The 144,179-nt window shown below is 37.2% G+C and overlaps 8 protein-coding genes across 8 annotated transcripts in view; 4 read left to right on the forward strand and 4 right to left on the reverse strand.

Moving 5' to 3' along the window:
- Positions 1-4,599: 4,599 nt before the first annotated feature.
- Positions 4,600-25,080, reverse strand: LOC140231523 (protein FAM227A-like). The gene is made up of 13 exons (XM_072311657.1): positions 24,907-25,080; positions 20,740-20,901; positions 14,151-14,204; positions 12,512-12,576; positions 12,133-12,174; positions 11,522-11,695; positions 10,621-10,761; positions 10,050-10,278; positions 9,012-9,451; positions 8,506-8,665; positions 7,763-7,913; positions 5,779-5,851; positions 4,600-5,093 (listed from the first exon to the last, which is right to left on the reverse strand). Exons 1-13 carry the CDS (start codon positions 25,025-25,027, stop codon positions 5,016-5,018), a joined length of 1,890 nt encoding a protein of 629 aa, XP_072167758.1. The 5' UTR covers positions 25,028-25,080; the 3' UTR covers positions 4,600-5,015.
- Positions 25,081-25,288: 208 nt separating this feature from the next.
- Positions 25,289-30,991, forward strand: LOC140231967 (inactive serine/threonine-protein kinase 19-like). The gene is made up of 7 exons (XM_072312116.1): positions 25,289-25,554; positions 26,563-26,714; positions 27,592-27,827; positions 28,225-28,322; positions 29,138-29,196; positions 29,703-29,791; positions 30,335-30,991. Exons 1-7 carry the CDS (start codon positions 25,416-25,418, stop codon positions 30,375-30,377), a joined length of 816 nt encoding a protein of 271 aa, XP_072168217.1. The 5' UTR covers positions 25,289-25,415; the 3' UTR covers positions 30,378-30,991.
- Positions 30,992-35,542: 4,551 nt separating this feature from the next.
- LOC140232367 (peroxisomal membrane protein PMP34-like) lies at positions 35,543-51,328 on the reverse strand. The gene is made up of 9 exons (XM_072312492.1): positions 51,181-51,328; positions 48,154-48,214; positions 47,113-47,179; positions 45,678-45,832; positions 43,125-43,250; positions 42,101-42,249; positions 41,390-41,488; positions 40,889-40,962; positions 35,543-39,159 (listed from the first exon to the last, which is right to left on the reverse strand). The coding sequence occupies exons 1-9, from the start codon at positions 51,250-51,252 to the stop codon at positions 39,015-39,017; spliced, it is 948 nt and encodes a 315-aa protein (XP_072168593.1). The 5' UTR covers positions 51,253-51,328; the 3' UTR covers positions 35,543-39,014.
- Positions 51,329-53,415: 2,087 nt separating this feature from the next.
- Positions 53,416-84,426, forward strand: LOC140231846 (sodium-independent sulfate anion transporter-like). The gene is made up of 13 exons (XM_072311998.1): positions 53,416-53,741; positions 54,264-54,483; positions 55,097-55,262; positions 56,230-56,284; positions 60,564-60,663; positions 61,253-61,407; positions 63,533-63,605; positions 64,635-64,685; positions 65,643-65,703; positions 66,631-66,827; positions 68,285-68,478; positions 82,292-82,522; positions 84,276-84,426. Exons 1-13 carry the CDS (start codon positions 53,541-53,543, stop codon positions 84,417-84,419), a joined length of 1,848 nt encoding a protein of 615 aa, XP_072168099.1. The 5' UTR covers positions 53,416-53,540; the 3' UTR covers positions 84,420-84,426.
- A 9,141-nt stretch (positions 84,427-93,567) lies between these two features.
- LOC140231434 (phosphatidylinositol-glycan biosynthesis class X protein-like) lies at positions 93,568-100,946 on the reverse strand. Its single transcript, XM_072311557.1, has 6 exons — positions 100,643-100,946; positions 99,772-99,859; positions 97,941-98,079; positions 95,899-96,118; positions 95,174-95,283; positions 93,568-94,015 (listed from the first exon to the last, which is right to left on the reverse strand). Exons 1-6 carry the CDS (start codon positions 100,800-100,802, stop codon positions 93,851-93,853), a joined length of 882 nt encoding a protein of 293 aa, XP_072167658.1. The 5' UTR covers positions 100,803-100,946; the 3' UTR covers positions 93,568-93,850.
- Positions 100,947-104,315: 3,369 nt separating this feature from the next.
- LOC140232268 (cystine/glutamate transporter-like) lies at positions 104,316-121,100 on the forward strand. Its single transcript, XM_072312401.1, has 11 exons — positions 104,316-104,796; positions 105,970-106,095; positions 107,531-107,630; positions 108,464-108,508; positions 108,870-108,993; positions 112,629-112,732; positions 114,147-114,243; positions 115,544-115,696; positions 116,668-116,845; positions 119,536-119,622; positions 119,992-121,100. The coding sequence occupies exons 1-11, from the start codon at positions 104,316-104,318 to the stop codon at positions 121,098-121,100; spliced, it is 2,604 nt and encodes an 867-aa protein (XP_072168502.1).
- A 6,291-nt stretch (positions 121,101-127,391) lies between these two features.
- On the forward strand, positions 127,392-141,032 carry LOC140232269 (cystine/glutamate transporter-like). Its single transcript, XM_072312402.1, has 10 exons — positions 127,392-127,872; positions 132,369-132,494; positions 133,558-133,657; positions 136,290-136,334; positions 136,703-136,826; positions 137,448-137,551; positions 138,138-138,234; positions 138,948-139,097; positions 140,248-140,425; positions 140,944-141,032. Exons 1-10 carry the CDS (start codon positions 127,392-127,394, stop codon positions 141,030-141,032), a joined length of 1,494 nt encoding a protein of 497 aa, XP_072168503.1.
- Positions 141,033-142,355: 1,323 nt separating this feature from the next.
- LOC140231638 (pancreatic alpha-amylase 2a5-like) overlaps positions 142,356-144,179 on the reverse strand; it is a 4,546-nt gene continuing 2,722 nt past the window's right edge. Inside the window, 2 exon segments of the mRNA XM_072311788.1 lie at positions 142,356-143,291; positions 143,293-143,898. Coding sequence (XP_072167889.1) covers positions 142,356-143,291; positions 143,293-143,898 — 1,542 coding nt within the window.

Raw genomic sequence — 144,179 nt, forward strand, 5'->3', positions numbered from 1 at the left:
ATTTCTGTTTTAGATCCAGGGCCCTGTTTTATGAAGAGTTATAAATGATTGTATAGTTGATTTCTATCATATGTCTAAGGCAGCTTGTGTGTTAATTGATATAAGATATCTTTTGATATAATAGGGCCCAGGAATATTACATGTTAGAGTGTAGAGTTGATATGACTTGAAGCAATCCTGCTTCCTGCCATCCTACACTCTGCCTTATGCATAGTATTTTAGACAGCCAAACTTGTAATCTCAAAGTGTGCTATTCATTCAGCCTCGTTCATATTGTTTATTTTTGTGCAAGTAGTTCACTTTTTTTTGTCAGTGATCTTGACATTAGGAAAAAAAAAATGGGCAATTGGTGAAAAAAACAAACTTGTACTCGATTTAACAGTAAGACAAAGTCCCATGTTCTACATTGTACCTCTTGCTACATGTAGTTTGTTTCTTTGGAGGGCATTTGTGATAGATGTACTCAAGCTTTTATGCAAATGATTGCCGTGTGTGTATTACACTATATGAACTAGTGTTGTGTCATAGAAATGGGCATTTTATTTGACTAGATTTTTTTTTTTTAACACCTGATGTGCTAATATGTATATAAATGTTAAATTTTATTGATCCTAAAAACATGTCATATTTATGGTATTTAATTTGTTTCCCTGTGACAGATTGTATTTATTGTGTTGAAAACTTGAGGCTGTGTTCTTGCCCGTTTCAGCATTGTTTGTAGTTGAATGGTTGTATTAAACTTTACATATTCTTGATACAAGATGTACATGTTACTCTGTGTGGAATTTTTTAGATGTAACATGGGAACATTTGTTGTCACTTGTGGATAAGTGTAGTACAGTACTCGGGCATTGCCAGCTATCAGGCTTGTGGAATTATTCTTCATAATTATTTTCTTAAGTCATAAGTAACTTCTTCCGTGTGAACAAATGTGCAGCATTATTCATATCAATTCTGTTTCCAGTGAGGAAAACCATGTTTAAAGGGATGGTGTAGTTTTGGTTAAGATGGGGATTCAGATTTTAACTTTTCGAAAGATGATTAGAGTCCACTTACATGAAATACTAGTATGCAAGAGCATACAATTCTAAGAGGAACTAAAAGTTTATTTGATAAAAGAATTAAAAAATCGGTTTGAAATGGCCGAGATATCGAAAACCAAAGTATAACAAAGGACCCTGTGTTCAGACATCTCAGCCATTTCAAAACAAATGTTCATCAAATAAACTTTTAATTCCTCCTAGACTAGTATGCTCTTATTTCATACACATTGCATGTGGTTTCTAATTATCTCGCAAAAAAAAAAAAAATAAAGCCTAAATACCCATCACAACCAAAACTATACCATCCCTTTAATATGGATTGACTAAACATTTTTGTGTGACAAGTACGCTGTACACACATTGAGAGAGAAATAAAAAAAAGTTTGGAGATTGCATATTCATAACATGCACCAACACCTACACACAACCCACATTTAACTCACACTTATTTGTCTCAAGAAATACCAGTACACAATACTTGTAAAATCACTTTAAACCAATTTCAAATGACTGAACAAAAATTTAATTCTGAAATGTTGAAAACGGAGAATTTGGAAGTGGCTTCCCCATCAGATGAACATCTAATAGCAATATGACAAATGGAAAGTCTTTGTTTTTGTTCATAATAAACTGATTTATGAAATTAAAATTACAATTGTAACATTAAAATACTTGTATGAGATTGAGCATTTGAGATGCAATTCCATATCATCAGGTAGACGCATCCTTTTCACAAGATCTGTGTATATCGAGGATCATGCACTTTTTTAAATCACAGTCACAATAATATTCCATTTGTCTCATATGCAACCTTCTATTTTCCTCTCACCTTTACATGCAAATAGTACAAATAGTAGACATTCGTGCAGTATACTACATGTAGTGACAAAATGAATTTTTATTCATTTCAAGTTATCCCTTTAATAGTCAAGTAAACATTGATTTTTTCAAATAAATACACATCATCACGTGAATTCCAGTGACTTCAACATTTGCTGAATACACTCTTGATTGCTACAATTTCATTTAATTGAGTCACCCTTATCTAATAGTGCTTCACAATACACATATGTCAGACAAAACCAGCTTTTCCTTTGCAATGAGGGGATTGATACCTCCCCCCCCCCAAAAAAAAAAAAAAGAAAAAAAAGAAAGAAAACTGACCAAATCTTTCACAGAAAATGAAATATTAAAAGTACATGCAATGGCAATGGCTGGAATGTGTGTGTGGTATGTACATGTATCTGTAAGTAAGTCACATATTGGGTAAGATAAGGTCTTGCATAGAAATAGCTTTTTCTAAACAAGGCTCAGTAGAAAAGGAACAAACTGAAATTGGATTGCTTTCTTGATCTCAGCAGATAAAAAATGTTTGGTTCAAATTATGTTTAAAGTGTTTTTGACAGGAGACCATTTTTTTGAAATCCCCTCCCAACAGCTTGAAGTACACAGTTGCCTTCAAATGAATGGTTTACTTTTCATGAATGAACATGCTATGACGTCGAATGGGCCCTGACTATGTCTGGCTCTCAAGGTCTACTACCCTCGGGCATTAGTACGCATCAGGTCCACAACTGAAGATCCCACCGCCCATATGAACTTGGTGTCAAAGAATTGGTACGAACATGGAACTATTCCTGCTTATCTGGCCTTTTATATTCTTTCTCTGTTTCATCATTCATAATATGGGATTTCCTGCTAATGTTCATGAATGACAAAGGCAGTGTTCATGGGCTAAAATACTTTTCACTGTCTTAGGCAAGAACTACATAACCGAGAAAACTATTATCCTACAGTGTAGGTTCTTTAAACACACACGCACACACACAAAATAACTTGCATAGTCAGTCATGGGTCTGTGTTGCCATTCATTTCATTAGCACTACAATGACCTTGATTGTAAAGATTGCTGTAAGCTATGATACTTCCCATGCCATACGTGTAGGCTAAAACATGACCACGTTTGGCAGTCTGTACTGTACATACGGCTCTACAGTTACCAGGGCTCGATATTGGCAGTGACCCAGGACCATTAAAAATTAATGTCGGGCCACCATATTTCCAAAAGGCTATCTTTTGGTGACCCGGTTCAGGCACTTAAGGTTCTAAATGGATTGTTATGCATATCCGTTTATTTTGGGCCACTACAGTGACCCAAAAATTTCAGATATGTTAAGATTTTCATTAATAGTGGCCCAAACGGACCACCAGAGCAAGTGTTGCACCCTGCATACACACTACTATCAAAGGCTATAAGAGAAATGCAACCATAGTACTGTTACCAACTTCATACAGGTGTGGCACTCTGCTTTTGGTACTTTCTATCTCTGCACAACAGTACAGTTAAATATTAAAAGTAAAGGACAACTGAAACCAGCAAAAGAACAAAGTTTGAGATGAGGTGGGTCATAGAGATTAAATTGTCCACGAGAAAGGGATGCAAGTAGTTTTTTTTTTTTTTTCTACAAAAAGACAAACAAAACTGAACCACAAGATACATGTCCAACTACAGAGTGAAAATAATGACCTATTTTTTTTATTGAAAAGTTTTGCCATCTTGTTCATCCTTCATCTAAATTAAAGATCAAGAGGTGTTATGATTTTTACCCTGTTGAAATAATTTACTTGTAATGCAATAAAAATCTTTATATACAGGTACAAACACACAAAATATATTCACATTAATTATATGCTATATTGCACCATGTGTACCGAAATTACATCAATATATGATTCGGCACGCCGTACACCGGGGTACCGTTGTAACCCGGGGTACCGCGTTGTATAGCGCCATCTCATGCCCATTATTTATAATGCGTATCCGAATTCAGATACGCCGATTCCGAATTCGGATACGGCAAAGTCGTCGCAATGAACTAGCACCATAGGTGTTTTTCGAAGTAATTTCTAACACCACACCGTTTTGTAAACATCATCTACCGTAACTTTTATTTTTCAGAAAAAAAAAAGATAATCACCGAAAGCCCAGAAAATTCACCCCAAAATCAACTGTATTTTTTCAAAATTTGATCATGTGGGCTGCCATCTTTATAATCTTCTACGCGTGCGCGAATGGTCGATAATAAGAGATGAAATGCGAAAGAAAAAGGTTCAGAGCAGAAAATAATTATTAGTTGCATACATTAATTGTTGCATAATCACCAATAAGAAAACATTTTTGTGCATAATAATACTAAAATAATACTAAAAAATATTTTGACACATTTTTTGGTAAGCCAGGGTACAGCGTTGAAAAAAAAATAATTAATTCAACAAAATGGCGAATTTTCATTTGGTACCCCAGGGTACCAAATATTGCATCATATGTTGCCAAGACAAGCAACTGTAATAAACATTCTCTCAGGTAATAATAGTTCAAACCACACAATCTTAGCAAGGAACCTTGTGACTGGAAGAATGCTGAATTCAATCTGTAAATTCATGATGGACGGAAAGTTGAAAGGTACATTACAGTAGTTTGTAATAAATAATCTATGGACAGAGTGACTACTGGAAGGGGAGAAAGAGGAACAGTCGTGTAGCTGATACATGAAACTGTGGAGAAATCACTGTACAATGTATTGCAACATGATACCTAATCGTTAACACTCTACCAGCAACATTCAAGTGTGTTCTATTTCTACAAAATCTGAAACTGCATATTTTATCTGCCACGTTTTTGCAGTTACGTGTATCATCAATGTCACTGTGAAATTGATGTTTTTGTTCTCCCTGTTCGATGTTCTTTTCAAAGTTCATATCTTAAAATGAGATCTCCACTTGATGACAGTCATTGCTGAGAATGTTCATCAACCATCTCCACTGGACGGAGACTTCCTTGTCTCTTCTCATGAATCATAGTATCAGTATAGTCATCTCTTCCTCAAAGACACAGATACAATGTATGTCTGGTTGAATGTAGACACAAGTATACTGTCCTGACTCGGCTCTCAGTCTGCTGGTCACTCCTGGTCACTCCTGGTCAGCATAGTACAGCATTGCCTCCTGGACAGCCTGAGCAGCTCCTGTACTCACCTCCCCCTGGTCTTTCTGTAAGATAGATTGGACAAGAAACAAACATGTCACAGATACCACCCTACATCATCACAATCAGTGTGTTTCAAACAATTTTTTTTTTTTTTTTTTGAGGGAATATTTGTAACATTGTGTTTTATCTTTCCAGGATTAGGTTAATGATTGTACCCACAAAAGACAACTTGCAGATTTGATATTTATTCTAGTAATGACCTCATTACAAAAGGATGTTTACAAAATGGATTGTATAAACCTGTAAGTTATTCTCTAGAAGTTGATAATCTATGAATTCTAAAAGTCATTCATCATATGCCAATTCTATTCAATATTTGCTAGCTGGGGATGACATATGTTTCATTTCAAAGCCAAGAGATTCAAAATTCCACCAGGGAGCCAAATTTTGATCTTGGAAACTGTTAGCAGTACTGGTGTAAAAAAAAAATAATAACAAAAAAAGAAAAAAAAAAGAAAAACAACTTTGTGTTGAATGTATACCAGAGAACGTGATGTCTTATAAGAACTAGTTGTATCTTTTGATGTAGTAATCAAAATAACATCATTAAAAATTATTCCTCTATGCCCATTCCACACTTCATTTGGTGGGATATGAAACCTCAGTTAAGATGAGATGCTCTAAAGATAGGAGATAAGCATTTAATTTGTCTAGTAGAGCCAATAGAAGAGCCAAGTGTGAACTCACCAGTAACTCTAGAACCAGGAGGTCACTAAGTCTCTTGACCTCCTTAGGATGGGACATGAGGGCATTCTCTCTCCTACAGACAGACAGACAGACAGACAGACATATGAAGGATATTCGCCACACTCCAAGTATTTGTTCATTGATAACACAGACTCAACAGATTAGGTCATGTGTACACTAACAATGTCTATGGAGATTCACACTAAACAGAGCAAACTTTCCATCCGAGGACACCTCATCAATTGGCAAGACTTTGCCCATGGGCACTTTTTGGATGATAATGAACCATACAGATTTCCCATATGGTGGAACTTGGTGCTGAAAATGACAAATCGTCGACACTTGCTTAAAAAAAAAAAAAAAAAAAAAAAAAATCACTGTATTCACAGAATAACATGCAGTGGATTTTTGCTTGTTATAATATTAAAATCAAAATTTGAAAAACTAGAAATGTCGCTATGGCGACTGATGCCTCCGCCATAATGCATGATTCTCCCAATAGGTGTATAGTACAATGTCTTCACAATGTGTGATGACAGTTTCACATAACTGGCAAAATATCGGACAGGTTTGTCAGAAATATCTTGAATGCTCACTTTCCATGAACTGGGTTTGCTATAATTGTCTATTAAGGAGTGCAGGTACACATATTTGGGGAATTGAAAATTTTTACTTGACTTCTGACCGACCTTATTATAAGTTTATGCATTGAGTATAATTTTCAAGGTATGAAGAAAGAGTGTAATTACAGTACATATATATATTTTTTTCATTCAAACCTGACCTTTGACCCTTAACCTTTGACCTTTGACCTTCTGGCTAGAAATTTCCAAGAGAATCTCCTTACATGTACATATATTAAATTTTAAAACTAATAATGCAATCATTGCATATACTAGTATATGAGGGAAATAGTAACATTTTTAGGAGTTGATCTTGACCTTTGACCCCCTGACTATTGACCCATGACCCCTAAATTCCCTAGATAATCCCTGCCAGTCAGTACATGCATATGTACCAAGTTCCATGAAGATACATCGAACCATTTGCGAGAAAAGTGATATTGCAACATTTTCACCTAACCTTTGACCTTTTGACTTTTGACCTTATGACATGAAACTCTCTCTGGAGAATCTTTACGCAGTAGTACATGTCTACACTAAGTTTCAAGAAAATAACTACTGGCATTGCATAGATATGGGGGAAATAGCAACATCTTTAGCATTTGACCTTGACCTTTTGACCTTTGACCTCTTGCCAATGTCACTAAAATCTACTCAACTAATTGTCCCATCATACATCATCCTTGGACCGAGTTTGGTGAAAGCTGCTTCATCCAGTCTTGAGTTATCGTGTAAACGGGTACAATTTCATGATTTGACCTTGACCTTTGACCTTTAGCCGATTTCACCCAAAATCTAATCGAATCATTGCCCCATCATACTTCACACTTGGACCAAGTTTGGTAAAATTCCAGTAAACATTACTCAAGTTATCGCGTAAACGAAAGCGGACGGACGTACGTACGGACGTACGGACGGACGGACAACCCGAAAACATAATGCCTCTGGCACCACTTCGTGGCGGAGGCATAATAAGAAGTCAGAAAGGGATCAATGCAGACAAAATTCTGTTCTTTGTGAACAGGGTAAAAGCATTCAAAAGCAAACTGTTACAAAAGGGTGTACAAAAACTTGTGCACTATCATCACATTTGTAGGACACCAGTATGTGAACATCAATGCATGGTACATGTACATGCAGTATTTTGATGTGGTTGTCTTGTCATAATTTCTCTGTAAAACCTCATTCCTTGGATACACAAATCGATGTGCAACGAGAATTGTGATGATCAGGTCTTAAACTAGAACAAACACATACAAATATTTGGCATACATATTTTTGAGGCACTACTTTGAATGGACAAATGGGTTTTAACTATATTGCTGTCTTGATTGATTGCAGGCTTCCTAGCCTGGTCTTACCGCATGTGCTCATGGAGCTGGGCCCTCTGTTGTGTAAGGAAGTGTGTGTGTTCCCTCAGTCCCTCCTCATACATGTGTTGGTAGGTATCCTTCATCTGCCGCACATTCTGAAATGTATCTTGAATGATGTCATGGTAAGTAGGAGCTGTCGATGTATGACTATGTTAAGGTTCAAGGATCAGAGAAAATTGAGGTTTAAAGTGCATCAACTTTATGTGAAAAGCAACTCTTGTAATGAGAAGTAAGGTAAAAAAGATATTCATAGTCGGAAATATCATCACTGAAGCTGAATAGGGAGGATGGAATGGAGTGCGCATATATTTTCAGATTGGATTTCCTGCACTCCTATGTACACGCACTGCCCACAATCCTTCATACTTATTAAAAAATCTACATTGCGTGAGCTTGTGACATCATTAGCCACTGTTTAAAACATGAATCTTTTGACTTCGAGTGGATGTGCCTAAAAGTTGATAGGCGCAGCTTCATCCACTTGTACATTCATATGCCAAGTTCATTTTGAATAGACAAACGGTTCTTAAGTTACATCAACCACATATTGACTATGGACAGACAAGAAAACATAATGCCCTGGTGACATCCCATGGCAAAGGCATAATAATATTTCCTCTGTGCAGTAGTAGTTAATACACCTAATGAATATACCTTACATTTTGTATTTATTGTGGTTAACATATTATCAACTATTGTATAGCTGAGTCTGAATGTTGTGTGATAAGGATATGATGGTAGTTTGTCAATCTCTGTCCTCTGTAGTAAGATGCTGGTTCCTGCCGTCTTCTCCAATCCCTGCTGCCTCATAAAGTGAGCCACCAGTGGGCTGCGTCCCTCCACATCAAACACATGTTTGACAAACGAAGGGCCTGCTGCAGCTGGGTGAGACTAAATACATGAAAAGAAGACAATGACATAACACTTACTTCCGACTTATGTTATATACAGTGTAGTTTACAGTGACTATAAAAGAGAAAACATGCAAAAATGCTGAAAGACTTAAATATACAGTGGATCGTTATTAATACATGGTCAGATATAGCAAGCAACTCCTATATTCTTCTGTTCTTATCCCTAATCTACTAATATAACAATATACCTGATATCATGAGGAAACTTCAGTGGTCCCAACAGGTCAATATAACAATGTTCCTGTGTATAAATATTAGCAACATAGGTCAACTTGCTTTAGAGTGGTGAAGCCTTTAATGATCAGATCTAAGGGATAGCTTACCTCCTTCTTTTCAGTCTTCACCTTGGTACTGATCTGAGACAAGGCTGGGCCTATATTGAAGTCTGATTTCCCTCCTACTCTGGACTTGGAGTCACTCTTCTTGGACACCACAGAGCTTAGCTTCTTCTTTGGTCCAGATTTTCCATCCTTTGTCTTGCACTTAACCCCACTGACTGTATCATTGCTGGAACGTTCTACAGAGTATTCACTAATGGTCTGCAGGACCGGTTTACTTGTGTTCTTGGCCACATCAGCAATGCTGCTAGCTTTCTTGGCCTTGTCTTTGGCCTGGGAGGAAGACGTGGTGCTGATACTCTGGGAGTCAGCCACAGCGGAGATCAAACTACCATCATCATCACCCATGAGGGACTTGTTGGTTGCTATGTCAGGCAGAGTCTGGCTGGAATCTGAAGAACTGGTATCAAAGTTGAGAATACCTCCTGGAAGAGAACAGGATGAATTGCAAATCATACATTGACAGCAATGGGGATGTAGTCATGACTAAGAACTTACGGCTGTAGATGTATTTTGCCAGATTACATGGATCTGTACATCCATATAAGTCAACTTCATACACTTGTATAAATGCACAATCAATACTAATGTTATCAATACTATTCAAACTGTGTCAGTCATACCTCATGTACCTTGAATGATGTAATGTACTTAAAAACAAAACAAAATGTAAAAAAAAGAATGAAAAATCAACCCTTAATGGTGATGTAACTGCATCTATCCTCTTCAATTATCTACAGTGTATGTTTATAAGAGACAATCCAGCAACCATTCACAAACAAAACATGGGGGAATGTGCTATCAGCAGTTAGTTGAAAGGGAATTACACAATGTACATACAAGAAAGAAATACATTGAAGCTTCTTTGAAATGATTATCGGTAGCTCCTCACTAATTCCTGTGTGAGAAATATAGATCTATCACAGTATATTTTTCACATCGATATGCTCTCTATTATATACTCATTTTGACTGAGAGGATATGATACAAAAAGCAGTTTGCTGATTGGATGACATTTCTTACCTTTCTTCTTGTCCTTCTTTGAGAAGTCATCCTTTCTCATGTCAGGAGGTTCAAGTCCATCAAAGTTCCATGCGGCCCATAGTCTGGGCAGCTGCTTGGTCCCTACTACCCACTCTGATGTTAACGAACATAAACCCTCCTTGAAACTGTCATCAAACTGTCTCCAGGAGTTTGGGAATGCAGCACAGAAGGCAGCATACACAGCTTGGGCCAATACATCAGCATATGACTGAGGGGAGATATAAATCAAAATGCCAATCAAACAGGCCAAGGTGTAAGTAATAAAAGTACATTTGCAGAGTACCAACAAGGGATACAAAATATTGCAATCATACATGGCAAACATTCTACATAGCACATACGAACAGGCTACAAATTAACATACACTTCAACTCTGCAAAACTCTGCAAAATTTGGATGAGAAACTCCTATATGGCCACAATCCAGTGGCTTTCTGGGTAATGTTCACTTCAATTTATGACTTTCAACATTCTCACAATTCTAATTGATCATAAACCTTATGGAATTGAGACATGTCCCACACTGGGGCGGCGACGGTCCAACCTCTTACCCGAAAGAAGACCTCTCTGTACTTTGGATGCCTTGCTGACAGTAGAAGCTTCACATAGTTGTATGAAATGCGGTTAAACAGTCTACTCTGGACAATCTTGCTGGGGTGGTAGCGAAGGAGAAAGTAATACCAAAATGTATCCTGGGAGGCAGAGAAAATAAGAAAACAAAATATGACCCCCTATTCATACAAATATATAAGTAAACTGACAGTAAAGATAAAGTTGGCTTTTTCATTGATTGTTTTCAATTGGTCAAGGTAAAGACTGCATACCACAGTAGGTATGGACCTCATCTGTAGAAAATGATCAGTTTAGATCATTTAGTATAAGAGCTTTACTAGGGCAAAAGCTAATCACATTCATGCATTACAACATAGTGATTAAATGCCAGCTGCAGGACTTGCAAATAAGTTGTAGCTATCTACTTGAACATTTAAGCTCCACATCAAGTGAAGCGCTTTTCATCTTATTCGTTTATCTAACTTTACATTTCTATGCAGGATTTGGGTGTTCTGTTTTGTTTTGTTTTGTTTTTAACGGAAGATGCTGCCGCAGTGGGAAATGAAATCAAAACTTTGATAAGCTCTCAGGAAACTTGAAAAGACCTCTATAAAATGATAAATGTAAAAACTCAAATACAATCTTGAGAAAACTAGTTATTACTTGCACAGAATCACCACTTTAGGTAATAGACACAGATCAGATATATGAATCCATAAGGACTTCTGGGCAAAACTCTTCAGACATGTAGTGTCAAAGGCAAACAATCACATGGAAATCTGCAGGAAAAGGAGCTTTATATCAATAATGTATGCATCTCTTTAAAGCAGTTAATCACTCCAATACTCTGTACATAACTCTGAACAGTCAAACATCAAAGTGAGGGTACTGTGTACTAACCAAGAGGATAGCTTCTGACATCTTGGAATGGAAGAGTCTCCTGAACTCTATCTTATAGTGAGGCTTCTTCTGAAGGTCAAGCTGGGCCTCGGTAACTTTCCTCAGAATGACCAGTCCTGGTACCTCAGGGAGCTGGGTCAATCGGTCAGACTCATACCCTGGGTACTGGTGCAGCTGTGAGGTTAGGTGAGAGGTCATTGGAAAGAGGTCACAATAGTACCGGTACACATGAAAAGATATTTTGTCCGACATCCAATGAAGATAAAATTCCTTGGATACATGTAGCTTCTCACAATATCCACCAGGAATGATAGTAAACTCTTCAAAAACTGGAAAAGCAAAGATGGAGTAATCAAGAGTACAATTTAAGAGGGATTTGGAGTAACACTGTTTTAATCTTTAACTCTTTTTTAATTTTTAGTCAAAAGAATTGTGCAATGGAAAAAGAAGAAACCATAGCTTTATATTTTCAAGTCCATTTGTTCATCAATTTTAGAAAAAGATGCTGAAACAATCATCATTACACACCACCTCATGGATACTATGCAAAGGTCAACACTATCTTAAGTAACTGATGTACATCACAAATACAGTATATAGCCATCCCTTACCTCAACTAGTCTTGGTTTTGTCCCAGTCTTCTCTTTCTGGTGCTGTATATATAAAGACAAAACATTGGTCACTCATCAATAACAAGAATAGGCTTCACTTCATTAAAAAAAAGACTAATAATAATAAAGAGCAACATAATGCTTCACACTCCCTCAGTGAAGAGGGTAGGATATCAAATAATCTCATTACCTAGTAGGTATCTTCAGTGTACAGAGAAAAGTGATCATGGTTCCACATAGTACATTCTGCACTGATATCCCATTCGCTATCATGGAAAACTTTACATCAAAGAAAACTGAGCACAATGAATGCAACATTACCAATTGAAAAGAGCAAAATAGTCTCAAAGATTTTACTTAATAGTGGTTGGTGTCATACCTTTTTATTAGTAGCCAATGTTTTCAGAAGATGCTTGCCTTTATCTCCCTTGTCTCCTTGAAGCACTGAGGAAAGAAAGTTTACAAATCTGTATAAATATGCATGATATGAATATGCATGAGCTGAAGCAGCCTGTTTGTATGCGTCCACCAACAACAGCATGCACGCAATAAAGAATTAGGCTAATTAGTTATGGGCTCAGACAGGAAGACACGTCATCGCCTAGTGTCTTTATTGTATCAACAAAGTGTGGTTTTATCGTGTCCAATGCTCGGACAACGCTAATCAAAACATCATCAAAATATGATCTTCACAAATGTTCGACTCACTTCGGGGCAACACATGGCTGCTGTACACAATGCCTTCTCTTCTACTGCAAACAATGCTTGTAGCTTGATATATAGAGTTGCAAAAAGCAATCTTAAATACAGCTTGTACATGTATCACTTCATCAGTATTTCTGTCATCAAACAGAGTATAATCAACTATGCTTCTTTTTTTTTTTTTCCTATTCAGAAAGGGACAAAAGTATGTATAATATATGATAGTTAGTCCAACACAGCTCCCATGACAGGTTCATGCATTTCCACCATATGACTCTTTATCAAAATTAGAACATTTATTAGAACATGGAACAATAAAAAAACACATTTAGCAAAGAATATAAGATAATATTTGATGGATGCTGCAATAACACATACATGTAAGGTAATTGAAATGACTGGATATATAAAGTCCACCGAAGCACACTGCATTAAATAATTGAACAAGCTTAGTTTCCTACATACCTGACCCTCCACACTAAATGTAGAAAACATACAAGAAATCATGTTGCCACATATTATGTTAAACCACATGCATCCATTGAGTACACTTCATGATTTCGTGTTTGCATCATATATGACTACTAAACATTATCAAATGAGCAAAAACACGGAGAAAAGGAGCACAAATCATAGAAACTAGCATCTTTTGATGTAATTTTGGGCTATAGCAAAACTGCTTTGGATAATACACATTGTAAGAGTAATAAGTATGCAGATTACCCATAAACAATGATGCCACACAATAAGCTTATCACATTTCCCTTCTCAATGAAAGTAGTTTGACTTTAGTTTTTAAAAGGTCCCATCAACAAATTTATGAAGATACTGATCTTACATGATAGGAATTCACATGCAAAAACAGTGTACCCTATCCATAATCAGATAATGTTTGAAATGAAGTATTTATAGTTTATTTAAAAATCTAAATTGTTGTCAATACATTCATGAACTTTGAAAACACTGTCCTTGGTGTGAGACAGAAAATGAACAAATTAATGTCCTTCAATCTCATGAACAGGAGTGAACAAATCAATCCAAAACAGGTTTCATTTTCATGTTGATGTTTTAATGTTACTGACTTTTTCTTTTTCTAATCACTATAAAAGTGGTTCAAGACCTTGCCAGGAAGTCAGACGCAAGAAACCTACACTTTGAATTTATGTATGTGTACCATATATTCCTTATCATTTTCTTTTCCTTGCACTTTAGATTCAGTTTAGCTCTTATCAATAGCTATTCTTTTGTCAACTTTCATTCATTAATTCAAACATTTGACAAGTTTCAGCACAACTTCATATGAGAAACTTGCTTACTTGATTTGACTGCATAAACGCCAGCAAACTGGTTGAGTTCTTTGACATCTTTAGCTGTATTAAGTGAGACCCAATATGAAACTAGTTAGTGTCCACAGTCATATCACTGAGAAAGCACAACAAAATAAAAAGAGCAGAAGATAGGGAAGCATGCAATGATTAGCAAAATGACATTTAAATGCACTATGCATCAAACAATATTCATGCTGGTAATCAGATAACAAACATATTTTCATGCATGTCAAGGAAAGCCAGGCAAATATAAAGCACTACACAAACATTCATATCAACTTTACTTTCACTTTAGAACACAGAATATATGCTTTAACACCTTGATATCAACAATGTCAGGAATTTGTGCCATTTGATTATTAAAGAAAGGAAGGCTCCCTGACTAGTTCGAAATCTGAGCATCATACAATGATCAACTTATTTTTTTATTTTTTATTTTGTTGTTGTTATAAGAGGCAGTTGGTAATGTGACAGAAATTTCATGTTTCTTTGTTGATAAATAACATTATTCAAAGCTGTTAGTTGTTAGAAAAAAATGTTAACACTCAACACTCTAACACACAATCACACATACTGTATGAAACAAAACAGACACAACTTTCTGTTCATACTATTTCTTTATACAATACATTTTTCTTGCTGCTTTTTTTTTCATAGAGTTCCTTCAGGTTATCAAATAAAAATGAAGCATTTCCCAACTTTTAGATCATCATTTGTGAATATTGATATTGCTTGCATGCATTTTACGGGAGGAAAGAAATAAAAAATCGATTGACAGAACAGTGCATGGATACTAGGGTAGGGTCCATGGCTCATTTCATATTTCACAAAGCTGCATACCACAGTGGAACCTGTTTTGGAGCAAAAACTGTCAAATGTATTTTAAACAGCATGCACACTGATCAATTCAATACCATCTTCTCTGATCACTGGTGGCACACCACATACATGTAGTGTAACAACAGGTACCTTGTAAGGTACTTCACTCTCACCAACATGTGCTGTTAGTATGACTTGCTTTATAGTTTTTAGCTTCTGCTCACATTTGAAAGGAAATATTTAATTAGTCTTGGCAGTCACTTAAAATGAATTTGATTGGGTGTAAGTTCAATAAAAACAAACAAACAAGAAATGAACTGGATTAAGAAGGTTAGTGGCACACTCGTTTGCAGCAAAGCATTGGCAATAACAGTTTGTAAGAACGGGGTATGTATAGACTGCATGATTCATAATGTTGTTACAACAAGTAAAACAAAGTGTGATTCAAACTATGGATTGAACAGTCACTGCATCTAATAATCAATGGTACAGTGGTACTGCTAAATTGCTGAATGAAAATGAATGCATTCTCAGCAAGGCTCAGAAATTACATCCACACTTTGACTGACAACTTCTATAGATGAGTTCTGCTTTGTCTTGGATGCATTCTTAGCCCCCTACGGAAAACATATCTGAAAATGTCACCACTGGCATCTCATGAACGGCCTTTGGGCATGAGAGGGTTAATGGCACAGCACCATATTACATTACAGCTAATCAAATGCTATATCCTGCTGCATTGATGAAAAACCTTTTCTTTTCTTTTCTTTTTTTAAATCTCCATTTAGTAGATTTCTTGGACCATGCACAATCTGAACTAAATATCAGACATCATGCCATGTTCAACTGTTACAGTATTACATGTTACAGTATTACATGTTACAAGTTGGATCTCATAGAGTGAAACCACTTCTTTGGTCACTAAAAGTTTGGGATGAGATAAAAGCTTCAAAATATCTTTAGATCTACTTTGGTAATGAAAATTAATAAAATATTCTGAAAGAATTATGAAGGGGTAATACCACAGAGACACTGCAATACTTTGAAAGAGTCAGCATTCTAATGAAGATTTATACACATCACTCCATCTCCACTTCATTCCTACATTACCTACACAACGCTTGTGAGTCTACTAGTGTTACAAGGAAAATAGACTGCAAGTTGAGTTCTTGAAGTGCTCTAAACTGCATGCTGTCTGTTCAATCATAGACTACACACACTGTCTGGTGACACAGATTTTATGCACTGAATTTTGCATATTTTGTCTTGATTGGTTAGATTTGCACATACAGTCAACTCCGGATACCTCGAATTCGTCGGGACTGAAGAAAATGGTTCGAGGTACGTGAAATTCGAGGTACGCGAAATTCGAGGTACGCGTACGTACGTCAAATTTTCTTCGACTTATCCGACGTTTATCGATTTTCAACATGGTATCTGTTATAGTGCCTACCGATTGTTTGCGTGCTTATCAATTGGAATTGAATCGATATGTTATATGAATGAATTAAATGAAAATCGGAATTGAAATCAGAATATCAGAAATGAAGATTTTGGTGGCCCTATCGCGCCACCAACTATCGCGCCACCAAAAAAGTCGGATGTTTGCATTTACTTTTGAAAATGAATAGCGGTAACAATCGGCTCCGTAAGATACTAAAATAAATGTCGGATGTTTGCTCATACTTTTGGAAATGAAAAACGATAAGACTCAGCACCGTATGGTGCTAAAACTAATGTCAGATATTTGATTTTGCGTTCGGAAATGATTAAGGACAACATTCGGCTCCGGAAGACGCTGAAATGTCGAATATTTGCTTTGACGTTCGGAAATGAAAAACAATATTCAACTCCGTACGATGGTTAGATAAGTGTCGGTTGTTTCCTTATACTTTCGAAAGGAAATAGCAATAACATTCGGCTCCTGAAGATGCTGAAATAAATGTCAGATGATCGCTTTTATGTTCGGAAGTTCCAATAACATTCTGCTCCATACGATGCTAAAATAACTGTCTGATGTTTGCTTTTAAATTTCGAAATGAATAACAGTAACATTCAGCTGCGTTCAATGGTAAAATTAATGTTTGATGTTTGCTTTGACGTTCGGAAATGAGTAACAATAACATTCAACTCCTTACGATGATAAAATAAATGCTGGATGTTTGCTTTTACGATCGAAAGTAAATGACAATAACATTCAGCTCCGGAAGATGCTAAAATACATCTCGAATGATTGCTTTTACGTTTGGCATGTTTGAAAGTGAATAGCAGTAATATTCTGCCCCATATGATGCTAAAAAAAGTATTGGATATTTGCTATTACATTTCGAAATGAATAACAGTAATATTCAGCTGCGTTTGATGGTGAAATAAACGTCTGATGTCAGCTTCGACGTTCAAAAATGAAAAACAGTAACATTCGGCTCCGTACGATGCATCATAAAATAATATTGTCAGATGATTCATTTCACTTTCGGAAGTGGACAGCAGTAAAATTCGGCTCCGTACGATGATAAAACAAATGTCGTATGTTTGAAATGAATCACGGTAATAATCTGCTTCGTACGATGCAAAAATAAATGACAGATTGTTGCTTTTACATTTGGAAATTATTAACGGTATTAATCCGCTCAGTTAGATGCTGAAACAAATAGCGGATGTTTGCTTTCACGTTTGGAAATGGATAAGGATAGCATTCAGCTCCGTAAGATGCTAAAATGAATGTCTGTAGTTTGCTTTTACATTTAAAAATGATTAACGGTAATATTCGGCTCCGTAAGGTGCTAACAGACTAATAAATGCTGGATGATTGCTTTTACATTAAGAAATGAATAACGGTAACTTTCGGTTCTTTACAATGCTAAAACAAATGTCGGATGCTAACAGATGTCGGCAAATGCTCCCACTTTTTCATTTCAAACGTAAGTTTTGACCTCCTAAATTTTTAGGCATCAACTTTTATAATAATCTACACGCCTATTTGCTAAATCTTAAAACACAAAATAAGATGATTGGATTTTCTAATCTTAATTTCGAGTAAATTCGACCACCAAAAAATAAAGATTAGTGATACTGGTGGCCCGATAAAAGTTAGTGTGGAGCCCTGTCTATTCTATTCTTTATCATGCTCGGCCTATACTTCCACATCATGTTCCACAATATTTTCATAATCGCATTGCTGAAAGAATAAATGAAACATTACTTCGTGAAAGGCCAAAAAAAAAAGGTAAAAAAGGCAATACGCAGGAGATTGATGTTTGGGCAGTGGACCGTGATTAATGCCAAAGATATAACTGTCAACATCCAACACCTACGCAGGTGCGCCACGACGGTTTAGAAATCTACGCGCGCGGTATGACTATCATGATCAAGAATTAAAACACAGTGGTTAAAGAAAAGAAGATGATGGGCAGAGCGTAGTGCTATCGTAAGCACTCCATTGGCAAGGGTGCTATGTGCATACCGTGTACGTGTGTAGGTAGGTGTTGGGGATTTTTCTTGTCAGCTGTGTACCGGGTATTTCTTTGGGCGCGCGATTGTTCTGGTCGGGAATATTTACAGTAGAGTGTGAAAAGATTTGTGACATGTCTTCTTCGCTGTCCACGCGCGCTTAATCGGAGATGCTGAGTGATGTTGCAATTCGATTCGAGCTACATGCTGGGAAAAACAATAAGTTAATTAAGATCGGGACAGTAGATTTCACTTCGAGGTAACCGAACTTCGAGTTATTTCTTCGAGCTACGCGAATTTTAATACACGGAAACTCCATAGGAACAATCGGGACTTTCATTTTGCCCCCGAGGTAAGTGATATTCGGCTTATCCGACGTCGAGGTATCCGAAGTTGACTGTACTGCCCTGTTCAAACGGTTGATGTTAATGAACAATGTATCATGCTAAATTGGCAAGAACTATTTGTGTGAGTGTGTGTCTGTGTGAATGCTTCTTTTTTTGTTTCTCTCTCTCTCTCTCTGACCCCGTTTACAGTGTGGGGCCGGGCTCGGCCGCGGCTCGGCCGCGGCCGAGCCCGGCCTCAATTGCGCGGCCGAGCCTCGCAATTTTGTCCGTTTACACTGCTGGGCTCGGCCGCGCTTTTAATTCAAACCTTTCAATATTTTGTCGTAGTGGCGCTCTGCTTGTAAACAAACGCAATTTGGTATAGCCTGGTTTTCAGACCCTTTGCCAACTGGATTCCGTGGCGTCGAAGTCGCCGTTCGGGCAAAGGCCTTTGCCGAAGGAAAAATCCTTTGCAGGACAAAACCACCTTAAACTATACTAGTTTTCCACGTTGAGGGGGGTAATATCGTGAATAGCGAAATAGTACGGGCAGAGGGTCTGGAAGCCAGACTAAAATTGGCCGCGCATTTGGCCCAGTTTGCGTTTACACCAAGAAGAGGCCGCGGCTCGGCCGCGGCCGAGACCACCTCCAGAGCGAGGCCAAATGCGAGGCCAATTTTGGCCTCGCATTTGGCCTTTTGTGCGTTTACACTGAAGCGGGGCTGGGCTCGGCCGCGGCCGAGCCGCGGCCGAGCCTCGCACTGTAAACGGGGTCTCTCTTTCAGAACAGTGTTCTACATTGCCATTTTGTCTCTTGTGCATGATCAAAATCTGGAGTGTCTGTTTTACGATTAAGAGCTCTGACAAATCTCACCAAAAAAAAAAAAAAAAAAAAATACAGTGCATTGCAAATCTGATCACAGTCTCTGAGAGGTACCACATAGCCTAGTCTTCTGTTATCAAAACATACTTAGGTAGGTTTCATGGAGATCAAGTCCTTCTTTACAGCCACTAACATGTGACTGGTTATCAGCTACTGAAGATGTAATTCAACAATAAACAATTGCAGTTCTTTATCATCAGATCATCACCATAATTTGATATCATTCACACTACTAGCTTTAGTTTAATTGTGTTCCATATTTTCTTGTGATTGATACTTGCAGAATCATTTTAGTGCATCCACATGAAACATTGTGCTACTTGAATTCTGATGGTTTATATGTTTAGTCATAATGGTTTTGATATATTTCATCGAAGATCTACACTATGCAGTACCTCAGAGTGGTCAACTTATGTATACAGATAGCTAGCTATCTTGACTTACTTGATGCACATTTAACTGAAAGACAAAACAAACCAATTAAAGTTATCATTCAACTGCATTACAAACGATGTACATTAGTCTTTCAATGATCAATTGCAATTATAAATTATGTCAAAAACATAACACATAGAGGGTTCTAGTATGTAAATCGATGTTAACTTTGTTTAAGAACACAACAATTAATTTGATTAAGTACACTTTTTTACAGGGTTCCTATTTTGGGGACTGAGATATCCTGTAAAGTTAATGTGGATTACATGATTAGAATGGATTAAAATCTTCATGAAACAAATCTCTATGATTTGTGTGCACAACACACTTTACTGAGCAAACATTTTCACAAAGCACAGATGACACACTAGTAACATTCATTAGCTGGCTAATCTGTCACACATAAGTTTAAAATATGAAGAAAAAAAATGCATGTACCATGGTAAGATTATTGTTTCCTCTTATTACTAATCTATGTCATAAAACTATATTTTCGATACACTTACACTCAGGTAAAGGAGCTTTATGTACATATGTACAGAACAGTCTCATGACAGCTGGGGGGCAAATTGTACTTCTGTTGTGGAAGTGAAGATATTTTACTGTCTGCTGTCACACAAAATGATTACACAATGACATCCAAAACCATCATTTTGCCTCATACCTCCTTTTGGCCCATCATCAAAACGAGGAGATAGTGGAGGGTAGTCATCACCAGTGTTGGATAATCTGCTCTCAATGACAAGTCCTGTGTCTAGTTCCTGTAGTTCTCTGTCCAAACTGGTAATCCGGTCATTAACCCTTGCAATGCTGCCAACAAGGAAAGCTGCCATACATCAAGTATCAAGGAATATGAATACCCCACTTTGAAATACTACTTACAAAAGTCAAGAAAACAATAAGAAGTACTGTGATTACACAAAGGGTACCCTTGACTATAGTATGAACACCACGTTTTTGTCTCTTCTCCAAAACTTGACCTCTTTGCGATTTTGTCTCTCAAGTCTCAACTACTCAACTAATTATCATACTGTGCATTGGCATACAGTGCTAGTGCTGTAGCTACAGATTTTAATACCAGTGCTATGTTTTGGAAGGCAGCTGCGAGACCTATGCAAGAAAAAATAAAAAATTTGGGGATTAATTCATAAAAACGGTAAGTCAAACATCAATTTAATTAGGGATAGACTAGGGCTAGATCTAAGGTAGACAGTCCACTAGAGCTGATTCAGTGTGACAGTCAGGCTAAAATGCCCCGTTTCATTTTTAGGGTGATTTTAGCTGAAAATTTACTGACCTGTAGGGGTCAGTAATTGGCGCTAGTGTATTTCGCACCTCCTCATCAATTGATCTCTAAACATGCACAAAATCACTCTAAATATCCGACAACCACAAATATTTGCATCTGAGTGAGATCCAAGTCCAGTGGAAAAGAAATTTCTACCGTCCTGACACTTTTACACTTGTCAGAATATGTCGATCACAGCTGATTCGCTCTACGATTACCTGTGTTGTACAACCACAATCGAGCAGACAGCGCAGCATGCTATACAAAACATGTTCATGGCACGGCAGCGATTGATCTGAATGTAGCCTTCTCACAGTGCAATCACAAGTTCTTTTATGGTTAAGGTATCTTAACATCTATTACTAGTATTATTACCATGTTTTTCTGTCTTTCCCTCAGCTTGTACCGAGTTTTGCAGTGATTGATTGAGGTTTGGGGTTGTTGTTTGTGTTGTGCAAAGTGTGCGTTTGTGTGAGGGTGTGAAACCTGGAAAAAAAAATGAAACAAAAGGTTTAAAAAAAGAAAGTACAATCAAAATAAAAACAAGATAATGGAAGGAATGAAACAAGTGAAACTTAAATTATAAAGGAAAGCATGGGAGAGAAGAATATGTTTGAAAAGAAAATGGAAAGCAAAGAAGAATTACAGAATGAAAACAAAGCACCAGGTAGAATAACAGAATGAGAGATGAATCTAAACTGGATCCTGGATGAAAGCAAAAATGAATAGGAAGGAAAGAAAGAATTATAAATAAAGGCTGAAATGGAAATAAAGACAAGGACACATCAGAGCGAAACATTAAAAAACTAGAAATGTCGCTATGGCAACTGATGCCTCCGCCATAATGCATGATTCTCCCAATAGGTGTATAGTACAATGCAATGTGTGATGACAGTTTCACATAACTGGCAAAATATTGAAATGACAGGTTTGTCAGAAATATCTTGAATGTTCACTTTCCTTGAACTAGGTTTGCTATGGACGGACTGATTTTACTACAACACGCATTTCCCAAAGACACCTGCCCGAGTATACTCGGGACTCGTCCTCAACGGGTTAAAGAGTTCAGGTACATGTATTTGGGGTATAGAGGATTTTTACTTAACTTCTGACTGACCCTTTTATAAGTTTATGCATTGAGTAATTTTAAAGGTACCGGTATGAAAAAAGAATGTAATAACAGTGCAAAATAGATTTTTTCTTTTTGCATTTAAACCTTGCCTTGACCCTTAACCTTTGACCTTTGACCTTCTGGCAGGAAATTTCCAAGAGAATATCCATTAGGTAATACATGTACATATTGTATGAATTTTAAAAATAATAAAGCAAGCATTGCATATATAGGTACTAGTATGAGGGAAATAGTAAAATATTGAGGAGTTGACCTTGACTTTTGAACCCCCGACTATTGACCCATGACCCCTGAATTCCCTACATAATCCCTGCCAGTCAGTACATGCGTATGTTACAAGTTCCATGAAGATACATTGAACCATTTGCGAGAAAAGTGAAATTGTAACATTTTCACCTAACCTTTGACCTTTGACCTTATGACATGGAAACTCTTTCTGGAGAATCTTTATGCAGTAGTACATGTCTACACTAAGTTTCAAGAAAATACCTTTGGGCATGGCATGGATATGGGGGAAATAGCAACATTTTTAGCATTTGACCTTGACCTTTGACCTCTTGCCAATGTCACTAAAATCTACTCAACTAATTGCCCCATCATACATCATCCTTGGACCAAGTTTGGGGAAAGCTGCTCCATCCAGTTTTGAGTTATCACATAAACAGATTTATAAATTTTAGGATTCGACCTTGATCTTTGACCTTTGACCTCTGTCCGATTTCACTCAAAAATCAATCAAGTAATTGTCCCACCATACATCATACTCGGACAAAGTTTGGTGAAATTTGCTTGATCCAGTCTTGAGTTATCGCGTAAACAGATACAATTTCATGATTTGACCTTGATCTTTCACCTTTGGCCTTTGGCCGATTTCACCCAAAATCTAAACAAGTAATTGCCCCATCATACTTAATACCTGGACCAAGTTTGGTAAAATTCCAGTCAATATTACTCAAGTTATCGCGTAATCAAATTAATGCGGACGGATGTACGTACAAGTTGTACATACGGACGGACAACCCGAAAACATAATGCCTCCGGCACCACTTCGTGGCGGAGGCATAAACAAGATTTAGGAGGGGAAAGAAAGGAAAGGTAGATGGAAGGAAAGATATGTCATGAAGGAAACAAAGAACAATCAGGCAGAAAGTAAAGATCGAACAGGAAATTGAGAAAGTACAGACAAGGTCAAGAGGAAACACACAAAGAAGTACAGCAGTAGGAAGGAAAAGTTAGGAATACCTGAAAATGAAAGAAAAAAAAAATAGAAAAAGAAAGACAGGGGCTGCACACACATTGCACACACTCGATTGCTTTGTATAGAACTTTTAGAAGCTGCAAGTACAATTGCTACCACAATACTTGGCCAAGAAAAAAAGGGAAAACAAAAACTGCCGATGTGCTGTGATTGCTGGACATTCAGATCTTCTTCTTGTTGGTAGTCTGCTTCCTTCAACCTTGGCTGGAAGATTTTTGCAAAACTTAGTTATATTTGTGTCATAGGGGTATTTAAGGTGCATGTGCTAATTAATATCAATAATTTACAGGGTGCAAGAAAAAAAAAAACTGCCTCGAAACTAGCTGCTCCTGCCTTCCGTCAGCAGGAGACAAAAGGCGTTGACTGAGGAGGCCGTCACAACATTGTCTGGGAGGGCATTCCAAGACCTAACCGTTCTAGGAAAGAATGAGTTTTGATGTTGTTGAGTCCAGGATTGAGGACTCCACCCCTACTGATACTGTATGTGCTTCTGCACGATGAACGTATTCGAATTGCTGATTGCCACTGTGCCAACTGCTTGTGTACAGAGGTAAAGAGCAGCATTTCAGGCGATCAAGATTTTCTGACACTTGTAAAAGTGTTAACTTCTAACTAGACTATTCCACTTTTGAGACTTGGATGCAATTTATTTCAGGTTACGGAATTGGTGAATAAAACTAACGTTAGGGCCCTGGCGCCTGGGGCGTAGGGTTAGGGTGAGTTTGTGCAGGTTTCAAAAATAATTTTGAGGTGAGGTGCACAAGAAGCGGCGTAGCAGTGGCACCTAGAAGGCCCTAACAATAGTATGAATTTTGCACAGCAAGATGATACGAGAAGTGTGTCTTTACATGGGGTGGGGTCTAACAGTTAGTGCTGTAGTGGCTGCCAGGACCATAATAAGCCCATTGACATTGTCATTGCACTATGACTATCTAACTAGGACCCGGAAAATTGTAAACCATTTGCTTGGCATTGCATCAATTGGCACGGCACAGGTCTAAACAACAGTTGAATACTCAGTACAAAGCTACAGCTGTGTAAGTCAGTTTAGTCAGGACATAGCAACCGTCACTACGACCGTAGCGTCATCACTAAATCATCCTAAAAATCATACATTCAAACGTCTAAAGAGTTTAAAACTTTTAAAGGATACGGGCTGTCTTTTTCTGCTGCTTGATGATCTTCGATCGCGCTGCATCAAGTTCTTCTTTAGTTTCTAGAGAGTCCTCAACATATAAGTTCATGGGAGAGTTCACCCTGTTGATAAACTCCATTTTGGCGGCTCCGTCCGTGCGCGCGGCGTCCCTCGGAGAGCTGTATTTACATAATAGAGCTCTATGGTTAAAATGCATGCATCGCAGTATTACTGTACGTGTGCTGTGCGAGCCGCCTTGTGTACTCAGGTACTCCGAGTATGTGTTTGTGCGCGCGCCTGCGAACGTATGTACAAGACTCACATTACGTAATAGCTGTTGCATTGATTTCGAGTGTGTACGATCTCTTTGCACTCCAAACTTACTCAGCGAGCACGATCTCCTGCGCCTGCCTGTCTTCAAAAGACATTTCATTGCATGTTTGTGTCGTTATACTAATTTACCGGATACCGAGTTTCCTTACCAGAATAAATGATGTTCAAGGAGAAATTCTTTTCTTAATTACACGATGAAACGATCTTTTATCCCGAGTTTATATGTAAACAAGCGATCGAAAACATCATCACATAGTCGCAGCAGTCAGTCGACATCAGCGGAACGCCACGACGCGTCTGACGGAGCGGTCCAGGCAGATGAGGACATCAAAGGTACGTACTTGTACTGTACGTGTATACCATTGGAGGAGCGAAACTCTGCTGCTGCTGCATGCTGCTACAAGGCTGCTTTCTTGCTACGCTGCCATGTGCACGCTTGTCAATTTCGAATTTGTCAGCGCTGCATTGGTGTTTAGTTGCCTGTTGAGAGAAGAATACTGTCTCTAATCTTCGTTGTGTCTATTCTGTAGTGTCCCAGCAGGACAAGAATGATAAAAACTGGATGGAAGCAGTTTTGTAGGGTCATGGAGGAAACTCCCAGTAAGCTCAAAAGTTGCTGGCACTAACCCCCTTCCCTTGCCAAGGGGCCTTGCTTGGTAACAACACCCACAAGACACTAATTCTTGTCGCTTGGGTGGAGCGATTATAGTGGTTAGTGCATGTACTGTAGATTCTATAGGTGTTGGTTCCCCTATGTGTTACACGTAGTGTGTGTGTGTGTGGGGGGGGGGGGGGTGGGCTCTAAAATTTCCTCGAACTACTCTGACTTGAGACCATTAGAAAATTGATGAGATGATGTTACAGTCTGGTTAATACTAGCTTGGGTAGGAACAGATTGATGTGAGCATATGGTCATGAACAATAAATGTTTGGGCCAGCTAGGTGCCAGGTGAGGTTGTTTAAAACAATTTCCATGGCAATGAATGGCTATGACATCACAATTTGGTATTCTATTCAGAACAGGCAACTCATAAATCTGTACGTGTCATGAAGTCCCACAATATAGGCTAGGTTTAATCCATAGGGACTGATGGCAGTTTTCGTATATTGATAATGAAATTTAATTGTAACAAAATATAATTTTACACCATAGATTTCATTGACAAAGATAATAGTTTTTGGGACCTGAATTTGTACTTCTTGTTGTAATGAACTTTGCAGTTTTGCCGAATTATAGCATACACTGTACCGTAATGTGCAATGCTGTGTTTCGTAGTACGAATGTGCATGTTATCATGATGTTCTCTATTCTATGAATGAACCTCATCCTCTTTACTTCAGATCATGATCTTCCATCTGAAACCAAGGCATCTCTGATCTACCTGAAATCTCTCTTCAACATCCACCATTTTGAAGAACGTGTACCGCCAATCTTTCTCAAACATCAGCTGTACAGTATCATCCACTGTAAGACACAAGTTGATAAAGAAGTGGTAAGAATGGTGTCTGTGTTTCATAACATATGACACAGAGCAAACATCCCCACCCCTAATATACTGCCGTAATACACCACAGATATTGGCAAAAAGAATTTCATTTTTTATGTAGGCCTATATACAATGACCTACACCAGATTTAAAGTTGGCTCCTCTTTGTACTTGGTTGTTTCATGTAAGATATCAGCAATCAGAGGATTATGTCAAGGATTTAAAGTCATTTTATATCCATTCAATAATGATAACTTCAGTCATTTCCTGTTTGACATCAAGAGTTAAGTTTCAGATAGTCAAATCAAGCAGTAATCAAACTCACTTAACTGTATGATATTTCTGATATATTATTTGATAATTCATAACTGAAAAAAAAAATCAAATTCAGATTTGAAAACATGGTACATGGTGAACTTATCTTTATTTTGGTTCTCCTGAAGGAGCAATTTAGAACTTGATATGAAATATAAAAAAAAAAAAGATCCCATTTTAGGGATTGATAATTTCAATTCATTGCATCCACTTGAATAGCCAATCATTTGACCCAGTGCAACACTGTGAACACAAGCTATACCTGTTTGACTTTCTCCACGTAATTCTATTGTATTTCATTCAGCATTTGAGCTTATAAATACATACATGTACAACTTCTCTTGAGGATTGAATATCATTTTAGTAGTAAGTTTTTCTTACTTTTTTGGGTAACAAACCTCCGAATGGTATGCAGTGTACTGTGCCTTGATAACATGAAACTCAGGAGATCATACAACATTATGTATGTGTAGGAGGTCATGATTTCATCTCCAGTTCAACTGCTGCCTACAGTGTTTGACAGTGTTATTGATGTTGTATGATGGTAGACTTTCATTTATTTTTGCAGGATGAACTGAGAGAGAAGAGAGAGATCAAACTCTTCAGATTTGGAAAGGACGTTGATGAATTCTGCATTGTGTTTGTGGACGACTATTGTGATCATGTGCGGAAAATTGCCAGTGGCCTCAGCCTATCACCTGTTATTGAACGATTCTTATCAGAAATCATCAAAAAGTTGAATAACATAACTTTCACCCGCCAGACCCTGTGTGATGTTCATGGGTTCAAGGACCAAGAGATCGGGTAAATCACACCGCTGTTTGCACATTTCCTTGATTGATTTCATCATGTGTCCACGGCTTTTTGAGCCCTCCTGCATGGGATATATGCAAAAGACAATAGAAATAGAAAAAGAAAAACACTGCACTTAGGAGTGAATTTCAGAAAGGTTCATCCAGTTTTGTCCAGGTTTCTTCCCCACTAAAAGCTTCACCCAGTACAGCTAATGAATTCAATTGTTAGGTTTTTCAATCAGTGCACAGTGGAAATGTGCTATTGCCATTTTTTGTGTGTGCAAGCATCAATGTGTGACATACATTGTTGACTTTATCTTGAACTTTTTGTTTTGACAAGTCTTGATTTCACGTTTTTCTCGATCCAAATGATATTCTTTTTTCTTTGTTGTTGTTGTTCAATCCAGACAGTTAGTGAATGCTGGTTTGTTGACAGCCAGAGATGTGGGATCCTGGTGGCTGTCCATCCCTGGGGCTGGAGTCTTCATGAAGAACTTCTCTAAAGGTATAACAGGAACAGGTTCTTTTGGCAGCTCTGCATCTGTCTAACATAAAACTAGTTTTTAGATAGTAGAGTGTACATTGTATGTGCCAGTGTGTAGCGAGTTGACTTTAGTTTGTACCAGCTGAACTATTTGATAAGGCTAATAATAGTATACTTTGAACACTGATATGTTATTCCTCTCTTCAAATTGTCTGCATAGGTGCTGAACACTAGAAGACACTGTCATATTATTACAATCATGTAGAAGAGGCTGCATCACTTGATACCACTAGCATAAAAAAAAAAGGTGTCGTTAAAAGATGTGAAGTTAAACTGACTATTGAATTGCGTGTGTATTTGTTATCAAAAAGCTGTTTAAAATGAAAAATGGTTAGCATCATGTGGTCCCATACATCCATATTGTCTTCAATATATGTATTCTGTACCATCAATATCAATTGTCTGGGAAAGGATTTGACCTCAGCCACTGTCTGTAATCTTGTATTCAATGAAGGAAGTAGAAAAGTGGATAATGCCTTCAATTACATTTTGTCAGTATGACTGCCTTATGTAATGGTGCATGAAAAGATCTGCTTTCTGTATCAACTATGATGCTGAATGTTTGACATGAAAAGAAAAATTGCTTATTTCCATCCTGCATTTTGATATGTTGACTGACCAAGTAATTCACAATTCATGAAATATCCTTACTACATGTACGTGTATATCTCTTGTCAAGTTAAGAAGTTAAGTTGGGACTTTTTGTTCAGCCACAATGGATTCAACTTATATATATATGAATTTTAGAGTCTTTATTGAATTATAATCTACAACAGGAAGAGAGGCTGTCCTCAGAGCAATACGGAAGTCCAGGTACAGAGAGATTCTACAGAAGGTGAGTGAACAAATTTTGTCTTGTTTTGTTTGAGGGTCTTGGTGTTTGATGAGCACTCCACTTTCCATATTGCAGTTGTCATTCAATGCTGAAGTCACAGTGTGATATCTCTTGTGGTTTATTCTGTCCAGAGGAAAGGTAAAGCAATGACTTACAACAAATCCAAGGTTAGGTCTTAGGAAGACATGGAGTCATGGATGGCAAGAGCATGGATTATTTGTCATCAGTGAGAAATTAAACAGAAATATTTGAAATATGTATTAATGCATTTATAATCACAGTGCCACGTTGATGCATATATTCAAAATTTTATGAATATTTGATTCTTAAGAACTTAAATGTTGTTGAAGCTGTTTTATTCAATATATCTTTCCATCCCACCCCCCCCCCCAAAAAAAAAAAAAAAAAAAACACTGCATAATGTATCTCTCCCATGCAGATTACATAATTTCCAATTTCGGCTTTGAAGAATAACACAAATTGCATGTAATTCTTCCAATGCACAGGAATTAGAAGGAAGAAAACTGCAGGCAGTGAAGAAGCTTGGAATGATGTACTTCATTCATGATATCATCGGTGCTGAGCTCGTTAGAACGTAAGTATTCAAGGATCTCGTCTTACGTTGTGACCTTAATATGAGTGATTGTAAGGACAGTTTGTATTTGTTATTCTATTAAATACCAAATAAATAATGTATTTTTTTTTTATCAGAGCATATGTTAAGAAATAAAAGAAGAATGTTGCAGACATTGATTCCATGATGTGCAGTTACTATATAATAGCTGCAGGTACGCTTGAAGAGACTTATCTTCCTGGACACAAATATGGTTTTGGCTGAAATGTTTATATGGCCCACTTGTGGTAGGTGTGTGTTCAGATATCTAAACTGACTCCAGGTTTTCTGGTTTTATATACATTAATTCCTCTGTATAACATCTTGTTAAGATCATCTATCACAAGATATGTTAGACTAATTGGTAAAGTCCCTTGTTATATATTCTGGTATGAGTTGAAAATGATGGGCAGAAAGAAATGGCCATTTGGTAGAGACGTACAAGTGGAAGAGATGAGTACAGTATTTGATGCTGTGAAGTAAAAAGTGGTGTACAATGTATTTGTGTTTTTATGGTACTTTCAGGATCAAGACAACATCAGGAACGTTACTACGCCTTGATGAGTAAGATGCTGAGACAGCCAGTAGCTCGAGGAGCTGTACTATCTCGAGTAGACTTGCCGTAAGATATACAGAGGAATAGTTTTCTGTTCTATGTTGATTGGGAATTCACTTCAAACAAAGATGTGGACTCAGTCAATGTAAAAATGTTAGTAGAACACATCAATGCAGCTTAGGAAAATCAGAGCTGGTTCTGAAGTCAAAAAGTTGTAAAGTTTTGATAAAGTCATCACATTACACATTTAAGTGATGTCATAGCAATAAAACAATAGGAAGAAAATAGAGAAAAATTCCACAAAATGCAATATATATTAATGAACAGTACTTGTTTCTTCAAGGTGTTACTGACATATGGCAAGGATAACATTATTCCACCTGCTCTCTAATCTAGCTAGGTCGATTCCTTTTTTATCATGGTGGAAAAATGAACATTTCTCTTGATATTGTCAAAGCCCTCTTATCCCTTATTGACGGCACATGGGTTTATTCAAAGCTTTAGAAATGTATAACTTTGAACGCATGATTAAGTTTCCTCAAACTTCAGTGATATGTTCCACCAATAATTCTGCATTCACTGCATCCACATGTATTTAAGGTGAATTCCCCTTTTATGTTATGAAAAATGTTCTAAACTCTTGTTAGTAAATTCAAATTTTGTGACTGACATTTTTGTCACAGTCTCTTTTATATAAGAATGAAAATACTTTTCCAGATGGGTGATTACGGAGGACAAGACTGATTAGATTATTTGCTGAGTGCCATTAGTGTGATAGGATTGATGAGTCTTATGATAGGCAAGTTCACATCAGTTAGAAATGGTTTTCAACGACCTCTGAACCACAGCATTCAAAACATGAATTTTTATTTAGATTTTAGAAGAGCATTTGAAAGCAGCCAAACAGATAGTGGTAATTTACATTAAGTGCTGAGTGGATGGCTAATGTTAATTTGGTTGAAAAGCATGAACATTCACCTGCACATTCTGATATATGCATCTAGTTCACACAGGAATCTTTATAACCCGGTTTTTATGCAGACTTATCCAGTTATTCAAATGTCAGTACCTCAGTTACAAGTCAAATTCAAGAGGTCAGCTATACCAATACCAAATATACTCAGACAGGTGTCTATGGAGTTCGTCCCAAATGGGCTAAATGCGCGTTCCGGGATCTGAAAACTTTAAATCAATAGAAGAGGCATCATGATTCAGATGCTATTTTATTGTTTTCAATTTGGGTTGAACTCAACTCTAGTAAACACTTTTATTGTCTCCATGTGTCTGATAAGTTAATTTTAAGTTTGACTAGAGTTTTACACACCATAGAACTTTTTTACTTTCCTGCAAAGTATTTGGATTCTTTTCCCATATCATTTTGGCCGCAGCAGTTTTTCAACTATATTGAAGCACAACCATGTACAGTGATTTGCTGTTGCTGTTTGATGTGTTTGATATATCAAGTTGTTTTTTATATTATCATGTTGTGGAAAGGAGATGAGTGAACTAGTATTCTAAAATTTACCTCAGGAGACACACTTGATCAGCATCTTACATCAAAGCTTAATCAGGGAGTCATCTTTATTTACTTTCCTGTGTTGACTCAGGATACAATTGTAGTTTAGCACAAAGAAAGAAGATAAAATGAATTAAAAAGAATAGGTAAATTATGTTCTGAGCATGACTTCAAGACAGGTGTATATGTATTTAGTGCATGTAATCAAAATAATTCTGTCAAAGAAGAAGAGAAAAAGAAAAGATTGTTTCTCTAAATAAGTTATTTTGTTTTGTTTCACATTTAAGAATGTCAGAGACTCCAACTCTCCCGCTTTCGATGGGAAATCTCCCGCCGAAAGCCCATTTTTGCAAAATCTCCAGTTCTCCCGCTTGAGGTTTAATTTCTTCCGCCCTGGCTCTGTGTCTCCTGTTGGAAAGGATTTCTTACTTATTGCCATCGTATGTTGAAAAATAAGCCTTAGATAGCACGAGAGAGCATCTAGAACCCTAAAGCTTCCAGGGCCCTTAAGTGGGCCCTGGACCCCGGCCGCAAGAAACTTCGGGCTTCGCGCTCGTGATGTGCACTTCACGCACATTGGCTTGGAGTCTCCCGTTTGCTAGGGGTTTCAGGCGGGAGAATCTCCAGATCAGAAGGTGCTTGGGGTTGGAGTCTCTGGAATGTTAGACTGCACAATGTAATGTCTTGACTTATAAAACTCTCCAAGTTCCTGTAGCCATGGACATTATGCTAACCGTAATGTGCTGGTATAATATATTTGTATAGTGCAGCTACAGTTTGTCAGTCAAATGGGATTGTTTGCTTACTTCCTGCAACTGCAAGGATAGTACAGATCATTCCAAAGACCTATATCTTCCAGTGGCCTTCATAAGATTTGCATCCCCCTCCCCACCACCACATCATTGTATTACTGCAGTAGATATGACATTCTTACCTGTGTAAGTACTTGTTATCATGTTTGTGTGTGAATGTGGCATACATCATTACTGTGTTCTACTAAAACAATGGACCCACTTTGTACTCTTGTAATCATTTGGTGCTGTTTTCAGTGATCAAGAATTTGATACCTCAATTATTCCAGATATGGTCCTTTATACTTCTTAGCATCAGTGATGAAAATATTGTGTATTACACTACATGTCAAATGACAGCTTTACTCATAGTCAAGTGAAAGACACACATATGAACAGTACATAGAAGTTTTCTTTGTCATGATATCAATTAGGAACATGTATGATTCCCTCAACCATGAAACTGGTTGGATAGAAATTCTTTTTTATCTCCACTCCTGTCAGTTTCCTGAAGTCAGTCGAGTATACAGTGCACTCCTGTTGTGATGAACACAATTAAAACATAATTTTTCTTTCAACAAAGAAAAAATTCAGGTCCCAAAATTATCATCTATATATCTTTCTATACTATACTGTTCAGTTAAATGAAATTTCAATATAAAATATAACGAAAGAAAAGTTCCGGTCCTGACGAATTTGTTGCAACAGGAGTGCGCTGCATGTCTCTGTGTGAGTTGGTGAGATACTCTCATAGACAGGGAGTGCTTCAAGATACCAGGAAGAGCAGTGGTCTTCAAATATCTTTCTTTCTTTCTTTCTTTTTTAATCAGGGACATTTTTCATGTTCTACATGTAATGTACGAATGGTAACAGAAGTCTTAAAATTTTATATAAGTTCCCTTTTAAAGGGGGAGAATATACACCAGTACAGTACAGTGCACTCCTGTTATAACGAAATGCTCGGGACCGGCAGTTTTCTTTCGTTATAACGAAATTTCGTTATAACCGAACAAATACAATATATAACAAAAACAAGGAAACCACGCATATATCATATTCTGTTTGTTGAATACTCATCTTACACTGTGCAGATATGTGAAACGGAATGGTACGCTGTACTTTTTAAATTTTGTTTGGATATTACATTAAAGAGAGCATAAAATTGACGGAAACTGTTCGTGACACACGGAGCGAACACACCGTGATCTAAAGCGTTCGCCCATGCTTGTTCCGCTACGAATTTTCGAAAGCGATCCGCATTTCGTTATAGCGGAGCACATTTCTTTTGTTTTTCTTTGTCCGTGGGGCTCGGAAAAGACTTCTTAGTAACGAAAATTCGCTATAACCGTGTTCGTTATAAGCGAATTTTGTACCATAGACATTAATGGCGATAATTTTGGGACCAGAAGTTTTACTTCGTTATAACGAAATTTCGTTATAACCGTGTTCGTTGTAACGAGAGTGCACTGTACACCTAGTGTACACACTTGTCATACAATGGTGTCCACTGGATTGTTGTTGGTGGTGCCTCTGGTAATTTTTCTCAGTGTGAAATGTGTATATTATACTGTCTTTTATTCAGATTGTTTATATTCAGATAAATACAAAACTTGTTGATTTACTTTGGTGCAGGTACTTACACCTTAAATCAACATAATACTTACCATGTGGTTAACACTTTTGAATGAGAAGAGTGCTGAGCATTTGTGATTCTTTGTAATGCAGCCAAAGGTTATAGCTAAAGGGCCTGTAACATATGAGCTGATATGTATTAATCTGTGTCAATGCTTCTGGCAATAGCATACAGTACCTTCATTTGTTACTTATGAAGGAAATACATTTTCTTAATAAATATCGTTGGAAGTGCTAATGTCAGAAATTGTAAAACTTGTCTTGTCCGTCTGTTCAATACTTCTTTTGCATGTATCCCAATCATTTGATTTTCTGTTCATTTTTCACTTGCAATCATAACATCATGAGAGATGTTTATTCTGTTTGTCCTTTTTTGTGCTTTCTTTCATCTCACAAGGACACACATCATTAATGTGCAAAAGATTGGGCAATCAAACACAATATCACAGCAAGTCAATTCAGATTACACACACATCATTTATACTTGTACCATAAATTAACATCCTTTGCGATAATAGAATAGTTTCATTTTAAAATATCATTGGACGAAGAGATATTACAGAGATAAAACTTGATATTTGAAACAAAAATTATATTTTTTCAATTTTTAGCTATTCAAAGTCACTTTATTCTACAGTAGGGGTTTGTTTGTTTGGTTGTTAGTTGTTGTTTTTTTGTTCTGAAAGGTATGTTTTGTTACTTCGTTATATCTATTACAGTTTATTTCCCATGACCAGAAAATCCTGTCTGTAGTACATCAACACACCAGTACAACAATTATCTACCAACATTTTTGTTTTCTTCATCCTGTGGGGAAAGTGATTCAGCCATTGTGGAAGGTGAAGATTCAGGATCAGGTGTGCTTGATTGGGTGGCAATTTACTTCATGTGATAATTGCCTAAAATTATGTTAATTTGTATTGTATTTGTATTGCGATGAGTAGTACTTCCCAGAGGGTTAAATGTCAAAGGGTAGTTGTTGTAGATACTATGATTACTGTATATTGTGCATGTAGTCCTATTCTCCACTATTGACAGGTTCATGTGTTGTCTCTTATCACCCAATGGTGAAACAAAAGACTTGTGTTATATAATTTCTCCAGGACTCTACATTAGGGCTAAAGTCTGTTGGGATAGTTTATAGTACAACGTTATTCCAATATTACATATGCATACATGCACAGTGAGAAAAGGGCTTTATCAATACACAGAATGAGCAAGCGGTCTGTAGCCACATATTGTAGGAAGAGATTTATGAATAATTTTTAATAGTTAGCATCATAATACAAACATAAAACACAAACACAAACAAAACAGAGCCAGTGAGTCAAAAGCCTGTGAATGGATTCTCATCATATATACATGTAGTACAAACTCAGACAAGTGAAATCCACTTTCTATATAAAATTTGTGCTGTTTAAATTACAGGTTTTAAAAATTTGAAATTTGAAGGAAAAGAAAAAAGGCAAGAGAAATTAATTTGGTATAACATGCTTGATGTACAGTGAAATCTGGTTTCATTATACAGTAGCAAAAACCACTTGAAGCGTTCTCATTGGTACTGTATTTGTTTTAAAATGTGAAACAAACTTTAACACATGCATATCCAGGTACATTGTAATACTAAAATTTCCATAAAAAAGCCACAGATATTGTTTTCAAAGATATTGTGACTGGATGATAATTCCAAGATATTTATGATATATATTTGGAATACATAAGGACCAGCATTGTGACTAACCTACACACAGTAGGAACACATGCTATAAGAATACTGTATGGTAAGGATACCCAAACTAGTCATTATTTTTTCCCCCTGAATAAAAATAATGAATCGGACAAGATTGTCTAATATCTTAATCACAGATAAAGTTTTGATTTACCCATATCTGTACATATTATTATTAACATACATTTTTGTACTAAAAGTAAAACCTAGTAAGCAATTTTTATAATCTCTGTATTTCCTTCAAACAACAGGTGAGACTTTCGTACTGTATAAGCTGTTATTTTCCCCTTCAAATATTTTGCAAACGAGGAGATCATAGACATTTTTGCAAGATGTTGTTTTCGCGAATTGACACTGATGCTATCATTGGTGCACTAATACCCTAGCGCAAGTCAGCATTTTGGTGTGCTGTTTAGTTCATGGTCCAACGGTGATTTGCAAAAATTAAACCCTTGCGAATTTGGCACTTGGTGACCATGCACGCTCATGATGCATGATGCTAACACTACAATATCCTGTATATTCAAAATGATTAAATAAAAACTTATGCTAAAGCAGCTTAAAATATTCTGAAATGTTTCTCCTGAGAATACACTGACCTGTGTACAAATTGCACTTGAAATGAAATGAAAATGTGTTTTTACCATCAAAGATTCTCTCTGTAGAGAATACCTCATAAAGAGTGAAAAATATTGTGGATATGGTGCACAACTTGTGCATTTGATAACTCCCCAGAACTGACGTACACATTTTGAGTGGGGTAAGAGATGGTTTTTAACTTTGCATACTAATCTTGACCAAGTCTGTTAAAAACCATGTCTATGAGATGCATGGCAAACTAAATCAGCATTGCTGATGTTATATTTCTGAGACAAAATTAAATAATGTAAAACCAGAAATATTCACCAATTGGAGCAAACAGCCTTTAATGAGGCATGAAATTTTTGCAAATTGCCACTGGCATTCAATTCATATAGTGGAGACAACTTTCGCAATCATTTAAATTTCTGGTTTTACAGTAGTCATTTCTTTGACTGCCTGATAGGAGGTTGCATATGTTCACGTCATAATGCAAGCCATTTTGAAAGTGTGGAATGTAACTTTTTTTTTTGTTTTTGGCAGATCTGAATTTGCCAGATGCCAAGCTTTTAATCAATATGTAAGTGTCTGAAGTTCACTGCAAGGAAAGTATGTTTCTAAAAAAGTTTAAGAACTGTGAAGTTATAATGGCAAAGTCAGCTTTATGCACTTTTTTTTTCTTCCTTTTATGATCTCTGACTTAAAACAGTTGACCGTGGTGACACACCAATTATTCTCTTAAAGGAGTCTTGTGATTTGCTAATATTTCTCCAATTTACTACTTTTAGGTTACTATGAGAAGACGGCACTAATGAGCAAAAACAAACGCTAACGAGCCTAACAACATTATCAGTAGGACAAGAAGTGTCAAAAAACAAAGCACACAATGACCCATGTCATGGCTCAATGAGGCACAAGGACCTTGGTGAGCAGGGTTGTGAAATATCAATGATTGGAGCTGCAATTGCTCAGAATATTGGAGGGTTGATGTTACTGGTGTTGCAATTTCTTGTAACTATGTCCACTGTAGTACTCGATTGGTACAATATAATGGGCATGGCATGTTCAACCCTTTAGTCTCTACTTTGGGCTACAAAGACTGATGATTTGGTGAAAGGGTATTTTACAACATTTGGGGAGGGAAGGAGGGATGTCACAGGTTTTGAGGGGTAGTCAAGGGTGGAAAACAAAGTGTATGCATAGAAAGAGATCTCTGGATGATGATGAGACTTGTGAACACAACTGAACAGCCATGACAATGAAGATAATCAGATGATTCAATACTTTATAAACATTTAATCTTATGAAAGGAAAGCTATGAATTTTATGGAAAACCCTGCATGATGTGCATAACATTGATGTTGATGTGGGAGGTGGCTGCTGTTATAACACAGGTCTGTTTTAATAAAAAAAACATAATATGATCCGTTCTAGTCGAGCTCATTATCGCAAAATATGAAGAGTTTGATTGTAAAACAGGTTAAGAACCATTTTTAGATAATTTTAAAATAAGTCCATCATCAGATAGAGTTCCTGTTATACTGCTCCTGTGATACCCTCACTTGTTACATATTACATGCCAATGAAGGAATATGCTTTAAGTCATGATAAAAAATATCTTATATCTTCTTCTAATTTTCTGTTTTTTAACAGTTTAATTGCAAATATCTAAAATCAAAAGAATTGAGTTAACTAGTTTTACGATCAAACTCTTAATATGTACAATGGAATATGCAATTCCAAATACAACCTTAGTTAATAAAGAAGTTATCCAACAAAACACACACACATACACATTTTACATAAACAAAGAATCATCACACTTTTTGGCTTCCTTTAAATGTCTCATTAAGATTACAGAAACTCAAAAGCAGGAAAGAGTCTTATACACACCCTGTGCTTTTTGACTGATGTAAGCTGAAAGTAAAGATTCCTCGACACAAATATCTGACCTCCAAATAAAGTCCAATTCAAATTCTGTCATTTGGAACAAGTCAAAATAAAGACACTTCTGCTATAAACCTTACAACAGAAGAAAAAAGAATGATGCATGTGAAAGACTTTAAGATCTTAAATTTTGAAGTGCAACTACTTAGGTTCAGGACAAGATATGATATAAATACAAAGATATGTGTAAAATGTATAATCAGTGGGATATCTCACATACACAATTAAAAAGAAAATGTACAAGTTGTATTAAATCTACTATACCGGTACTTGTGCCTAAAAACATTTTGTATTAAATATAAATACAACTCTAATGTCCATTCTATTCATCTCCACAGCATTGTGACATGCTATGTTAGACTCACACACATGAATATTGTGCAAAACCCACAAGACATCTGCCAGGCAGCTCCACAAGAGGGAATGCGGAAGAGTCCATTTCAGCAGGGGTAGGTTCATCTCGCTGCACTGCTGGCCCTCATAACAAAGAAGATAAACCTTGAGATCTTCTCATAGCAAAGAAACATGAGAGCAGCCGTCAACACAGTCTGTAGTAGCTTGGCCTCGAGACCTTTGTACAGTCCAAGCTTGCCTTGGGTCCTGCCAATCAAGTCACAGTGATAAACAAGGAAAAGTAGAAATTACGCGGTGCGTAATATATGTCCCCGCCGGAAGTAGCATTTTGTAGCAAAATGTGCAATATAGGTAAAAAATCAATGTCAAAGGTCATAGAAGTCAAAGGTCAAAATTCTGTGTAAAAGTTTTGAAGCCCTCACCTAGTGCCATCACATAAAGCAAACGGAATCGAAATCGGGTTAGAAATGGCGAAGGAGTAGCATTTTGTAGCCAATGTACAATACAGGTCAAAAATCAAGGTCAAATTCTGTGTAAAGTTTTGAAGCCCTCACCTAGTGCCATCACATAAAGCAAACAGAATCGAAATCGGGTTAGAAATGGCGAAGGAGTAGCATTTTGTAGCAAAATGTACAATATAGGTCAAAAATCAAGGTCAAAGGTCAAAGAAGTCAGAGGTAAAAATTCTGTGTAGAAGTTTTGAAGCCCTCACCTAGTAACATCACATAAAGCAAACGGAATCAAAATCGGGTTAGAAATGGCAAAGGAGTAGCATTTTGTAGCAAAATGTACAATATAGGTCAAAGGTCACAACTGAAATTCTGTGTAGCAGTTTCAAAGCTCCCATGTACTGCTATCATATAAAGCAAACAGAATCAAAATTGGCTCATAAATGACAGAGAAGTAGCAAGTTTAACATTTTGATCACACACGGACGGACGCACGGACGGACGCACGCACGGACGCACGGACGGACGCACGCACGCACGGACACACACACGTACGGAGCCCGTTTCATAGTCCCCTGCTCGAACTCGTTCAGCGGGGACAAAAATGTGACCTTACATCACAAAACCAACAAAAAGTTGCTAGACATGGATTCTCAGTTTGGGGGCAGATTCTGAAAGAGCAGACTATACGCTTTAAAATGTTGTATAACTCAACACAAATGGACTTCCCTAACCTATCTAAATAACGGAAAGAAAGTACACATTCCGGAGAAGTGTTTACTGAGAAAAGAGGCTGTGAAGTTTGAAGTATGTTACAGTAAAAGTGCTTATTTTCACCACACTGTGCGATTTGCAATGAATGGAACTCACCCCCCCCCCAAAAAAAAAAAAAAAAAACAGCAAACAAACAAAACAAAACAAAACAAGACAAAACAAAAAACCCAGAAAGAATAATGCCTTTGGCAAAACCTCGTGGCGGAGGCATAAAAAATCTCTAGCAACCACAATGGACAGATTATCAGATTAAGCTGAAATTCGACAACAAAAATCAAATCAGTTTCCCATTTGTTTTATAATTCCAAAATTTAGAATTATGTAGAAGAATAGCTCTTTCAGAAAAGATACAAACCCAAAGACTGACTAGGTTGACCAATTTCACCTTTTTGGCTCCTCATGTTCAATTATGATGTGCAACTTTTTGTTGATTTTGTGATGCATGGTCAAAAATGAGAAACTCCTCTCAATTTTAATCTCTAGTTACTAGAATAAAGCAGTCTCAATGGTTGGACTTCTGAAAGTTCAATACAAGCGTGGTTGAATTAATGTCTCCTGCACAGACCTACCCAATACCTGCGCTATTGGCAGTATATTATCAGTTAAATTCACACTCTTTCACACAAAATATATGCTGTAAGTTAAATTGTGAGTACAAGTCCTGCTATCTTGAACTGACACTTCAAAAATGCAAAGACCTCACTTCACATCAATATCTGCAGATTCTGGTCACCACATAAGAAAGTACTTACTTCACGACATGTTGTAGAACAGCAGCAATGTTCTGTAGAATGTTTCCTTTGGAAAGGTGTTTTTCTTTGCCATACTATGGAGCAGATTCAGAGAGAGCATATTGTAAAAATTTCTTCTGCAACTATAGATGGGGTAAAAGTCACACATGTGGAACCTGTGGCATATCATGGCATAATGAAAATGCAAATTTTTAATTCAATCTATTAAAGATTGACAAATCTTATGATATGTCGCATGGAATTCACATATCTGTTTACATTTCTTTATGACTATCTTTTCTCTCTGTTAGTCTAACCAATATTGTGCAGCATCCAAAATACAACACTTTTACCAACAGAAAAAAGGAAATGTGCATCCTTCATGAATTTGCTTCACCTAAGGCTACTGAAGCTTACATAACATAAGACACATTACTCTATATGATTGCACAAAATTATGCTTCACTCCTTGGCAATTAATGGTTTACTATCATCTCTAATTAAAGAAAGCTGACATCTCACCCTGAGCTTGGACTGAACAACCTGCAAGGGATATGTTCCAATGGTAGCTACAGTCTTAGCCAGAGCTCCAATCAAAAAGAACTGGAGGGATGACGGTTGCTGTACAGAAGAAAGAAAAATATTCCATATCAACCTAGAATGCTTGAATATTATAATGTAGAGTGAACATACTTCAATTGACCTAAATTCCTACAGGAATCACCCTAGGCTATAGCTCTAAAACAAATGAAGTTGAAAGTATGTGCACAGATATGAAAGAGACGAAGCATGCATTTGCTACAGCTCAAAATAACTTGTGTACAAATTGTAAGAGTGCAGTAAAAACTTGATTATGTGAAGAAACTGTGAACTCACATATTCTACTTTATTTCCTATCAATAAAATGCATGAGAAATCATTAATACATTTCACCAGAGTAAAAAAAAAATAGATTGGTTATGAAATCATAAAATGGTAACATTTTGACAGTGCAGAGATCTGAGAGATGGACAAAAAGAAAAAAAAAATTAGAGATCCTATCCACATGTAGGACCTCGCTAAGATGAGCTAAATGACTTATCAAATTCTTTAGTTTTGTTGTTGCAGTTTATACTGCTAGGAACTTGGAATATCTGTTTGAATGTCAAAGCATAGCCAGGCATAGATTCTCACTCATTGACCTCTAACGCACAGTACACTGTCCCCTTACACAAAGTACATTGACCTCTTTACCTTTCTGTTGAAGACTTTACTGTAGTATCTCTTCAGAGCCTCGTAGACAGCAAAGTGGATGGCAGGGTTAATGACCAGAATGAGGGAGGAGGCAGTCCCGCTCCATAGTGATGCTAAACCCTCCTGGTCTATGATCTTCTGGAAAGCATCTATAGCAGAGTAGTTTACATTTTTGAATACTTCATTTATGCTAGGTTTCAGCTGAAGTTAACACAGTGTACATACTTCATTGTTTTGCTGCTAACACTGACTGGTTCACTGTAGTAAGGTATCAAGCCAAACAAACGTGTCATAATGCAGGCTACAGAAAAAAGAGTTGTATCTCGAGTTTCTATATTATATTTCTAGTACAAAATATTGACAAAACCTAACATAGCATCCTTCAAAGCAAACATGATCCAGTGAACTTTGAATGTAGTTTCTAACACTACGGTATGTGACATTTGCTCCAAAACTATTTACCATTGTGATTGCAATTCTCAGTATTCATACAGTGTTAAAATGCACGTGAATCTTCCATGTCATGCTTTGTATGAATTCCTTGATTGTCAACAGTTCAATACAATGGACTCCTGTTATAACAAAGTCCTTGGGACTTGCAGTTTTCTTTCGTTATGTCAAAATTTCCTCATGACCGAACAAATAAATAATGAAATCAATAGAGCAGATACTGTTGTGGCCTGAATTTTTAATTTTGTTGTAACCGGAATTTTATCGTAACTGTGTTTGTTACAATGGGAGTGCACTGTAATATCCAATCTCATACCATACTGTAAAAGAGGATATTTTCGTGCAACTAATTTTTCGCGCTCGGCAGGGTAAGAAGAGTTTCGCGTGGTTTTAATTCCGAGGAATCAAGTCATCAACTGCTAGAACATATGGCAAACAAAACTATTCACATGCTTTTATTTTCGCACTAGTTTCAGGTTGCGTGAAATGTGCGAAAATTTCAACACCGCGAAAATTCCCACTTTTACAGTACATCACCCATGGCAGCAGGACAGTACTTGCTGCATGAACTTACCCACAATGCCTTTGTACTTTGGATGTTTGGACTCTCTGTAGTAGTCAGTCTTGAACTGGACTCCCTGCATCTTGAGTCGTGTGTTAACGACCCACATTGGGGTGGTGATCAGCACATTGACAACACCTGTAAACAAGCCATGGCACACAATCTAGTTTCATGATCATCTTTCATTAGCACTGATTAAGTCAATACTCATCAGTTTGGGAAGAAATATTGTATTAAAAGAACCATATCCCTATGCATGGTTCCCCTCAGGAGCAGAATGATCTTGTTGGGTTGGTCTTTTTTTTTTTTTTTTTTTGCTTGTTTGTTTCATTTTTCTAATTTTTTTTTTCTAATGTTTTTTTTTTTATTTGTTTTATTGAAAAATTATACAGAATCACACTATTTACAACAATTAACTTGATTAGAATAACACAATCACTGAACAATGTAGAGGAATTGTGTTAAAAAAAAAAAAAACTAAAACTAGAAATGTCGCTTTGGCGACTGGTATGCCTCCGCCATAATGCATGATTTTCCCAATAGGTCTAGATAGTACATGTGGACAATGTGAGATTACATTTTCACAAAATTGGCAAAATATTGAAATGACAAGTTTGTCACAAATGTGTTGAATGTTCACCTTCCTTGACCTAGGTTTAATTGGATGAATAAGAGAGCATGTATCTAGGGATTTAAGGACTTTAACTCGACTTTGACCCATTCATACATTTAGGCACTGAGTAATTTTCAAGGTGCAGGTGTGGAGAAAAAGTGCAATTTCTGAATTGAATAGTAAATTGTTACCATTTTCATCTGGCCCTTGACCCTAAAATTCATAAGATAATCACTTTCAGGTAGAACATGCATAATATGTACTAAGTTTCAAGATAACTTGATTCACTTCCGAGATATGGAGAAAAAAGTTAGATCAGCACTTTCACTTGATCTTTGACCTTTCGACCTTTGAGGCAAAAAAAAGAAGAAAAAAAAACTTTCAAGAGAATTTCTATTAGGTTACACATGTATGCATACACCAAGTGTAAAAAAAAATAACCCTGCTGGCATTGCATGATAGGAGGGAAATAATAAAATTTTTAAGTGTTGCACTTGACCTTTGACCCCTGACCTTTGACCCCATGAACCCTACATTCTCTAGATAATCACTTCCAGTCAGTATATGTATATACTATGTTCCATGAAGATACCTTGAACAATTTTCCAAGGTATGGAGAAAAAAAAAAAGTTTTAATATTTTTACTTGACCTTTTGACCTTTGACCTTTGACCTCATGACCCAAACTTTCACCAGAGAATCTTAATTGGGTAATACATGTATACACTAAGTTTCAAGAAAATATCTTCAGGCATTCAATAGATATGGTGGAAATAGTGAAATTTTATGTATTTGACCCTGACCTTTTGACCTTTGACCTTTGACCTCATGACCCAAACTTTCACCAGAGAATCTTAATTGGGTAATACATGTATACACTAAGTTTCAAGAAAATATCTTCAGGCATTCAATAGATATGGTGAAAATAGTGAAATTTTATGTATTTGACCTTGACCTTTTGACCTTTGACCTTGAGCATGTGCACCCAAAAGTTGATAGGCACAACTTCACCCCCTAATACACATACATGCCAAGTTTCATTAGGATACCTCAACGGGTTTTGATAGTTACCTTGTCCACAAAATTCATTACGGACGGACGGACGGATGGAAGGACGGACGGACGGACGGACAACCCGAAAACATAATGCCTCCGGCACCACTTCGTGGCGGAGGCATAAAAAAAAAGGCAGAACATTAAAGTACCATATACAAAACAGGTCTTGTTCAAGAGCGATATTCCGAGATGGGGAAGGAGAATAAAACAAACAAACACGCAAACAAACTAATGAGTGACCAATTAACAGTTTCATCCTCCCTTCCAACTGAAAAAAAAGTGTGTGAACTGCAGAGACTGGAACAAGCCAAACCAGGGGGCGAGAAGATCTACATTACCCAAACATAACTTGAACTTCCACAACAACTACACCTCCCCCCCCCCCCCCCACACACACACCCCACACATCCTCGTCTCAACACATATACACTCACGCCCCACACACTTAATGTTAACATGGAGGAAGGGGACAAATTTGAAACAAATTCTGTATTATTAGCAGCATGAAATCCCTCACCAACTACTTAATTAGGTTAGAGAGCTACTTAATTAGGTTAGAGAGTATCTTAATTTCTATCCCCATTTAAACAGAATGAATTTCAGACCATAAATAATTTCATGTCATTAAGGGTTTGGAGTAACTTCTCTAATCATCTATTTACCATAACCTGAATATGTAAAGACAACAAGTTAATGTTTGACACAATCACTTGCTTATGGACAAGGCCCTGTGCACACATACATGGCAGATATATACAACTCTTTTGATACACTCTATCATTAGTGTACATAATAGTAGACTACTGTATGTAATGTAACAAACACTGATATGAATCTTCCTGAAGTTTCCCATTAATAAAGCTGACGTGAGTCATGTGACTTGATGTGAGTGGTCACCTGATGCGATGCCTATGAGAAGATCTCTGACAGCTTTCTTAGACCTGAGGAAGTCTCCTGCGGACACCTTCAGTCCGTTGAATGTGTAGAAATAGACAAAGTTTGAGCACCATAGACTGGAGATGACCGGGTACCATCCTCGGTATAATGACTGGCTGAAGAAGGACAAGAGAGGGCGCTCCTCTTAGTATACATTCAATGCTAACATTCTGTGAAATCAGTTCTTTGACAGAGACCGTCTATGTGAAAAAAAAAAAATAACTATTATCAATGATGTTAAATAAATTGTTATCATCAAGTACTGTAAAAGTGGATATTTTCGCGCGACTAATCTTTCGTGCTTGGCCGGGTGAGAAGAGTTTCATGTGTTTTTAAATCCACGGAATCAAGACACCAAGTACTGGAACATATGGCATGCAAAAATATTTGCATGCTTTTATCTTTGTGCTAGTTTCTGGTTGCATGAAAAGCATGAAAATTTCTACTTTTACAGTATGTGTGGGCGTAGCAACAAAGATATTTACAAATAAATGAGTTAATACAATTCATTGATACCTGATACATAATGTACAACTGTGCATCACTCAACTGACTGGCTCATTTGTATGTTTGTTTGTTACAGTTTTCTGTACCTTGGTTGTGACACACTAGCTTTGATTGGAGTTCAAAGTTGTTGTTCAACGATAAATGAATGTAAAAGAATATGTTCTTTATTCTGATTGAGCAAAGCAAAAAATGATTGATGTATCAGCACATTTGTAAGAAATGACATCAGTTATATACTTACCAGGGTCAATAGGATATTGTAACATGACATCACATTAACATTGCAAGAAAGCTTCAATGGTCACCTGACAATGATATTTTCCCTGACATAAAACTCTTCTGCTTTTTTTGTGGAATGTAACTGTATCACTAAGATTCTCTCTCGAGATACACTTATGTTTCTGATGTGACTCTACAGAAAACAGTGCAGCAAAAAAAAAAGCTGCTTAAAACTGCTTATCCAATAGTGGCGATCCAATGGAGTAAAATTGAGTCAAAAGGGGCCTGAGCTTTTGATCCTAGCAGAATCTTTGACAGAGCCAATTTTTTTTTTTTTTTTTTGCCTCTGTCAAAGATTCTGCCAGGATCGAAACCTCAGGCCCCTTTTGACTCTATTCTACAGAAAGCATTCCGTTATTCTCCTAGATGTTGTGAGAAACATTTCACATACAATGTAATGTTAAATGAAATTCTACCCACACATACTTGATTTTCACACCTGCTGCATAATTAGTCTTCACTCCAGTTCCATGGTAAAGTACAAGTGTACAATCGTACTACTAAAATCATGACTTGGCTGCATGTATTTGTAGTGTAACATAATAGACATCCTCAAAAAATATTCTGGTGTTTGCTGCTATGGAACCATATCTTGTGAAAAGCTACTTACAATCCTTCCTCTTGTGCAATCTCTGCTAAAACATACGGTGTGTGCTTTGCTTGCCGGTTTTCATCAACTGCATCAAAAGGGAGATACAGAAAGCAAAATACTGACACATTAATCTTAATAAGTTGTTATTATCTTCTTCTTTTAGTTTTAATGCATTCTTGTTACATAATACTAAACTGCTGTTAGTTTCAGTGAAAGTCACATAGCATCAGAAGCATCATAAGACATTTACATTTATATAGAAAAAAATATATATTTGCATCGTAAACCTCAGATATATCACTTTGGAAGCTGGCATGAATTCTGCTATCTTGACATGCTTTATTTCACATGAAGCTCAAAAAGTAAATTCAACATCATTACATGTATCAATTCAAGAGGCTAGAAATGCAAATTGCTATTGGGGTGACAAATCCTTGTATCTCAATATAGATATCAATAGTTCAGGAGAGAGAAAAAACATGGCAGCTAAAGCACTATAAAAAAGAGATGTCTTTCCTTTCACATGCCGTGATGGCTTCAAAATGTTTGAATTGTACCAAGGCAATTGTGTTTTGATTTTTGTAAATGTTATATTTTGATATGGAAATGAATGAATGAATTTTTGGGGTAAGACAGCTATGATTTTGACAGAATATAATTTAAATGATTATCTGATAATGAATTTTAAAAAAAAAGTGATTTTCACCACAAATTTGAGATACAAGGTTTTGTCACCCCAGTGACAAAATGATTCTTGCTAATGCTACACTACAGCATCAGCATACAATTTTTTTCACTCAATGATCAGAGTGATTAATTATACTTTTATACCCTCAAAAGGCCAGTCTCTCTTATATATGTATATATATATATATATACACACTGTATATATATATATAATGACAGTGGAATGATAGAGGGAGATCACAATGAGCACAGTGACATAAATTCAAATAATTTGGCAAATAATTCATGATTTTAGATGAAATACTTGTTTTCTTATCTTCAAAGACCACTGTAAACATGTATTATTTTTGTACTTTTACCTCTCAAACTTACTTTGTAACCTGGATCTTGCTGTCTCCAGAGGATAGAACACAGACATAGCAATGGCACTTCCCTATAGTGGGGGGAAAAAGTTTGCTCCATTAAGTTTTCTTCTATCTTTCAATGCAATCAAGTTCACACGGTCAAATGTCATGTCAATTATTAACATTATTGATAACTCAATATGAGTTAAGAAATTGCTGTGCCAGAAAATGCTCTGAACAGATTGAGGATGCTAATACTCTTGTTTTGCAGAAAATGAAAAAAAATACATGTAAGAGAGTAACTATACACAGCCCAGTCGCTGTGTATAGTTAGTAAGAGAGTGAACCTACAATGTATGACAAAAAGAATGCAATAAGATTCTCTGCAAAAGATATTGCTGGGCAAGAACTTTGTTCTGCTTTTTGACAGATGCACCATTTATAAACATGTATCACAATTTTTTTTTTCCAAAAATTTCCTATCACCTCCAGACAACCTTGGACATTCGCTTGTGCATTTTTTTCTTCCTTCAGCAACCCTAGTCTGACTCTGATGAGGTTAATGATCATGTTGCCATGGCCATGACTTTGAATAAAGGAAATCAGGCCCTTCCTCATTTGAATGTCCCAGGTGCAACTGTTGTTGGCAAACCAGTCTGATACCAAGCATCAGTGGTAGAACCTACAGTGTGAGGTATTTCCTGTACAGATTAAAATGTCAAGATCATTGTCCTGCTGCTGTGCACAACCTATATCGTTACAGCAAACACACTGCATAAAATTAATCAGTTATGGGTATGTAAGCCCCTACACTCATTTCAACAGCAGGCAGCTCACAGAGAGGTCTGCAGTAAACTGATGTGAAAGGAAGATTCAGGCAACACTATCAAGTCATTCAACTGACCGCAGATTAAACCCGACTTGGAGTCATCATGAGCAAATCAACCCAGCTGGCAAGGTCTTTGTATGTTTATGAACAGTGTTGATATCAAGCTTGCTCTTTACAAGTTCACATAATTCACTACGGGTATAAAGTTTAAAGGACAAGTTCACCTTCATACATGTGGATTGAGTAAATGCAGCACAATTATCAGAATACATCAGTGAAAGTTTAGGGAAAATCGGACAATCCGTTCACTCGACATGTTATGAATTTTTTAAGTATCTGCGCAGTAACTGCTGGACGAGAGGACTACTACAGTGTATAATGTCACATGCATACAACGATATAACGAAAATATTTAAGAGAATTTCACAAAATTTCATTTTTTGAAAAAAGTACCCATTTCCTCAACTTGTCATTGACGTATGTTAAGGGTAATATTATCCCGCCTGCCTATTGAAAGAGGGAAGTCAAGCGTTCTTTTATTATGCGAGAAAAGTGACAATGTTAAATCTTCTTTATGTTTTCTTTATATCGTTGAACACATGTGACATCACAAGCTGTAGTAGTCTTCTCATCCAGCAGAGACTGAGCAGAAACTTCAAAAATTCATCATTTTTGAACGGGTTGTCGAATTCTCCTCAAACTCTCACTGATGTGTTCTACTAAAATTGCTACAGTCACTCAATCCACATGTCTATGAAGGTGGACTTGTCCTTTAAGCTTAGATTTTTCTGGATTTACATTTAGAAATTACATCCAATTGTATAGAAACTGGAAAAAGCAAAGGTATCTCTCAAATTTTCTGAAGATGTGAAATTCCAATATATCAGAAAAGGAAGCAAAGTTCCTCTAGTCTAGGATAATTCTCCACCTCCGTCTATATAATATCAGGATTTTCTTTCTCTTATCCTACAACCTTCTCTTAAACTATACCTTTTTCATCCCTTCCTCCTTTTCTCACAATTTCAACATGGTTAAGTCCTTTCCTCACCACAACGCTATGTCACAGTTGTTTGGACTAAATAATTTCTCAGTTCTTCTCTCCAAGCACAGCCAGGTGTAGGAGCCATGTTCTCATGATTACACTTTTGACTGTTATTCTTTCTCTCCTACCTACACTTACAGCCCTTTCTCACACCCACAGGAGCCCTTCATAAGATCGATCCACACCCCCTTGAACTGCCTTATAATAGTAATACTGTATTTCATAATTTTATGCACACAAAGACTCCAACTCTCCCGCTTTCAACGGGAGATCTCCCACTGAAAGCCCATTTTTGCAAAACCGCCCGTTCTCCCGCTTGAGATTTGATTTCTCCTGCCCTGGCTCTGTGTCTCCTGTTTGAAATGATTTCTTACTTATCGCTGTTAGGCTGCGTTCACATAGAAGTATACTATTCGGGTATTCGGGCTCGTTTTTCGAGGGCACGCGAATAGCTTGAATCGAACGATATGATTTTCTCACACCGGTTCACATAGGAGGGCACTATTCGAAAGTACGAATAGCTGCGAAAAGTATAGCAAAGTGGGAATCGAGCTTGTTCGATTTTCTTGCAGCGTATATGACACTTTTGGTCTGGATTTGCCCTTAGCAAAAATAAGCATGTAGACTGACATTCTGATGCAGTTTAGAAATTGTTAATAAAATTTGCTGGGATGTAGGAGGAAGAAATCCTCACTGCATGGGATGGTGATTTGAGTTGACAGTGCGGGTGATGGTGAATTCGGTGCCCGAATACCGAATAACGAATATTTCTATGTGAACGCAGCCTTACTGCCATCGTATGTTGAAAAATAAGCCTTAGATAGCATGAGAGAGCATCTAGAACCCTTGGGGTTGGAGTCTCTGTTTATGTCATGTTCCATGGCTGGCATTCTCCATCCCATATGATTATCCTGGTATCCATTCTCGACTTTGTTTTCTCTCTCTTCATTTCGTAAACTTTGTTTTACTTTTGATTTTCTCATCTTCATCACTACCCACACTAGTCTTATCTCCTTCAGGTTCCAACCTTCTCCTTCATCCCACCCCCACCTTGTTAAGTTCTTGTTCATCTTTCTCCTACTATCTACCTACCGTACAATTACACTGTTACTACTGTTAGTGTTTTGTGTTAAGTACCGGTACGACTAGAGTTTAAACTTGGGAACCAGTTTCAGTTTACTTACGGCAGCACCAGACACAGCGTGCACCAAGGACTGGTAGGACAGCACTTGCGACAAACTACTCGACTCAGCCATTCTTACGTGAAGGATACCTAATGTATCTTAATCTCATGTTGTTTGTGGACTCTGACTAAGTGTTAGAGTAGACGTCTGTCTTAAAGACAGTCGTCAACAGTGCAAGTAGCTAGGAAGAAAAGTAGAGATCTGTGCACATGATGTTCACATCACATCATGACATGCAGCTGCAGTTGTGCCGTTTCTACACGAACCCCCACGCAGCCAGTGGAGCGATGCAAGCCGCCTGTAGTGTCAAGCCGCAAAGAAGAACAAACAAAAATAGAAGTGATGGGTCATGTGACCACGTCCCAATCAGTCACATGACCTTCAATCCCGTGCACGCCAGCAGGTACCGTACCCAATATCCCATAACCAGCACCGCACTGATCTCTGATCACTAGATAAATCAGTCGACAGTGACAGTGAGATAACCCAAGCCGGAACATAGGGAAAGGACAAGACTTCATTGATTGGGACGTTCCCTTCGATTCTTCATTTTGACGAGCAGTTTTGGCAGTACATAATAAAGAATGTGCTGTTGAGCTGCAGAGGTAGCCTGAGCCATGGGGAAGAAGGAGGTGACCCAACTTTCTTTCGTCAAACTCAACCGCTGAACGGCAAATCTCAAAGCAAGTTACAATACCCGAAGTCCCGATACCGGCATAGAAAAGATCTGAGAGTGAGAGTAGTAGGATTCGCGATTCCTGCTTCTGCGGCAGCTTCTGCTTTTGCATGTTATTGTTATGACTCAGGACAGAAGGTCATCAGCTGGTCAGGAAGGCTCGTGTTGTGAATTGCCATTGCATTTGAGCATTGTGTTCATTCTCAGCCTTGCCCTTCTAATTCCCCTTGGCCTTGCGTTTTGGTGTGCATGAATGTATGTATGATAGTATACAAATAGTGAATAGTGAATGGTCACGAGTGTGATGGTACAAGATTTTGCACGAGGTGAAAGATAGAGGCGCTTTATTCAACGAGGCGAAACCGAGTTTAGTGCACCTTACCTTTCACCGAGTGTAAAATCTTGTTCCATTGCACGAGTATAGATCATACACTACTGTCACTAGATCTAAAATTTATGCCTTGTTTTAAAGTTTTAAACAACACCTCGAACATCAACAGATGTGGGAGGTCCACACAGATTCTTGAATGTAGCACAGAAGTGGCAACCATTTTCCGTGAAAGACGAATGAGTACAGTGTAGCCACACAGTCACAGTCACTGTGTACATACGTACTTAAAGCTGAACGGTTGAAGTTGTTTTATAAAAAAAAAAAAAAAAAAAAATGAGTGAAAAAAGTCTGCGCTTGTAAGTGCATTTGTAATTGTTGAGTGCAGGCAGCAAATGTTTATTTATTGTGACATCAGAGCCATGCGATGGATCAAAAATTTGGGGGTCAATCGTTAGTTTATTAAACACGGGAGTCAAATGAAATGGGTGACGTCAACCATACACTATCCATTTTTGCTCAAACAAAATTGCATGGCTGACAGCACAGCACAGCGTGCGATTGAACTTTGAACTAAATGTCACGTGATGGGCAATCGACCAATAGGATAGCTACATTCTAATTTAGGTGTTGTATAATTTGATCTGCTGTGCTGTAGTACAGTGTATAGTATGCAAAAAAAAAAATTGGGTACCGGGGTACATTAATTTTCACGTATTTCGCGCTACAATGTCCATCCCCGACTTTTGGATCCTTTTGTTGTTGCGGGTCACATATTTTTGAGCTGCTCAGTGCAGAAAATTAATCATGCGAAAATATAAGTAGGCTTACGAGTATCAACGTTTACAGTATGCCATCCAGTCTTCAGCAATTGTCAGTTATAAATTGATGAGTTGGGAATAAGTGATCAGTGTACATAACTGGCACTAGTAGTACCATCATTGATCATCACTGTTTGAATTATCATCATCATCATCATCATCATCATCATCATCATCATCACTACATCTCACTTTTCAGTTTCTCTCTCTGAACCTTCTCTCCCTATCTATTTCAAAATATTCCATGCTGCTCTCACTTCGAAGCATTGTACAACACATTCATCCAACGACATAAATTATGATGTTGGAGTAACATATTTGATTTAAATAAAAATAGATTTTGCTTTTTTCCTTTTTCATTGTCAAATGTAGGTCCTGTTTTATTGCTGTTAATCCTGTTATCAAGGGACTGCATTGCGCAAGGAGTGGAAGATTCACTGTTCAACTTGGAGACTTCATTTGAATCTGTGATGCCATGAAGAGGCTGTCAACTTGTGGAGCTCAAAGTTCATGTGATTAAAATTACTGAGAAGTCATGGAGCTGAGTAGCATCAAGACGGCAGCTGTGAACTATTGCTCTGTGCAGAGTTGGAAGAATCGTTTCCCAATCACTATATGGCTGCCAAAGTACAGTTTGAACTTTCTAGTGAGTGATTTACTGGCTGGTTTGACTGTTGGTTTGATGGTCATTCCTCAGAGTTTAGCCTATGCCAGTGTGGCAAAGTTGCCTATACAGGTAAGTTGAATAACTTCACCTTCTTCACTCATTGTGATTATCTGTTTAATAAATGTTTAATTCAAATGTCGAGGCAGATACCAATTCAAACAAAATACCGTTTGATTATAATCTTAAAAAATACTTTCAATGTCACTTATGATGTCCAGAGTTTTTGGAGGATCTGTGTATTTACCATGTAATTTTTCTGTCTGAAGGATTTTTGAGATATTTTTTTACCTGTAATCGTCATTGCAAAGAGAAAAAGTATAGTCTTGGCATAGACAAATTAAAAAAAAAAAAATTAGGAAGTGTATACATGTTCATTTCATGGTAAGCAAGAATAGATTATGAATAAATGAACTTGCAATACAGGACTCCTCTTTTTGTAAGCAATTGCCAAATGAACTCACCCCATGTAGCTATCATAACATGTGCATTATGAAGTTTTGGCAGAAGTTCCTATGTTCACATCACCTTGAATAGTGTAAATGTTTGTACCAAGACTGACTTGGATCAAATAAATGTGTGATCCTCCCACAGTATGGTCTCTACTCCTCCTATATGGGTTGCTTTGTCTACTGCATCCTTGGTGGAGCTAAGGATGTAACGATAGGACCAACAGCCATTATGTCTCTCTTGGTATCTTCCTATGGAGTTCAAGACCCAGACCATCATACAGGGATCCATAATGCATCCTATGCCATTCTCCTTGGCTTCATCTGTGGTGTCATCCAGCTGGTTCTAGGCATCTTTCACTTAGGTTTGATCTCATCTCAGTTTGCATTCTCTCCTCCATCTTACTTCTAACAGTTACCAGTTTTTCTGTTTTAGAATATGTGGAGAATTTGAATCACAGTAATGCTCATAGCAGCTACACTAGTGTAGCTGCAAAAGGTCTCACAGTTTAGTGTAGTATGAGGTGATGTATCTTTTACAAGGGTTTTCAAAACCCAATTTCAGATAATTATGAATAGAAATTACATTTTTAAAGCTCAAATTGTATACTTATCCTTATTTAGCTTGATTGGCAATTTGATTAGATTTACTTTGCACTGTTCACTTTTGTAGCCTGTTTACCACTGTTTTAATGCTGCTCACACAATGTACACAAATTTATTACAAAAGAGTTGTACCTAATACAGTTAATGAAACAAAAACAACTTATCAGCACTGTACATATTTTAGCTATATTTTGCAGATACTCTTGTTTTCTATTCTCCCAGTATGTATTGTTAGAGATATTTTTCCTTTGGAGCAAGAGCAAATGTACATAAATGTAACTAGTATTACTGCCATAAGAGTGGTGAATATGTCAGTTTTTACTCACATTAACCCATCAACCTGTACTCTACTTTGCCTCACATGATTTCTAGGCACTTTGACTGGTTTCATCTCTGCATCTGTGGTTGCCGGTTTCACAACAGCGTCTGCCATCACCATTGCCTTTGGTCAAGTCAAACATGTGCTGGGAATTCATTTCTCCTCAGGAAGCTTCGCAGAAGATGTCTACAACACTTTCAAAAACATTCCACAATCAAAGTGAGTCAGTCAGTCAATATTCCAGAGGAGAGACATGTGTGTATCAGTCTTTAGATGTAATGGCTGTATTCAAAGTGACTATTTTTTCTGCAAGATAGATCATGACAATCAAACTTTAATGTTGTAATTCTGTATGGGAGTTTGCCTAAATGATGTTTTTTGTCCAATAAGTTGGACATATGTGTGTGTGTGTATAATGCTTATAATGTTTGTAATATAGTAATTGTATAATAATTATATGATACTCCTGATCATGGAAGCAAGTAGTCATCAGTGTATTAATTCTTACCTATAAATCTGCTGTCATGATTTTTACATGAAAATACTTACATTATTCAGTAATATTTTCCTTCTCTTTATGATAGGATCTCAACCCCCCCCCCCCCCTTAAAAGGAATATTACTGTTGCTTGTCACTGTACTGCTTTTTGTCTTAGAAGCTCAGGTACAATGAAAACTGCTGCAGCATTTACAAACATGATGTAATGTATTGACTGAGGTACTGAGGATTGACTTTGTTGATTCCGTCGAGTATTAACCCATTTAGGACGAGTCCATAGTATATTTGGGGCAGGTGTCGTATGGGAAATGTGTGTTGCATCAAAATCAGTCCGTCCTGAATGGGTTAATACTATTACTAAATGTGAATTCAAGGAAGTTGAGGTTTATAAGTATGTGTGTGCAGTGCTATGCATGATTCTAACCAGTTCTAATAAAAGCACTCTGTAGTTTGTTTTCATTGTATCAGTGCCAAAATCAACTTGGATAGCAATAGAGTAATCCCATACAGGTTGATAAAGATAAATGTCTGCTATAGTTTTATTGCAGACTTTTTGGTCATTGTGAGTTTGATTTCTTTGTGAATAAATGATACAGTATAATATTAAAATTTGGTTTTCAATTCAAGAAATGAGTTTACAAATAAAATGACTGTTTTCCTTATCATGACCTCTTCTCTCTGTCCGTAGTCCTTGGGACGCTCTTCTAGGGATCATCACCATGGTCTTTCTGATTCTTCTCACTGTAAGTTTGATAAAGATCATAATGATACTACTACTACTACTATTACTACTAATGATAATAATGATAATGATAATGTGCTAGTATTTGTCATGCCTTTACCACTCTATCTAAGTGCTCAAAGGGCACAAAAGTTAGCTGGTTTCTTGGATATTAATATTCATACAGTGATTAAATATATTGTTGCTTAAACTGAGGAGTGATTATTGATCCGTTGAGGACGGACTGATTTTTGCTACAACACGCATTTCCCACAGACACTTGCCCGAGTATATTTAGGACTCGTCCTCAACGGGTTAAAGCAGAAATCACACAACTTGCATGTCCTTTTGTATTCTATACACACACACATATATACATAGAGATAATACATGAATATTTCTTCATATCAAATTCTATTGTGATCTTCAACTTAAAATGTGAAATGTTCAGGTCATAGAACAGAAATTTGTCAATCATTAATTCAGATTGTTTACAAATGTTTTCCATATTGAGATCAGAATTTAGCTAAAGTGAAGTCCTGAACATCCATTGCAATGTGTCATATGAGAAAGACAAAAAAAAAAAAAAAAATCAGTGAAAAAAAAGAAAGTTTTCTGATAGATGTACAAGGTAGAGTATTATAAGCATTCTGTGCTTGTTTTTACACACACTGTGATTTGAAAGGGCAAGTGTAATGTTTCAACCAATGTAGGAAGTGCGGATTGCTGACTGAGATAGTTCCCCTTCCTTGACTCCTTTCTCTTTCAACATCTGCTTTCCTTTGCCTCTTCCTGCTATTTCAGATATTAGACTCCCAGTAGAGTTTTGAAACTAAACATCTCTGTTTGATCAGGTCAGGTATTATTGATGAGAAGGGATAAAATGCTATAAACACTTTCATAATGTTTATATTGGATGAGTTTTCATAACAACCCATAGAGAAATTATAGGACTTAGTTAATAATTTATATCATAGTCCCTTTATAAGTATGGTGTGATATGTCATGCTATCATTTTATGGACATGTTCTTCTGGATTCCATCCATGCATTCCAAGTATAGGCGTGATTTAGCTACAACAAATTAAGTAGCAGATGACTTTATATGGTGATGACATTTCTGTAGACTTCATGTAGACTGGAGAAGTCAGGGTCTTTATGACTTTGCATTTTGTTTCTTTGCATATTGAAGCATGGAATATACAATTTGGGAAATTAAATGAATTGTAATACACTGTCAGTGAACTCAAGAAATCAAAGGTTTGGTAATGCAAAAAGTTCTTCCTTTGATGACCTGCTGAGATATAATGAGGATATACATGTTATTGCAGCATCATAGTATTAAACTCCTGCAAAACTATATACCAAACCCAAAGGATTTGAGTGTACATACATTCATGTAACCCTGTTTGTATTTTTGGAGGTAGAATATAAAGGTGAGAATGCAAGGCGTAGGAAGAAACTTGAAAAGAAGTACTGGTAAACTGATTCTAAGTTATCAGTGTTAGTATCTTGAATATATATGACCCTGCATCTCAAAACAATGAGTTTTTTGTTTTTTGTTTTTCCTGAAAGAGCAAGTTTCTATTCTAAAAAATGGGATCATAAAATAAATAGGAAATTGTGATTTTAGTAGTTTTTCCAGAATAACTTTGTTGGTGAATGGTGTGATCAGATATGTCTTTTAATGGGCCCCTTTTCATTTCTTCAATCCCACTACACACTCTTAAATGGATGGTACAGTTTCAGTTGAGATGGGGCAATGTGTCCATTGCAATGTGTCATATGAGAAAGACAAAAAAAAAAAAAAAAATCAGTGAAAAAAAAGAAAGTTTTCTGATAGATGTACAAGGTAGAGTATTATAAGCATTCTGTGCTTGTTTTTACACACACTGTGATTTGAAAGGGCAAGTGTAATGTTTCAACCAATGTAGGAAGTGCGGATTGCTGACTGAGATAGTTCCCCTTCCTTGACTCCTTTCTCTTTCAACATCTGCTTTCCTTTGCCTCTTCCTGCTATTTCAGATATTAGACTCCCAGTAGAGTTTTGAAACTAAACATCTCTGTTTGATCAGGTCAGGTATTATTGATGAGAAGGGATAAAATGCTATAAACACTTTCATAATGTTTATATTGGATGAGTTTTCATAACAACCCATAGAGAAATTATAGGACTTAGTTAATAATTTATATCATAGTCCCTTTATAAGTATGGTGTGATATGTCATGCTATCATTTTATGGACATGTTCTTCTGGATTCCATCCATGCATTCCAAGTATAGGCGTGATTTAGCTACAACAAATTAAGTAGCAGATGACTTTATATGGTGATGACATTTCTGTAGACTTCATGTAGACTGGAGAAGTCAGGGTCTTTATGACTTTGCATTTTGTTTCTTTGCATATTGAAGCATGGAATATACAATTTGGGAAATTAAATGAATTGTAATACACTGTCAGTGAACTCAAGAAATCAAAGGTTTGGTAATGCAAAAAGTTCTTCCTTTGATGACCTGCTGAGATATAATGAGGATATACATGTTATTGCAGCATCATAGTATTAAACTCCTGCAAAACTATATACCAAACCCAAAGGATTTGAGTGTACATACATTCATGTAACCCTGTTTGTATTTTTGGAGGTAGAATATAAAGGTGAGAATGCAAGGCGTAGGAAGAAACTTGAAAAGAAGTACTGGTAAACTGATTCTAAGTTATCAGTGTTAGTATCTTGAATATATATGACCCTGCATCTCAAAACAATGAGTTTTTTGTGTTTTGTTTTTCCTGAAAGAGCAAGTTTCTATTCTAAAAAATGGGATCATAAAATAAATAGGAAATTGTGATTTTAGTAGTTTTTCCAGAATAACTTTGTTGGTGAATGGTGTGATCAGATATGTCTTTTAATGGGCCCCTTTTCATTTCTTCAATCCCACTACACACTCTTAAATGGATGGTACAGTTTCAGTTGAGATGGGGCTTCAGGTTTCAAATGTTTTTTGATAAAGATATTTTTGAGATAATGAGAAACCTATTTTGAAATATGAACATATGATTCTATTAAAAGAGGAATCCAAGGTTTAATTGATGAAAATTAGTGTTGTAATGGGTGAGATGCATCTTAAACAAAGCGATCCGAATAATTTTGGGACCCACCTTTTATTAGGATTACTTTTTTTTTTACTTTGTTTGTTCAATATCTCACCCATTTTAAAACTGATTTTCATCAAATCAACTTTGAATTCCTCTCAGAATTGTATGCTCATTAACATTTCATATTAAAAGTGGTTTCTAAGTACATGTATCGTACAAAATTTAAAAGCTGAATCCTCACCTACACCAATACTATACCATTCCTTTAACTTTCAACTCTAGTAACTTTTGAAATGATGATGCTACTGCATGGAAAGCTGGTATAAGTCATGTATAGAATATGTTTACAGAGCATGCCCAATTTCAGCTACAGTGTTGAATATTCAATAATCCCTTCATTGTTGTTGCGAGGGGTTTTACATTCTGTTTTTGTCCCCTTCATTGCACAAAGCACAGCTTGGTATTAAGTGACACTGCTTGAATAGACCCTATGCATCAGAGCCTCTTTTCTCACTATGTATTTGCCTTCATTCCAGTGTTTAGATTGGTTAGGAGAGTCTATTGAATTGAGTTATACATCATTTTAAGGCTTAAGGTTTGCTCTTTCATAAACAGCCCTCCACTCTAAATCCATGTCTGGCACCTTTTTATTGCTTTTGTGATGCAAGGCACAATACTGTAAAAGCTGTCTTTTTCACAAGGGTACAATCTGCATGAGTTTCGTGAATCACTGTAGGGCTGAGATTTTAATAGCACACAAACGTATTGTGAATGGACAGGCATTAGCACACTAACGATAGACCTTGGTGTCAAATTGCGAAAACAACATCTCACGAAAATGTCTGTGACCTCCTCATTTGCGAAAATATCTGTATGTGAAAACAACAGCTTTTACAGTACTCTGTTGAAAGATTTTCCCGTAGAACCTTGATTTAGCTTGTATTCATACTAGTAACAAAGTGTGTACATGACAATTTAAGGAAGTTAGAATTATAGCAAAGGATTTGGCAGATGAAGTTCTCTTTCTGAGACAAATAATGTCACTTCTTATTGCTGGCAATTCAAGGGCTGGAATAGACTAATGATATATTGACCTAAAACCAGCTCATTATATACAGTGTATGTCTGGAAAGGATTATGTGCCAGAGATGAAGTGTACATGTATGTTCATTGACATTTCCCACCATTTTGGTGTTCTTGTGTTCCAGCTGCTGCAGCGAGAGACGGTTGGTTGGGAGAGACGAGGTTGGCGAAATGCCTCTCTACCCGTCAAGATTCTGTGGAAAGTTCTTTGGTTTATTGGAACAGGTATGATGACTCACACTGACGTATGATTGTCTTTTCAGCACTGTTTGACAAAAACAACCCAATCTCTTAACCCATGGAGGATGAACTGATTTTGCTACAACAAGCATTTCCCATAGACACCTACCCGAGTATACTCGGGACTCGTCCTCAACAGGTTAATGGACAAGTTCACCTTGACATACAGTGTGTGGATTGAGTTGATGCAGCAATTTTTAGTAGAACACATCAGTGAAAGTGTCAGGAAAGTTTTACAATCTGTTTAAAAGTGAAGAATTTTTGAAGTTTCAGTGGAGCAATCGCTGGATGAAAAGACTATTAAAGTTTGTGATGTTGCATGTAGTGAGCAATATAAAGAAAATTTCAGGAATATTCAAGATATTTTCACTTTAATAAGATAATAAAAGACCACTTAACTTGCTTCTTTCAGCAGACAGGGGGAGGAAAAAGTGACATTTTGTGGAATTCTCTTAAGATTTTCTATATACCGTAAGTGAATATAATGTAGAAGCATGTGTGTGTTTGCTGTCTCTTTCTGTACCTGGGGTTATTTTTGTGAGAGAATTTTATGTCTGTCTTTCTCAACACTCAGCTCGCAATGCCATTGTAGTTGGCTGTGGTATGCTGATAGCCTTTGCCTTGGAGTCATCTGGCCACGAGGGCGCTATCACTGTCACAGGTCCCATAGACAGTGATGGTATTCCCAAATTGCAACTACCAAATTTCAACTTGCCAAATGTACTAGGGGTGAGTGTTTCTCAAGATTTTTAGCTCACCTGAGCCGAAGGCTCAAGTGAGCTATTGCGATCGCTCTTCTTCCGGCGTCCCTCGTGCGTCGTCCGTCGTGCGTAAACTTTTACATTTTCATCTTCTTCTTGAGAACCCCTTGACCGATTTTCACCAAACTTGGCAGGTACCATCCCTAGGGGAATAGGATCTAAATTTGTTCAAGTGGGCACCATACCCCACCTGGGGGGCCCCCAGAGGGGCCCAAACCCCCCAAAATTAAGGAATTTTTAAAAATCTTCTTCTCTAGAACCAGAAGTGATAGAGCTAAGTTGATACTATGAATTAGTACATTGATGACTGTAGTTTCAAGTTTGTTCATAGCAGAATCAGGGGTGCCCCCTTGGGACTCAGGGAAGGGGGTGGGGAGGGGTCCTAATGGGGCCCAAATTGTACATTTTCATCTTTTTCTTAAAAATGCCATTATGAATTTTCACCAAAGTTGGCAGGTAGCATCCCTAGGGGGAAAGAATCTCATTCCCATCAAATGGGCACCATGCCCCACCTGGGGGGCCCCAGGGGGCCTAAATTTGGACAGCAATCGTAAATTTCATCTTTTTCTTGAAAACCCTGTCACTAATTTTCACCAAACTTGGCAGGTAGCATCCCTAGGGGGATAGAATCTCAATTCCATCAAATGGGCACCATGCCCCACCTGGGGGGCCCCAGGGGTCCCCCCCCCCCCTCCTGCAAGGAATCTTTACAGATTTTCTGTAGAACTGGAAGTGATTGAGCTAAGTTAATACAGTGAGTCAGTATATTGATGACTGTTGTTTCAAGTTTGTTCATGGGAAAATCAGGGGTGCCCTCACCCCTCACCCCCACCCCCTTGGGACCCAAGGAAGCGGGATGGGATGGGGGGGGGGGGGTCCAAATGAGGGCCTAAATTTTCATCTTTTTGCTGAAAACAACATAATGAATTTTCACCAAACTTGTCAAGTAGCATTCCCATAGGGATAAGATCTCAAAGTGTTTGAATGGGCACCATGCTTTCCTTGGGGGCCCCAGGGGGTCCAAACCTCCTAAATTAATGAATATTAAATATTATTTTTCGCTAGTTCTAATCAAAAGTGATAGGGCTTTAAGTCTTTTTTCCCAAGCTGCATAATCCAACATTCTATAAAGTACAGTGTACTTGGCAGGTATTTTTACCAGTGTGATGGAATATGTAAATGGACACCATGCCCCCATTCTCAAAGCTACCCCCGCCATAAGTTTCCAATGTTCTGAGGTAAGAGTCTGCAAGAATGCATGGAAGGTGAACTTGCGATACTCGGGTGAGCGCGTGACCCCCGGGTCTCTTGTTTTAGTTTTGTATTGTTGAAAGAAAAAAAAGTCCATAATTAGCAATTCTCTTGTAAGATATTTATGTGTATCGTGTTTATTGAACAGTGGTTTTGTAATAGAATAGGCTGCTTGATTTTTTTGACTATATGTTTATTTGATCACTTGGATATTTCACCTGCCAATAATGCCAACAGTTTCTCATCACAAAGAATGTTAAAAAGCAACTTGTAATTTGTGTATATACATGTATGTGAACAAAGGAATTAGCTGAAATATTCTGCATTCATTGATCAGCACCATGATAAATCAAAGCTATGCCCAGAAAAGCTAGAAGATACAACAAATATGATGCAATAACAGAAGTTAGACAAAATGTGTTCCACTTTCAGCAATCAACATGGTTTTAATATTAGGCCCGTCACTCATGTCCATTACTGGTGCACATCACTGGGGATCACCGTCACCGGTGTTAATTGCCAGTAGTGATGGATACAACTGGTGATCACCAGTGATTGACATCGGTGAACTTTATAGTCAGTAAATAATCCCACTTCCACACAGTTCTTCAATACTGGTAGTCCCATGTGCACACTGTACAGGGGTTCATAGGAGTCTATCATCTGTATTTAGACATCTATTTCATTTAACGAGCACGGCACACGAAAGAGCTATCCCTTTTACTCTATTCACATCTGTAAATGGTTGGTGTGCTCTTTGTCTGCAAACATATTTTATCATAGATACTGCACGGTATTCCTGCTTAATTCCAATAATGTTAATTGGTTCTATCTTATTGCAGGTGTTCAATATAGGCATCGCACTGGTTCCAATAATAGGATTCTTTGAATCAATAGTCATAGGAAAAGGCTTTGGTAAGTTGTCTAATGAGTGTAACCAATCTTTTCTCAGTTTAGCATAATCTGAAAATCTAACACTTGCAGTTGCTACTTAAACAGAAGTAATCTTCTCCATCATAAGTTTCATGTGAATGCATTTGCTAGAATGTTTCTCATGGAGTCCAGCTGTGTGTTGTGTCCCATTCCTGCATTCAAAATTCTAGAAAGCTACTAAAATGGCTCAAAACCAATTTTTCTACTACGTATGCTGCCGTAAGGGAAGCTATGCTCTGACAGAGTACTGTATATGCCGAATATTTCGCGAGGTTTTTATTTTCCCGAATTTCGCAAGTCAGTTGCCATTCGCGAAATTAAAAACATGCAAAAATACTGACTCTAATGCCGATATAAATGTGACGTACGTGTATACATTTCTCCGTTCAGTACAGGACTCCACGATCGCGAATTTAACCACTCGTGAAATTGTCTGGAAGTGCCGATTAGCAAAAATTTAGACTCGCGAAATATATGGCTTATACAGTATGCTGCGATGACAACAACGACAATACACAATTCACAGAAATTTTAGGGCTGCTAGAAATGTGACTTCTGATACTGATTCTCATCACATAATAGACGTGCATTATGATGCTTGAATAATTGAGCTTGCAAAGTTCTTCTGACATTATAGTAGCTTGTAACTCTTTATCCATTCATTGTTTACACTCAGTGCAAGTAGCTATCTTTGGTGCTGGGAAATAAGAGTTCATGTCACTTTGTAAATTCATAACATTGGTGTAGATGTTCAAAAGATCTTATCACTGATTATTGTATGGGTCTGTACAAATTGCATAATGTCATAGCATAACTTTATGTGCCAAGCATAGTTGTTTATAGTGTGCCAAATAATTTTGGATTGCCAAGTTTTGCTTATTTTCCATCACCCATTTTATTTGCGTAGGGAATATTTAACCAGTGATTTTGACCATTGATGTAAGTGCATGCCCATGTCACATTTGGTTGAATCAGTATGTGTCTGACATTGCTATGTTTGTTTTCTATTAGCACGACAAAGCAACTACAGAATAGAACCAAACCAGGAACTCATAGCTATAGGTAAGTTTATCACCACCATTGAAATAATTTTTTTTTTTTCTTTCATAAAATGCAGCCTTCATTTCACAGCAGTAAGTTAAAGGTGTTACTATTTTATTTAGGTCAAAATGCGATGCTTCACAAGTGTAGATGTGATATCTTAATCATGAAAGATGCAATGTGAATTCTATTGATTGGTATTATGCCCACATGTTATGCTATTGTGAGTTTAAAATGTTTGAATTTGGAAGAAGAGCGTGGCAATAAAGATAACTATCAAGTTACTTTGCATACACTTGTTTCATTTGGTATATGTATGCTATCTTTGGGATTAATGCTATACATATGGGTTAATGCTATCTATAGCCACTGTCACACTGGCAAAAGATTGTGAAGTTTAAAATCTCAATCTTTAAGATCTTTCAATTTTGCCAGTGTGACCACAAACTTCTACAAAACCTCAAGCGAAACTTCCCACTAAAACTAGTAGGAATATTTCCTGGACATTCGCCAATCTTCTCAATCTATAGGCAGTGCCGACGCTAGCAACTGAAACTTCGTGAAGTCTGTCATATGATTGTCCACCACCTGTATGCAAGTAGTGCCTCTGAAGTGCATGGTCATTGTGATGTGCATTGTTACGTCATAATCACAAGCCGCCAGATGATGCACTTTTTCTCCTTTCTTGCACATGTGCACCAGTGACCCAAACTCTGAGAACTTAAGATCGACAAGTTTGGCTGCCAGTGTGAACAGATGTGCAAACTTTGTGATCTTTTGCCCGTATGACCGCGGCTTCTGTGAGATTAATGCAATCAACACAGTATAAAGGATCAATGCTATCTGTGTGAGATTAATGTATTCAACACAGTTTATAGGATCAGTGCTATCTGTGTAAGATTAATGCAATCAACACAGTATATGGAATCAATGCTACAGTATGTGTCCATTTGATCCTCATTTTGTCCTTGTACCAAGGTGCCTGCAACCTGGCAGGGTCATTTGTGCAAGGATATCCAGTGACAGGCAGCTTCTCAAGGTTTGTTCAGATGTTTCACAATTAGACTTATGTGTACAGTCAATGTGTTTTCTTTGAACCTAAGCATAGTCTGAATCCCTATTTTCTGAGACAGTTGGTAGGTCAACATTTCATGTCTTCTGCTCCATGGTACAGTCTGGAAGTACATGTAGTTCAAAGGTATGCAAATAGACCTGAATTGTATTGCAAAAATGTTTGATATACTGTATACGCCATATATTTTGTGAGTCTAAATTTTTGCGAATCGGGACTTCCTGTCAATTTCGTGAGTGGTTAAATACGCGATCGTGGAGTCCTGTACTGAACGGAGAAATGTATATGCGTACATTACATTCATATCGGCATTAGAGTCAATATTTTCATGTGTTTTTAATTTCGCGAATAGCAGCTAACTCGTGAAATTCATGAAAATAAAAACCTTGCAAAATATTCGGCGTATACAATACTCATATGACATCCTTGATTAACCAAATTACCTTGGAGTCATAGATTTACCGTGGAGACAGAGAGAGAATCTAGCATACTGGTATTATTAAAAACAACAACAACAACAACAACAAGTTGCACTGTATTCCAAAAAAGAAATTAGTATCAGTATGTATGAAATATTGTCTGTGCATAGATTGGTACATTGGGTATAGTGTTCAACAAAGTCACTATCATGCTCATGTGAGTTAACCCGTTGAAGATGGACTGATTTTGCTATAAGACGCATTTCCCATAGACACCTGTCCAAGTATACTCGGAACTCATCCTCAACAGGTTAAGCATCAACCTTGTGCCCACATAGCAACAAGGTGGCTGAGGTGAAGTGATATTTGCTGGTCGTGTTTAGGTGATGTATTTCATCATCTGAATAATGCTGTTTCTAACTTCCTTACCTAGGAATGAATTTTATGTGAATGTTACTGGAATATTTGCATGTAGGACTGCTGTAAACTTCCAGAGTGGGGTGCGTACCCCAGCAGCTGGCGTAGTGACGGGATCGGTGGTACTACTAGCCCTGGCTTACCTCACCCCTCTCTTTAGACTCATCCCTGAAGCTTCCTTGGGTGCTGTTATCATTGTGGCTCTCATTAAACTCATTCAGCTTCCCATCATGAAGAAACTATGGACCATTAGGAGTGAGTAATATCCCAGGCAGCCCAGAATCACACCCATTCAGACTAGACTTGGGACTAAATAATGGAATGCCATAAAACTCTAGGACTTGTCACATGAAGTCTTGAAGTAATATTAATCAGTGATCATTTCCTCACCAGGAAGTGTTTGTGTCTATATTCTCTTCTTTCAAAATATCATATTTATAAATCTATCCATTCAATTTATCGATGACAAATGGGAAATGCATTTAATAGATGTAGAATTATCTTTTATAGAGTGTAAAACTTATAACTTACTTTGAGTGTTGTTGTGTAAAGCATAGAAAGAATATTATGGTGTATAGTCTACTTGTAGTTCCCCAATATCAGACAAAGTAGATATAAGCAGACATGGTGGCCAGTGTAGGCTATTCTTTGACAGCAAACAAGTTCAGTGAATTAGAGAAAAATGATTTTGAGCTCATTGCATTCTGTGCCACCGGATTGTCATATTGTTTTACCAGTCTGCATATATTTTCATGTGCTGAATGATAATTAAAATCAGCTCTTCAAAATTCAGGCTCATTTTGGTGATCATACTCTCTCTGTAACTGTAGCATTGATAGGGAAGAGCGCCATCTTTCTAACTTTAGTAGTTTCAATAATAGTGACATTATATTTATAGAGAAAAGTGCCCTCTTTGTGGACTTAGTTGCCAGTGAAATGCTTAGGGTTGTTGACAGAATGGAAAAGCAATTTATTACAGTGATGAATATAATACATGTATTTACTTTTTTACTTATCTATTTATTCGTTTATTATTCATTTTAATTTACACTTTGAATATATCCCTACACCAGGGCCGGACACATCACTATTTTCTCTGATGGCCCATTTGGGCCATTAATATCTTTATATTCAAAATTTTGGTAGCTTTTTGGAAGTGTAGCAATCAATTTTGAATCCCAGTTGCCCAATTAATCTACCAAAAGGTAATCTTTTTTGAAATTATGTGGCCTGACGTCAATTTTCAGTGGCCCTAGGCAACCGCTTACGTTGAGCCCTGCCTGCACAGAACTGGTCATTTCAAATTTGATTTCATCAATGTTCAGTGAAATGGTAGTGGTAGTTGACTGTGAAGATTGTAATGAGTTTGTGAGATACAGACAGGAATCTGAAGAATTCCTCAACAATACTGTGAGATAGTGTTTTCTGTGCTACAGAAAGACAGTTTTTTGTTTTTTTGTTTTTAAATTACAGAAAGCAAAATACATGGCACTTCTTTTTTTGATAGCAAACACAGAAATAATGAAATTCTCATTGCAAAAAGTGAAAATTTAGATCCCAAAATTGTCACCAATATGTCTTTATATACTAAACTGTTCAGCTATTGTGAGATTTTGATATTTTGAAGGAAAACTGCACGTCCCAAGGACTTTGCTATTATGGGAGTCATCTGTATTTTATTTCTTGAATTTAAATTCCTGTTTTCAATCCAGAGCTAGATTTGGTGCCTTATGTTGTCACTTTGCTGGCATCACTGGGTCTGGATGTTGCCTATGGGACCCTGATTGGTATTGGAGTAGATCTCATCATCCTTCTCTACCCGGTAGCCAGACCAGATGTTAAGGTGGAGTCTTCTCCAGAGTTCAGCAGTATGGAGGAGGGAGGACTGAACAGTCAGCAGCTTCAGGTAGGCATGGAGAAAAGTTTGGTATGGTGACCTGTAGGCTTAGTGATCTGTGAAAATCTAGCAGACCTATAGTCTTAGGATGCATTCGAGCACTCTCATGGAAGGAACTGTTCAATACTGTACCCGCACCAGAGGAGTGCTCAAATACTCCTAAAGTGTACTGTATCGTACTGAACTGAGCCAAAAGTGGACCGTTTCCCAATGTGCTCCAAAAGGGTACCAAAAGCGAACCAAAAGTTCACATGTGAAGAATGCATGTAAGATGCACATGCATCATAGTGCAAAGAGTTCATTCTCTTTGTTTGGGGCAACTGAAAGTGGTTCAAGCCAGATGAATGGCCCTTTAGCTACAAAATGCGTGACCCCCCTTTAAAAATAACTCATGAGGTACGCTTTCTCAACAGAGCGCTCGAATGCTCCGAATCTGGCACAGTTTATTATGGTGCGCTTTAGTTCAGTTCACTTTGGTTCGCTATAGAGCGCTCAAACACACCCTCAGTGAGTGTTATCTGGCACACCTATCACAGCATGCAGTCAGTATTTCATCAAAAGGGAAAGAGAACTGAAGTGGAGTCGGTATAGGGTGAATAATTCAATAAACTAATTGGCTGTGCGAATAAAGTGTGATAAGAGTTATGAGTCACTTGCCGGTATTTGCAATGCTGTTGAGAATTATAGCACGCTTGGTACAGTGTTGTAAATGTACAGGTACAATGTATGTGGGCACATTAAGTTTATGATTAGCATAGAGAGCAGACTGTATACTGTATGAAAGGTCCCATGAGGCTTATAGATTCGTTCCATTTTAATCCATGTTAAGGTTCTAAAATTAACACAGATAGTAGATCATGTCAATAGTTTTCTCTGCTGTTTGATTTGTAGCCTGTAATCCTAACCCAGAATGTTGTACAAATTCTGGATATGCTCTAGATTCATCAGTCACCAGTGATTCAAACATATGACAGAAGACACAATACCAGTAACATTAATGCATTTAGAATTACATCAGTGTAACAAAAACATCAATATTCAACTTTACTGCACTTTACCACTGCAAATACGTACAATGGCATCATCAAAAACACAAAATATGTAGTTTTGGGCTTCCAATAGGCTGATATAAAATGTCATAAAATCCACCCAGTCATAACTAATATAACTTTGTCAAGTACAATATATCAAACCAACCATCATTATTAAAATCACATGCTCTACTTTCCTGGATTAATTTAGTGTTACTCTAATGTCTGATTTTTCTTTAATTCAAAGATGGTTAATAAAGTGGGGAACATCTAAATAATGTGATTTTCATTGTATTTACAACTACAAAACTGATGATCATATGATTTTGACAATACCTCCCCCTTCTCACATATTAAAACAGTTGAAGATAATCAACAACAATACACATGTACATTAATGTAAAAGTGGATATTTTTGTGGGAATAATTTTTCACGCTAGGCTAGGCCAGATGAATTTCACATGTTCTTAGTTCCGTTGAATCAGGATATTAACTACATAATTGTGTTGCATGCAAAAATATTTGCAAGCTTTTATTTCACCATAGCTTCTGGAAGCGCAAAATGCGCAAAAATTGCCACTTTTACAGTATACCCTTTTCATTGTCTGATTGTCTACATCAATCCTGGATTGATTTAAAACTACATTATTTTCAAAAGCAATTTTGATAATGATAAGGATATTTATATTTTTAATTCTAATGATATTGACTATAATTGAATTTTCTATGTGGCAAAACTACTTGTATTCTCAAAGTTCATTGGGGAAAACAAGATTAGAGAGAGAGAAAAGACAGATAGAGTAGGGAATCAGGTAACAGCAAGATTAAACAAGTATGTCTCCAGGTAGATATTAAACAATTTAACAGGTGACATATTTCACATTTCAAACTTGATGTCAACCAAAACCTGTCCTCACTTTAGCAAGTTAATGCACACTCCTTGATTCTTCTTCCATTACACAATCCAGTCATCTATTTTCACTAAGTACACATACCTTGTCAAGTATTTTTCAGACATTGCACATTTCAATTCCTTTTGCTCAAAAACAGAAAATGCAACATTTCAACCACTACACTGCATACCCATATGTACAACATCACAATTATTATTTCTTCATGCAGCAATGTGTTCGTCATTTATGCTTTATATTAATGGAGTGTATACTGGAAGCACGTAATTTCTAGAGTGCTGTTAACTGCTGGATCTCTATCAGATGCACATGCAAGTTTATGAACTAGTAAACTATTGATTAATCTATCTACAAAGACTTCAGTTTTCTTTCTTTTTTTCTTTTTTTTTTTGATAAGTGCTTGTGTAGATTTTCATCAGTTGTGACAAGTTTGTTTATAAAACGTCAATAGAATTTTCTGTTCTTTCTATAGTATTCTGTTTTTGTTTTTTAATGAAATTTGTGATAAATTATATTCCTGTCTATCCAACCAGTTCGCCCATATCCCCCTTCAATGAAATTTCTCTCCTGTGTAGAGTTTGTTCATAATAGTGATTTTATCTTATTGATAGGTTCCATTAGTTCTCATGTTTCTGATCCAGCAAATTGTCCCAATGAACTTGCTTAACTCTTGGACATGACATGATATTCTCTTGACATAGAATGATCTCACAGCAACCAAAGAATTAAGCAAAACCATTTTCTGTCCTGGTCACTAATACTTAGTTACTTGTTTTGAACACAAGATCCCCCCCCCCCCCACAAGTTGTTGCATTAGTATGGTAATTCACTCAAACATGGCTTCAGCTATAGGACTAGTAGAGGAAAGCATTTCTTTCAGTATACTACTTGCATAAAGGAACCTGCTTTCATTTTGTATATTATGTATTTCATTTTATCTATCTTCTTTCTGAATAGAAGGATGCTAGAAATGTAAGTATCATGTAGCTTAGGATCCAATCCATCATCTATGTACCTTCTAAGCCTGTTGGTTGTACAATCCATACATATCATTTCTAGAACATTTCATCCCTCACCTCCCAAGGTAAAAGCTGTCATTTTATGTCTGTTCGGACTCCATCCATGGCTATCTCTATTGAAAACCCTTAGTATTGACCAGTGACAACCAAGATTTATCCCTTCATACAGCATTTTTGCACTCCATTTGCCCATTTTCCCATTTAACTTTGATACCTTCTACTATTTAATTCTTACACTTTTCTTACAAGGATTGAATATACAATTTCCATACTTACAGAGAGATTTGGGAAGCACTTAATATGTTTTGTTTTAAACAGATTTTGGGTGTTGAAGTAAGCACATACAGATGTACCATAGCTCATACAAAAGTTTATCACTTAATTCTGAAAGTTAATATATTTGTATGTCTTTATCATACTGATAATGAGTGTGACAGTAATTGGGTTAGTGGCATCAAGCATCACATATTCCTTCCAGTCTTATGACTGGAGTTACTTCCACCACCACCCCCCCCCCCCCATTTTCCCCCTTGTTGGGTATAATGGTTATTATTACGTAAAAATTAACTAATTTACAGAACCAACTGATATGGCATTTACTCTCGTTAATTTTAAACTCCTATTGCAACAAGTATCACTTTATGTGTTGCTTGTTATGACTGGATTTCCTCTCTGACGTGGATTCTGTCCTGAAATCTGGAGTAACTTTGAATCTTTGTTTTGGGCCTTTTCATGTTTTCTCCAATTCACCACCAGTTTCTCTGACAGGTTCTTGGTTTCCTTGCTAGATTACTCTATACATGATAGAACTACAGAGTAACAAACTTTCAGTGTAACAAATTGATTTTCTCCTAATCAAATTCTTTGATTCCTATGGCCCTGATTGGACAGATGTAACAATGCAGTAATCTTGTATTGTGTGGTATTGCATGTGGAAGACCTGTCAAAGGAGAATGTGTGAAAATCTTTTTATTTTGCTCATAACATTGTTTTCATGATATTCATCAAAAAATATCATAATGCAAGCTATGCAATGATCCATGCACTTTGCCAGAAAATACATGTACATGCAATGCAGTTTGAATTCAACATATTTCTAGTGTGAAAGCATACACTTCCAGTGATTTGCAATAGTAAGATCCTGAGTTTTTCTTTGTCCACAGTATCTTCACTCATTCTTCTCATTAGCTGGACCAATCCAGATTCTCTGCTTTTCAGCTCATGAATTGTGAAAAAAAAAACTATGCAGCTGAAAAATAAAGCAGTGTGGACTGAATGTCTGTCCTTTCCTATCTGCAAGTAAAGTTTGCATAAAGAGAAACAGCAGTATATGAAGATAATTGTGTTTATATCTAGACGTAGAAAACAAAACAACCCTTGAAATGTAGTATTTATGACATCCCTAGACTAGACCAAGTTGATCACTCATAGTATACAATCCCATTAACAGTTGCTTATAGCAGTCCATAAAACTGTGAAGTTCACCAATATGTCAATGAACTCAATGGCAATGTCGTAGTCCGGCTTTCACGTGGGACGGTAAAACCACTACACTTTCACTCTAATGTAGGATATAACTGAAATAAACTGAATTTATTTACAATTTCATAACAAACTCTGGATCAAAACTTGTAATACAAAGACCTAAGACTGTATTGACGACTGTCAAACATATGAACTGGTAAACGCTGTGGTAAAGTCTATTTCGAAGACTGCAATGGACCGCTTGAACACTATGGTAAACACGTTGACCTCTAAAAGAGACCACGTCCACTAAAGGAGATGATCCTCTAAAAGAGATGTTCCTTTACACAAGAGACGACCTGAAGACGACGTTCATTTAAAGACTACGTCCTTTAAAAGTTGACATCCAAAGTTCTCGTCCACTAAAAGACGAATATAAGACAACGATCACTAGAAGAGACCACGTCCACTAAAGGAGATGATCATCTAAAAGAGACCTTGTTCACTCGTAAAAGAGATGACCTCTAAACAAGAGAAGAGACCTTGTCCTTACAATAGACGACCCCTGTGAGATTTAAAGAAATCAGAAACAGGGCAAAGAAACAGCATGACAATATGCTAATTGTATTGATTTCTTTGTACATACAGTGTACAATTTCAATAAAACAATATGGAACTTATTCTTTCTTCTCTGTGAGATATTCAATGCATCAACACTGTACAAAATTTCACAATAACATGCTTTAACATTCTGTTATATTCATTTTGTGAAACACAAAAGCATAAACTGTATTCTGTCAAGAAAGTACATTATAATTTCCATATAATAGAAATATGAACCATCGAGCCATCCTGACTCACCCAACTGTCTCCTCATCGCTCTGGTTTTCCAACCAGCTGAGTAACCAAGTCCTTCATCTACAAAAAGATAACAATTTACATTTAAGCCTATATGTAAAATCTATACAATATTACAAAACACATATTTCTCGTGTTTACATTTTTTACATTAATTTCTCATCTAAATCTATACAGAATATATTGAGAAATTATTCACATATCACACATTCTTTGACAAGCGTATATCTAGCAATGTGCAAGTTGTATGACCATTATGCATAATGTGTAGTGCTTTTCTATCCTAACATACTCTGTAGCAACAATGCACTATGATACTAATATAAACATTGCAATAGGTCTTTCCCCTTTTTGTCAACATAAACATTGCCACAAATTCTTTCCCACACTGTCATTGCACTTTTCATTCATAACTTCACATACTCTCTGTGATTATGAATATAGTGTATAGTGTATTGCAAACTTCATACACACATGCTGCAAGAATGCCTAGCTCTAAAAATGATACATTTCAAATTGATACATTTATGCCAATGCACTCTGACTGCTGTGCAGTGATCGACATTCCTGTGTGTGCGTGTGTATACACTATGCACATTTTACGCTTACACACACAACGGAGCTAAACCTACTGTAAACAACAAAAACAAATTGCTACATGCCTAGGTACCTTTCTCTGGGTATGTGGCTACTACACACAGGATGTGTCTGTGCTTAATTTCTTATACAAGTCACACATGTAGTGGAAGTAATAAAAGAAATATTTACAAAACTTACTCAGCTCTCCTGAGCTCCTGGGAGGTTCCACCTCTCAGTACTTGGCTACTACTGAAGCTCTCCCAGTGTTCCATATTACTCCACAGAGTGAACAGTTCATCTTGTACAATTAAACTTCTTTGCATTGTACTCTAAAACTCCACTGCTTCATATAAACTCTGTAATATAAATCAACTATTATATATAGATGAATCATTGTTTACAAAACAATGATTCTACAAACTTATGAACACACAACCAAAGAACTTAATTTTTGTGATGTATGAACATTTAGGTGCACACTTGAATTACTACCCTGGGAGTCATGCATATTCATGAGGATGATGAATATTCATGCATTTCATATTATCACACAAATTCAGTAATCAACTGATATTGGTGTAGAAATGAAGAGCACACTATGCTTCCACTAACATGAATACAACTCACAATTATATCTTCCCCAGGATATAACCATCATTTCTCCTTAATGAGAGATAAAACAAATTTGTCATTCTGTTACTTGTGCTCCTGGATGGCAAAATCAATCAACCATTCATTAAACTGTCTTGGTAAGATTTGTGAAAATCATTCACATTACCACAATCCATCCTGACAAATAACATTCGTCCGCGAATGTCAGTATAATGTACAATATCAAATGAATCATCAAATGTATAATAACACACATAACTGACAGGCTTATTTCAGAGCTGACTTTGGTAATCTTGTAGGATTACTATGCTTTCCTTTAGTTGCTCTGTTAGATCTCCTGAGAGATTTCGTAGATACTTCATCTGAAGTTCTAATGTCTTGCCATTCTGGCAGAGGATAGACCACAAAAGGACACTCATTGTCTTGTTCGTCCTCACTACTTTCACTTAACGATGTATTGACATTGTGCAGGTGAAACACTCACAGATGTATGATGGACATCTGTGTACATCCCAGGCCAAAAACATCTTGTTCTGAGTAGTGCAATTGTCTTACTAACTCCTTGGTGGCCCCATTTATCGTGAACTGCCTCCAAAATGATGCTTCGCATGTCGTTTGGAACCAACAGTTGAGTCAGTGTGTTACCATCACTTGCCTGTATCTGCCGATATAGCACTCCATGGACGAGTACAAGTTTGCTCCATTCTCTCAACCAGCTTTTCACTTCTGGCGACTCCTTAGGCAAATCATCCCTAGGTTGCCAATGAGTTTCAACACATTGCTTCACAACGTGAAGGACATCATCTTTCTCCTGCAGTTTGGCTAACTCATCCAAACTAAGTGAAGGAAAAATGCCAGGAACAAAGTCACTCTTATGATCCTCATGCCCTTCATTTGTATGTGCTGCTACCTCCACTGATACTGCATTTCCCAACATCGCTGCTTGTATGCTGATACCCGACGTATCATCCACCTCATTAGCAGGATGTCGACTCAGTGCATCTGCACAATGGTTAGTCTGTCCAGACCGGTATCTGATGTCCAAGTCAAATGGTGCAAGTTGGGCCATCCAACGTTGCTCGGTAGCCCCCAGATTGGCTGTCTGTAAGTTGGGAAGTGGACTGTGATCAGTCAGTACAACTACATGACCATCCATCAAGTACTCCTTGAATTTATCCGTTATGGCCCACTTAAGTCCAAGCAATTCTAGCTTGAAAGTAGAGTAGTCTGGATAGTTGCGTTCAGCTTTCCGCAGTCCTCTGCTGGCATACGCAATTGGGTGTAGAAGTCCATTTTCATCGTACTGTGCCAAGCAAGCACCAAGACCCTTCAAAGAAGCATCAACTTCAACCACAAAGTCCTTACCGAACTTAGGATAACTCAACACTGGTGCAGATGACAATGCTCTCTTCAGTCCATCGAAGGAGATTTCTGCCTCATCTGTCCATCTGAATATCCTTGTTCCCTTTGTGTTGTGCCTTTTGACCTTCTTTGACGTAGACTTCTGTGAACCGCCTACTATCTCATGCAAAGGTGCTGCCAATGTAGCAAATCCTGGAACAAAGCAGCGATAGTCAGACGCTAAACCGAGGAATGACCGCAATTCCTCCACAGTTGTCGGGACAGGCCATTTGACTATCTCCTCAACTTTCTCTGGATCCACAGATATTCCCTGTGATGTGACGACATGAAGGCGTTTGACTTCCTCCTGAAGAAAGTGACATTTCTTTCCTGTCTCGAGGGTCTTTTCAACCAGATTCCAACCTGGCATGTCCTGCACCCCTCTGTCCTCCATAAGGGCTTTTAGGGCATTACATCCCAAAATTACAGGAAATTCACTTCTCTGTTTGGAACAGACCTGATCACTTACTACCAAGAATCCTACTTGTGCAACCTTTTCGTCAATGACCACTGGAGCTCTCACATAACCCACTATGGGAATGATATTTCCAGTTACTCCAGTCACTTTCACTCCACTGCCTGTATCATCGAGTGGACCTAAGGAGGACTTCAACTTTTCCTCATAGTAGCTGACTGGAATTAGACTGGTCTCTGCTCCAGTGTCTAGTATGCACCCAGTAGATACACCAGCAATTGTTGCTTCCATCGTTGGACTTTCAACAATCAGGTCAGAAATGACATCACCTGTTCCTGTGTCATGTACCGCCTTCACCTCTGCTTCTGTTTTCCTCTTGTTCTCATCTTTAACTTCCTTTGGACAGTCACGACGGATATGCCCAGTTTCTCTGCATCCAAAGCAAACTGTGGGTGATTTGCAATCACTCTTGACATGCCCTTTCTGTCCACAGTTGGAGCACCATTTCTCCTGTTTCTTCTGACGCTGCTGAACACCTGAGTTCTGCTTCATCTCGGCAACTACTTTCACCACTTCTTGTAGTGTCTCCTTTAGTCCCGAGATTTCGTCTTGTAGGTGTTGCATGTACACATTATCAGGTGATGTGATCCTTGCCGCTTCTACCTCACATTCCCTGATCTTAACTTTAGATGGTGGAATGCTGTCGTCCTGGAACAGTTCAAGCACCTCTTTTCTCATGACCAAAAATGATTTCCCTGCAGTATCTAGTGCGGCGCGTCTCATTTCCCTCTTTACTTGTTTGTCTCGTACACCTTGGATGAATCTTTCTCGTAGTGTACTGTCTCGCAGTTGACACAAAGCTGCCCGCTCATCAGTGGATGCAACCGATTCCATTCGATCGTATATCTTGATCAGTGCACTACTATATGCAGCAAGAGATTCTCCTTCCTGTTGCACACGACTGTGTAACTGACTCGTAAGAGACTGCACCGTTTCCCGAAGAGCGAATCTAGTCTTCAAGGCCGATTTCAGACATTCATAGTTCTCTCTCTCATTTTGCTCCAGACAGAGAACTTCATCTTTTGCTGATCCAGCCAAATGAGATAGCAATGCCTGTACTTTCTCTCTACCTTGCAACTTATAGAAAGAGCAGTATTCCTCGAACTCATCAAGCCATTCAGTGATCGTTGTGTCTCCAGGTTTCACTGAAATACCTTTGAACTTGGACAGTTTGATTGCAGGAACTACTCTAGTGGCAGAAAGACTCTGAAATGCTCCAGTGAGAGCAGCTATCATTTCAGAAATACCAGAGCTGTTAGCATCTCCAGCTCCTACTCCTCCAGTATCAGTATCACGAGGCATGCTGCTGATTTACGTGGAGAGAAATAACAATACACAATACACAGAGTATCAAATACACAATTAATGACTTAAGTATCTACTAGTCACAATTGTACAATGTTTACAAAGTCTCTTCCTCGACGACTAACCTGACGATTCCTTATCGTCTATCGTCAACACCGACGAAGATTTCCAACAGTTGAGGGTCGCTGTTCATCAATTTGTTCAAGCATTTTAAATGTTGTCTTGTGTCTTATCAACCAATCCAGTCTATTCAGTATATCCCACTCCTGACACCAATGTCGTAGTCCGGCTTTCACGTGGGACGGTAAAACCACTACACTTTCACTCTAATGTAGGATATAACTGAAATAAACTGAATTTATTTACAATTTCATAACAAACTCTGGATCAAAACTTGTAATACAAAGACCTAAGACTGTATTGACGACTGTCAAACATATGAACTGGTAAACGCTGTGGTAAAGTCTATTTCGAAGACTGCAATGGACCGCTTGAACACTATGGTAAACACGTTGACCTCTAAAAGAGACCACGTCCACTAAAGGAGATGATCCTCTAAAAGAGATGTTCCTTTACACAAGAGACGACCTGAAGACGACGTTCATTTAAAGACTACGTCCTTTAAAAGTTGACATCCAAAGTTCTCGTCCACTAAAAGACGAATATAAGACAACGATCACTAGAAGAGACCACGTCCACTAAAGGAGATGATCATCTAAAAGAGACCTTGTTCACTCGTAAAAGAGATGACCTCTAAACAAGAGAAGAGACCTTGTCCTTACAATAGACGACCCCTGTGAGATTTAAAGAAATCAGAAACAGGGCAAAGAAACAGCATGACAATATGCTAATTGTATTGATTTCTTTGTACATACAGTGTACAATTTCAATAAAACAATATGGAACTTATTCTTTCTTCTCTGTGAGATATTCAATGCATCAACACTGTACAAAATTTCACAATAACATGCTTTAACATTCTGTTATATTCATTTTGTGAAACACAAAAGCATAAACTGTATTCTGTCAAGAAAGTACATTATAATTTCCATATAATAGAAATATGAACCATCGAGCCATCCTGACTCACCCAACTGTCTCCTCATCGCTCTGGTTTTCCAACCAGCTGAGTAACCAAGTCCTTCATCTACAAAAAGATAACAATTTACATTTAAGCCTATATGTAAAATCTATACAATATTACAAAACACATATTTCTCGTGTTTACATTTTTTACATTAATTTCTCATCTAAATCTATACAGAATATATTGAGAAATTATTCACATATCACACATTCTTTGACAAGCGTATATCTAGCAATGTGCAAGTTGTATGACCATTATGCATAATGTGTAGTGCTTTTCTATCCTAACATACTCTGTAGCAACAATGCACTATGATACTAATATAAACATTGCAATAGGTCTTTCCCCTTTTTGTCAACATAAACATTGCCACAAATTCTTTCCCACACTGTCATTGCACTTTTCATTCATAACTTCACATACTCTCTGTGATTATGAATATAGTGTATAGTGTATTGCAAACTTCATACACACATGCTGCAAGAATGCCTAGCTCTAAAAATGATACATTTCAAATTGATACATTTATGCCAATGCACTCTGACTGCTGTGCAGTGATCGACATTCCTGTGTGTGCGTGTGTATACACTATGCACATTTTACGCTTACACACACAACGGAGCTAAACCTACTGTAAACAACAAAAACAAATTGCTACATGCCTAGGTACCTTTCTCTGGGTATGTGGCTACTACACACAGGATGTGTCTGTGCTTAATTTCTTATACAAGTCACACATGTAGTGGAAGTAATAAAAGAAATATTTACAAAACTTACTCAGCTCTCCTGAGCTCCTGGGAGGTTCCACCTCTCAGTACTTGGCTACTACTGAAGCTCTCCCAGTGTTCCATATTACTCCACAGAGTGAACAGTTCATCTTGTACAATTAAACTTCTTTGCATTGTACTCTAAAACTCCACTGCTTCATATAAACTCTGTAATATAAATCAACTATTATATATAGATGAATCATTGTTTACAAAACAATGATTCTACAAACTTATGAACACACAACCAAAGAACTTAATTTTTGTGATGTATGAACATTTAGGTGCACACTTGAATTACTACCCTGGGAGTCATGCATATTCATGAGGATGATGAATATTCATGCATTTCATATTATCACACAAATTCAGTAATCAACTGATATTGGTGTAGAAATGAAGAGCACACTATGCTTCCACTAACATGAATACAACTCACAATTATATCTTCCCCAGGATATAACCATCATTTCTCCTTAATGAGAGATAAAACAAATTTGTCATTCTGTTACTTGTGCTCCTGGATGGCAAAATCAATCAACCATTCATTAAACTGTCTTGGTAAGATTTGTGAAAATCATTCACATTACCACAGCAATTTATGAGGTTCATGTTTTTAGCAAAAAGTGGCAGTAAACGTGATTATGATCAGCATCAGAGTTTTAATCCACCATGTAAACAACATCTGCCATGTTTACCCAGTATTTTTTGTTGACAGACGATAAAAATAATGGAGCTGTAGCTTACACAAGGGGGAGGAGGTTTCAAACTCTTAAAATAAAAAGGATCTTGTAGTCTCTCCATGATCCAAATGCAGTCAAGTTCAAAGACCTTGGAAAAGAAAATAAAGGGAGGATTTTGTGCTCTACCATTCTACAGCTCTGCTTGGCTGAGTACAAAAGGGATTTCCTATAGTGACAGGTGGATAGAATGTTTCTATCAAAACCAAAAACGTTTACTGTAAAAGTGGAAATTTTCGCGGTGTTGAAATTTTTCGTGCATTTCGCGCAACCCGAAACTAGCGCGAAAATAAAAGCACGCGAATATTTTTGCTTGCCGTATGTTCCAGTAGTTGATGTCTTGATTCCGCGGAATTAAAAACACGCGAAGCTCTTCTTACCCCGCCAGGCGTGAATAATTAGTCGCGCAAAAATATCCACTTTTACAGTATAGTGTACCTCAGTGTGATCAGAAAGTTTAATGTAATTGCTATTTTCAGGAATGACATCTGTAACAAGAGACTTCATATTCACCATGATATAGACACAGTAATCGAGTTTACAGGTGTTCACCTTTCTCTCCCTATTGCCTTTCTTTCTCCCATTAATAACGCACACTCCCCTTATAACTCTCCTAAGAACCTTGATACATTATTTCATTTTGGCTTCTTCAAATTTAGTTTGTCATTCGTCAACATACATGAAAGCAATGTTTGTATTTATGTGTTGAATGACATCCTGATGTAAAAGACTCAACAGAAATGAAGTATGACTCTTGGCTCTTGGCTCATTGTAGGAGCAATAAACGTACATTTGAGTACTTACTATACTACGTGTATCTACTAACAATATCATTTGTTTAATATCTGTTGACAATTTGAAGTTGATTTATGAATTGGAGCAACTTAAAATCAAATCAAGTCTTTAATAGTCTTATGAATTACTGTTAAATACTTATCAGCAAAACTTCAAAATACAACTGTATTACGGACAGTTCTTTTGCCACAATATGATACTCAGCAAAATCATGAAGAATGTTTAGAAAATATCTCGTCAATGCCATACAGAAGGCATCAAAGTCTTTTGATTATTGTTTAATAGATATTGGGGTCATTATTCAAATTCATAAAATTCTTCCGTCAAGATATTTTCATTGCACCGTTTCTAATTAATGATTTGTCCTACATCAATGTAAATAAGCACTGAATTGATTAGTGCCTTAAAAGTAGCCATGATTTTATCATGATTTTATCATGGCTACTGCCAGAACACTGATCAATTCAGTGCTTATTTACGTTGATGTAGGGCAAATTATCAATCAGTCGCAATGGGGTCATCATGTCTTCAGATTCAACAAAGGAATCGATGAGAAAGGGTAAAATAAATAGATATGTGAAATGATGAAGAATTTTCTTACATAACAATGAAATCAGACTTCTCTTTGGAGGAATTCTAATGTGATATAACATCATCCTACATGACTACAAACAGAATTTTCATATGCAGCAAAGTTACAAGTTTCCATTGTCTGAAAATAAATGACAGTCATAAAGAAAGAATTTTATTTCCTCCAACATATATTTTCAATGAACAGATTGATGCTCAGTCAATTACTGTGATTACTGTGGAGAGTGACATTCGCTATCCTTCAGTGGAATACCTTTGTGAGAAGACTACAGAATTGGTCCTGGCAAAGCATCCATCCAAGCTAGTCCTGGACTTTTCCCGCGTCAACACCATAGACTATACTGTGGTACAGGGCTTGAGTGATCTAATGGCTGACCTAAGGAGGTATGGTGTGGTAGCAGCCTTTGCCAACGTCTTGGTGAGTGTCTTACAGCTAGTCATGGCTTTTTGCCTTGTCATGTTTCATTGCGTAGAATTCATTCAGCATTCTTATTCTGCAGAGAGATGAAAGGTCAAAATTGTAGGGTCATCCCACAAGACTAACACCCACAAGTCATACAGCCCACGATTGCGACACTAGGCATATAAAGCCCATGAGTTTGACACTAGGCATATAAAGCCCATGAGTTCCACACTAGGCATATAAAGCCCATGAGTTTGACACTAGGTAAAAACAGCCCACGAGTTTGACAGATAAAACACGGGGCTAAATGTGTCGGTCTCGTTGGCCTTGTTAGCTTAATGGCGAACTCATGGGTTGTACAACTCATGAGCTGTACGGTATAACTCCTGGGTGGTTCAACTTGTGAGCTGTATAACTCATGGGCTGTATGACTTGTGAGCTGTATGACTCATGAGCTCTATGGGTGTCGGTCTCGTGAAGTGCACCTATAATTATGGGTGAATGTTGCATCTTTTTACCCGTTGATAGGCTGATTTTGCTTTAATACACATTTTTCCATAGACATTTGCCTGAATATACTCGGGACTAGTCTTCAGTGGGTTGAACAAGTCCATCATCTGTACCTAACACACTGTGTTGATTAATTCTGCTGTGATCATTGTGTTAGGCCCTAGTATAACTTTATGATAATAAAAACCCTTTTTGAGGAAAACTGTCAGAATTGCTCCAAATGTAGCCAAACTTTTAAATTTTGTTCTTGTAGTCTAGCGAGATCAAAACAATGTTATCAGATATGTTTGAAGAGAAAATCTGTTCCAATGTCACCTAGAGGGCCATTAATGGAATGGAATCAAGAGGATTGAACAATAGATATACATTGAAATAAAAAGTAAATTAATGAAAATGTCCTTTTATTTTCAAGTTTCCTGTCTTTTTATTACATATATCAAATACTGCAACAATCTTTACTTTCATCTGCACAGTTGGTTATTTCATAATCTTTGAAATATTAGTTTAAAATGCCCACTTTACAGACTCTGTGATTATTTGAGAAGAAGAATCCATGAGATCATGTTCATGTGTTGGTTTTCTTGTGCACATTACCCAGTATGCGATACCTTGCATTGCTTAAAGAATGTAGAGATGATGTGGACAATTTATGAAATGTTATTACTGCATGGAAAGGAAGACTACTCGAGGTACGATAGAAGTAGTAGAGATATTATGGAACTTCAAATTTTGGCTGTAAGCAGATATTTTGTATCTCAATTTCATTGTTTTATATTTTCCCAGCTATGTGATTCCATCTTAGGTTTGTCATTTTATGAATTTATAAGAGACTAGCAAGATAGGGTGTGTTTGTGAAAATGGCATCTTGTGTATTGTATGCTGGTGTATGTTTTTGTCTGTGTATGCATGTGTGTGTATGTGTGAGTGTGTGTGTGTGCCAACATTTTTCTCTGTATTTACGCTGTATTTACTTTTCCGGGGTTAGTTTTAAATAAGGCCAATTGCCTTCTCACTCACCCCTTCACTTGATATCTTTGGTCGTTTGTTTGCTGTGTTTGTTTGTTGTCACATTGTCATGTTATATTTGTCATATACCATTGTCACATTTTATGTATGCATGTTTTATTAAGTGAAAATAGATGAAATGAAAAAAAAAAAGGTTTCCCTTGTGTACTTACTATCTCCGAAATTGTTTGTAATTATATCATCACTTTCTCTTTCTGCTTTTGATCTTTTTTCTATTTTTGTTTCTCTATAGCCTACAATCCAAGACCAGCTCCAGAAAGGTGAGATCCAGGACCTCCTCCTCTTTGACACAGTCCAGGATGCAGTCTGGAATCTAGCTCAGAACAGTGAAGATGGAAAGTACCAGACAGCAGATGACTCGTCTCAGGTGGCCTAGAATCCTCAGCTCAAGAATTTATCTTTACCAACATCAGTTGTCACTTCTACTTACTCCATTTTATTAGGAAGTTGCAGCTCGATGTAATTCCCAATACTGTATAAGCTCTTATTTTTGTGAGGGTTTAATTTTCAAGAATTTCCCGAATCACTGTTGGACTCCGAATTTAAGAACACACGAAAATATCGCCATGCACTAGGGTAAGTGCACTTATGTTAGCATTCAGTAGTGTCCATTCGCGAAAACAACATCTCACAAAAATGTATTTGATCTCCTCATTCACAGAAATATCTGTACATGAAGATAACAGCTTATACAGTAATGGAAGTGAGCATAGCATAGAATTAACTGCTCACAATTAGGTGTTTATTCCTAGCCGCAATCAGTTTTAATCTAAATTATAGCAAAGTTAATTGATTGCATACAGTGCTTTATGAAATGTGACTCAGCCAAGACTGAATTTTGCCAGCATCCAGTGTCTTTCCTGAGATTCATGTTGATTTTTTCTTGCTTCCTTGATAAAATCAGAAATAAAATTATCTTCTCATATAAAATGTCAAGCTGAAGTTGATGAAAATCTATTCATTGCGCTCCACGTCAACCATTCAAACCACCCCAAGAAGTAGGGACTTATACTTCAGGCTATGATTTCTTTTCCTGTCAGCTACAATTTAGTTCTTATTCAACTCTCGTTTGTTTGTTTGCATTGTAGGATCCCTTTAAACACTGTAGGGAACCAATTAATACCTTTTCTGCCATCTTTCTTGTAATATTTCAGTGAATTTGAGATTCTTTGCTCAGTCAGCTACCAAGGCTTTTAAATTTGTATGTTATTGTTGCTTTAATCAGTTTACTAACAAACTAATGGTGGAAAATACATGTTCTCAGCTTCCTGAAATAATTTCTTTGTCATCTTACCTTCTGAAGTTATACTAGTAAATTATATTTATTTTATCATACAATATAGTTTACAACAACTAATGTGTATTTTAGAACAATGCTACTTGTCCATTGATTGAATGTGATTCAAAATTACCAGTATACATACTTGTATAGGTGAAGGTTTGTGTGGGAGTTTTGAACAATATATGCAATCTTTATATGAAAAGCAATTGGTTTTTTCTATAGACTAATGCAGAACAAATGTAAACACCGTGAAATATCACTAAAGTTTACAAGAGGTACAGCCTTCAAAGTGTGTAATGTTTTGAGTGTATCATGCCTCTCTCGTGTGCTAGTTATTGAAGACCAAAGACTGTACAAAAATCATGAGTATTTTATTTTATAGTTTTTTGTCGTTGATCTCTTCATGGTAGTATGAACTTAGTTTGCAGGCACAAACCCTTGTTGGTCGTAAAGGACTACTACGCCAAGACTACTACATGCACCACCCTAACACTGTCCCGTAGGCCCTGTGTTGTAGCCTCTCCCAACAAGTTGTTGGGAAAAGCTGCAGTGCCAGGGTGGTGCATGTAGTAGTCTTGGCGCAGACACCTTTATGTCCGACAAGGGTTTGTGCCTGCAAACTAGTATGAACTTGCACCCTTGATGTGTTCTAGGTAAAATCATAGAATTAAATGTTTCTAATGCAAATTCTCAAATGGTAGGAACCTCTTCGTGTTTGCTTGATATTCCTCAAGTTCAAGCAATATCCCTCACTTTGATTCACACTATTCTCATATCACAGATTAATCTCCTATGGTGTCATCCTTGATACATTTCTTCCTCGTGTTTTTTTCATTTTGTGCAAGGTTGATACCAACTGTCAGCATTGATCATATCTTGAGTTATCAAAATGACATCACACGTAGCAAGTTTAAGATTTGCTATTCTTTAAAAAAAAAGGTGAGAAAATTTTAGGATTGTTATTTACAGTGAACTTTCAATTTCAAAATGCTGAGAAGTGCTGCTTGTCTTTTTCAAGGACTTTTTTTTTAACAAGTAAAGTTTGATGTGCAGATAAGCCATGCAATTAAACTATTAAAATTAAACTAATTAAAATGTAAACTAACAGCAGATGATTCAAGCATTGCAATCATCATTTCCATCATCTTATTCTTTTCTTGCATACTTGCCTGCTGTTTGGGAACAATCTTGGAAAGGAAACAAAATAAACAAAAGCAGCTGTAGGCAGTCATCAGCTTACTGTATGATTAGTGATTTTTAGGTACCATACAGGATGCTGAATCTCTCCATATTATACATAAATCACTCAGTGGTTCTGTATATACAGTACATGTACATCTTAAGACGTCTGTGTAAGCGCTTCATCCTATCCCAAAAGGGCAAATATCTTTAAAAAGGTGGCTAAAATTTGTTCAAGTTTGCTTATCCAGGAGTTTTGAATGCAGAATATGTGTAGCTAGAGTCACTGTAAAAGGAAATAAATTGCATCCAATGAACCTGTGTATAAAATACTTGTATGGAAGAAATTTAATTGTTCATTTGTACCTTCGCCCTATCAAAGTAGACCTAACCCTTTCATGGAATGTGTTCTGTTTATGATAGGGTCTTCAACAGTACTACAAATATCCAGTCCTCACTGAGGCTCACTAGGGAGATTTTATATTTTATTTTTTTACTGACTTCCCTCTGATTTTGTGACTGAATACACACTTGTGTCATTTACTTGTCAGTAAACAGAGCATGGCTTCTTTTGTCCTTACCTATTACCTGAATTACCTATAGATGTTGACCACCAGTATAGTTGAAGACCTTTAGAGGGCCATTCAAAGGATTCAATCTTGAGCCTGAAGGGATCCATGTGATGTATCCACAGGGTGGTCAGTTTCTGCAGTCTGGATTAAGTTAGTTATATTTCTGCTTCCAGTGATCATTGAGCTTAGACTTGAAGCTGTTCACTGATGTTGCCTCAACAGCTTCGCACAAAGGCTACTCCAAGTTTTAACTACTCTCTGACTGAAAGAGTTTAACATTTTACTCGTTCGACACCTTCCTTTTTACAACTGAAACTTAGTATGACCACGTGTAACTTGATCATTGATGACAAAGAGAACAGCTGGATCAAAGTCTTCCATACCATGTAAAGTCTTGAACACTTGAATCATATCTGAACGTTCACGTCAATACTCTAGGTATGGAATCCCCAAATACATGGTACAAATTTCGTTGCTGGGGTGACAAGACCTTGTATCTGAAATTTTGGTGAAAATGACTTTTATGGATTAATGGTCACATAATTGGTTAAGTGATGTCCTGTCCAAATCCTAACTGTCTTGCCCCATAAATGAAGCCACCATGGCATGTCAAAGGAAAGGCTATCCCATTTGCTGCAGTGCTTTGGCCGCCATGTTTTTTGGCTCTCCTGAACATTTGACATTTTGCAGATAGGAGGTCTTGTCGCCCCAGCGACGATTTGAATCAGAGACAGGCAGTGTGCTACATTATCATGGAGTTCGTCTGAGAAAAAAATAGCAAATGTTCTGTGTGAAGTCTTTTTTTTGTGTGTATGTCAGGTAAATAAAAATTTGGGAACATTTTGTTTGCCTGTCCACAGTGAATTGCTGCAAAGTTTACAAGTACAGTGTATTAGATCAAGACTGCCTAATGAATGTGTCTTAGCTATAATCCACTGCAAACTGACAGTCTTCAGAAAGAAGTGTATATAATGCAGTATGAAGTCCCCAATGATTGGTCCTACATAATGACCAAGAAGTGAAGGGTAAATAATGCCCCAGATGATTTTGGATTTATGTGACTAGTAAAAATCAATGGGCATTTATCACAGGATGCTGCGCACATCTTATTCACACAAATTTTTTATGAATTTAGCAAAGTGTGTAACTACAGAATGTAATGTCAAGTCATACGTTGAAATATTTATCAACCACTAGCAAAGTATACATCGTCATGCTGTAACCATTTTTTTTTTTTTTTTTTTTTTTTTTTATAATGTGTCTACTTCTCAGTGTAAGCTGTTACAATCATCTGCAATCCTTTCATGCGGGTTTGGACTACACCTATCTGAGAATGTTCCTTTCCATTTTGTTTGTTGTATTCAGAAAAGCCTAACATTCCTACCGTGTACTTCTACTAATCACTGGTATCTTAATTTGTCCATCTGTCATAGTAGATTTATCAAAAATTTTATGGGCAGAATTGATATGAGATATGCAATACATGTATATGATGATGAAGGATTTCAAATAAAGGTTACTTATTACTTTTCTATATGAATGTTGTCATTTGATCTCAATGAGCCACAGTGTGTTCCTCATTCACATCTTTCCCTCGCTATCTAGGGGTGCGTTCGAGCGCTGTCCTAAAGTGAACTGTACCGTACCGTACCGCCGTACAGGAGCGTTCGAACGCTCCTAAAGTGTACCGTACCGTACTGTACTGAGCCAAAAGTGGATCACTTCCCGATGTGCTCCAAAAGCGTACCAAAAGTTCGTTGTAAAGAATGCGCGTATCAAGCGCATTCGTCACAATGCAAAAACATCACTCTCTGTAAGTAGGTCAAGCGCAAGGTGAATGACCTTCTCGCTACAAACAAACGTGACCTTTTCTAAAAATAACTCGAGAGGTACGCTTTCTCTACAGAGCTTTCGAACGCTCCCAAACTGGCACAGTACGGTACGGTACGCTTTAGAGCGCTTGAACGCACCCTAGGTCTCCCCCCTCCCCCCTTCTCTCTCTCTCTCTCCATCTTTCTCCCTCTCTGGGAGAATAATTTCTATTCTAACGATAAAACATGTTTGTTCTTTACTATTACCATTTCAAGTACAGCAGGCGTACAGTTTTGTTGCACTCTTAAATATCTGAATCCACTTCAATTTATGTTTATGACCCTATATCAAAGTAAAGCAATAAAATGATACAAAATTATAGCCATTTGGTAGCTCCTTAGAAGCAGCAGATTGCTTGTATAGCAAGATGCGTCCTTTTGATACTCAATCAAATGAGAAGTGGCACTTGACCCAGACAGTGAAATGTACAGTAAAGGTGTATATTATGTAGATAATAGAAATAAACAAGATTAGATGCAAGATTACATATAAGCCACACAGAGACAAAATAGAAATTTATGTATTGTTGCATTGGGATCAGATATATTCAAAGAGGTATGTTGAAGGAGTCACATGTGACGCAGTGAATATATCTTGAAGTAAGGCATTTATTGGACAGGTAACTTTAGCTTGTCCTCTTGCTCCGACTATTCCGAGTGTTGAATCTCCGAGTCTTGACGATTCTTACAATTCTCAATGTACCCCAATTATATACAACTGGCAAACATATGAATGAGGTGGAGTCTTGATGCTAAAGAAGGGTTTTCAATTGGCTAAAACTTTGGTTGTGATTGAAACAAAGGCAGGACTAGCTTTATGGAGTTAGACTGATATCATTTCCGAGTACTCAATGGGGGTAGGACAGGATGTTTGGGTTGGCTCAAGCTGGTCGTAAATCGTGGTCTGGTTATCCTCGGACGTTGTCTGATACCAGCTAGTCGTACACTTAAGGGATGATCAAGGAATGATAGTGGCTTGTGACTCACTGGAGGTGAGAGGTGTTTGTGGAGGTCAATGACTGGCGGGACGTAGGGAGGTAAATCTGGGCCCCATTTCATAAAGAGTTGATACAATAGCAACTCTTGCTGGAATGGCAATTGTCATGGTAATGACAAAAATTCACCTTCCTGATTGGCTGTTGCTATTGGAGGTTGCCATTCCAGCAAGAGTTGCTATCCTAACAACTTTTATGAAATTGGGCCCTGGTCGTCATAGTGGAATATGGAAGGGGGAATAACAGATTAGGTTATCATTACATAACAATATCCTGAAAGATTATCAGCCTCTGTATAAGAAGAGTCCACAATGGCTGAAGGAAGTCCAGTCAACCTTGCCTAAGTCAAATCTATTTGGACTGAAGAAATAGCTTTGACTTGGAGAACATCTGACTCATGATGTAAAATCAACAGAATATAAAGCGAAGAGGACTTGAAAAGACCTTCAAACTTCGGAAATTATTCGACTTATTCATGGGAGGTTGACTTTAAGGTTGACTGTATGATCTGGGAGGTGTTAAGAAGAGGAAACAAAAATCTCCTTTGTACCCATCACATGCTCCATGCCACCAAGAAGTTATGTACTGCCCTATTGCAGGTGTTAATAAACTGCTTTGACAAAAGAACGCAGTACTGTTTGAATATGCATCGTTCCTAAAATACATCAAGGAGCAATTCGCCTTCCCTTCAATGTTTCCAATAGTAATTGCTTAGTGTGCGAAGAATATTGATAGGACATGCAAAGAAATTTAGTAAAACTTGTTCTTCACTAACTGTCAAATTCTACTACACATGCAAAACCATGCATTAGCCAATCAATCAGTTTGAAAGATTTAACATTGCAGTCTCAAACCTGGCAGACAATATTATGCACAAATATGCACAAGATTGTTATATTTTAACTTTTTAATGGGATACATGTACTTTCTTTTCAGCCTGGGGGTATTAATAACCAGAAGATTTGAAGAAAAACTTAAAGCAGTTGTTTTGTACAAGATTACCAGCAAATTTCACACAGGATTTAAACATTTTCTTTAAAATACAAACTTAGAAATAATCAAGAACATCTTCTTTGGTCTCCATTTCCAAACTATGGAAGAGCGGCCTGGATCATGGAACACCTAAGCCAGTGAAATGTGAAGCATTCAATTGTTGTGTTACAGAACCTACGTATAAATTTGCACAAAGTGCAAAGTGATTCCCCTCCTCAAACACCTTCCTGATATGATGAAATAAATTGTGCATAATTTTACTACGTACCTACAATCAACAAGGTAGTTGACCTGCAAACTCCAAAAGTCTAATATTGACATCCATAAATTCCCATATTGCTCTCCGATTTTACTCCTACAGTCAATATAAGTGAGGCATTTGACTTCCTGCAATCCCAAAATTTCTAATATTTGATATCCATAAATTTCCTGATTCTCTGATTTCAACATCTTGTGGACTCCAAGTACAATTTTTTAATTCAGAAGTTGCACAAGTTAGCACAGTGCACTCTTGTTATAATGAACATGGTTACAATGAAATTCCAGTTACAACGAAATAAACATTTAGGCCACAGCATTATCAGCTCTATGTTTTTACTGTGCATTTGTTAGGTTATAATGCAATTGCGATATAACGAAAGAAAACTGCCGGTCCCTAGGACTTCTTTATGACGGGAGTCCACTGTATCGAGTTGACTTTAATATCTATCTATTTTCTTTACTTTTCCTGAGCTCTTTTCTTGATGCCTCTGGACCCTTAAAAGTTGCAGGAAGCATGTTTGTCTGTCTGTCTGTCCATCTCTCTCAATTCTGGTTAATAAGATTTTTCTCTTCTTTTTTTTGTCAATATAGGAAAATAAAAATATGGCTTTTCATGACACTTGCAATTACTGTTGAGCTCAATCAAGTCTAATTCACTGTTCACGTATAAACATAACACAAACTGAACCCATTGAAGTTTAGAACATAACAGGTAATAAAAACCACACAAATACTGTTGTCAACAAGACAATTGCACATAAAGATTGCCATTTTTAAAGTAAAGTACACATATAAAATGCAATCCATGCAGTTACAATATAAAGTTACAGACACTAACCACTCATGCAAAGTACCTTGCGCTTCATGATACCATGGGTGATTTTAAGTTCGGTGCTAGTGCTAGTGCTATCTCCCAATTAAGCAACTGCCTTAAATTGGGGTCCAATACTTACATGCTGTACAGTCAGATTACTGTATAAGTGGTTTCTTTCGCGGTGACTTTCTTTTCGCGCGTTTCGCGCTTTGAGGTTGAACCGCGAATTTAACATCACACGAAAATGTTTTGAACTCGTAGTTTGTTACAATGCTATCATTACCGACCGCGAATTTAAACACACGCGAAAAAGTCGGCACCGATGGAAACCGCGAAAGTTTCTGTACGCGAAAGAAACCACTTTTACAGTAACACTTAATTATGGAATCACACCACCACACAGTCTGCAGGAATAAGCCAGTTCGTAATTAGCTCATGTACACCTTGGTACAAATGACCTTTATTTTTTCTCAGTTGGTTAGGCACATCACTCGTTTTCAAAGCGGTATAATGCATAAGCTGCCCAACATAACAATTTATGGAATTCATGTTCAAACAAAGTATGAACTTGTGTTTAGACCAGAATAGTCCATCAGTTGACAATTTTGCAGGCATCTAATTCATTGTTTCGTATTGAATGCAATAACAACCTTTTTCTTTTGATATTGCCAAATACCAGGCTTGCTGTCAGGTGGATGTGCTGGCAAGCACTATTTAGATAAGGATCACATGAATAATCATCACATTACAGATGCTTATCTCAGTGAATTAATAAACCAAAATGCCTGTTGGTACAAATGACCTTTTTCTGCACATGCGCAAAGTGGAATTACGAACTGGTCTATTGGGCAATGTAAAAAGTGATTGCGCGTGATTGCAGTCAAATATTAAAAGATGTAGTCAAAACTGAGCACTCAGTTTTAGACACATAACTAGGAAGACAGATTTAATATGCCACAAGTTTCATCCTTTCTTTTAAAACACTACCTAAATTTTGCTCCCAGGCTCAGATTTATGTCACTATGTCTAGAGTGTTCTTGTATGTTACATGGGCGAGCATTGCTTTTGCAGAGACTTTGCATGTAAAATGTGCATCTATTATGGAAGTGAATGTGGGTCTTGCACAGCAATCCTAACACCAGCACCAAACTTGAAATGACAAGGATGATAATCCCTAGGGGGATGAGACATTGCTTGGCACTTACCTTGGATGTATGTAAAACTTTGAGATAATATCAGTGAAAATGTCCAAAAAAGCACCACTTTAACACTTGTATTGTTAAGACTGTACTCAATTGTATATCCAGGGCTCCACACTAACGGTGGCCCGGGGGGCCACCAAATTTTAAAAAAGGTCAAGTTTGTTGGCTCGTCTCGAGCCACCAAAAAGTATGGCAATAAATTCGTAACTTTTTTCACCGGAAGTGCATAAATGCATGCAGTGAGTTAATGTTTTTTATTGTGTGTTTTTTTTTTTCGGGTCACCAAATTTTTCTTTTGGGCCACCCAAAATTTGAAATTGATGATTTTGGTGGCCCCACTGGGCCACCGAAAAAAAAAAAAAAAAAAGTTATTGTGGAGCCCTGGTATATCCCAGTGTATTTGTGATTTACCTATAACTGTACACAAACAAGCAAACAACCAGAATTTTCACTGTTGACAGAGAAATGAAAACATAAAAGTAAAGACTTGGAGTGAGTACTGCATACTCAGATATGCAGACCATGTTCCTCCTCAGCATTATATATTTGTTCAGCACTGGTGGAAGTCCTCCACCAGATTCAGTCACTCAAACAATGTCACATTTTACCTTTTGTAACAAATTCCAAAATAGTGATGGTTATCTCTCTTTCATTTTCTTCATATTTTTATCATCTTCTGTCACCATGGTGATGAGAATGGCAAGACTTCCAGCCATGATACAGACAAGGGTTGCTATGGTAACAGGCACACTCAGCCAGTCTTGTCCAATAGGAACATGAAGCTCCAATGTGTCAACAGATTCCTGCATACACATGAAATAGAGCAAAATAATACCAATATACCATCAGTGACAACTTTATATATCTCACTATGGCAGAGAAAGACATACTTTTACTGTGGTATGTTAACATCCTTCCATTAAGAATAAGAGGAAAGTACTGTATATGCTATATATTTCGCGGGGGTTTTATTTTCGCGAATTTCGCGAGTCGGGAGCTATTCGCGAAATTAACAACACGCGAAAATATTACCTTCCAAAATGAATCGCTTGCCTTGATGATACGAACATTTCAGTACTAGTATACCATGTCATGGCTTTACGAACAGACCATACTGGCTAAGCTTGTTTCCGCACGTCCACGTCTCCTTACGAATACTGTAGAGAGCCAATCCATTATCGCAAGGGGACCACTCGTCAGAAATCTAGCGCGATGGACTTAACCACTTCAAAAATGTTGAATTCTAACTTACTAGTTCGCAGTGTTTGGTGAGTTTTTTTCATGAAGTGTATAACTAGTATCATTCTTATTTGCTAGTAAGTTGAAAATTCGCTTTCTTTGCCACTTCATATTTTCTCTGGTCCCTAAATCGCGAATTTAACCACTCGCGGAAATGTGTGACAGCGGCAATTCGCGAAAATTTATGTACGCGAAAATTATAGCGTATACAGTATCTTGGTATACCGCACATGTAATTGAGTGCAGAAGCTTTGTACAGTAGCAGTTACAAAAGAAAGGATGCCATTATAATGAAAAGAACATATGTAGCACATGTGAGTTAAAAGTGACTGCCTCGAGTTATCATCAGTGTTGGTGCATGTATATACACATACAATGTAACTTCAGAGCATCAAAAGCATATAAAACTTCAATGTGAACACCAGTAAAAAAGAATATGAGTTCTATACAGTTACACTGTACTTAGAAAAATAAATCAAACACACATATACACACCCACACATACATCACATAAATATGATATCAAAAGTTTATTAATTCCAACAGACCTTGAAGGTTTTTAATAAATACCAAGTTCTATTTTACAGGTGTCCTCTGATCTTACAGATTTAGTTCTGCCCTGTGCAGTAAACAGCCTGTATATTACTCTATGGGCTAGCAAAGACCTTCAAAAAACACATAATCTGTTACTCATAGGTCTGTTTTCACTCATGTCTACGAACCTTGGTGTGTGGCAAAGGTGTCCAGCTGCACATGCTGTGATTTGAAGCTGTACATGGGGCTTGTAGCATGTCTGCTTTGGCATCCCCTGAACAGCTGTTTTGGGTGCATCCTTCGATAAACAACCAATAATGACATCATTCAAAGTTTCCACCAAAAATACTTTCAGAGCAAGATAGATTATGGCTATAAATCTATCAGTACTACGCTCATCAGAAACAATCACATGGAAATCATGCAAGCTATATCCACCTCTGCACAACACAGACATGATACAAGGTATTTTGACAGAATCTTTGTTAATCTAATACTACTCATTTGCATATTGGGGTAAGCTGAAAATAGTAGGCCTATGCCAATGAGTTATTGCCTGAGTTTTCTTCTCTTTGAGCCTTCTTTCTTCTTCTTCTTCTTCTTCTTCTTCTTCTTCTTCTTCTTCTTCTTCTTCTTCCTCCTCTTCCTCTTCTTCTTCATATTTTTTTTTTTTTGGGGGGGGGGGGGAGGGGAGGAAGGGAATAGGTGACTCAAAATGACCTACAAGGAAAATGTATGAAATATTTATAAGCCCAATGTTTTGACTTTAAAAAAAGACACTTGTAAACTTTAACTTTGCTTACAGGGACAAATACATGTAGTTACGTTGGCACATTGGACACTGATGGTCCATGACAATATTAGCATTATTGATGACTTTGATAGGCAGGAGGTGTTCAGATCACATACTCACCCTTACAGTGGAGATAGGTATGTGGGTGGGGCAGAGATACAGCCACCTGCCATGTTTGATGATCCCTGGATGCCATGTGGTATCTCACATGGATTGGTACATGGAGGGAGACTGTCACATGATCAGTCTCTGAGTAACTGTCAGGTGAGTACACGGTGATCAGGTGACCTTCTGACTGATGAGCTGGCTTCTCTGTATCAATCTTCTCAAATGTCATGACCTACATTTACAGGCCACCAGGATGATAGGACAATAATGCTTATCAAGATATGTTCAAACCTTCACTGTCTTCTGATACATTTGTTGACAAACTTTTCCTCCTCTTTTGATGTTGTCAATGAACAGTGTTCAAACTTTTTTTTTTTTTTTTTTGCTTGATGCTTGACAAGTCGCCTCTAGGTGCATGGGCACACACTGAGTAAAATGTTATGGTCAAGGAATATGGTGTTCTACTGGGTACAACCAAGGAGGTTCAAGAGAATAGAATCACAACTGTCTGATTTCCTTTGAACCCATGTTGGATGTTGCCACTCGAAAATATTTCAAGCTTGTGCCAAACCAGATCTGCCATGTAGACAGAAAGACACTTGACTTGTGTCTCACTGCATAATCATCAGTCACTTTCTTAGTAAGATATACGTCTTAAGTAGTTATGGTAACTACTTCTCATAGTCTCTACTTGTAAAAGATAGGTGATATACATGGTGTATAATGGCAAAGACATAGGGGTGATCAAAAATAAATTGTTTAAAAATGAAAATTGCTCAACTGGGCATACCCAGGCCCTAAATAATAATGATAATAAAATCAATTCACAACATTTGTATAGTGCATTATCACATGAAATGTCTCTAAGCGGTACAGGGGAAAAATAGAAAAAGAAGAAGAAGAAAGGAAGAAAGAAGAAGAAAGTACAGTTTCAGAGATGGCAAGACATGAGTCATAAAACTTCTCAATAAACAAATCAGTTTTTAACATGAATTCAAATGTTTCTACCGAGTCTGTTTGTTTTAAATGCATTCAGGTAAACTAACTTGGATGTACATCATATCTATGATAAAGAAATATACATGAAGACTAATCCACATCATTACTAGAATTATGAGTAAAAGTGAGGGAAAATGGCTTTACAGGAGGGTACAGTTTTAGCACTCTCACATGACAGGCAGTGTACAACTTGTAGATCATCTGATTTACACTTTTGCACATGCATGTATTTCTGGACGGGATCAACTTTTGTTTTATACGCTTTAACATAAAGTTAGATTTCATTTCATTCTATAATAAACAAGCAAAATACTGCCCATCATCATGGTAATATTCAAAATGCATCTTCATATTGCTCAGCAAGATGGCAGCATGAAATCCCGATCATCATTAAAGGCAAAAAATGCACTGTACGAAATTCTAAATTGTACATCAATAGAAGACTGATAATTGTTTGAATATAAATGTAATTACAGCCATTTGGAACTCTAATCTCTTCAACCTCCTTGGTACAATCACTAGAATGTATTATGTGAGATTGGGCATTTTAGTCTCAGCCTCACGGCATCTTCTTCACCACATCAGTATAACATAAATCTAATGAAGCTAAAGTGCAGGTATCTGACATGTTACATACCCTAAGTTAGGGGTAAACCTATTCCAAGCTTATGTCCAATCTAGTCAGAATGGTGGGCTCTCAGTCACTTTTCAGCATCCAACATTACATGCTGATGGGCCTTTTTGGACTATAGGCAGACTTTCAAGTATTATTTTTCAACTACAGCTTGTATATTGAGCACAAGGAACATGTGGTTTGATGTGTACACATGCAATAAACATACATCCATGTCAATTTTGTTTTGTTTTGAGTGATTTCTGTTTCCATGGTATACTGGATGTATTCTATTAACTGCAGGTAGAATGATCCTCACTGACATTCTTGACATTAATATTATTGCAAGCTATTATGAGGATTGCTATCCGATGGACAAAGTGCATTCATAAACAACTAAACAAAAAGGACAAGAAGTTTAAGATGTACTCTGTGATGTTACCTGTGGTCCCCCAAACTCTGCCAAAGATCTCATCTGATGTGTGTCTATGAAGAGTCCCTTTGGTAGGTACTGTAACAGCATCACTCTGCACTCCTGACATCCAGGATTGACATCTAGACTGATGTTAGTCACCATAGTCCTAAGTGATTAGAAAGAGAATTAGGGGTACATGAACTGATCTGTTTCCCTCACGTCACCAGATAAATCAGATGTAAAAAGCAAAACTTTCTAATGTCATGGCAACCTGTGTCGAGTCATGATTGGCGCCTAACAGATACAAATTATAACATACATACAATACATAATTATACCATTACTCATGAAATTAATCATAAAACAGTACTACAGTGTATATGCTAGCTACTTCTAAGCACTGATTATTATAGTTACACGCCAACCTATCTAACCACATTTTATTTTCATTTCATATGGTTTATCAAGTCTTTCAGGGAATAATTTTCGTGGTATTGCATCGCAATTTGCTGTGTATTTTGACATCACTGCTACACAAACTGACTTTTGTGTAGCAGTTTTTTTCCATAGAAGTGTACAGGATACCATTTGAAATAATTATTGTTCGTATCAGCTAAAATTGCTAATATCAAATTTGAGTGGGAAAATTATTCCCTGTCTTTAGTTATTTTTCCCCAAATTTGATATCAGGAGTTTGGGGAAAGCAACGATATCATATCAAAAGCTCAGCGTAGATTTGAGTGATATAAACAAAAATATAAAGAAACATATACTGGCTAACCTTTTGCACTCCTGACAAGGAAGGCATAAATTTATATAATTAATCTGTTCATTATTCAACCAAGTTCTGACTTTAACAAATACAACATGACAAACTCAATCACATCTTTTTGGTGCCCATGTGTGTGCATGTGACCAATTTATGCTAGCATCGTACCCTTAGACTGTGTAGCTTATTATAGGAAGACTCAGACAAGTAACAGAATGTCTGACTTCAATGTGGGACTCCAACTGAAGCAGGTTATCTACCAAGTTCTTCATGTAGGTTTCTATTATCAAATGACATTCAAGAAAGCATCTGAACATGTAAACACATCTTTTCAGTGCAGCAATACAAAATATTTAGAATGGGAGGGACTAAGATGACAATTTTTATTATGTTCAATGTTACATGTACTTCCATGCATAACAGTGTACTCCAATCATAAATCTAATGGTCTTCTTTTGTTGTACGTACTAACAAAATTTTGTTATAACCGTAAAGTATAGTGTATTAAAGATATACAGTTGACCTTGCTTAATTCGACCTCACATTAAGTTGAACAATAGCCTAAGATGAAGTTCTTTTCAAATCCACCTCATTGTATATTCCAGTTCTATTCATTTTGATACCCAGTAAGTCAAATTTTCTCAAAGTCGAAGCCATTTCTTCAGTCCAAATAGCTTACACTTCTGGAGGCGAGATTGACTGTAGATGGTAATTTTGGGACTTGAGTTTTGATATTGTTATACTCTTAACAAGAATTTCATAATCACCATGTTCATTATAACCATAGTGCACTGTATCATATTTTGGAAATGAGGATTAAACGCAGATGAAGGTACATTCTACTTATAATACGGTGCTTCTTATCAAAGCCTGTTCAGCAACTGGACGAGGGTTTGTAGTGTGGTGTTTCTGACAGTGGATGCAATTTGTGTTTATTGCGCTTTTGTTCATACATTTGTTCTTAAAAAGATTGTCTCATGATATGAATTTTTCCAATATTCAAGCATTATTATGAAACACAGAGCACAACCTGGTGGTCTTCTTACATCTAATGTACTGTATGACTCAGAGGACAGCAAATAAACATACCTGTGGAATCCACTATTTTCAATCTCCCGTAACATGGTCAAGGCTGAGAGGCTGAGGGGACAGGGTTGATCTTCAGAATGGACCAATCCTGGCACAGTAAAAAAAAAAAAAAAAAAAAATCTTTTTACAGAACACTTCTACCAGAACGTTTAACTTGTTGAGGATGAGTCCCGAGTATACTCGGGCATGTGTCTATATGGGAAATATGTATGATGTAGCAAAATCAGCCCATCTTCAAAGTCAAAGGGTTACCGCTACTTGCCGGCTGGTACATAGCCGGCATAGCTGTAGTGTTACAATGAAATAAAACAAGAAGTCATTTGAACAAAATAATCTTCCTCTAAGAAAATATGGCAAGAAATTCAATTTGAGGAATCTTTAAAGCATTGTAATGTTACACTACAGATTTAACAGGAGAGTTACCGGTAAATTTACAGAATATTTACTGGTCACATGATCATGATTCATCATAGACATAGAGTTTATGTCCTTAGTCAATGTATTTTGTCTCCTACTGACTGAAGGCATGCAGGAGCAGTTAGTTTTGAGGCGTTTTTCACTCGTACCTTGTAAATATTGACACATATGCAACCTAGGCCTACTATACCCCGTGACACACAGTTCACAGGTCACAGTGGCCAAGTTCTGTAAAGAATCTTCAAGGATGAACTTTGAAGGAAGCACACTACCACCAAAAAGAAACTCACTGACATTACAAGTTTGTTTCTACAAATGACAATCACAGCTTGTCGCCTCTACCATTGTCATGATTGTTAAACCAATAAACACTAGCATTAGTAGTAATAGTATTTCTAGTACTAGTAGGACGTAAAGTCATTCTGTACAAATGTAAAGTTTACCTTGAACCTACCTGATCGGCCTCGTGAAAACAAGTCCTGAATGACCCTCCTTTCATCATCAAAATCGCTAGTTCCAGACATTTTGATTGTAGTGGAAGCATGGGAGATTGTCACTGACTGCAGCTCGAGCACAAGCATGAATATCATCAGTGCAAATGTCAGCGTCATCATTTCGTTGTCAATTTTGCAACGGTCGTCAGATTAGTGCAGTCGCAACACAGCCCTGCCGCGCAGCGCCGCTGTATTTTCTTCAGAAGTCGCGACGGGACTAACGTAGACTCAGTGCTTCGAACGGCGTCTGGCCAGGCTACCTACCCTCTATATACTAGTAGTCTTAAGTTAGACTAATTTTAGAATTGGGCGCTGACGGCTCGATTTAGGCTTATCAACCAGAGAACGACAATGTAACAGGCAGAACATGAATAATGTCCAGCTGCGGGAGGCAAAATGTGGTTCATTTTGACTAGCGCGTCTACAGCTAGCATTCGGACCGTGCGCCAGCGGGCTGGTTATGGGCGGCGGCGGCGGCGCGGCAAAGGGTATTCCGTCTGCAGCTGGCTAGCTAGCGTGCTGCGCTATGGTAGCGTTCAGTAGTGAAAAAAGTGAGAAAAACACGCAGTGCATTGGTGACAGCGGCAAAGTGCAGGAAAAAGGTTAGGCCCTGTCACACCTTTCCGGGCAAGCTACGCGGACTTGTTTCAACACGCAGCTAATTTCCTGCGGGAAGACAAGGATTTGGGTTAGTTTTGCGTGCGTTTTGGTTTACCTGCTGGCAAAGTGCTACTTTCCACATTCTACTTATTCAAGCTACGGACAACATGCGGGCACTGCAAAATACCTGCGTGACAACTGCGTGTTACCTGCGTGGAAGTTTCCAGCGAGGTGCGGCCGCTGCGAGTCTCCAACTGGCGTTCTGCGTGGACCTCTGCGGGCAATAGATCCCCGCGACTCACCCGAAACAGTTCAGGACCATGCTCAAGGGCCTGTCACACCATTTCGACAAGCCTCACTCAGTGTCATTTGTGGGGGCCGCGGGGGGGGGGGGGGGGGTCAATGGTCAATTTTTGCTACACCCGCGGAGACGTCGCAGATGACACGCACCCGACAGTTCTTAGCACCAGTATCTTTCCTGTACGCAGGAACGCAAGTCTGATTACCCGTACCTAAGTTTTGTGCATATGATGCTCAAAACTTAAATTGTTTCGAGTGAGTCGCGAGAGTTGCCAGCAGAGATCTACGCAGACCACCAGTATGAGACCCGTAACAGTGGCGCAAGTCACAGGCAGTTAACCCGCTGGAAGTACGTATGCTTGCCCGTAGATCTGTGCCTATACAACGGACATGCATGAATTCACACCTTCTCGTAATAGTTTCTACACAAAGTAAGTCTTCCAGTTCTTAATCAAACGTAATTATGACCAATCAATAAAAATTTTATGCATATCAGAATCAGACTTATAGTCATTTTAAAGGTATTCATCCAGAGACAAAAATCATGTTTGAAAATTTTGTAGCTTAGTAACTGAATTTTCGTCACTTCTTTTTTTTTTTTTTTTCCTTTCTACGCGATCTATGGACACGTGAGGTGATGACTCCACCAGTTTATATTCATTCGCATATTCATATTAACTACTGTTCAGGTGCTGCTTAACACTTTGTCAGAAAAAAAAAAGAACTTTAACGTGTTTTTTTTTTTGTATCGTCCTTCCTCCTAAACCAATTTGATCATTTTTCACTTTTGTGCTTGTAAAATTATACTCGTTTTATTAGAAAAAAACTTTAAACTCTCCCGGAATACACTTTGATACGACCAAAGTACAGCGGAGTCGAAAACAAGATCACAAAGTCTATTTTCATCAGTAACTTTTGCTTTTTTATATCGACAGTCCAAAGTAATTGTGTATTTGTGTGTGTGTGTGTTTGTGCAATGTAGCGTGTGGACAGTGGCGTATCTAGGGGGGGGGGGGGGCAAGGGGGGCACGTGCCCCGGGCGCCACTCCTGGGGGCGCAGAAAAAACGAAAAAAAAAAAAAACGAAGAAGAAGAAGAAGAAGAAAAAGAAAAAGAAAAGGAGAAGAAGAAGAAGAAGAAAAAAAAAAACTCGCCCGGAAGGGGGGGGGGGGGGGGCAAAAAAACCAAACCAAACAAGATAAGAACAAAACATGATGATGACGCGGACAAAATGACAATGTTTATTGTGTTCACACAAAAATTCCATGTTCTGTGAGCTGAAATACGAAAATTTTCGGCTCGCTCGCTGCGCTCGCTCGCCAAAATTTATATAAAAACGAAGGTAAGAACAAAACGTGATGATGACAAAATGACAATGTCTATTGTGTTCACACATGTCATTTTATATTTAGCAGGCAAAATGTTTCACGGAGCAGCGGCTGCAATTTCGTTCTGAAGCGATCGCCAATTGGATCAAAAGAAGGCGCCAACGGTTTCGAACATACGGGGGGGGGGGGGCGCAAAAAACCCCGAATCAAACAAGATAACAACAAAACGTAGTGATGACGCGGAAATATACAAATTTCGGCTCACTCGCTCGTACTAATTTAGAGTATTTTTTTCAAGTCCTCATTTTGTTGGTATAAATTGTTATCTATAAGGCCGTCACTATATCTTGATTAGAATTGTAAGATTTAATAAGCAAAAAATGACAAGAGTTTCATGATTTGTAAGCTGAAATACAAAAATTTTCGGCTCGCTCGGTGCGCTCGCTCACCAAAATATATATACAAAAAAAGATAAGAACAATACGTGATGATGACGAGGACATATACAAATTTCAGCTCACTCGCGCGCACTAATTTAGAGTATTTTTTAAAGTCCGCAATTTTTGGGTATAAATCGTTATCTATAAAGCCGTCACTATCTTGATTAGAATTGTAAGATTTGGTAAGCAAAAAATGACAAGAATTCTATGTTTTGTAAGCTGAAATAAAAAGATTTTCGGCTCGCTCGCTGCGCTCGCTCGCCAAAATCTATCAAAATTCATTACATTTAAATCACCCTCAAAAGATCCCTTTTAAGTGTTTGAAAAAGCATCATGTGGATTTTCTTTAAAGTCCCTACCGGGATGGTCTTGGGGTTGAACACTTTTTCAGAAATTAGGGGCGCAATTTTCGTGCTTGCCCCGGGCGCCGTTTTCCCTAGATACGCCACTGCGTGTGGAGGAAGTGCCAAGATTGCAATTGATGAAGAATATGTGTCGCAAAGTTGTAAATACTGTACACTGTCTTCTATAAGTTGTTTCTTGACCGTTGTGGAGTATTCATCGTTCTTTATTGCGTTAAATATTAACGCACAGAACGTACGACACCCACCCACACACACACACACACACACACACACACACACACACACACACACACACAACACACACACAAACACACGTACACATTTCAGTAAAAAAAGGGGCGGGTATTTAAACAAGTACCCCCCCCCCCCAAAAAAAAAAAAAAAAAAATGTCCTGTGACATTTGAGGGTTTCGAATTTAAGGGTGGGTGCGGGTATAGGGACCCTTTCATCCAATCACCCAAAAGCACTACCCTCGTCACTGGACCTCTGGATATACTAGATACCCGAGCCGTTGAATAAAGCGTGAAATATCTCAGACTCGTTACATCATTCAGACTACAGACCAGAAGACGCTACAAAGATCTGAGCATTATTACTAAAATGGCACATCATCGATCCAAAAGAAGTGAGACTAGAGAGGAAAAATCAGCGCTGAATCTTTCAGAAGATTATTCTGTCCGTTTGTCTCGTCAAGTCACGTTACTTGACAGCATAGCTTTCATAGTTGGAGCAGTGATAGGATCGGGAATCTTCATTTCTCCTACCGGCGTCCTAGCCAACACAGGAGGAATAGGATGGGCTCTACTCATCTGGGTGTTCTGTGGGATTATATCCATGCTCGGCGCTCTAACTAACGCCGAGCTTGGGACGACCTTTCCCGTTTCCGGCGGAGATTTCTCATTTATCCTTGAAGCCTACGGTGAAATTCCTGCTTTTCTCACTGCTGTCAACCGTTTTATAGTGAGAAGCGCAGGTATGGCCATTCTTAGCCTGACATTCGCTGCCAACGTTCTCCTGATATTTTATCCTGACTGCCCGGTCCCTGAGACATTAACACAACTTGTAGCCATTGCCATGATGGGTACGTACAGACCTACAAGCCACGGACATTATTATTTCAGTGTGAATTGACACAGTATGCATACTCGACGTGACGATCTTGTACCATCTTTTACGTTTCATTATTAAAAGTTAAAAAATCTAAGTACATGGTGCAAATACTATTGATGTTGCCAGTGTACTTGATACCGTATGATACAAAGATTTATATAAAATAGTTAGGACTAATAACGGTTAGTGCAAGTAAATACACGTACAAGTGTGTATATGGGGGTGGGGGTGAGTGTTCTATTTCAATCCATCATTCAGTATGAAAATCAATTCACATTTTGATGATTGTAAACATTGCCTAAAACAGAATAAGAATCTTATTATCTTCTTTTTTCCAAACCATTTAAACCTCTTTAGTTTTAACACTGTTCTTTCGTTGTTCTATATATCTACTGTATAAGTTTCAAAAACTTCGTTTTCAAAAACCAGTTAATCAATTCGACCAAGCAGTGGTGGCAATTTTAGATGCAGATGGGATTATCGAAGAACAAGCAAAAGGTTATTCTTTTACAATACAGTATGTATCAAACTTAAATTATCTTCCGTCAAGACGCAAATTGATTCTTTACACATATTTCTTACTGCATATTTATGAAAAAGGTTGTAATTTAGAACTGTCTATGATAATATAATAATGACCACAGGAAGAGGGAATCAGCCAGAAGTATTGTACTTATTCACATTCAGTGTCTTTATTACCAATTACGCTTCCGACAGTGTTACCTATCTGTCGCAGGGTTTGTAAAATTTAACATAGTAGAAATCAGTCTAATTGATTTTAAACCGAAGTAGTTTAGTACAAATGTCAATATATTGTTGGAGAGCATATTGATTCATTTTATGGCGATTCGTTTTGCTAATTCGATAGAATTGCATGGTTACGCTCTGTGATGTTGAACTTCAAAATCACATACGAATTTCGGTCAAAATTTCGTCAAAAGTTTGGCAATATCACGCTACGTCCATCTGGTTCCTTCATCCCGTTATGTCCGTTGCAACTATACCAAATGACACAGTGCTAATCACGTTCTTGGCAAATCATTTTTTTTTCTTGGTATAACATATAGGCCCTACCATTTGTTTTCTCTCTCTGGCGATTATTCTACCAATTCTGCTTAAATTTCTTTCTTTTTTTTTTCGTTAGGGGGAGTGGTGTTTGCAAACAGCGTCAGTGTACCTGGAAGTCGCTTTATAAACGTTCTGATGATGATCGCAAAACTCTCGGCTTTGGCAGCGATCATCATTGCAGGCATGATTAAACTTGCCCAAGGTAATTCTTTTGGGTGCACGTCACGAGACCGAGACCCACGACTCATATAGCCCACGAGTTTTATACAGCTCACAAGTCACACCGCCCACTACTTAAACAAACCACGAGTTCGACAAAGCCCATACCCCGGTAGGGCAAGAGTTCGACATCAGCCCACGAGTCACACAGCCATTAATTTGACACTAGACAAATATAGCCCATGAGTTCGACACTACGCAAAAAGGCTTCACGAGACTGACACTCGGCGAACACAGCCCACGGGACCGACATTACGCAAAAGAGGTTCGCTCAAAAGACCGACATCAAAAAAAAAAAAAAAAAAAAAAAAAAAAAAAAGCCCACGAGACCAAAAGGATAAACGAGTACGTATCGATCTCGTAAGCGTGGGCCTTCAAGTCTTTGCCTAGTGTCAGTGTCGGACGTGGTCCTGTTTTGCGTACGTAGTCTAAATTGCGTAGTGTCGAACTAATGGGCAACATAACTCGTTGGCTGTATGACTCATGGACCTACTTTCATTGTCGGTTGTCGTGGGTCGTATGACTTATGGGTCTTGGTCTCGTGGGATGGCCCCATTTTTTACGCTTCGTCTTCACATCAGTTAAACAACAAAAAAGCATGAAATAGATGTGATTAAAAGGATAACGAGAGTTTTTACTGCTGTTAATCCTCGTTGATAGCAGCATCACTCGTTCGCGGTAGACGTCACGACCAAGAATATGGCTCATCATTGTAAGTTCATCTATCAAAATCGACATAAGCGACTTGAATTGTTTTAATGATAGTTATTGACACTACTGTCGTCTCTCCTTTTGAAACGACTTCATAATTTTGATCAGTAGCTGTAGTCGTTGTCTTTCATGACATAAGATGATATTCTATGAAGTTGATAAGAGGGGCTATGATAATCCATGCCAGGCCAGTAGCTGCAGATGGATATTCTGGTAGTTCTAAAGACCCCAATATTTTTTTTTATTCTAACTTTAGTAGACATACCTTCCCCCATAACCGTACTCAGACAATGGGGAATCATTGATTGAACAAATTCAAATATTTTACTCAAAGGTACGGTCCACATCTTAGAATTTCAATCCTGAAAATGCAAGAGCTCCTTCACGCCCCTGCTTTCTCGCTGTCGTCAAACTCGGATATTAGATTACCAAATGGTTTAAACAGTGGATAAGAAATCACGCAACGAGTTAGGGTGGTTTTTTTTTTTTTTTTTTTGTTAAGGTATCAACTTATCACGTCACTTTTTTGCTTGGAAGTTTTCGCATATTTCACTAAATAATTATGTGCATCAGATCGTTTCACTTGATGAACTCACGACTAGGACTGACTGTTAGCAACGTAGAATTTCGTCTTTCTTCTTCTTTATCTATTTCATAAAATCACAATCTCACCGTAAAGTAATCTTTCTTCTTTTTTTTCATTTCAGGCAACACAGGCAATTTTCAAAATGCATTCGACCCGTCCGAATTCAACTTTAAATCGCTTCCGCTTGCAATATACTCCGGAATGTACGCCTATACTGGCTGGTATGTTCAATAAAGTACAATATTGCGTGCTAAGTGATACAAGCTGTAGGGGCGGATCCAGGAATTCCGTAAAGAGGGGCGCGTTTACAAAATTAAAGGGGGCGCACGCACCCCTCCCCCATTTTTTCTTTTTATTTCTTTTGTTCAACAAAAAATAAAGGGGGGGGGGGGCGTGCGCCGGTTGCGGTCTTCCCTGGATCCGCTTCTGAGCTGTGCTTTTGATTTAGGCTCCCCACTTTGTCTCTTATGATTACTACTCATCTACCATTTGCTGCAAATGTACACGTTTTTAGCTTTGCGTTTCGATTATTTTTTTGTACACTGTACATACACTTAAAAAAAAAAAGTGTTACTGTGTAGTTGTAATCATTGCAACTTGATTATGTTTGTTTCGTGTTCCTGTGAACAAAGAGAAAAAAAAACATTCAAAGCATTAGAATATTTTAAAAGATTTTATTAAGATATTGCGCCAATATTGAGACATTTCAAGTGAACTGCGATCGCACTACGGACATGAAACAATAAATTGTGAATCTTATCAAGTTTTACTTTGATTGTATCTTGCAGTTGATGGTACAAAATATTAGTATTATATAGATTTTTCTTATAAATTCCTTAAAATGTCTCTAACATATGTATATTACACATATAGTTAGTATGAATTTCAAACTGGCTTCCTGCCTATGAAAGACGGCAAAGAAACAAAAGTGAATAAAGTCTAAAGACAGCCTTAAAAGTGTGCTTTTGATATAATCGCTATAATGCGATTCTTGTCAACAACTCTGCCTGAGATAGTACTTTACTGTCTACATTTCCTTGTTTTATCCTCATAGGAATTTTCTGGTTCAATTGACTGAGGAAATTATAAATCCTTCAAGGTAATTAACCTTAACCTAATATATCATATGATCAGTAACCTTGGTTTTAGGTGAATCATGAAATAGGACAGATAGTTTGCTTTATTCAGTGTCATCTATTTCTCCAACAATGATGCTTAGAATTAACAGTCAAGAAAATTAAGAAAGAGATTTGTTTGTTATTATCATTATCATCATTATTGTAATTAGTATCATCATCATAATCATTATCATCAAACTTGAACACGTCAATCTTGTCAAACATGTTTGTACAATAAAATGAAAATTCAGAGCACTCGTTGAGCCGGTATCGCAATAAGTTCAATGTTCTATTTGGTATGCTATGCATTGCGACGTTTGTTTTGGTTCTTGATTTTCACAGAACGATCCCAAAAGCTGTCTTTATATCTTTGACGATAGTAACGACTGTATACTTGCTGGTGAATATCGCTTACTTTACGGTTTTGTCTGCTGAAGAAGTTTTATCTTCCATTTCAGTATCTCAGGTACGTGCATATTTTGAGTGTTTTCATGCCACTATAATCCGACAGCGCATTACAATCCAAATTTTAGTTTAATCGGATGAATTGTGATCTGAGTTTAACTTTAAAAGATAATTCTAATAAGATATTTTAAGTGTAGCTCTTCACCTCTGTTCCTTTATATTTCAAATACGTTCTTCTCTTATGATGATGTGAATTATGGGTATTATGTTTTGTGATACATGTGTTGTTTTCATTGCAACTGATTGACAAATTGCCCTACATCGACGTAAATAAGCACTGAATTGATCAGTGTTTTAGTAGTAGCCATGATAAAAAAATTATCATGGGTACTACTAAAACACTGATCAATTCAGTGTTTATTTGCGTCGATGTAGGGCAATTTGTCACTCAGTTGCAGTGAAAACATCTCGACGGAAGAATTTCATGAATTTGAATGTGTTGTTTTTTGCTGTATCTAGTCGATATACGTACTCAATGAAAAACAACCAAGAGCCTGATTGTTTTTAAAATCCTGTTTGAGATGAAATTCATTTTAAGTAGAGTTTGTAAGCGAGGCCGTGGAGGTGTGGCATTTTATGTGAAGAATGATTTGAAATTTGAAATGATAACCCAGTTGAATTATATGTCTGATTCCATTTAAAGTATTTTCATCGATATAAGTATGCCAGACGGTAAGACTGTGTAAATAGGAGACATTTATAAGCCACCAAACTGTAATCATTCTGATTTTATGTCAATCCTTGAAATTATTTTAGATTCGCCCTATCTTCACAACAAACACAGTTATATAATGGGTGATTTTAATTTAGACTTACTCGATTATGGAAAGCCACAAACACGTGATTTTCAACATACGTGTATCATGGTATCATCCTTTTTCACTCCTTGTATTACCAAGCCAACAAGATTATATGGAGCCTCCGCAACACTGATTGATAATGTATTCTCAAACAATCACACACATGTCAGGGGCGGATCCAGGGAGGACCGCAACCGGCGCGTGACCCCCCCCCCCCCTTATTTTTTGTTGAAACAAAAGAAATAAAAAGAAAAAAATGGGGGAGGGGTGCGTGCGCCCCCCCCCCTTTAATTTTGTAAACACGCCCCCTCTTTACGGAATTCCTGGATCCGCCCCTGCATGTTAATCAATGCATTGTTGTAACAGACATATCAGATCATTTTCCCATTAAAGTTTCTTCCAATCCTGCTATACCTGAATCACAGAAACAATAGATGTGTAATAATCTATCGCAAACACGAATATTCTCTGATTATAACATCCACTGTTTAAACATAGTTTATCCGCAATTGACTGGAATGAAGTTTTTGATTCCACTGATCAGAACGATGCAGAGGTTTTAGACATTGTCAATTCCCTATACCCCAAGAAGAGTGCAGGTCACCATGGTTTTCTGATCATCTTACAAAATGTATTATAAATGAAATACTTTCACCATTAGTCCACGTTTTGAATCTGTCTTTACTTACTGGCACTGTGCCCACTCAAATCAAAATTGTCAAAGTTTTACCAATTTATAAGAAAGGTAGAGAGGATGAGTTGGGAAATTGTCGACCAATATCTTTACTGTCTTCTTTTTCTGAAATACTTGAGAGGTGGTTTATAATTGTTTACTTAAATTCTCGATGAATGTGACATTTTAGCTGATAATCAATTTGGGTTCCGGAAAAAACATGCAACCACCCATGCTATGTTATTACTTGTTGAGAAAGTTGCGAATGCTACAGACTCAAAGTCCTTAGTCGCATACAGTCGGTCTGTTTCTGGACTACTCCAAGGCCTTTGACACAATGGACCACGAAATACTTTTGTACAAATCAAATCATTCATACGGTATTCGTGGAAAGGCCTTGTAGTGGTTGAGAAGTTATCTTACCGGAAGAACTCAGTTTGTACCTTACTGTGAATATCCATGACTCTGAAATAAACTCGATTTGCTGTGGCGTTCCACAGGGCTCCCTGTTAGGTCCTCTTTTATTCATTCTTTACATCAATGACTCGCAACTCATCCTCTCTGCTGTCTTTTCTTCTGTTTCCTGATGACACAAGTCTTTTTTATTCTCACTCAGATCCTTATGTGTTGCTTGATACCATGAATAACGAGCTGCAGTTGATATTTTAATGGATTCAGGCAAATAAATTATCGCTCAATATAAATAAGACTAATGATATGGTTTTCAGTAATACAATAAAGTTTCTTCCAGGTTCAGTATTAATGAATAGATTGCAGTTAAATCAAGTAGATTCAACAAAAATGTTAGGTATTTATATTGATAACAATCTTTCTAGGAAGGTTTATGTTGATTATTCATGTATGTTATTGTGTAAAAACGTTGGAGTTATTCACAAATTGAGATACCTCTTCCCAAAACTAATATTGCATTCTCTTTATTCAACCCTATTATTACCTTACTTAAATTACGGAATATTGGCCTGGGGGAATTGCTCAAAGACTAAAATTGATTCGTTATTTTTGATACAGAAAAAGGCCTTGCGAATTATAAATCGTGCACATTTTTTTGGATCATGCAAATGAATTGTTTGTTTCCAGTAAATTACTAAAAGTATTTGATTGTATTTGTATCACGTTAGAATTTTTATGTATAAGTTGAGCATTTGCGATCTTCCTAGTCTATTTTCCTCAATTTTTGTTGAAAACAGTGAAATCCATAATTACCCTACAAGACACAGTGGATCATATCACCACCTCCCCCCCCCCCCCCCCCCCCGTTCGTACAGTTTTAGCCCTTAAGACAATTACTTCTACCGGCCCTTCTTTCTGGAATGAGTTAGATTTTGTTCGGTTTCAATCAACTTCTCTGAGTTCCTTTAAGCAAAATCTAAAAGCCATCTTCTTTTTAGTCGTGTGTTTAATTACTTGCCGTGATCTTTTGATATATATGTGCTTATTCGCAATGATGCCTTGCTCTGGTGACTGCATTTGCTTGACCAATATTGCAACTTTATGTAGCACTGAAACCTTGAGTTTTATTATGAACATTATAAACTATTTTGTACATTCCGTAGATTTTTCATCATAATCTCGACATATTGAATTTCGCAAGTGTTTCGTCATTTTCGTAATTAGTATGTTGTACTAAACGCTTATATTATTACTTAGGAACCAACATCCTACAAGCATTGCTTTTTAGTAGCTTCCTCATATTTACACATCATTCTAATTCATATGTCCTTATACATTTGTGAAATTATGTCTAAAATTGACTACCAGTATTGTGTTAAACATTTTAATTCGAAATCAAATGGCATATGAAACCGAATATGTAACGTGGAATATGGAACATTAATTAAAGAAAAATGACTGGAAACAGACGAAAAATTTAATAAATACGCGGTAGGATGAAAATGCCGCCATTAATTTGTGATGATGCCGAAATTAGAATAATATTTCTGCAGTCTGCAATTCATTTCTTTATCTATCTATTTACCCCTTTTCGTGAGAGACAGGGCTTATATCAGACAAAACTTCGCCTACGTATCATGGTGTTTGTCCTCATTAGTATTGTTTCCTCTTGCAACATTATCTATATCAAATTATTCAGTGTTACTTGGTCTCCCTCTATTTTGTTTTTCTTGTTCGTTATTATTGCACAAGGAATTTGGTCAACGTGTTTTTGGAAGTTTCGCGTGGACAATGGGCTTGGGCGTGGCTCTATCTTGCCTTGGTACTACAAATGGTACAATATTCTCCGTTTCAAGGTAATTCTTGATTGTATTGGATTTGATTTGATTTGATTTGATTTGATTTGATTTGATTTGATTTGATTTGATTTGATTTGATTTATTGGTTTCTGCATTATATAATTGCACATGCAGATACACATATTACATATGCATACCGGGTGTCCCCCATAAAAGCGGAACGGTGGATTTTCAGTACCATGCGTTCTGAAAATGATATATTCTATGACATCATTGTAGAAAGAGCATCTTCCGCAAAAGACGATGATTCCAATATTGTTGAATTTGGTGCAGAACTCGCTATTCTACACCCGATTCTGTAAATGCAGTCATTTTCAAATTTTGCTGGATTTTTACGACGTATAGGGAAGAATTTGGGTGCGGCACGCGTTCCATTATACGGTGTATACATCGTGTAAACCCGTTAATCCATATCAACAAAAGATGCATTGGGCGCGGGCCAGGAAAAACAGTGTGTGTGTGTGTGTGTGTGTGTGTGTGTGTGTGTCTGTCTGTCTGTCTGTGTCTGTGTCTGTGTTCGTGTATGTGTGTGCGGGCCCAATTTGAAAGCTGGTATTGTCTTCTGCGGAAGATGCTCTTTCTTATAACGTCCAAAAAATAATCTATATTGCTTGTAGAACGCAAGGTACTGAAAATCCACCGTTCCGCTTTTTGGGGGAACATACATTGTTGATGCCATACATACACATAAACATTAGTTGTTCACAAGATAAGTTTCTTCATTGCCCTTTCAATATACATCAATACAGTTTCATCATTGCCTTTAAAATGTACACCAAAACATCAGCGATGAAATGAATAATACAGAAGGGCTACAGCTTAGAAGCATCGCTTGATTTGTATGCAGCCCTCGTACATAATATTGATTTAGATTGTATGTAAGAAATTGTCATTAATTGAATGTAATACTAGTAGAAGTGAACTTACAATTAAATCTAGAGACTTTCAATCTGTGCTCAGTATAGGTAAAAGAGATATTTCTTCAAAGTCACAGATAATTGTATGGACAATAGAGTCCTGAAAGATATTTTCAGCATTACTGCGCCCAGACTTTTAAGTGTCCTATACCTTGTCAGCTGCGTAGAAGTTTTGCCTTGTTCTTCATATAGATCAGATATATCATATATATATATACATATATGTTTGTGTGTGTGTGTGGGTGTGTGTGTGTGTGTGTGTGTGTGCTTGAAACAATATTCTTGTACGTATATACAATTCGGAGAAAAGATATCTGCACCTCCCCCCCCCCCCCACAAAAAAGAGAAAATGTTTAGCTGTTACCTAGGAGAGTGTTGCTTTATATTCAGATGACATCCGTGCGTGGCCGATAATTTCTTCATTTCATATGAATCTGAAAAGTTTTCAGAAATATTTCATTCTTGTTCTTCATTCTGTTTTGGATCAATGATAGATTTCTATTGGTTGCATCTCGGGAAGGAATGATGCCTTCTCTTGCCTCTATGATACACGTGGACAGGAAGACACCTTTACCTGCTGCCGTTGTCATGGTGACGAACAATAGCTTTTCTTCCACATCAATGAACTTAGTACATACCTTGTACATGAGGATCACAATGTCCATGTAGCTTATTCCATACAAGGTTAATCTTTAAAGTGGTACGCTTCAACGGACTCATTTGTGCTTGTACAGTGCAGGAGGGGATCCAGGAATTCCGAAAAAAGGGAGGCGCCTTTTACAAAATTAAGGGGGGGGGGGGAGCGTACGACGTACGCACCCTCCATGTGCGCCCCTCCACTTTTTTCTTTTAATTTATTTTGTTTTAACAAAAAATAAAGAGGGGCCGCACCCCCCCCCTTCTTTGATCCGCCACTGCAGTGTCTCGTATATTGTAAACTCAAGACTGATTATGATGAGAGTACTGCCGATTGCCGACTAATAGCTGTACGTGTCACTTTTTTCGTGCTTTGTTGCATTACTATACTGTTATAATTATAATGCAACAACTGTTTAGAGTACATAGAGTGGCGGATGGGGGGGGGGCCGCACCGGGCCGCCCCTTCTTTATTTTCTATCTAAAAATATATAAAAATAGTAAATGGGGGAGGGTGCGTGCGACCCCCCCCCCTCAAATTTTGCAAAGGCGGCTCCCCTTTACGGAATTCCTGGATCGCCCCTGATGTAATATACAAATCATGTTTTCTACTCTGAAAACAAACATGAAACCTCGGTCACAGTTTATGGTTCATAGTATAGTTTTTTCCGTTTTTTTTTTTTTTTTTTTTTGTTGATCAAATAGGCATTTTCGGCTTTCCTTATGTAGTATGTGTAAGTCACCTGGTCTTAACTTATATCTGTTCTCCGTTTCTCTTTCACAAACACTTATAATTCGGAGCTTACAGCTAATAAACAAGCTTGCTTTCATGTAGGTCCAGTCATATTTCTCTTTTGTAAAACCCAACCGAGATTTCAACGAGTTGTCATTGTAATTATCATGTATATCATGTATGCATACTGCAGTATTTTTCGTTTTGTATATTATTGACAAGGAACAAGAATTTGTGCTTTCATTTTGATGTAATTAGAAGCATGAAATAAATCAAATTGAATTGAATTGAAACTGAATTTATTGCAGTGATGATAGCGATGATTATTAATCGGTGATAACACAACACACAGCACGCGTCGTGGAAGGGATGTGCACTTATTTAGAATAGAATCAAATCAAATTATCTTCTTATTTCTTTATTGCCCTTAGGTAAAATAATGAATTTCGTAAATCATAGAATTATAACAATTATTTCTTGCATATAATGATATTTTTGTTGTTTTTTGTGTGTTTTTATTAGTTGCCTATTGGTATACTAATGGTACTAACAAGCAGTGACGTGTACCGTTTGATCAACTTCTTGAGTACAACTGAATGGATCATGAATGGTATGACGTGTTCTATTGTCCCCTATATGAGATGGAAGCGTCCAGAACTAGAGCGACCATTTAAGGTGTGTTCTATGATTAAACCCTTCACGCTACATTCTATCTATTTTGCAGGTTGGTAAATGATATAAAGAATATGTGCAATTCATTGTTTTATGTCTATCATAAACCTGCACCCTTAAGTGTAAGAGTTCGTGAGCTCATGCCGTATAGGCCTAAATAAAGCGGATTTGCCGAAATTGTTTAGCTAAACTATTTTTTTAAACCACTTTAATCATTGTATAGTGTGCGAATCATCTTTCATTGCCTTTCCAGTCATCACCACGTATGTACTAATTATAAATATTGTTTTCTGCACTATTTAGGATCCTTTTTGTAAATTGTTTAAAGTATCGAAAGGTTTTGTAATGATTCAATTTCAACTTCATATTCAAATTTCATATTCATATTTGCATATTTCTCACAAATAGCACCAGTCATCACCACTTATGTACTAATTATGAATATTGTTTTCTGCACGATTTAGGATCCTTTTTGTGAATTTTTAAAGTGTTGAAAGGTTTTGTAATGATTCAATTTCAACTTCATACTCAAATTTCATATTCATATTTTCATATTTCTCACAAATAGCACAAAAAAGTCTAATTATACCATACGAAAATTATACAAAGCATAGATTAGATGAAACTTCACCGGAATGTAAAAAAGTTTGTCTTGGTTTAAACACAAAAGGCTGTACACATGAGTTGAGCAAGTTCATAATGTGAGAAGTATGATGAGGCCTGATTAAAAGCAAGCTTAAATACAGCCGCAGGTCCCGTGATAAATCAGATTAGGGGAATTATGAAATACAAATATTCCAGACCATACTATGATTATTTGTTAGGGGAACCAATTAAAAGAAAAATCCGATCAAATAAATGTCACTTGAACAAGATACCAAATAATGCTCCTTAAAAAGGCGTAATTTTGACAACAAGATGTACAAGTATGTGTTATTAACCTATTAAAGACAGTATCTGACATTCTCCTGCAGGTGCCTCTGGTGATCCCTGTTGTATTCTTCCTGTTCTGCGTGTTCATCGTCGTCATGTCTCTCTACAGCAGTCCAGTGGATTGTGGGATAGGTCTGGCAATCTTCTTTGGTGGAATACCTGTCTATTACATCTTTGTCTGGTGGGAAAACAAACCAGTCTGGTTCAACCAAGGCATGGGTAAGTGAATCTTTTTTTTTTTTTTTTTTGGGGGGGGGGGGGGTTGTTCCTTAGGCGATTTCTTTGTGTGTGTGTGTGTGTGTGTGTGTGTGTGTTGATATACGCAATACAATGCCAAAAATATGCAACTCTACACTTTATGAGTAAAACAAAATGCACAACATGAATAATAGAATAGTTTGTAAATGATAATGAAGATTAATCATATCTTCAATATTGGTCTATATCCTTCATATGCATACATTTCAGGAACAGCCTCATTACGGTAATGATATAGTGTTTCTTCCACGGCGGCTGAAAGGTATAAATGTACAAGTAAAAAAAAAGGAATGTATTTGGAGAGTGTAAAATGATGATAAACATTGTTATTCCATTATATGTTTACCTACTTGCATGATATCACCATTTTTATGGAGGGGGCCAGTGTCATATAAAGACGTAACATTAAATTCATCAATCAAATACTTAAAAAACCAACAAAAACAGTTTGTGTAGTATAAAAACAATACAAACATTATATATATATATATATATATATATATATACACACATATGTACACGTGCATGCTTTCCACAATATATCATAAACTATGAGTAGCAAAACTTCTACATCATGTCTACATATTGTCACTAATTTTGCTTTTTATAAGCAGTGTCCAGATAAGAACAACACATATTTCAAATAACTAGGAATAAGCCACATAAATTCAATTCAATTTCAAATTTCAATATCAATATATTTTCATATTTCTCAGTGAAAAAGCTGCATCAATTATTACAAAATTATATAATACATGATATTCAGCTAATAGGCATAATAGTATATTGCAACAAATAGAACATAGTGGTCGGTTTATGAAAGTTGGAATCTGAGAATAAATGCTAAAAGAATTACGATGGAACTTACTTAGAAGCAAGCTTGTCGAGCGTAGCTTTATGGTATTAAAATCGAGTGTAAAGATTTAATACATAATTTTCCATTTGCAGATGAAACAAAAAACCAGCATATAGCGCTTGAAAATAGTTCTAAAATGTGAGTTAGGGATAGAAACAACCACTGTATAAAAAAATGAATCCATGTTGTCGATGTTGAGTATTGTTGAATACACAAAATGTGAACAATAATTACAACAAAAATGTTTCCGGACTGAACCGTTTACAGTTATGGTTTATTGAGAACAAATACTGATATATCTTTGTAGTTTATTAGGCTTTATTGCGAACATTTTATATGGTAGGATGTTTTGTGATACAACAGACCTACACAATAATACGCATCAATTGTGATATCTTGAACATTTATAAAATCACCGCTTCCAGAGGTAAACAAGACCTTTAAAGGGAATGGCGAGTACCTGATCAGTGGGAATCAGTGGGAATGCTGGGGGATGATTGTTCCAATTCTTGAGGGATTCATTTAAGAGTACATTATATATATCTATTGCTGTGTGAAAATTATTTGCTTCAGAATGATCTCAGAAAAAATACCAATGCTCGGGGTTGTAGCAAATTCTTCCCTAATGCCTGTTTCGGGGTCACATAAGCCACATGCTGCTAGAGAATGACTAGCTGTTATTATAGCAAAATTGACAATGATACAATGTAAAATGACAATAATACGGTTTAGACAATTAGAAAACTATACATTTTGTGTCCTCAGGAGAGACGGGGGAGTTTTGGGAAGAGAACACGTGCACCAGCAAATCGAAAAAAAAAAAGAAATAAAAGAAATAGCTGTTACCGGTCCTCGATGTCTTTAGAGAAGGAAGGGTTAAGAACACTGTAGCAGAAATTGGGAGCGCAAACAGTTGGACAACAACCATACAGTACAGTACAGTGGGACAGTCTTGAATAAAATAGAAAATAGTTTCGATTAGCTTACATGATGTATAGCTCTCAGTAAATAATGTATATAATTTACATTTAAAAGATGACAATGATAAACAACCGATGAGTTTTGCGGGGAGATTGTTCCAATATTTCGACCCTGCATACAGTCATAATCATTTCTTCTCAAAAATCCCGTGAGTAGGTCCTACGTGGAAGGTGATAAGCGTCTCGTTGACGGGTGGGATAATCATTAACTGAGTAGTTCGTTTTGAACATGTGCAGAAAAACATTAAGAAGATCATTCGTAAAATTTTTATACATAACAACGCCTAAATTGCAACTGATTGACAAATTGCCCTATATCGACGTAAATAAGCACTGAATTGATCAGTGTGTTAGTAGTAGCCATGATTAAAAAAAAAAAAAATCATTGGCGTGTATACACGAGCAGGATTCGAACCTACAACCTCCTGATCTCTGGACAGGCGGCATTTCCACTCACCGAGCTTCCGCCCAAAAGCAAGTGTTGGTTGGTATAAGAGAAAAGAAAATGTGGTCTTCGGAGTCTAGAGTATTGAAAAACTAATACGTCTCAAAAAGAGCTTACTCTTTAATTTAGGAGTTGCAGTCAAGAAAACTTTTCAGAAAGGCTATACCGAGGAATAATGTTGCTACTAAAGTATCCATTATAGTGAAACCTGCGCTCTCATTAGCTGTATATATAATGTTATTAGCAGTATTGTGTTGTTCGGTGTGATAAGATTTTATGGCTCGCGATCATATTTGAACTTTGACGAGTAACCTCTTTTACGTGTGACTACGATAAGAAAATTCGTTATTTGTGTGTGTTTCAATTTCAGATCGGGTGACGATTTTCTTTCAGCAGCTCCTCTACGTCGTGCCTCCTGAAGAACCCAAATCCAAGATCCGAATTCCCGGCAAAATCCGTGATCCGAATTCGCAATCCGACAAAATTTAAGATATCCCATCACGCCTCTGCCTCGTAGTAAATAGTATGAGTCTATCCTGAATAAAATAGACCGTGTTACTGTTATAAGAACAGCTTGTTTTAACTTAGGTAAACATCGGTAGCAGTGTTCTGTTTAGGGCAGAATTCACGCCGTATCAGTAATCTCCTGTCATGGCAGTACGCAAGGATACCAGTATATATATATATATATATATATATATATATATATATATATATCGCCAATACTACTCCACGGAAACAGCCCTTCTAAAAGTCACTAATGATCTGCTGTTAGCTATAGATAATGGACACGAGGCTGTTCTGATCCTGTTGGACTTCTCTGCAGCGTTCGACACGATCGACCACACCACAATGATACAGCGCTTCCATTGCAGATATGGGTTTGACGGAATGGTCCTGCAGTGGCTCAGTTCTTACCTGGAAGATCGAACGCAGGTTGTAGCTATCAACAATGTGCAGTCTAACCCATTTCCCCTTCCATATGGAGTACCGCAAGGGTCCGTCATGGGACCACTGGACTTCATATTGTACACCGGACCTCTGACTGATGTCATCAATGCTCACCAGGACATTCAGCACATCATGTACGCAGATGACACTCAGTTGTATGTCATCTTAAACTCTAGTGAGGTTGCAAGTGGGATGTCAAAACTAGAACACTGCATATCTTCTGTGAAATCCTGGGCTACTAGAAATCATCTGAAGTTCAATGGTGCCAAGACTGAATTTGTCCATGTTACATCCACATTCCGCAGGTCATCAGAGCTCCCAAAGTTTGAAGTTGATGGGGCTGTTGTCAAGCCATCGGAATGCTCTAAAGACCTTGGGGTTGTAGTGGACGGTAAACTCTGCATGAAACAACACATTCAGAAGATCTGCAGAGCTGCTTCATTCGGCATCCATAGAATAGGGAAACTGCGAAAGTACCTTGACAAAAATTCCACCGAGAGACTGGTCAATGCATTTGTTACTTCGCAGATTGACTATTGTAATAGTCTGTTGATCAACTTGCCTGCATCTCACTTGTCTAAACTCCAGCACATCCAGAACACAGCCGCACGTCTAATCACACGCACGAGAAAGCACGAGCACGTTACTCCTATTCTTCGTTCACTTCACTGGCTTCCTATTCCACAACGTATTCAGTTCAAGATTCTTCTTCTAACCTACAAGGCTTTCAATGGACTCGCACCATCATACATCAAAGAACTCGTCAAGCCCAAGACGCAGACCACTTCCATCCGGCTCCGTTCATCATCATCAATTCACTTACAGCTAGCACCGGGTCCACGTACTAAGACTCGCTACGGTGACCGTGCTTTCTCTGTGTGTGCCCCCAAGCTTTGGAACGATCTCCCAGTGATAATCCGTGACTCTCCTTCTGTTGACACCTTCAAAATCAGACTCAAAACATATCTATTCAATGGACTGTAGTTCGATTCACTGATTCCATGTCATCCAATCTATTTCGTTCAATTACTTATTATAATGTCATGCAATGTAATGTAATATAACGTAATTTAATGTAATATTATGTAATGTAATGTTATATAATTTTATTATGTTTTTCAAAATCCTTATACATGTATTAATTTAAGATTTAAATGTTAAGCGCTTAGAAACTACTGTAATAAGCGCTATATAAATGTACATTATTATTATTATTATTATTATACATGTATATATATATCATTGGGGGTGGGAAAAACACGAAAGTGAAGGTGCAATTGCACCCCACCGAAACAACAGTAGATATGTAATGTACTCTTAAAATGAATCCCACAAGGATTGGAAAAATCATCCTCCAGCATTCCCACTGATTCCCACTGATCAGTTACTAGCCATCCCCTTTAACTTGTTAACCAAACTTGGCAGGTTGCATTCCTAGGATGCCTAGCCGAATCTCAGGATCCAAATTTGTGCCACTGGGCACGATTGGGCACAATTCTCCCTCTGTGTGTGGGGGGGGGGGGGGGGGGAGGGCAAGTAGACCCCCCCCCCCCATTAACGAATTTGTAAGATCTTTTCTGGAACCGGAAGTGATAGAGCTAGGTTAATATTGAGTTATCTATTCAATATAATAATTTATTCATGCAACAGAAACAACATTTCAATTTTCCTAGACTAGTTATTGATAAAAATTCATGCTGTTACACTCATTTACGTTATATCTTAAGTTCAATATCTAAAAGTGTCGGAATATCTATCAACTGAAGTTTATTTTACCTTTAAGCACTATGCTTTTGTTGTTTAGTACCATGGTAATACCATATATATCTTATTGTAATATTGGTTGGGCGAATTGTGGTAAAACCTAATTTAATCCGATTTGCCATATGCTTTTCCAAAGGCCGTAATCAACTTCAAGCCTCAGCTGAAAATGACGGTCTCCTACATTTTGTTTGTAATAATTCGATTGAATAATCAATGATTTTCCATTTGTTTTTGTATGATCATAACTCACCTACACTATATCTTATCATTGGTACATTACATGTGATTATAATTTCATATTCATTTTGTGTTGGATATCATATGATTAGTATTGGGAAATTGTTTGTTATGTTGTGTTTACTTTGTGAAAAACTGCAGAAATGAAATAAAATCAAATACATAAATATAATTAGTAAGAATGTTCATGTCTGTATAGTTCCACGTGTGCTCATCGCAGATCCAGAGGTTGTCTCCTTTGAAGCCGGGGTGGGGGAAGTCCAAAATGGGGCCTAAATTGTGTATTTCATCCTCTCCTTGAGACCGCAATGTCAAATTTTCACCAAACTTCTCAGGTATAATCACTTTAGTGATAGAATTATACTTGTATCAATATACACCATTCCCCACTTGGGGGACCCCCGGAGCGACACGACCGGGGGGAGGGGCAGACAAAACCCTCAAATTAAGGAGTCTTACAAAGCTCCTTCTCTCAAACCATAAGTGACAAGCTAAGGTGGTTTAATTTAGATTCTTAAATCTAGTTTAGGTTTTTTAAATGGAAGATTAAGGGGAATGAGCCAGTGGGGGGGGGGGAACCGAATTGTGGCCAGTCTTCATATTTTTATCTTCTTCTTGAAAATGTATGGTCAGATTTTTGCAAATTTGGCAGGGATTATTGTCAGGGTGATAGAATATGTAGGCACCACCCCCCTCCTGGTGGCTCCAAGGACCACAATGCCTCCACCCAAATTTAAGAAATCTTCACGAATCTTCTATCTAGAACCAGAAGAGGTAAGGTAAGTGAGTGCTATGAATAAGTAGGCATTTGGGTGACTGTAGTTTATCCTCTGTTCGTGGCAAATCCACGGGTGGGCTGATGGGAGGGGGACTGAAGTGGGGGGGCAACACATTTTCTCCTTCTTGAACATTGTTGAAAGCGAATATCAGAGCCTCACGAGTTCGACATCAAGTAAAATAGGCCCACGAAATAAACAGCCCATGAGTTCGACAATAGGCAAATAACGCTCATGAAACCGACACTACGCAAACAAACCTCATGATACCGACACTTGGCAAAGAAGGCCTCGCGAGCCTTTTTTTTTTTTTTTTGCGTGGTGTCGAACTCATGGGCTTTATTTGCCTACTATAGTGTCGAACTCATGGGCTGTATGACTCATGAGCTGTATAACCTGTGGGCTGTATGACTCATGGACCTATTTTCAATGTCGGTCTCGTGGGATGACCCCGTATGTGTGTGTGTGTGTGTTTGCATGTGCTTCTTCAGTGTGCAATATAGATCTATGTGTGTGTGTGTGTGTGTGTGTTTACGTGTGCTTCTTCAGTGTGTAATATAAATGTAGATCTATGTAGATGGTTATCTCTCAGCCCACACGAAGGATTTTTTTTTTTTTAAATTTGTCTTAGGCTTCATCTTCAACGATCTGGTGCTCACATTATACTGAGCAGTGGAAAATGTTCAATGAAAAAGTAAAATGTAATATTCAAGAAAAACGTCAATAGCTGCATTATGATATGTGTCAACTAGTTTCCTGCTTACGGTTCTACGCGCTTAGAAACATCAGTATTAAGCGCTATATAAATGTTGTTCATTATCATTATCATTATTTTGTAAATTGTTGTATATCAAATCTTTATTGAGATGAACCGAGCGGGGTAAAGGTTGCATGTGGGGGTTATTTTTCCTCCCATACGAGGGATCTTGGTTTTAATCTGAAGAGGAACAATCCGTTTTTACTCCTATTTTCATAATTTATCAATATTTGGAAAGAAGTCATTGCAAAAATAAAAAAATTCAAGGTCAGTTTTAAATGGCCAAGTTATTGTACAGTACACTGTAAAAAACCTCCTTCGTGTGGGCTGAGAGATAACAATTTACATAAAGGCTATAGTTCTATATAGCAGTCTACTTCGCCTTCCTTATCTTATCTTACCATTATTTATTTTACAACACACATGAATACAAGATATCAATTTATGGGAGATACCCGTGTTACAGTTCCTTTTTGTGACTGACACGGATGTTTTATTTTCTTCTCTAAACTCCTCCACATTTTTGAACTAATGCTTTGCAGCTCTGTGTTTCAGAAGCGATACGTTTATTTGCTGATAATTTTCTTGAATAAGCAGGTAAAACAGGAAGGTGAAAGTTCTGTTGTATAGGGATAGAAAGGCGTTCATTGTATGTCCGATTGAATAAAAAAGAAATACTATTTCATGATTTAGGGAACAAATGTTGTGTCATCTTTCCCTAATGATTTTGCAAGTGTTTAAATGCCTTCACAGACATACGATTGCTGGTAATACACAATACGTTTAAGCCCATTGCTGTCACTATATATATATATATATATATATATATATATATATATATATATATATATGTATATATACATGATAAACATATATATATATTCATATATATATATATATATGTATATGTATATATACATAATAAACATATATATATATTCATATATATATATATATATATATATATATATATATATATATATATATATTCATAAATTCATATATATACTGAAAGAGAGAAAGAAAAAGAGAGAGAGAGAGAGATTTATGACAGGAAGAGGAGCCAGGCAGTGGACGCATAGCGTCCATTTACCTCAGCGCGTATGGTGTTATTAATACGTACCTTGTATCAATACACTATACCGAGCTTTTCGACTTTTTTAGTTCGTAAATCTTTGGTTATTAACATTACAAATAACAACAAATTTGCAACAACCATTAAAAAGAATAAATCAAAAACATAAAAAAGCAAAAACAGCAACATGACATTAATTAACATGTACTGCACCAGAACAACAGTATGACATAAAATGACATACACGAAGGTGTAAGCAATAAGACAGCAATAATTTGGCATGAATACACATCATCAACTTAGTGGTGATTGCAGTTAAACAATTCAATAAAATGAACATTAAACTTTTTGTTAAAACGATTTCCAAAGCCCTGAAGGAAGTTTGATCTGACATGGACCCACGCTACAAGATTACTTTTAGGTCATGAAATTTAGTGTCAGTGAGAGGGGCGCCGCTATCTTTTTCAAAGTTAGGAGGCCGACTTTATGGGAGCAGGGACTTCGGTTCGTTTTCAATGATGAACGAGGAGCGGGGAGCTCGGAGGGGGGCAATCGCTGCCACTTGCCTACCAAAATAAGCTGACAAGAGAAAAACATTTTAAAACCATTTTCTGGTTTCATGGGATTAATCGACTGACAAGCAAAAGAAAAAAAAAGGAAAAAAAAAGGAAAAAAAGAAAGAAATCGTACAAAAACGCACCCCCCCCCCCCACCGTAGCGCTGGCCCTGGTGAGTATCGCAGAAAATAATACCAGGGTACAAGAGTCCCTGCTATACCACGTGATCAGAAAGAATGGTAATAAAAGCTATACAGGCCTACCACAGTCTACTTGCCCTTCCTTATCATATCAAATGATTAGTTACGAGACACTTGACGCCGGATAATGCATTTATGGAACCTCATTTTACAGTACTTCATGTGATTGATTCAGATGTTTGGTTCTTCCTTCTTTCAGCTCCTCTACATTGTCTGATTTAGAAATGTTTTACAGATCTATCTCCAGAAACAATGTGTCTATTTGTTAATTTACCATATATTGGATGCAAATGAAAATTCAAATGCACTTGAAGTTGAATGGCCTATCAAACACAGAACTACAATATTGTGAACCACCTTGCAAGGTTACTTTATTAGCCTTGTTGTAATATTTTTATTTCAGGCATTCTTTGTTTTCAAGGAATGGATTTCCAATATAATCCAGGCAAGTCTTTCCTCATTGATGTCTTTGATGAGATACTCGGCAAGGAAAATAATCCATATCCAAACATTGTTGTATTGTATACAGAAGACACACACGTAGATGTCATAACATTTACAGAGTATATTGTTTTAACTAAATTCCAATCTGTACACATGGAAGGGATCTGGTTTCTTGTCAATAATTTTCAGCAGTCAATAATTTTCAGCTGTTATGCAACTTGAAGGTTTGAAAAGGACAGATGGGGGACTAATCCTCTACTTGTTTGTCAGCCTTCGTATTACAGTGCATGTGGGACTCTAATGTTCACTTGCATCCTTTTCAAGTTTCAACTCAACATTTCGACAAACTCCTGCGAGTGATATGAACGAAATACATTGTTGACAGTGAATGGCGATGTACTTGCAACAAAACTATAATGTCATGACAATACTTACCATATTATCATCAAATGCTGTATGCATTTCGAATGACACGGAGTTCTCCGCAACTTCCTATTACGCAGTCCTTGACATACTTTTCACCATTGATTTTTATTTATTTATTTTTTACTGTCCTGCACATTTTCAGGAATACGGAAAAAGAAGAACCTTATGTATAACAAACAGGAGATACAAGCATTGTGTCTCAATGGAAAAACAAAACATACGAATCCGTGATTTCGGTATCAAGTCGTTATTGTGCTGTGTCTTATGTATATATTTATATATATAGTTAACTGTGATATCCTCACTTCAAAAAAAAAAATGATTTTATCATATTCTTACTCGTATACTTGTAAACTTTTTTTTTTAGGAGTAACTTTAAACTGGCCCGAAATTCTCTGTTACACGTACGAAGTACGAAGGAGTCTGTAGAGGATTACAAAGTCTTTTCATTAGTCAGTTTCATAGGTGCTTTTTGTATCGATAGACCAAAGGGTGTGTCTGTGTGTCTGTGTGTCTGTGTGTAATGTGGTTTGTCGAGAAGGTACCCAGACAGAGTGCAGTATCCGCAAAGTTGTAAAAAAAACAATGTACTCTATAGGATTCTCGACCGTTGTGAAGTATTGGTTGTTGTTGTTTGATTTGCTTTTAAGACTCATTCGCGCAACGTACGGCACACACACACACACACACACACAGGCAGTTACTCGCATACACACACTTTCTTATTGATTACAAAGAAAAAAAGGCTGATTATGAAAAAAGAAAGTACCGGAAAAAAAAGTTTCATTTGAGGTTTCCGAATTTGCATGGTGAGTGTCAGTAAAAAAACCGTTCACCTAAACACCCGAAAGCACTATCCCCGCCCCCGCCAGCAGCCCCCCCCCCCCCCCCCACGCAGTAAAATAATTTTGTTGCCCTGCATAAACTGGATACCCGAGCTGTTAAATCAAACATGAAATATCTAACAGACTCATTCGATCATTCAGACTATGTACAGACCAGAAGGCACTACAAAGATCTGCAAGCACTCACTTCTAAAATGGCTCAACATCGATCCAAAAACAGCGATAGACGAGAAGAAAAATCAGCTTCGAATCTTTCAGAGGATGATTCTGTCCGTTTGTCTCGTCAAGTCACGTTACTTGACAGCATATCTCTTATAGTAGGAGTGATAATAGGATCGGGAATCTTCATCTCTCCTACCAGTGTCCTAGCCTACTCGGGAGGAATAGGATGGGCTCTACTCATCTGGCTGTTCTGTGGCATTTTGTCCATACTCGGGGCTCTAACTTACGCCGAGCTTGGGACGACCTTTTCTGTTTCCGGTGGCGATTTCTCCTTTCTCCTTGAAGTCTACGGTACAATTCCTGCCTTTCTAAATGCCTTCAGCTTTTTAGTTTTGAGATGCGCGTCCTTGTCCGTTGTTAGCCTAACATTCGCTGCCAACATTCTCCTGATATTTTATCCTGACTGCCCGGTCCCAGAGGCATCAACACGACTTGTAGCCATGGTCATGTTGGGTACGTATCTTGACCTGCTAGCTGACAGTTTTGGTTGAGACCTAATTTCAGGTTTCTAACATTTTTTTGGTGAGATAATGAGAAACCTCATATAAAATATGAAAGAGCATGAAATTCTATGAGGAATTCAACGTTTATTTGACGAAAATTGGTTTTGAAATGGCTAAGATATCCAAAAACGAGCGATTCTAAGAAAGTGTGGGACCCACACTTTATTACGATCGCTTTGTTTTATTTTGTTTTTGGATGTTTCAGTCATTGCAAACCCGATTTTCATCAAATAAATTTTGAATTCCTCTTAAAATGGTATGCTCTGTACTATATCATAAGTGTTTTCTTGGTATCTCGCAAAAAGTTAAAAGCCCATTTCTCATCTCCACCAATACTGTACCATCCCTTTAATGGTTTAGTGTGAATGAACACAGACCTGTATGCATACTCAACATGACGATCTTGTTCCTTCTTTTACGTTTCTTTAATGAATACACTGCTTAACAATACTGGTAGTCCAAAAAGTCTAAGTTATATGGTTGAAGTAGACCAGGGCATACTGTCAGTGACCATCTTAGACCACGTAAAATGAAGATTAAAACAAAAATGCCCATAAGGCTGAACGATTTATGCAAGTACGTGAGTGTGTGTGTGTGTGTGCGTAGGTGTGCGTGTGTGTGTGTGTGTGGGGAGGGGAAATGTTCCATTCTAATGCATCATTCAGTAAACAAGTTGGTCAGCAAAGATTAACGGTTCGATAATGGTATGAACTTTGCCTGAAATAAGAATAACGTACGTGCTCTTCTTTATCCAGGGAAGCCTCTTTAGTGTTGACGCTGTTATAAGAATTCAAATTCTTAAAAAAATCCCTTTTAAAACATCAGTTTGTCACTTTCTGCCAACCATTAATCATGAGAATCTTAGATGTAAAATGGAAAAAAACAAACAAGCAAAAAGGATAATAAGCTTTCTTTTATTAAACGTTATCAAACAAATCTCCCGTGAAGGCGAAAATCCCCGATTCGGTACAAACATTTCATACAATATACTCATGAGAAAGTTGTGCTTTATAATAACAATGATAATAATGACGGAAAGGGAAAACTAGCGAGAAGTTGTGTGCTTGTTCACATTAGGTGTCTTCATTACCAATCAACAGTGTAACCTACCCTTTTCAGGACTTGAGAAATTTTACATTGCAGAAAGCGACCGAGTTCATTTGAATCTGAATTACGTTATTGCGAATACCGAAAAAAAAAACCACGTTGTTGGATGCATGTTGATTGATTTATGTTAAACTGCTGTTTGGTTTTACTTTGACTTTGCTTCGTTCAAGTTTAGTTTAGATTGTTGTTAGTGTTGTTACACATTGTCATTGTAGATTTTGAAGAAGGGCAATCAGCCCGAAAGCTCAATTAAAGGGGTTGCAACTCAACATCGCAGCAACGTCTCTCGTTTTTGTTTTGTGTGCAAGTTTTGTGTGTTTTGTGTATGCAAAAAATGTAATGAAAATGGGTATCATTATGGCTGATGTGAGTGATCATTTTGGTATTTTTACAATCGTTGATCATTATAATTGTCCAAGTTTGAATGTAAAGCCTAAAGTATATAAGAGAATAATAACTGAGGAAAATATATATGAATTTCAATCAAGGCTTACTGATACAAATTGGCAAACAGTGTATGCTAAAAATGATGTTGATGGTATGTTTGATTCTTTTATACAACAATTTCTCAATGTATATAATCAGTGTTTTCCATTGAAAGAGAAAAGACCCCCTAGAAGTGATATGAATCCGTGGTTTACCGACAACATAAAGAAATTATGCAGAAAGAAAAATATGCTTTACAGAAAATACATAAAAAGTCCAACTCAGTATAGAAGATCAGTTTATGTTAAATATCGAAATATGGTAAACAGTGTAATTCGGTTACGTAAGAGAGAGTATTATAGTAATATGTTTGAAAATGTACGAAATGATATGAAAGGTACGTGGCGATTGATAAATACTGTATTGCATAGAACTAGGACTGATGTGCAAAACTTAGAAATTGAACACGATGGTAAAGTTATATCTGACCCCCAAACTGTTGTCAATACATTCAATATATTTTTTAGTAATATAGGGTCCAAACTTGCACACAGTTTACCTGAACCTGAAACAAATTTTATGCAATTCTTGCCACATATATCATTTGCACATTCTTTTTTCTTGCAGCCTATCCATATAGACGAAATAGTTAAAATTGTGCGGGAATTGAAAACAAATAAGAGTCCTGGATATGATGATATAGATTCTTCGGTTGTAAAAAAGTCAATATATTATTTTGTAACTCCATTGTGTGATATATTTAATTTTTCCATAGAGAAGGGTATATTTCCAGATAATTTAAAGGTAGCCAAAGTTATACCAATATACAAAAAAGGAGAGAAGAGTGTTTTATCAAATTATAGACCAATTTCTATCTTATCTGTGTTTTCCAAAATATTTGAGAAACTTGTTCACACTCGTCTTATGTCTTACCTCTCCCAAAATGATATATTATTCAACAAACAATTTGGATTTCGACAAAAATACTCCACTTATTTGGCATTATTAGATTTTATTGACAAAATTACAACTTCCATTGAGAACAAAAAGTTATTGGTAGGAATATTTTTTGATCTGTCAAAGGCTTTTGATTGTATCGACCACACTATATTGTTGAGTAAACTGCGGTTTTATGGAATAAGAGGTACAGCTTTTAATTGGTTTAGGAGTTATCTTTCAAATCGTGTGCAATATGTAACATTTAATGGTTTTTCTTCTCCCTGTGTGACTGTAAATATCGGTGTACCCCAGGGGTCAGTTTTAGGTCCATTACTTTTTATACTTTACATAAATGACTTACAGCATGCCAGTAACTGTTTGCAGCTAATCTCATATGCAGATGATACTAGTTTTTTTATTTCATGTAAAGATACACAAAGTATCAGTGCAATTTTAAGTTGTGAACTAGAGAAAGTTCATCAATGGTTCATAGCCAATAAATTGAAATTAAATGCAGACAAAACATCATGTATGATATTTAGACCAAGAAATAACGTAGTAAACATTGATGATTTTAATGTTAAGATCGCTGATTTTAAAATTCCAGTTGTTCGTTTTACCAAATTTCTTGGAGTTATCATTGATGATCACTTAACATGGAGATATCATGTCAATGAAGTATGCTGTAAAGTCTCTAGAGCAATAGGTGCAATCAATAGTATACGTGCAATCGTACCTTCTGAAATTCTTGTTAAGTTATATCACACTTTAATTATGCCTCAATTATCTTACTGTAACATAGTATGGGGAAATTGTGCAAAGTATCTTTTACAGCGTATTTTTATTTTACAAAAGCGTGCAATCCGTATGATTAGTAATAGACCATTTCTTAGCCACACAGGTCCTCTATTCAAAGAACATAACTTATTGACAATTTTTGATATGAACAAATTTTTTCTCGCTGTTTTCATGTACACATATATAAACAACATTTTACCAGGGTTTCTTGATACTTCCTTCATCCAAAATAAGAATAAATATAATACTAGACAGATGAATAGATTGTATATCCCAAATTTTAAATATTGCATTTCAAGATACACTTTCAAATATACGGGACCTGTTCTATGGAACGACTTGCCAAATATGATAAAGCTGTCTAATAGACTTTCAATATTTAAAAGAAGATACAAATCATTCCTTGTTCATAAAGATATACTATAAATTTGAAGTTTCATGCAGTGTACAAGCACCACACTTTGATTACTCTTGCCTTCTTATATGTATTGTGCACTTTTTGTAGTATAGTCTTTCTTGTGTGTATTGCATCAATGTAACTATTCTTTGCTGTAGCATTTGGGATCAGCCATAGAAAGACCAATGGTCTATGTTGATCCCCCCACAAACTGAAATAGCTGTTTTTATGTTGTTTAGTCTGTTGTAAAATCCTTGTAAGTTGGACTTATTTTTCTTGTATTGTTGCTATGTCCTACACTGTGTATGTATCGTTCCTGCATTTTGTAAATGCTTTTTATCAGGATGTGGAAAATAAATGAAATGAAATGAAATATATTTAAGTGTCCCTGCACTCACCCCGCCATGTTCTGGTTGAGTCCATTGCTGTCAGTATACGTCTATATATATATATATATATATATATACACTCTAAAAACACAAATGTTAAATTAGCATTTAAAAGGGCCGAGGAGTGACAACATTTTGAAAGTGTTGATTATCCTGCTAGATTCAACATTTAAAATGTTATTTTAAAAGTTGGATGCAACACTTCAAAAAATGCTGTCACTCCTCGGCCCTTTTAAATGTTGATTCAACATTTGTGTTTTTAGAGTGTATATATACCATATTTCATGTTTCGTTCCTTCTGGCAAAATGTCTGATGTACCATATTCTATATAAAGTCTATTTGAATTCTATAAAATGAAATAATGAATGCATTACTTTCTTTTTCTTTAGGCGGAATGGTGTTTTCAAACAGCATCAGTGTACCTGGAAGTCGTTTTATAAACGTTTTGATGACGATCGCAAAACTCTTGGCTTTGGTTGCAATCATCATTGCAGGCATGACTAAACTTACCCAGGGTAATTCTTTATGCTTTGCCTTCATTCAGATTAAACAATGAAAAGAATAGAATAGGTGTGATGTAGCGGTTAACGGTTGTTTTTACTGCTGTTTAATGCTCCTTGATAGTGTAGTAGCATTAGCAGCAGTGCTTACTCTCCGGAAAAGTCACACACAACCACAAAATTTCATTGTAAGCTCTTCTGTCAAAATCGACAAAATTGTCTTATTAATAGTTATTGATATTACTGTCGTCTCAGTTTTGCGTTTTGTTTTTTAACAACATCATGATTTCAGTCAATACCTGTATAGTCACTGTCTTTCATGACTAAGATGTGAAGCAGACGACTCGGGGCTAGGAAATATCGGACCATGGGAGGGGGGGGGGGGTGGAGGTATTCTGATGTAGTTTATGACACTCCCAATTTGATTTTATTTTCACTTTTTTTTTACAGAATGACCCTTACTATGACAATATTTACATGATTTACGCAGCGGGGAATTTTTCGATTGAAAAAAAACAAATCGAAGATTATTATTCCAGATAAGGTGCGCACCATCTCTGAATTTCAATTCTAAATATGAAAAAAAAAAATCTTTCATGAAGGAGGAATATGACGCCCTGCTCTGTTGTCAAGTTCGGATATAAGATTTTCAACTAGTTTGAAGAGTGAATGAGAAATCAAGAAATTCAGTTTGTTTTTGCGTAACTTGGAACATTGTAAACGTATCGTCTTACTTTTCGGTTGGAACTTTTCCACATCCAAAATGTGCATGAGATCGTTTCACTTACTGTTGACGAGACATTCGTTCAAACTCATGATCAAACTGACATTCGTTCAAACTCATGATCAAACTGACATTCGTTCAAACTCAAGATCAAACCGACTATCGTTCAAACTCATGATCAAACTGACTGTCGTTCAAACTCATGATCAAACTGACATTCGTTTAGACTCAGGATCAAACTGACCGTCAACCACCAGCTGCACAGAATATCGTCCTTCGTTTTCTGTATTCATTTCATGAAATCTCAATATCAAGTCAAATCTCACAAAAAAAAAAGTAATATTTTCATTTCAGGCAACACAGAGAATTTTGCAAAAGCATTTGATCCATCCGAATTCAACTTCAGATCGTTTCCGCTTGCCATTTACTCTGGACTGTTCGCCTATTCTGGCTGGTACGTTCAATTCATTACATTATCTGCGGATGTTTAGAGTGAACTCCAATCACATTGCACACATAAACAAGTATTGTGAATCTTCGTATATGGAGAGTTGTGATATGGTTTGTTTACGAAACTGGAAATGGGAATGCGATTATCAAGGTTTTGAATGTACAATCATTTGAAAGCAGAAGGAATTATTATTTTTTTTTGTGTGTGTGTAAACGCTCATGTATAAATGCATCCACGGACAAGCCCCAACCCAAATATGCAATAATATTGGGATGATTTTGACAGGCATGGGTTTGATACAAAAGCAGCTGATTCGTTGAATGTGGTACCACCTAAACCGAAAGTAGAGAATCTTAAAAGCGGCTTTAGACATGCAGGAAGAAAGGAATGAAACTCACTACCAAATGTCTTGAAGAAATCAAAGTCACTATCAACTTTTAAAGAATTGTATAAGAAAATGCATTGTACTGATTTCATTTAACGCCCCTCTCTAGTATAGTATTACAATTTCTTTCTGTTATACACGTTTATATGACCCAATTTTTGTCGTCTTGTATGGTGTTTGTGTGCATGAGTGCTTGAATACTGTATGTGATGTGGGTATACATCCTTCTTACATGTCTTTTTAAAGTTTGATTTTATTGTGTATGACTGTTTGTAATCTATTCATTGTTAACTTTTATACAGGCACCTATTTTTCCTTTTCTATTGATTATTATGGACTTGCGAATTCAAGTTCCTGCTGGAAGAGTTTTAAGCTCATATTGTACTCTAGTGGCTTGATTGTATATACAACTTTATTTTTTTTTTTTTTGCATATATACGTATATGTTTTGTAATTGTTTTGTACATCCGGTTGCAACTGACTTCAACTGGGCGTGTTGCTCCTTCACGGTTTTTTTTTTATTATTTATGCAATGTGAGTTTACATTCATATAGGCCTATTTGGATTGTACAGGACTTTGATGTAAAACAGCACTCACGTGCGAATCTTGTTATCCTGTCAAAATATGTTGAAATAAACAGATAAAAAGAAATTATATCTTCCAAATAATAATATGAAATGTTAGTATATATAATTTGATTTATGAATAACATATATATATATATATATATATATATATATATATATATATATATATATACATATGTGTATATATGAAGAGTTTGTTTGCAAAAACCGATAAGTCCATATTTGTCAAATGGAGATATTTGCGATTAAAGTACAAGAAAAATAAAGAGAATAATAAGAAATTTTTTGCTTCTTTTGACCATAACTTCAAAAATATACCTTTATATATAGTGACCAATATATCATTTAAAAGGTATTATTTTGTACTTCATGACAGAGACCGTACTTCAAAATCTTCAAAAATGGACTTATCGGTTTTTGCAAACAAACTCTTCATATATATATATTGTAGCGAAATCGATCAATTCCGCTGTATAGTCTGTGTATAATAAGCTGTGTATTGATAATTCACTATCGATAGTATTAAAAGTGTAATCGATTATTATATGGTAATGACGTTACTAAGCGAGGTCTAAAATCCCGGTTTTGGTAAAATTATTGAATATTACGTAAGATAGGGGCATGGAGGGGGTAAGATGATTTATGATTCAGAGAGAAATAATAGATACCAGTAATTTGAGACTAAATATGTAGGGGTTTGGTGAGAATTGCTCCTTTTATTGGTAATTTAGTGGTAGAAATATTGATTAACTACGCTTATAATTATTGAGTAAAGATATAATAGGGTAATTAAGTACACGATTCGTTGTCGAGTTGGGACGGATAGGGTAAACATGTCGTAGCACGTGTTGAGTGGATCGAGCTTTAGCGTTCGAGCCTTTAGCAGATTTATTGCAGGGGCTAAGTGTGACGCTAGTCTAGGTTTTTGTAACCTATAGCATACTGGAGCAGGACTTAAGGTTCGGAATTTGATGGTAGCAAAACCGTGTGGACGGGCGCAGTGAACTGTAAACGCGTGTTGGATTGTTGGACTGTTATTCAAGTATTCAGAATTAAATACTACCAGTTGGAAGTTAAACCATTGAGGGAAGAGTGATTTTTCCTACGTGAGAACCCTAAAGTGAGTGCAGGTGAGTGGTCTTTGGTGGTGACTGGTAGTAAAGATAGTTCTATCGGTAGACGTAATTCAGTAGTAAATGTGTGAAGCTGGTATGATGGACTGTTGATGGAGAACTGGTAGGAATAAATAATTGGTAGGAATTAACTGGTATCTTGGGCCGTATATTGCGGCCGAACGAACTCGCGCCTAGCTTGGCCATCCTGACCGAAGTTCGTCGTAGACACCAATCTATCATCACACACATCTACCACCAAAGTTATTCACAACACATATATGGCGTAAGGACCAGTGGGATATATGGCAGCGACGCGAACATTCGTCACAATATATATATATATATATATATATATATATGTGTGTGTGTGTATGTGTGTGTGTAACTGGTTTTCTGCCGATGAACGATTACGAAGAAACAAAAGCGAATGATTATTTACAGTTTGAAAATAGTTTGCTTTTCATACAATGGCTATATATATGCCAATAACTCTGCTCCAATAAGATGGTACTATACCAGTCAATATTTCTTTGTTTCATCATCATAGGAGATATCTGCTTATAGTGACTGAGGAAATTATAGATCCTTCAAGGTAATTAAACTTACTTGAATATCTTATGGTCAGTAACTCCTGTTTTAGATGAATCATGCAGTGTCATCTGTTTCTTCAATATGGATGATAACAACAGCCAAGGGGATTGAGGAAGAGAATTTCATTATTACTGTCATTATCATCATTATTATCATTGCTACTATTATTATTATCATTACTACTACTACTACTATTACTGCAATTATTATAACTGGAACACTTCAACCTCGTTAATCATGCCCGTTTACACTACAAGATTAACATTTTTTAGACTATTCGATGAGCTAATATGCATGGGAATACCTCCATTATCTCTTTGACACGCAATATTTTAACCCTTGTTTTGGTTCTTGATTTTTTTTTTTCAGAACGATCCCAAAAGCTGTCGTTATATCTATGACGATAGTAACGGCTGTATACTTGCTGGTGAATGTCGCTTACTTTACGGTTTTGTCTGCTGAAGAAGTTTTATCTTCCACTTCAGTAGCTCAGGTACATAGACATTTTTGTTTGTTTCATGCCACTATTATCCGACAGCGCATTTTTACAATCCAAAACTCCATTTATTCAGGTGAATTGTGATTTTGAGAGATTTTGAAAAGCAACTTTAATAATTCATTCTAAAATATTTCACATGTAACTTCTATCTCTTGTTCTTTTACATTTTGAATAGGGCCTCCGTTCTTCTCTTGATGTGAATATAATATTTTTCTTTTCTGCTGCATGTGCTATTTTATGCCGTAAATCGATATACGGGCTCAATGAAAAACAACCGTGAGCCAGATAGTTTTTAAAATCTCTTTGGAAGTGAAGGGAAATGAAACAAACGCAAAAGATACAGATATGCGATTAGGATGAGAATGCCCCCATCCACTTTGTCATTATGACGAAATGGAAACAATATCTCTGTAGTCTGCAATTGTTTATTTATTCTATTAATTGTTATTATGATTAATTTATCTCTATTTGTGTGAGATGGCCTTACTTTTATTGGATGCTTTGTGGTTCTATTATTACATCCACAGTGTTGTTTCCACAGGCAACATAATTATCTACAACGAATATTTTAGTGATTTGTTGTTTTTTATCTTTATTCTTTTCGATTTTCATTAGGAATTTGGTCAACGTGTTTTTGGAAGTTTCTCGTGGACAATGAGCTTGGGTGTGGGTTTGTCTTGCCTTGGAAGCGTAAATGGTACAATCTTCTCCTTTTCAAGGTACCACTGACTGACAAATTGCCCTACATCGACGTAAATAAGCACTGAATATTCGTCATTGTTTTAGTAGTACTATTATAGCCATGACAACAACAAAAAATCGTGGGCGTAAATACGCGAGCAGGATTTAAACATACGACCTCCTAATCTCCGGACGACACTAACGGTCGGGCCGGAGCTCGTTGGCCTAGTGGATAAGACGCCCGTCCAGTGATCAGGAGGTCATAGGTTCGAATCCTGCTCGAGTATGTACGCTGCAACAACACAATAGCATATGTCACATTAGAAGAGAACAATCATTTTGATATCCGAATAGATTGTTTAAAAAGATACATTAACAAAATCTTTATGCATTATTAAAGAATCGGAATGATGGAACAATTCTCGTACGTACGATAATGAAAGAAGTTCCCCATCCCCCCCCCCCCACAAAAAAAGGAGAAGAGGAAGAAAGAAGTAGAACCTGAAGAGCAGTTCCCTTTATATTCAAGCTAAGTAAGTAATTATTTTCTTTGTCATTTCAGATATATTTGAAAACTAAGAAATATCCAATTTGTGTTCTTAATTCTGGTTTGATTACTGATAGATTTTTGTTGGTTGCATCTCGAAAAGGAATGATGCCTTCTATTGCCTCTATGATACACGTGGACAGGAAGACACCTTTACCTGCTGCTGTTATCATGGTGAGGATAACTTCTGTGTTCGTACCTTGCATATGAGGAGCGCAACGTCCATGTAGCTTATTCCATACAATTATTTGTGGTTTAATCATTGAAGTGGTACGCTTCAACAGACTTATTCTGTGCTCAAAAGGTATTGTCTATTGTGTAAACTCAAGACTGATTACGATGAGAGTACATGTACTGCCGATTGCAGTAATGATAGCGATGATTAGCAATCAATGATAAATCATTGTAGCCTCTACTTTCATTAGTGTTGTATAATCGTTACTCTTACTGGACTTAAAAGGTAACAAAATCCAATAAGTATGTGGATTGAGTAAAATGTTGAAATATTTGGTTTGAATTAATTTATTGGTACCTGCATTATCATTGTACATGCACTATACATGTACACATACGTTGAATCAAATCAATTTGTCCTTGTATTTCTTCACATAAGTGTCTTTCTTTAGTAGTGTCTTAAGTGTCTTTCATCAATAATTTCATTAATCGTAAAACCATAACAGGTTATCGGAATGAAAGTCTTGTACAGTTTGCCAATATCTCATTACTGAGAGGTAAATTCGATTAATCGAACATGTCGCAAACTGTTATACCCCCTGTACGTACGTAGGATGAATGTCAAATCGAAATGAATGAAACTGAGACGTAGCCAAATTTGTTCTCATATGAAATTTTCTTGCTTACAACAGTATGCTCTTTGTTTTTCGCAGATGCCTATTTGTGTGCTTATGATAATGAGCAGTGACGTGTACAGTTTGATCAACTTCTTGAGTATAACTACATGGATCACTGTTGCTGCGACGTGCTCCATTGTCCCGTATATTAGATGGAAGCGTCCGGAACTAGAGCGACCATTTAAGGTTTGTTCTACGATACGTTGCAATCCATCCATTACGCACATTAATTGCTAAATGAAATATAAAGAATATGTAGAATTTGTTATTAAGCCTACAGTCTATCACAAACCTGCTAGAAATCCAGTACAGGTTTAATCTATCTTTCTGTTGTCCTGGGAACTACCCCCCCCCCCCAAAAAAAAGAAGACTTTAGTTCGTTTCTAGACTGACTAAAATGAAACAAAGGGAAATTGATAATTCATTAATATCTCATTATATCCCATGACTGAAGAAGAAAATTTATCGCACATTCGCAAGTATCTCTCTCCTAAGACAACTGAATGCCTGGTTCACTCTCTTATATCTTCTCGTCTTGGCTTTGCAAATGTGAACTTGATAAACCTTCTAGATTACCAAATGCATCGCCTACAGCTGTTCCAACACTCTGCCGCTAGATTAGTAACTCTCACGAAGAACACTCCACACATCTCTCATGTCCTCCATAAATTGACAAGCGAGTTCTCTGCAGGATCTTGATCCTAATTGTCGGTTCACTACATGGCACAGCGCCAAGCTACCTTCAGGAACTATTCCAGAAGTACAAACCAACTAGATTTCTTCGTTCATCCACTGCGCATACCCTTCGAGTTCCCCGTACTCATCATTCATGGGGCAACAGAGCTTTCACTCAGTCTGGCTCTTCTCTCTGCAACTCATTGCCTTTGAAACTGAGAATGCATGGAGACCCCATTAACTCTTTTTTTTTTCACTAACTCTTGCGTTTCTTTTCGATCGTGGCTCTTTCCAAATGAAGCAATGTGAAAGGAGGTCTCACCCTATGTGACAGACAAGGCGCATTAAAATACTCCATTATTTTTATTATTATCATATTATTATCATCATCATGATTATAAAGAAAACCGATTTGCCGAAGTTGTTTACGTAAACTATTTCTTTTTTTTTATTAATCGTTGTAATTATTGTAAATTGTGATAATCGTAAAATGTATGTGATGGCCTCATCAGTCATCACCACTTACTTATTGGTAGTAATTATTGTTCATCCTACATGGCTTGTGAACCTTTTAAATAATTCTACTTGAACTCGCATAGTTTGGACAACGAGATTTGGGTGGTATTCACCTGCTCAACAATTTGACTTTCTTCTTTTGCAGGTGCCTCTGGTGATCCCTGTTGTATTCTTCCTGTGCTGTATGTTCATCGTTGTCATGTCTCTCTACAGCAGTCCAGTGGATTGTGGGATAGGTCTGGCAATCTTCTTTGGTGGAATACCTGTCTATTACATCTTTGTCTGGTGGGAGAATAAACCAATCTGGTTCAACCAAGGCATGGGTTAGTGCATCTTTCCTTGGTTCCTTAAACCATGTAAACCATATTATATTTGGTGGACATTGTCACAAGTGTGACAGAGCATTAGAACACAGTGTCGATAGTATGAACATTTATTTGGCACTTTGAAAATCATTATTTAAAGTCATAAACAAATAAAAGGTTTATGAATGGACCAATGTCGAGCTGGGAAGGAGAGATACTTACCCTCGGGAATGACTTGTCTGTTCACCAGAGATACCGTTAAAGCAGAATTCCAAACCAGCATATTTTGCCAATAGCAGATCTATAGTATACAGAAGCACATTGATCTATAGCACATGAACTAAAGTTTTTTTTTGTGTGATGAGATTTTATGGCACACGATGATGATATTATTTTCTTGCTGGACTTTGTAATATTGTTGAGATCAACAGTTAATCACCTAATTGACGAGTAACCTCTGTATAGACCAACACGTACCTCTCTTTGCGTGCTACTGTGATAAGGATCCTTCCTGTTTGTGTGTGTTTCAATTTTAGATCGGGCGACGATTTTCCTCCAGCAGCTCCTCTGCGTCGTGCCTCCTGAACCCGAATCCGAGATCCGAATCCGAGATCCGAATCCATGAGCCGAACTCGCCATCTGGCGAAATTTAAGATATCCAATAAGACCTCGGTCCTGTCTCAAAATCATAATTGGGTTGCCAAGTTTCTTCAGTTTGTTATTGTATTGGCTTGCTGATGCAGTCATAATCCACATCCATAATGGTCTTGTATGGTTTATCAATCACGGCCGAGACGGTCATGCTAATTATCAGAAGGACTGACCTTCAAGGAGGATGTACCAAGATGAGTCACAGGCATCACTTACGGACTAGTAAGGGTTGTTTGCAAGTAAATTGCTTACATTGCGTTTGCCAAATTAATGGAGATCATTTCATTTAATGATCAATTGTTGAAACACTTGTGCATGATATATATTTGTGACATCAGCTTTACCTAGCTTGACCCTTCCAAAACCAACGGCCCCTGGATATCTTCACGGATAACTCCACATAAGTACATGTTTGCTAAAATTTGTCTTGTATCGAACACGCTGGTATATTGTTTGATGTTGGTAAATGGTTGAATCAGCGCTATCACGTTTCCTGTTGTGTTAATAGAATAAATGTCAGCCGGCTTTGGCATGCTACATCTGGCTTTTTGCGACGTACTGCGAATATATATTTCGTCATATTTTGTTTACCCAGACAATGGACTCTATTTTAAACAATTTGCGCTGATGGTAGGGCTTAACGAAAACCCACAAGTCCCTTATCTTGCGCCCAATTTATTGAGTGGTATATGTGGAATGGCAAGTTGTGAAGGAAAGCAGTATACAGGAAACTGTATGAAACAAGCGGAAATGGCACAACGAAGAAAAATAAGGTGTGTTGAGTCTAATCACTTGTCCCCATCTCGTCGGCATTTTTATTTCAGCATGGCGTGCATCTCCGTATTCAAGATGTAAGTAATTACAATTAAGGGCCACATATTATGAAGAGCGGTTAATCATCACATAAGTAAGTTAGTGGTGGACATCCGAATGAACACTTCGCAACTTGGACGTTCGAAAAGCACAAGTTAAACCTAGAACGTATTCTAGTTTTTGTAGCGTACATATCTTATTGAATGATACATTTGTGGAAGGAGGCAATAGAGAACTTTACGAAGGACAAATGAAAATGACAAAGAATGTTGAAGAAAATGACGAAAATGTGATGAGTGTAATCATCTAACAAATATATGTATCTCTAAGCGTTCATCTCATTATGCCGGCTTATGGTAGGTCGAAGATTTTGTTCGACGAGGGCACAGGCACAGTTGTACATGTGATTGCTGACCATGATATTGCCAGTTATGACTATATGAACTTCTGTAATATTTTAAAGTCACATAATACAGAGCAAGGTTTAAAAATGATTGATAATACAAGTGTCCGAGCCGAATTCGAAAACATTGACGAGGCCGCATCGTGCAGAGTGATTGAGACTCGAGTATGGCTTGGTCCCACCTGCAGAACCCCTACAAGAGCCCTGGGAGAGATCGCTCTCCCAGCCATCGCCGTTCTGGATGTACGCCTTGAGATCGAACCACCCGTCCTCGGTCTCATCACAGTTCATAGCAAAGTCTACCATCCAGTAATGCTCACCCCATTCGTTCAGTGGGGTGTAGCCGTAGCCGTCGGACTGCACGTTGAATGCTTTTTTAGGATCATTGGTGGTCCATACAAGAGGGGTGCCTTCGGCGAAGGAGCCACGATAGCTCCCTTGGTCGATTTCAGCTCCGTTCCAATCGAGAAAATCATCACCTGACTTCCAAGAATTGAACTTTTCATTGCTCCCACCAATGTTGTGTGAGATAGGAATGCCACGTGCGTGATGGTTGGCACCTCCCCGGATGAACAAGTCCTGTCCAGAAATCGCCTCTTTGTGCACAAATATGACAGTGCGTGCCCAACAGCGGGCGTCAATGTGAATAGCTGCCATAGGGTCATCACCGACGTCGACATTGAAGTGTGCGAAACCATTGTTGTCAACATTGATTGTAGGTCCACTACAAGAGCCTGAAGTTGAATTGAAATCTCCCAGAATGATGTTACAATACTCGCCGCCTTGAAGACCGGTGTAGAGCCATTCAGACAATGGGTGCGTGTCTGCATTCAGAACATAGAATGCTTTATTTCCACAACCGAATGCGATCTGATTATGTCCATTGTCCCACCAGTTGGAGAGGCCCTGACCATTGGCGGTGTTGCGAAAACCAACCATGTTCCTAATCTGCCTCCAGCGATGTTCGCAGACCCAATCCCCACCGCAAGTACCGTCAGGATTAGTGGTTACAGAATCAGCTGTTTCCGGTGTCGTCTAATGGCGGGCCCTTGTCAGTGTCGTGATGAAATTTGAAGCTGCTCATGAGCCGTGTCAAGCCATAGGGGTAGGCCAACATAAAGGTCGTTGCCATTTTGTACTCACGGGGATTTTCGTGAGTGATGATGTTGCCCCCTCCACCGTGCCCTCGCTGGTTGTCATGGTTATCCACAAAGACAAGAGCAAAGTCATCTCGCAGCATTCCCCATGCCTCGCCAAAGTTCTTCAGATGTTTCATTTCATACCGGCCTAATTTCAATCGTTCACCAAGATGTAATCCGTACTTAAACTCAGTCACTCGACCGTAAGGAGTATACTCGCTAGCTTTGATGGGTTCACCACCCTGATCAATAACTTCCTGAAAGATAAAGGGACGACTACCAGAAGGAAAGAAGTCTGTGTTAAGGTCGTTCAACATGCCAAAAATTGCGCCCAGGTCAACGGGCCACATGTGTTTGCAAGCATCGACTCTGAATCCAGCTACACCGATGTCAATTAGTTTATTCAGGTACTCGGCGATTTTTAGTCGAACATATTCCTTTTCAGTATCCAAATCTGGGAGGCCCCTCAGATTGCAATTCCGTACCTGCAACACGTAAATTGTCACGGACAAAACATATCGTAATAAAGGCGTATGAACTGATCTTCCATTCCTAAGTAACCTTATTCCAAGACTTCACAAGAATAATCGAACAGGGAATTACCAAACAGTCCTGACTTTATCGTAGGCTATGATATGTAATACAAATTGTATTCACATCCAGCGACATGAACACTATACTTAGTAGTTATAAAAGCAGATGCAACAGATGTTTTGAAATTAGAAAAAAGAAGATGATATGGATTTCATCTTACATGTGAAAGGTA

This window comes from Diadema setosum, chromosome 8 (genome assembly GCF_964275005.1).
Source record: "Diadema setosum chromosome 8, eeDiaSeto1, whole genome shotgun sequence".
Taxonomy (NCBI): domain Eukaryota; kingdom Metazoa; phylum Echinodermata; class Echinoidea; order Diadematoida; family Diadematidae; genus Diadema; species Diadema setosum.

What these genes read in the sequence shown, in the direction of transcription:
- LOC140232367 (XM_072312492.1), bottom strand. Translation starts at nt 51,252, where the DNA reads ATGGCTGAGTCGAGTAGTTTGTCGCAAGTGCTGTCCTACCAGTCCTTG. An exon ending in AAAGTACAAAGGCATTGTGG is followed by an intron (nt 42,250 to 43,124) that starts GTAAGTTCATGC and finishes ACTCTGCTATAG; the next exon opens with ATGCTTTCCAGAAGATCATA. An exon ending in GTTCTACAACATGTCGTGAA is followed by an intron (nt 39,160 to 40,888) that starts GTAAGTACTTTC and finishes CTTGATTGGCAG; the next exon opens with GACCCAAGGCAAGCTTGGAC.
- LOC140231967 (XM_072312116.1), top strand. Translation starts at nt 25,416, where the DNA reads ATGAAACGATCTTTTATCCCGAGTTTATATGTAAACAAGCGATCGAAA. An exon ending in CATGAAGAACTTCTCTAAAG is followed by an intron (nt 28,323 to 29,137) that starts GTATAACAGGAA and finishes AATCTACAACAG; the next exon opens with GAAGAGAGGCTGTCCTCAGA. An exon ending in ACAGAGAGATTCTACAGAAG is followed by an intron (nt 29,197 to 29,702) that starts GTGAGTGAACAA and finishes TCCAATGCACAG; the next exon opens with GAATTAGAAGGAAGAAAACT.
- LOC140232269 (XM_072312402.1), top strand. Translation starts at nt 127,392, where the DNA reads ATGGCTCAACATCGATCCAAAAACAGCGATAGACGAGAAGAAAAATCA. An exon ending in CTTCCACTTCAGTAGCTCAG is followed by an intron (nt 136,827 to 137,447) that starts GTACATAGACAT and finishes GATTTTCATTAG; the next exon opens with GAATTTGGTCAACGTGTTTT. An exon ending in TACCTGCTGCTGTTATCATG is followed by an intron (nt 138,235 to 138,947) that starts GTGAGGATAACT and finishes TGTTTTTCGCAG; the next exon opens with ATGCCTATTTGTGTGCTTAT.
- LOC140231434 (XM_072311557.1), bottom strand. Translation starts at nt 100,802, where the DNA reads ATGATGACGCTGACATTTGCACTGATGATATTCATGCTTGTGCTCGAG. An exon ending in GAAAATAGTGGATTCCACAG is followed by an intron (nt 98,080 to 99,771) that starts GTATGTTTATTT and finishes CTAATCACTTAG; the next exon opens with GACTATGGTGACTAACATCA. An exon ending in TACCTATCTCCACTGTAAGG is followed by an intron (nt 95,284 to 95,898) that starts GTGAGTATGTGA and finishes TGTTTATCGAAG; the next exon opens with GATGCACCCAAAACAGCTGT.
- LOC140231523 (XM_072311657.1), bottom strand. Translation starts at nt 25,027, where the DNA reads ATGGAGTTTATCAACAGGGTGAACTCTCCCATGAACTTATATGTTGAG. An exon ending in CATTGGCTACTAATAAAAAG is followed by an intron (nt 12,175 to 12,511) that starts GTATGACACCAA and finishes TTATATATACAG; the next exon opens with CACCAGAAAGAGAAGACTGG. An exon ending in CAGCTCCATGAGCACATGCG is followed by an intron (nt 5,852 to 7,762) that starts GTAAGACCAGGC and finishes GTCTGTCTGTAG; the next exon opens with GAGAGAGAATGCCCTCATGT.
- LOC140232268 (XM_072312401.1), top strand. Translation starts at nt 104,316, where the DNA reads ATGGCACATCATCGATCCAAAAGAAGTGAGACTAGAGAGGAAAAATCA. An exon ending in TGTAGCCATTGCCATGATGG is followed by an intron (nt 104,797 to 105,969) that starts GTACGTACAGAC and finishes TTTTTTCGTTAG; the next exon opens with GGGGAGTGGTGTTTGCAAAC. An exon ending in CTGGTTCAACCAAGGCATGG is followed by an intron (nt 116,846 to 119,535) that starts GTAAGTGAATCT and finishes TTTCAATTTCAG; the next exon opens with ATCGGGTGACGATTTTCTTT.
- LOC140231846 (XM_072311998.1), top strand. Translation starts at nt 53,541, where the DNA reads ATGGAGCTGAGTAGCATCAAGACGGCAGCTGTGAACTATTGCTCTGTG. An exon ending in TGAACAGTCAGCAGCTTCAG is followed by an intron (nt 68,479 to 82,291) that starts GTAGGCATGGAG and finishes TTCAATGAACAG; the next exon opens with ATTGATGCTCAGTCAATTAC. An exon ending in CAGCCTTTGCCAACGTCTTG is followed by an intron (nt 82,523 to 84,275) that starts GTGAGTGTCTTA and finishes GTTTCTCTATAG; the next exon opens with CCTACAATCCAAGACCAGCT.